Here is a 140635-nt window from a genome sequence, read left to right on the forward strand (position 1 = left end):
TTCAACCAAAAGTGTTGAAATAATTGACCTTTATGGAGACATTGAATTCCTGCCTCATGTCATACTCACAAGCAAACTCTCATAGAAGAAAATGCAGAAAAGTATTCTTTTGACCTCGGAGTCATGAGCGACTTTGCGAATAAAATACCAAAGCAGACCGATAACTTATTACATAAGAGTCAAATGTTTTTATACTGTAAAAGATGCCATGAATAGAGCTGAAAGACAATCGGCATGCGTGGGGCATATATATAGCAAAAGCTTGATGTCTTGCCAATCTTCTGCTTCCTGGAAGCAGCTGACACAGGAAGTGTACCCCTCGCACGGCCCTCCTGCCCCCAAATAGAGCTGAGCAGGGGAAAGACAGGGGTGGAGCTGGGGGCATATGGGGTCAGAAGCAGCACAGATACAAACAGCCCATTCATGAAAGAGGAAGTCCAAATGGCGAGTAAGGACATGCAAAACTGCTCGATTGCACTAATGGCGTTGAGGTACCATTTCATACTCATCAGATATGGAAAAATTGACAAAGGTGACATTATTAAGTGTTGGCCATGGTGCTGCTAGGCAAGTAAACTGGTACAACCGTTAAGGACAGAATTTTGGGATAACGAGTAAACTTGAAAATGTGCATGCCCCCCGCCTGACCTAGGTAGCATCCTTACCAAACATGTGTAACCTGATAGCCATGAGGAAACAACCAGACCAATCTAAATCGAAAGGTATTCTGCAAGACAAATGGCCTAGACGAAAAAAATATCAATGTCATAAAACACTAAATAAAAAAAAGATGGAGGGGGGCGCCTGGGTGGCACAGCGGTTGGGCGTCTGCCTTCGGCTCAGGACGTGATCCCGGCGTTCTGGGATCGAGTCCCACATCGGGCTCCTCCGCTATGAGCCTGCTTCTTCCTCTCCCACTCCCCCTGCTTGTGTTCCCTCTCTCGCTGGCTGTCTCTATCTCTGTCAAATAAATACATAAAATCTTTAAAAAAAAAAAAAAGATGGAGGAATTTAGTAGATTAAAGAAGATTAAAGAAGCACAACAGATTACGACTTAATGCAATGCCTGATTCTTGTTTGGATTCTGGATGGAAAAAAGCAAAAAAAAAAAAAATTGGACATAATGGATGTTACTTTGGCAATAGGGGAAAATTGAATATTAGACATTTTTAATGTCCATTAGATAATAGTATTACTGAATCAATGCTGAATTTCTTGAGTGCCAAAATTATATTGGGTTATGTAAAAGAATGTCTTGTCCTTAGATGGTAGATGCGGAGTTCTTTAGGATAAAGTATCTGCAATTTATCCTCAAACGTGTGTGTGTGTATAAAACAGAAGTGGGACAATTATAGCAAAATGTTAACAATTGGTGAACCGAAGGGTTTATGGGTGTTCACTGTATGAATTTTGCAACTTTTCTGTAGGTTTCAAATGTTTAATTTTTCAAAATAAAATTTTGGAAAAAACGTGAAAACTCTATGACCCAACATTGCCCTTTTCCATACATACCTAAGAAGAAATCAGACCCAGAGGGACCAATATGGATTGCGTGAACAAAGCAAGTTGTGGGATATTAAGTATGCTATCATTCCATCTGTGGAAAAATAAAAGACAAAAACAACAAGGAATAATGTTATATATTGTTTATGGATCATGTATGCAGCAGGAGCATAAATTGTGCACTAGATATCAATTTCAGAATCTGGGTACCTGTGGAAGGAGAAGGAGCAGGGAAGGAGGGATGGAGATAGGATGGGAGAAAGGGCAATGAGGAATTTCCACTTAATCTGCAAGGCGTTAATTAAAAAACAAAAATCCAAAGCTAAACTGAAAAAAAAAAGAAAGAAACAACAAAACCCTGTAACAAACATAAAAGCCAATTTAGATAAAATCAAACAGGAAGAAAAAGAAAAATTATTCTTACTAGTGATTATCTTGGGTGAATATGGGGAAGGAAGTTTCACGTGTCTAGATTTTTTTTAAATGATATTTTTTCCTCCTCTCTGATCATGCAAAAAATAAAATTGAATATCTGTATTGTGTCAAAGACTATAGCAGTTGAACTGGGAGTTGCCAACCTGGACAAACAGAGTCCTTCTAAGCTCACGGGAGCCTCTGGTTAGCTGTGTGACCTTGGCCACTTTCCTGGACCCACTGTCTGAAGAGCACTTCTCCCCATGGAGTTAACGTCCGTATTCCATGGGGTAAATCGTGTGTTGCACTTAGCGCCCGGCACACGGTAAGCACCCTGTAAGGGTTAATGCCTCCACTATCAATGCAGTGGCAGCTGTATTATTATTTCCCAGCACCCGCTGGCCAGGGCAGGGAGTCCCTCTCTAGGCAGCTGCTCTGGGCTTATCCATCCATCTCTGCACTTCTCCACTGTTCTTGGTGACGTGCTCATTCCTCTACTTGAAACTCCAAGCAAGGGGTCTCCTGCTCGCGTTCATCTCTGTACCCAGCGGCTAGCACATAGTAGGTACTCAGGACATTATTTTTGAGTGAGTGTTGACACCACCGCCTTTCTGGCCACTGGTGCCTGCTCTCAGAGCTCACTTCGGTACATCTGCTTCCCCAATGGCTCTAGCACCTTGCACCCTACCCGGCTCCTCCCCACGTGTGTTCCGGGGCATCCCGTCCCTGGGCTCTCGGCTCATGCCCCTGTCTCAGCCGAGACTGAGGATCCCAGATGTTCCGATAGCCACGTTACTTAGCAGATTGTCAGGTCCTTAAGAGAGCTCTGAGCTCAGGGCTGAGGTGGGGGGTGAATACTGCAGGCTGGGGGGATTAGCAAAGGCCTTGTGGAGCCGGATAAGGCTGTGACCTGGATCATTCTGAACGCAAAGCCACCCCTGCTGGAATTCTCTGGGTCGCTGCTCAGGCCCCTCTGGTAACACCTCCAGCCCCAGGCCCTGGGGTTTGTTGGACTTCCTGGATCTGTGAAGGCGGTTAGGGGCTGAGCAGAAGAATGCCTGGCTGGGAGCAGGCAGAAGTTTCTCTCGCCACCTCCAGACCTGTCTTCATCACTTGCTCCCATTCAGGCCTTTAGGACTCTGGAGGCCAAGAGTCTACTGGGATTCGCAGCCTACGGACCCCAATGTTGTGGCTGGGGGCGGGGAGCCAGGAGGCCCTGGAGCCCCATGGGGCTGCTCATGAGAGCAAGCCACAGAAGTAGGAGCCGAGGCCAGGCCAGAAAGGTCAGTCACGGGCATGAGGCTGCATATACCGGGAGGGGCAGACCAGCTGCCGTGGGAGAGACGGGAGAAGGGAGGGTGTGGAGAGCAAGGAGGGTCCCTGGGGAGTGTGGGCAAGGCCTAAGCCCTGCCGGAAGACTCTCACTAGGGCCCTGGGGTCCCTTTCCCGTAAGGTGGCAAGCCCTGGGAGCCGTGTGGTTCTGACGGAGGCCAGGCCCACCTGAAGGGAGCCGAGATCACCCAGAAGGTTGTCCCTGAAACTGGGGGCAAAGCCAGGTACAGTCATGAAGAGGGTTAGAGTTGGAATCTGAATTTACGTTAATCTGAGGCTTTGCCTGAATTTCTTTATAACTCAAACCACAAGAAAATATTCGTCTTTGGAAAAAGAACCATCGACAGTTCTGAGCATCACCTGTACGCAGACACTCCGGTACACGTGGGCGGGAGTGCAGGGCCGGAGGATGCCATTCTGGCCGAAAGGGAAACCTCTCTGGCCTCTTCCTCCAGCCCCCTGGAGCCCTCCTCTCCCGGCCCCCATGCCCAGCCCCCTTTCTCTGGAAGACAGTGTAGCTTTGGGCTGAATTTATGCAGCCTCGGAGGTCAGATCCATCAGGTTTGACTCACGGCTTTGCTGCTCACCAGCAGCGTGATATGTGTGAGCCGTTTCCGTTCCTTCGATCCTTGCTGTCCTTGTGTGCAAATGGCAGATGATGGCAGCACCCACCTCCTAGGATCCCTTTAAGGGTAAAATGGGATCAGCCATAAAGAGCTCAGCATGGTGTCTGAGCTCCATGAGCCTTGGCTATTTCTATTAGTCATTCGACAAACATTTTTTTCTCCGATCCAGTCTGGGACAGCATGCTAGATGCTGCCAAGCATCGAGATGCAGTGAAACATCCTCACGGATTCACGGCCTAGTTTGTTCATTCACTGATGGATTTGCTCAGGCAGTCAATAAATGTATATTAAACCCTACGCTGGGCACTGGGGGTGTCAAAATAAAAGACACAGACCCCGTCCCCGGGTTGCTCGCAGTCTTGTGGGGGAGACACTGTGATAGGACACGATCATCCTGTGATGAGGGCACTCACAGGGTGCTGGGGGACAGCGAAGGGAACCCATCCAGTCCGGGGAGGGGGGTGGCGGTGGGCTCACTAAAAGGTTTTTTTTGGGGGGGGAGGGCAAAGGAAGACCTAACGTCCTTACTGTTTCTCCAACTCACAGCCACGCTTCTACTCCAGGACCTTTGTACGTGCTCTCCTCTCCGTCCGCAACGCTGCTCTCCAGGATGTCCCCCTGGCCTGCTCCCACACCTCCACCATCGGACCTTTCCTGGCCACCCTATTTAAACTGACAAAGCCCACCATCAAGCTCTCTGTCCCAACACACACCCCCAGCACTCCTGTCCCCCTTCCCTGCGTTACTGTTCTCTGGAGTGTTGATCACCCGCCAAACTGTATCTTCTATGCAGCATATTTGGGGACGAATTGGGGAACTAAAAGCGTTCTTCCCAGGAATGCACTGGGGGGCAGGTGGTGGATAAGGCAAGGCTGGAAAGGGTGGTAGTGGGTCCAGATCATAAAGGGTCACATGTCTGTGGGGGAGACAGGCACCTTTGACCTTGGCAGCTGGTGATACGTGATGACCCAGAGGTTCAGAAGATCGATCCGAGAACAGAGGAGGAAAGCAGGCTGGCAGGTATCAGGAAAGGCATCCAAAGAAGGGCACAGCTCCTGCTAGGCCCAGGGAAGGAGTCCAAATATTATTCTAGATTCATGGCATTCTAAAGGCCTGGTCTCGGTTCCCCCATCCTAACAGACTGACAATGGATTCTCGACGCTAGAGTGCAGAGGCTGGTGGACTTAGCTTTGCCTCTGTTTCCTGCAGCGCCCAGCGGGAGCTCGGCCCACAGGAGTTGCTCCAGAATGATTGCTGGGTTGCACTGGGATTGGAGGCCAGTGGAAGGGCCTGGGATTGTGCGTGTCAGGATCATGAGCCGAGAATCTCGGGCGCCACGTCGGATCTTGCCAGTCAGAGCCTGTGCTAGGTTTTCTCCAAAAAAAGAAGTGACATTACAGTGTGGAAAAACAAGTAGGCGTTTACAAGGCAAAAAAGACAATGAAGAGCCTTCTGGGGGCGCAGGGAACAACAGAAACGAAGGCAGAAAGGAAGGCTAGCTCAAAGCATGTTTCTAGAGAATGGAGACTGGTTTCTCAAAGGTAAACTGGTTTCTCAAAGGTGAAACTAGACAGGTACTTGCTATTGACGAGGTGTTTGCATTTGCATTTTCAGCAAAGGTTTTGGCGGAAATCAGACTTCAGTTTGTGATTGAAAAATAACCATTACATATGTAGGAACAGACTGAACCCCAGAGAAGACTAGCCGTGTGTATCTTTATTTTATTTTTATTGAAGTCATCTCTACACCCAACTTGGGGCTTGAACTTGCGACCCCGAGATCAAGAGTCGCACGTTCTTTCGACTGAGCCAGCCGGGTGCCCCCGTGTGTATCTTTAGGGCAGGCTGCCAACTTATCAAACGACTGAAATCCGGTGAGCCTGGCTGCTCCCTCAAGTCTTGGCTCATCCCCCCAATTATTCTTTATTCCACAGATAAATATCAAATACTAATACGTATGAGGCTCTGTGCTAGCTGCTGAAACTATGATGAACAAGACAGACGAGTTTCCTGGCCTCTAGCGGCAGGGGCAGGAGACAGGAGTCCTAAACAAGTCACGAAAGAAATGCATGAGAGGGAAAGACGATGGTCAGGGCCATGAAGGGGAAAAACAGTGATCTGAGCCTAACTGGAGGAGGAGGCGCTCTCTTGGGTAGGTGGTCAGGGAAGGCCTCCTGGAAGAGGTGGCATTGAGGATGAGACCTGGAGCTCGTACTCATGCTAAGTATTAGTATTCCCGGCACGGGGGGCAGCAAGTGCTGAAGCCCTCAGTAGAAAAGCTTGGAGTGCTCAAGGTTCATGGGATGGTAGGCACTGTCACTAGAAGGTCAGAGCCGGAGGTCCGGAGGTCATCCAGTCCGTACCCCACTCAATTGTTGCTTTTGCAACAGCCCTGAACGTGACTGTGCCATGAATCAATGTCAGGGGTGGGGGGACCCACGAGGCAGCGAGCACAGAATATCTGACAGCTCTCCCCACGCTGTAGAGCAACTGAAGGGCTGCTGACTTTTCTCGGTGTGTTTTTTTAATTTCGCTAAATTGTCATTTTTTTTACACTTTTACCGACTAGAACTGATGCTTCATAATTGACTTAAGCTAACTTCATGTGCTTGTGACAGGTTGTCCGTGTTCCTAAAACTTAAAGAAATCTCCTTCTCCGGAGGAGTCAGGTGGGGGCTGCCCCATCTCCCGAGTCCCCATCTTTTGCACTATATTCCTTGTTCCAAAAATGCGGTAAAGAAAAAGTGCCTCTAGGGCAGGAAGCTCACCCCCTCAGGACTGCTCACTCTATTCCCAGGACGTTTGGGCTCTTAGAAAAAACTTTCCAGACTCGAACCAAAATCAGCACCCTTGCTGCTGCTGGCTCCTTGATCTGGAACCACATGGGACACGTGTGGTCCTTTTCACCCTTGACAGCCCTTCAGAGATTTGGAGACAGAGGCTGGGTACCCCGAGCCCCCTTCCAAACACCGGTCAGCCCCTGTTCCCTCCATCTGACAGGCATTCTGTGACCCAGACACCCTCCCCCTTCAATTTTCCAGAAAGATTCTCAGAGCGGGGATCAGACTGGGCACATCCCTCCCGATGAGGTTGGCGAGGAGCCCTCACTCTGGGCATCACACTCCTGCCATCATGGCACAGACGGCGCTGGCTCTGTGATCTGAGTGCTACCAGGCTTGGGGTCACAGGTCTGATGGCTGACCTCTGTCATCCCGCCCTGTCTTTGCGTGGTTCAGTTTTGGGGTTCTCAGGGTAGGACTTATTCATCTCTTGTTGAACTCACACCACCTTGCTCTTGCTCAAAGGCCATTCTGGGACACCATCAGGAGCAAAGTCCAAACTCCTTGGCCTGACACCCAAGGTTCTCTGTGACCTACCCTGCTGCATCTCTTCTGCCAGCCCTTCCTCAATTCCTGCTAACCACGTAGAAGTTCCCTTTTCTGAGGAATCAAGCGCGGGCCTGCCCCGCTTTCCTAGTGAAAACAGCCAATGTTTGTTGAGCCCTTACGATGTGGCCACGCAATTCTGAACACCTGCCACGCATCAGCTCGGAACACTGGGATGACGCAGGTACAATGATTATCCCCATGACCGAGCTTAGCAAACCGAGGCCACAGAGCAGTTAAAAACCTTGCTTAAGGCCACACAGCTCATGAGTGGTGGTTCCAGAACATGGGCTCCTTATCACTAGGCGGCGTGCCTCCATCAGCTTCTTGCACATCTTCCCTACTCGGCATCCGGTATCGTTACTAGTGTGAGATTGCCGACAGCACGAGTACTTACAACACCGCCATGGGCAGATGTTAAAAATTAGGGCTTATCTTCCCCTAAGAGAGCCAGTTGTTAAATATTCACTCAAATACACCTGCCTAATGCCCTCAGCTACCTCAAACATTTGTGGCTCCCCACATGAGCCATCATGACGCATGCCTGTGAGCCTTGCATAGGCTGTTCCTTCCGCCTGGGATGCCCTTCCTCGCATCCTTGCTTGGTGAACTCTGATCCACTCTTTTTTTTTTCCAATTTTTTTTATTGTGGTAAAATACACACAACCTCAAATTTACCATCTCAACCATATTAAATGTAAGTTCAGTGGTATTAAATACACTTATAATGTCGTACAACCACCATCACCGTCCATCTCCAGAACTCTTTTCATCTTGTAAAGCTGAGAGTCTGTTCCCATGAAATGCTAACTCCCTATCCTTCTTCCTCTCCCCTGGCACCCCCCCCTTTCTGTTTCTATGATGTTGACTACTCTAAGTGTCTCCTACAAGTGGCATTGCCCAGTATTTGTGTTTTTGTGACTGGCTTATTTCACTTCGTGTAACGCCCCCAGGGTTCAGCCCTATTGTAGCATACTGCAGAATTTCCTTCCTTTTCTGGGCTGAGTAATATTCCACCAGATGTATCTACCGCCTTTTGTGTATCCATTTGCCTGTTGATAGACTGTTGGGTCTTTTCCACATTTAAGCTACTGTGACTAATGCTGCTATCAACATGCATGTGCCAATGTCTCTTTGAGACCCTGCTTTTAATTCTTTTGGGCACATACCACAGGTGGGACTGCTGGGTCGTATGGTGATTCCACTTTTAATTTTCTAAGGACTTGTACTGCTTTCCACAGCAACTGTACCATTTCACATTCCCACCAATGGTGTACAAGGGTTCCAATGTCTCCAGCCTACTTTTAAAGATGCAGTACAGGTGCCTTTTCTTCTAGAAAGCCCTCCGTGATCTCCTCATCCTGGGATAGGTGCCCCTGATGTACATTTACTGAGCAACTACTGTGTGCTAGGCTCTGAGCTCAGCACTTGAGACACAAGTTTGCACAGGAGATGATGTCTGCTCTCCAGGCACTCCCTGTCCCATTACTGGGGGACAGCCTGAGAGAGGAGGACTCAAGCCTGAGTTCTATGACAGGCCATTAGAGGGCCCTCCAGGCCGGAAGAAACCGTGAAGCTGATAGGGATAAGACAGTAAGGAACGGCGGAGACCAGGGCAAAGCTAACCACGTGTCCAGGGGATGGGTGCAGCTCTTTCTCCACTCCGGCCAGTTGTTGTCATGTAGGAATCCAGAGCTGGGATCACCAGGTGTTTTAAAGAGAAGCTGGAAATCTGGATTTCTGTCTGAGATCTCTTAAGAGATCTTAATGCTCACATGTTAACAACTAATTCCAGTGTTTGGAAAGGCAGTGTGTAGGACCAGCTCAGCACTAGCCCGGGGCTGCAAGTTCATAAATAAAGACCCAGGTCCACTCACTAAGCAATTACCAGGAATTATGAGCTCTGACTATAGCTCAGCTTTCACTTCTCCATGTACAGGAGGAGGAAATCACATGATACTTTGGTCTTTTTAGGTCTTTATTGGGCGTCAGCCCCTTTGTGGAGAGGCCAGAACATGGACCAGGGTGTCAGGCCAGGTTTTGGGTTTTGGGTCCATCTTTTATAAGCTACCTCACATCTGCTCCTCAGTTTCCTCACTTACCAAATGGGGTCCTAAAGCCCCACAAGATTTTGTGAGAATTCAAGATCCCAAATGGGGACGTTGCCTTGTGCTGGTGGCACAGTGGGTAACCCACCGAGTAAGGAGCTCCTCCCTCCTTCCTTCCTGATTGAACAGCCTCGAAACTCCCTCCAGATGGAAGAGCTAGAGTAGGCAGTATGGGTGATGCGTTCTGCAACATTCCAGAGACAGGCAAGCTTCCTGTGGAAGGAGGAATCAGGTAGAACTTCCTGGAGGAGGAGGAGAACTCAATGCGGACCATCTACCAGTGAGCTCTGGGCAATCCTGCTCTATGTGCCAGCCTCCTGAGGGGACAGCCGACCCTCTGAGGAGGCCGAGGGCCCTTCGGCAGCTCTGGTCTCGGGATGAGAGCGTGTCCAAGTGTCTCTGGCTGCCCTCCATGGGGCTTCCGCCCTGGGACGAACCTGCACAAAAGTGATTCAGCAGCTGCCAGAGAACAAGCACATTTATGACATGTTTAATTTATTCCACAGATATTTCCTGAAGGGCCCACCAGGTGTCAGATGGTACCCTAGGTGCTGGGGTCAGAAATGGCTCCGAGAAGGATCCTGCCCTCCAAGGGTCTTCCCCTCGATGGGGGTGGGAGTGGTTGGGGCATTTTCATCCCTGAGGTGTAAAGGACTGACTGGATCCAGTACCAGGCAGAGGAGGCTGGGTTGTGGGGTAGACGAGGAGTTTGGTCCTGAGGTTCCTGCGGGACTCTGAGCTACACTGTCAGGCAGGTATTCGGATTGTAAGGGTTACAGTTATTTAATCACTATATTTGCTGTGGGAGCCGGGGCAGTGGGTATGAAGCTAGAGCTGGAGGAGTCCCGCGTTCCCTCGGCAAGCCTAACTTAGCACCTGCTGTGTGCCGAGCGCCAGCAGTGCAGACATGAAGCAGACACAGCGCCTACCCTCGGGGGGGCTGGTTCTCAGGTTAGTGCGATGACGTAACGGCAATAATATTTATACTAGTTACGATTCACTGAGCACCTACGAGGCGCCTGGCACGGTGCCGAGCCTCTCTGTCTGCTTTGCTTTATGGAATGATCACAACTACAGAGCGAAGCTGGTTCCATTCTTGTCCTGTTCTACAGATGCTGACGGACACGAGACCTGAGGAGGCCAGGGGACGCAGGGGGTCGGAGGTGACACGCAGATTTGAATCCAGCTCTGTCTGACTGGAAGCTCAGACGCTTGGACCTGACATTGTACCTTCTCTTCATTCCCGTACTCCTTTCCGGGAGTGTCATTGCTGTGTCAAAGCCAGTGCCAGGCACTGCACAGCCGGGCTACCCCTGGACATTTGCATGGAAATAAGATCTAAGTCTCTGACCCCCGGGGAGGTGGGAAGAGAGAGGAGCAGACTCTGAGCTCAGATTCCGTGAAACACCTGCATGCGGGAGGCCGACAGAGAGGGGGTGAGCCGCGGAGGGCGGATGGCAGAGCGTGGCCTCTCAAGGCCAGAGAGAGACGGGGGGGTTGGGGGACAGTGAAGCCCAAGCTTGGGTAGCGCCAGGCTTTGGGGGGTCCCTGGGACCGGCTCCGGGACACAGCAGAGGCTTCAGGTGGCGCCGCGTTCAGAAGGAAGTGGGTGATGGGCAAGTGGAGGCTTCTCTGTCCAGAAATGTGGCTTTTAGAGGGAAAAACAAAAGCTGGAGAGACAGGTCGACAGAGCCGGGGAGGTTTCCTTCTGCTCGCTTCATTTGTTGTTGTTGTTGTTATTTTTAAAGATTTTATTTATTTATTTGACAGAGAGAGAGACAGCCAGCGAGAGAGGGAACACAAGCAGGGGGAGTGGGAGAGGAAGAAGCAGGCTCATAGCGGAGGAGCCTGATGTGGGGCTCGATCCCGGAACGCCAGGATCACGCCCTGAGCCGAAGGCAGACGCTTAACCGCTGTGCCACCCAGGCGCCCCTGCTTGCTTCATTTTGTTTGGTTTTGGATGGCGAGGGCTGAGTGTTCGTAGGTGGAGGAAAGAACTAGTGGAGAAAGAGAAAAGACAGAGAAGAGTCTTCCCCCCTCCCCGCTATCACCCCCCAGACATATTGCGTGTTTACTTGATGCCTTTATTATCTGTTCCCTCAACCCCAGGTCAAGCGCGAGGGAGCCCAGCCTCTGTCTCGTTCACAGCGGTTCCCCCGCAGCGCCTTGCGTGCAGGAGACACTCAGTAGGTACCTTCTGTATTGAACTGGGGTTCACAGGGTTCCGCTGGGTGCCCAGCCTTCAGGTCTCAGGAAGAGAAGGGCTCCTGAGGACGGGAAGGAGGGGCTTCTCTCTGATGCTGCCGTGAGCGAGCAGAGAGAGGGGAGAAAAGACGCCAAGAGGGAGGAGAAGGAGGAACTCACACCCACGTCTCAGAAAAGTGTGTGCACATGGGGGTCAGGGACAGGGCAGGGCTCGGGAGTCACAGAAGTGGAGAACAGAGCATAGTAACAGTTACCTATGCTCCTGAAGAACATTCTAGAAGGTTACTCGTCATTTACTTCGCATTGTTTGGCCACTGCTGTGTTATAAATGCATTCATTCACTTCATCCTAACAAGGACTGTCTGAGGCAGGCCAAGTCCAGCCAGCCCCGGGAGAGATGTAGCTTGTAGTGGGGAAGCCAGGATTGGAACTCAGGACTTGCAGCTCATCTAGAGTCTGTGATGTCGACAACCCCTGAGCCACACGCCTCGCCACCTGGCCTTAGTTTATATACTATGTTCCTCACCACAAGCCTCTGGGGTGGCAGGGAGTCATTATTCTCCCGGGTCACGGGAGCAAACAGAGAAGTGTGGTGACTTGCCCGGAGTCACACAGCTCCCAAGTGGCTGAGTGGGGACTGCAGCTTGCATGGCTCTGCCTGCAAGCCCGGTGGGTTCTCCTTCCCAGAGAGAAGGAATGCAGGAATTCGGCAAGGAAGCCGGTGCCAAAAGGGAGGTGCCAGCTGGGTCCCAGGGACAGTTTACAGCATTTCCAGAGTGGGGTTCTCATGGGCTCCTGGGTGACCCCACCCCGGGAACAGGGCAGAGTCGGGGGTTGACAGGTCGGAAATGACAGGAAGAGGGGGTGCCGCCTGGCTGCCATGGTTGTCCCTGAGTTGAGCCCCAGGGAGACAGAATGAGATAGGAGCAGGAGTCGTGGGCTGGAGGACGGCACAGAGACGCAGGGTGGCGGGAGGAGGGAGGCTGCCCTGGGAGGGGGATTCCAGCTCTCCTGTCCCCGCTGGAGAACCCTGGACCACGGGGTGGCCCAAGCCAGACCCTCCTCAGCATCTCTCCTGAATGTCACTCAGGCACTGTGAGACACTCCAGGGAATGCTGCTTCGGGACCCAGAGAGGCAAAAAGTCCGCAGGGGTCTTGACGGGGCGGGGCGGGGGGGAGGGGGAGAAACAGGGCTTCCTATGTGAGCTGTGAGGACTCCTGGAGCCAGCCCAGGCAGGAGTGTGGGAGGCGGGCAGAGAGGCCTTTAAAAACCGACGGCCCAGCCCCTTCTGCAGGCCTGAGACGGAGAGAAGGTCTCCCTGGTGAGGAATCTCATTCTGGGGGCTGCCTTGCTGGAGGTGGGGTGGTGCGCCAGGAGAGGGGCTGGGAGAGGAGGCCCCCTGATGGCCCAGGGCCTCCCCCCCAGATTGAGGGGCTGTCTCTCCCATGCCTGCTGTGCTGTCCATCCTTTGTGGCCAGAGACCTGACCTGGGGGTCCTAGAGCGTGGGGAGGGGGTGCTGCATCCTGTTCCTCCAGGGACCTGGCCACTTCCGACCCCCACGTTTTCAGGCTTCCGTTCGGCTGTCTATCTCCACTCTCTCCACCTCTCATGACTTCAGCCACCACTTTACTCCAAAATTATCTCGTGGCTGTGCTCATTTCCCTCTGTGGTTGCTTGATAAAAATAACCAGCCCCACATCCTTCTCCCGGGGGCCGGCTCTGAGCTCCACCAATGGGCCGCTTTCCTGGCCCGTGGGGCGGCTGTGTCCATGCCTCTGTCGCCTTCTCGGTGAGACCTCTCGGCATCATTCGGACCCCTCTCCACGGGGCCTCGCGCTGCTCCCTCACACCAATGGCCCTGGCCCAAAGTGCCCTAAAACGTGCCTGGGAGTTTGGTTCCATTCAGATACAGTGAGGCCAAGAGATCAGGAGCCGGGTGCCATTTAGAAGACAGTCTGTCCCTTACGGTTTCTGAGAGAAGGGGACGCACCGCACGGCGCAGGGCCCCACGGGGGAACACCAGGGTTGCTCAGGAGGCACGAGAAATGAGAGCGAGCTCGCCCCAAAGCCTTTCTTGTGTTTTCCACGGGCAGGGCAGGGGAGGGCAAAGGGTTTGGGATTGGCCAGCTCGAAGGATTTCAGCAGTCTCTGGGCTGCAGGGGTGGTCGGTCCCTCGCTGCCTGCTTCCTGGCCCTGGGGTGATTTAGGGCAGGGGAAATACTGGCTGGGAGTGGGAGAGTTAGACAGGGGGATTGGGATGTGAGTTGAGGACTGGTTGGTTTACATAGATGAAAGCCGTGCTCCTCGGGGAGTCTTGAGTTCCCTCCAGGAATTAGCTGCTTCTGGGAGGGACTGTGTCTTCCCAGCCCCGCAAAGCGTCCACAGGACATCAAAGCATCCTCAAATATGAAAAAGGAACAGCATGAATGGTACACAGGGCTGCTCAAAGGCAGAGGAGCAGAGCAGATTTACGGTTCTGGGCTGACTCGTTGGGCAGCTCACGTCTCTTCCTGAGCCTCAGTTTCCCCATCTGTGAGATCAACGACTGCTATCCCCTCCTTCAACAAATTGACTGTCGAAAGGACGGACACTGTGCCAGCAGGTTTAACAAGAGCAACCTGCCAGGGTCCTCGGCAGGCTTAAAGAGACAGGGGACAGAACCTGGTACACCGTGGGGGCCCCGTGCGTGTGGCGGGCCCCTTCCTCCTGTTGCAGCTCCAGGAAGCAGCCGAGGAAGACTGGTGTGGAAGGGTAGGGTCTAGAGCCTTTTCCCTTGGCTGGTTAGAGCTCTCGGAGTAGAGGCCATGTGTGGACAGAACCCTCAGGAACGTTCTTGGAACTCAGAGGGGCTGCTGGACAAAGGGTGGCAAGGAGAGGCCAGCCCGGTAGCCAGGAGCCCCGGGGCGCAGGGCAGAGCGCTGCACAAGTGACCGCTGAACTCAGGGATCAGACACAGCCGGGCACCGCAGGGGAAATCCTGGCAGACCATCAGCCAACCGAGCAGCTGTGGATAAACAAGGACTTTGGGATCCAGACAGGGAGGGGACGCAGGCAGCCGCCGGTAAGGAACCTCCGAGAGGCCAAGTTAGAATCAGGCACTGGCCCAAGACACATGGAATTTCCTCTGCCTTCTGGGTGTGAGTTTTCGGGACTCAAAGGCAGTGATTCATGTGTTTGCCAAAGGCAGGTGCTGGGGAGGGAGGCTGGGGTCTCCAGCCTCCACGGCCTCCACGGCTCAAAGGCAACTTACTCGTTTGTGAAGGGAGGCTGTGTTGTGCAGTGAGAGGTGCGCAGGCCTGGGTTTGAGCCCTTCTTCCACTTCTTACTAGCTGTGTGGCTTCTGGAAAGTTCCATGAGCTCTTTGATCCCCCATTTCTCCACTGGAAAAATGGGAGAAGTGATACCTACCCTTCGGAGCCCTCATGAGTACCCAGGGTCGCCTTATTCTTTGGGTAGGCCCGGTGCCTGGGGCCCATGGAAATGATTGAACTTGAATTCTTTTAGAATCAGGAAGAAAAAATGAAGGTAGAGTCACGAATACGTAATACCACGTCCAGCCTGGATCGCGTTAGTTTCCATACCAACACATTTATAAATTATCACTTGAAAGAATATTTTTTGGAGGAAGGGGCCTACGAAGGCAAAAGTGCTCAGGACCCACAAAGCTACAAAAAGGCCTTGAAAGGTGGTCACACTGTCTGCAGAGGGGGACAGTTGCGTTGGGGCATTTGTGGTGGGAAAGTCCTCTCCTGCCTCTACGGGGGACCATACTGACGAGCACTCGACTGCCCCGAGGGACCTCTGGGATCCACTCCTTGAGGTTTTGCCTCTTTTCCGACCAAGGTCACCCATGTGCTGCCCAAAAGGAGCGGTTGGGGCCTGGCAGGGACCCGGGGGTGGGGTCCTAATGTGTCCCCTGAGAGGCATGTCACGGGATGTGTTTTCTTTTCCAGAACCCCAGAGATGAATGCCCTTCTCACACTGGCTTGGTTCCTGGTTTGCAGTAAGTGCTGGCCCCATGACCTCTGAACTTGTGACCTTCCACCCCTAGGAACAGTAGCGTAGTGGAAAGGAGGCTAGTCTTTGAGGTAGAGACTTGAGTTTGAAGGTTGGCTCTGCCCTTCCTGTGTAGACTTGGCAAGAGCCTTCGCCTCTCTGGGCCTCTGTCTCCTCCTCAGTGACACAGGATGATGGTCAGCCCCCTGGTGGGACTGTCGCATGATTCTAGGTGGTGACGGGTAAAGGTTGTGCTGCGGGGACGATATGTGGCTTGCAAATGTGGGAGGCATTATTTCTTACTTTGGTGCAAAACAAAACCAGACATAGCCCAAATGAGAACAAGACCCTTCTGTAACTCTTCTGTTCCTGGGTTGTTCTCTGCGGAGGCCAGCCCCTCCTGCGGCCACCTCCCAGCTGGAGGTTACTGCACAGCACAGGGGAGCCCCATCACATGTACAAGCCCCCGACAGGCTGTCCTAATCTTAATGTCTTGCCAGGTCCCTGGAGACTCACGGGGGCGGGGGGGGGGGCAGAGGTGGGAGGTCTAGTGCAGGGAGGGAGCCCTTGGCTCACTGTGAAGCCCTGAACCTTTCCCTCCAAACTACTGTTTCCCAATCTGGAAGGCGAGGGAGCTGGCTTCAGTGATCTGGAAGGATCCCCCCCACCCACCCCGCTAAGGTCCTGGGCCTTGTGTTCTAAATGGTGCTATTTGCAGGGAGGGACATATGCACCTGTCTGCCTGCTTCCTACAGCTGCCGTATTCAGACCTCCCATTTCTTGGTCATTCACTAAGTGTCGGCCACTGTGCTCAAATCTCATGTACTTTCTCTGATTTTAACCCTCAGGATAACTCCAAAATGTAGGCTTTCGCTTTAGCGCCCCTCCCCCAGCAATTTGCAGATGAGGGGGCAGAAGTTCTGAGAGATTAAGTGACGTGTCGACATCATGTTGTGAAACGAGTGGCAGAGGCAGGATTTGAACCCATGTTTCCCATTCTCCGAGTCCGGACTTTTAGCTCTACTGCTTGCCCTCCCCTTTCTTGCTCCCATCCCACTAATGGGGAGAATAAGGAGGAGACGCCTGGGTCCCCGCAAGCCCCAGGGCAGGAGCAGGGGCAAGTGCAAGCTGGGCAACCGTGTTCACCGGGGTCCGGGGGCTGTCTTCCAGGTGTTCCTGCTGTGCCCGGGAGCTTGCTGGACCTCAGGTCCATGATTGAGAAGGTGACTGGGAAGAACGCCTTGACGAACTATGGCTTCTATGGCTGCTACTGCGGCTGGGGCGGTCGGGGGACCCCCAAGGACGGCACGGATTGGTGAGCCAATTATCATGATTATCCCTTACGTTCAGCATCTGTGCCTGCACAATCTCATATGATTCCACGTCAGTTCTGGAAGATGAATATTAAAGTACCATTTTATTGGTGAGAAAACTGCATGTCAGAGAGGTTAACTGACTTGCTCGGGATACATCTAGTAACGTCACGCGTCTCAGTGACCACACGTGTCAGGTGGTCCATTGCTACATAACATGTTACCCCCAAATGCAGTGCCTTCAAGCCACCATGACCATTTATTTTGCTAAGAATCTGCCTTTGGGGCCGGTCTTGGTGGGATGGCTTGTCTCTGCTGCACCCGGCTTCAACTTGGGCAGCTCAAATGAGGCTGGACCATCCAGTTTCCGGATGGCTTACTCCCGTGGCTGACATGCTGTGGCCGGGCTGGCTGGGGGCTCAGCGGAGGCTGTGGCCCGGGGGCCTTGGTTCCTCTCACTTTGGCCTCTCCAAGGCTGTTGGGACTTCCCCACAGCACAGTGACCACTGGGTTCCAAGAATGAGTGTCCCAAGACTGCAAGACGAAAGGGTCTAACCTCAGAAATTCTATGGTGTCGGTTGGTGGAGGCAGTCACAAAGGCTTTTAGAGGAAGGGGACCTAGATTCCATTTCTCGATTGGAAAACATCAAAGTTCTAGAACATGTGAGAAGGAGAGACGGTTCTTTGGAAAATTCTGGGACCTCTGATGTGGATAATGGGATGGGGTCATTAGGTAAATGGATGGAAGATGGTGGGAGCCAAGTTTCCCACTGCTGAAGGGGGAGTTCACTCCCTCTGGTGATGGATTAGAGGTGGGGATGTCAGTATGAACTCCTGTTTAGCTTAATACAGGTGCAGGTGTTTACATACAGAAATAGGTACAGATGTGTGTACAAACACAGGTTAATATAGACACATTTCTTGCTCTGGCAGCTGAGAGGACCTAAAAGAAACAACATCCCGGGGCCATAAGCAACTCGTAGTGCCCAGACCTGGTCTCTAACACCATTCTCCGAAAAACGGAACCAAGGTTCCTTGGAGACCTGGCTGATTCTAGGACCAGGGCAGAAAATGTACAAGATGAGCCTGGAGTCTCATGTAAGGCCAAAAGATAAGGCAGGTGTTTGAGAAGAACCACCTGCCATATTGGTGGAGGTATGTCGGGAGGGCAGGAGCCAACTGGAAGGGCTCCCAATGGCCAAAGCTGGAGTAAGGAGAGCAGCGAAATAAACCCATAGCCCCAGTCTTATCATGAGAGACCCCATAGAGGGGCATCCTTCAAAATGCCTACCCAGCGCTCCTCCAAACATCAAGGTCATCAAAACCAAGGAAAACGTGAGAAAGTATCGCAGCCAAGAGGAGCCTAATGAGACGTGACAATTAAATGTAACAAGGTGTCCTGGATGGGATCCTCACATGGAAAAAGGACGTTAGGTAAAAACTGAGGAAATCTAAATAAACTATGGACTTTTTACAATTAATGAATCAATAGTGATGTATTGTGATTTAGCTGATTAGTTATTTAGTCCATGACATCAATATTGGTTTGTTCATTGTAACAAGTGTATTGTACTAATAGAAGATGTTAATGATGGGAAAACTGGGTGTGGGGTAAAAGGGAACACTCTGTATGACTGTCTCTATTTTTCTGTAAATCAACTTTAAAAAATGCCATCTGCCCCACCTAACATACTGGACATTTGTCTTTTGCTTACCTAACTGTTCCACGTGAATTACGTGTTAATGCCAGGACCCAGGTTCCTTCCCCCTTGTGGCTCTGCCATCCCCTGTGGCCTCAAAGTCCTCTGCTGGGTGATCTCCATCCAGCTGAGAGATGGAGAAAGAGGGAAAGAGGAGGACAGTGTGGGAGGGTTTCATGGGTAGGTCTGGAGATGGTGGGCATCCCTTCTGCCCATGATGCCCTGGCAGAAACCTAGTCATGTGTCCACACCCACTTGCCAGGGAGGCTGGGAAATGGAGACCCACTGTGAGCCCTGGAGGAGAAAGTGGGTCAGTGAACCTCTAGCCAGTGGCAGGCAGCCCCAGTGGAAGAGCAGAGAAGGACTCAGCCATAACCCTAGATTCTTTCTTTGCCAGACCATACCCACCCAGGTGGCCTCTGCTAAAGTGACACACCCCTTCCACTCAGGACCTCCGTCTCTTGCATTGACAGGTGCTGTTGGGTGCATGATCGCTGCTATGGGGAGCTGGAGGAGAAAGGCTGCCACATCCGGACACAATCATACAAATACAGATTTGCATGGGGACTGGTCACCTGTGGTAAGGCTGGGGCTTCCCATTTGGGCCGCTGATAGAACCTGGGTCTTTGCTGGTTCTGAGTTCAGTGAATGCTCAGTCTGTGATGTTTCCGCCCTACCCCAGAGGTCAGACACAGCTGCAGTAATCCTGCCCTTCTTGCCCCCAGCTCTGCCGTCCGAGATATAGGCTGGCTGACCTCGAGCGGCAGCTGAACTCATGCCAAATGCTTTGCATACCTCCATTGACTTGCTCCCCCAACTATCTTTTGGGGTGTGTTTAGTCTCCCCATTTTACAAACGAGAAACCTCGAATGCAGAGCCTTGCCAGGGTACACAGCTGGAGCTGGGATTCAAGCTCAGGTCCATCTGAGTTCAAAGCTAAGTCTGGGCGGGGGGTGTCTCCTTTGCGAGAACTGGAGTTTCTCCGCAGTAGGGGCTGTCTCCACCATCAGAGTGGGAACTCCCGGCGAGAGAACGTGTCTCCGCAGTCAGATTGGGAACTCCCAGAGGGCAGGGGCTGTGTCTGCCTGAGCAGAAACCTCCCCCTGGGGCAGCAGCTACACCTCTTCCATCAGCTCATGCATTCCCCAGTGTGGAGGCTGTGCCTCTCTCATCAGACTGAGGGCTTCCTGGGGTAGGAGGCAGCCTGGGGCGTCCGCTCAGACTAGCAGCAAGCCCGAGAGGCAGTGTTGGCACAGCCTTCCCTTCCTCATTGCGCTTGGGGTATCTGGTTTGCAGAGTTCGGGCCCCTCTGCCAAGCGCAGCTCTGTGCCTGTGACCGGAAGCTGGTCTATTGCCTGAAGAGGAACCTAAGGAGCTACAACCCTCTCTACCAGTATTTTCCCAACATCCTCTGCTGACCAAGACATTGTCCCCTTCTCCTACACCACAGAGCTCACCGACGCTGCTGGGCTCCTGAGAGAGGCTGCTGGTCTCGGACCTTCTCCTCTCTCCACGCTCCTTAGGGCTTGGAGGAGCCCCACGGCCCCTCTTCACAGTCCACAGTGTCCCAGGAGAGTGACTCTGGTCATAGGACCTTGTAAGGTCAAGGTCCCTGACCTCCCCTGGTGAGGTCGGCCCTCTGATGCCGGGAGCTTGCCCTCAGCTCCAGGCCAGCTGTCTCCCCCTTGCCCTGCAGACGGAGCCCCTTCTCTGGCAAGATGCATTTACTTTTCAGTTTCTGCAATCGGATTCTCACTACCACACTCTAGAGAATTACGACTCAAGGTAGAAGCCAAATTGACCCCATAAGTCTGCCATATAGATATTAAATAAAATTTATTCTGAAGACAAATAAAACCATACAGGCACTTTCCTCTGCTCTGGGGATCTCCCTCACCTCTTCTTCCTCTGCCAATGAGGCGCTGGACCCCAAGTCAACCCCTGACTCCCAAGAACAGAAGGGGCAGATTCATAAATGGAAGGTTTTCTGGGACCAGAGCCAAGCCTCCTTTGGGGTTCATCTCCTTACACCTGGGGGTCCTCTCTAGCCAAGCACTGGGCTTCATTCTTCCTTGAGGGGGTGGGGAGAAGGTGCTGGCAATCATACCAGCATGGGCTTCCGGGCCAGAGAGCATCACGGTCAAATCCCAGCACCGGCTTCTCCAGCCGTGTGGTCTCAGGCTTGTTACTGAAATCCTCTGACTTCCAGTTTCTTTAAAAAAGAAACTAGATCGTTTCTTGTAATGTAAAGTGGGTAATGCGGAGGGCACCTGGGTGCTGACACAGGAACGGTGAGGTTCTGGAATGTCACCGAGCAGGACATTAAAAAAAATAGGGTTCAGCGGAGGGGTTTATTTTTACCAAGCAAGGATTCTAAAAAACCCACCTCATCTATCAATTCATAAGAGAAAGGGCCTTCTAATACCAGGACTGCAGGAAGAAAGCACACATTCCAAAACAGAGGAGAGCTCTTTCCAAGAAAGGACCTTTAGTTTCCTTACGCAGACAAACCCCAAAATAACCACACAATAAATGGAATCTATATTTAAAAAGCTCCAACGCTGAACGTTTTCAAAATAAAATTTAATTTTATGAGATGACTCTGAAGGTACAAATGTCTTAGAAAAGTTCACGTCTGTATTTGACAGTGTTACAAAGAATGGGGCTCAAATGTCCCATTTGCTCATTAAATTTTTTTTAAATCAAAACCACTTCCCAAGTCCAATGTTAAATAGGAATGTAGGAGAGTCAGAAGCTTCCCTCTGATGCCATCTCTCCCCAGTTGCGATATCCTGGCTGATGGAGAGCCCAGCCCCAGCTTCTCCCGCCTCCCATCAGGGTCAGGTGGCAGGCGGGGGTGGTCTGGCTGCTAGCTTCTGCAGGCTGTCATCTCTGGGCATCCCAGCTCGGGGCACCAGCATTCAGACAGGCGCAGGCAGGCATTTGTGGACAGGGGAAGCTGCGAGGTTACAGAAGCAACACCGCAGGCTGAGATGGGCTTGAGCAGGAGGGGCCCATGGGGAACTTTTATCTACCAGGAAATTGAGGTTCAGAGAGGTTAAGAGACTTTCCCAAAGTCACACAGCACATCAACAGCAGAAGGGAGAGTTAGATCTCAGATCCTGGTTCTAAGCACTAGACTCTGACCACTAACCCCACTGTCTTTGGCTCCAGCCCACACAGAGAGAACACAGAACCTGGGGTGGCTCAGGGACTTGTCCATATTAGGAGTTTTCAGGAGGAGCCCCTGGTTTCCACCTGAGGGCCAGGTTCTTCTCTGCTCTAACTGCCTTGGATAACGGAGGCCGTCCCTGGGTGGTTAGTCTGGTTGGGGCTCTGGCTTCGTCTTCTGTAGAGGGGGACCCCACGGAGGTCCTCCATGGTGGCTGCCCTGGACCCTCTCTCGCTTCTAGGAACAGTTCTGAGGAAATGAGGAAATCCGGGAATCGCCAAAACCTGGCTTGAGGCGGTCTCTTTGACTCTGTTATTTGACCAGCACTTGGGTGACGGGAGAGCCATCAGGGAGGTCGTCTCTCCAAATCTCATGGCCCCCCAGGGGGTGGACTGTCCTGGCCCTGTCACTTGGGCCACAGGATTTCAGGCAGCAGCACCAGCAGTACAAGAAACAGCCTCTCACAGAATGGTTTTCTTTACCGGCACCCACCATCGTGGAAGTCCAGTGCCCGTGAAAAGTCCCTGGATTTCTATATGGGTATCTCCTCGCCGTTCTGGGGCTCCGATCAAACCCTGGTTGATAAAGCCGGCTTCCTGGGGCCTGACAGCATGCCTGACACCCAGTAGGTGCTTCACAAGTGTGTGTTGACTGAGTGAGGGACCGGATGAACGGGTGAAGGAAGGGGACATAGTCCCCGTGCTCGAGGTGTTCACAGACCAGGGTGGAGACAACTGAGGAGCTGGGCAGCAGTACAGCGGCTGTGGCGCGTTGACCTCTCTGGTGGCGCAGTCTGGATGAGTGCCGGCTCATCCTTGTCCCTTCGGCCTCCCAGTCCCTGATGAGTCCCTGGTCGGGGCTTGTACTGAGTGAGGGGATGGGCCCTTCAGCAGACAGCCATGCTGGGACGGTATCCTCAGGGGCCAGGGGCCAGAGGGCAGGGGTGATGACTCAGTGCCCCGAAGTCTAGCAGGGGTGTGGTCTTCCTGCGTATGGCTTGCCCTGAGATGAGGTTCCAGCCTGCTCTATGTGTCCAGCCCCTGCTCAGACACAAGGCCAATGCTGGTCACACTTGCACATCTGTTTCTGGCACTTGCTCCCAGGCCCTATGCCGGTGTGGGAAGGAAACCGGAGTGCTCCCTTCTGCTGCCGTCAGAGAGACCTGTTCTATCGCACTCAGATGGCAAGAGCCTACCTGGGGATCCTCAGAAATCCTGCCACCTCCTGCAGGCCCCTCAGGATGGTGACCCTGCCCTTCCCTGCTGAATTGAAAGCCCATGACCATGGCATAAGTCAAGCCCTGGTGGAGGTTTGTTGTTCTCAGTCGAGGGTCCTTGATCCATCTTTTCTTTCACAGACTCCAATTGCGCCACTCCCTTCCTCTAAGGCCTTCAGTGGCTCCCCATTGCCACGTTCTTCAGCCTGATGTTCAAGGTCTTTCTGCGGCTGGGCCACACTGCCCTTCCACTTGCTCTCCCAACCATTCTCTTCTTCCCCAGACCTCTACGCCTCCCATCTTGCCCTGTGTGTGCCCCTCTGCCTCTGCTCTCATTGTTTCTTCCCTTCTGGGATGTTGTCCCCTCTCCTTTACCTGTGAGTTGCTTTTTTCCTTATTGGTAATAAAAATCATGAAAGCTACCGCTTCCTGACCACCTGCCACGTGCCAGGGACTTGCCTACGGGTTACGTCCCTTCATCCTCCCAACAACCCGACAGGCAGGTGTCATAATCCCGCTTCATGGGCGAGTCGATTGAGACCGAGCATGGAACTTCGGCCACATACCCTGAGAGAGGCAGAGTGGGGATTTGAACCCGGGACCGTGCAGATCCAGAGCCTGAACTCCCCGGGGGCAGGGCCTGTGCCTCACTGCTGCCGGCTCACCTTTCCTTGCTTGGCACAGGGTCTGGCGTGGGGGGAGTACGCAGCGAGTGTGCCCTGCGTCAGAGCCCCTGCACGCTGCTGCCTCTGTCAGCGCTGCCTCAGATCAGAGACACCGAGGGGGCAACATCTTCTCGGAAGCCACAGCCAGGAGGCAGAATTACGTCAATACAGAAAACCTGGTTTTGGGGGAGCCTGGCCGCCGAGACTCCCACTGGCTCAGTGAGAACCGACAGCCACAGCCGGGACCCACAGACACTGCTGTGCCTCCCAAGCACTCAGAGAAGCGCGGGGTTAGACCCTGGCCAGCTGTAGCGGCTTTGTACCCCAGATCATCCGAACACCCCCTCCACACTCAACTGGGTTAGCATTCCATTTACCAGAATTTAATTTGGGGTAACGAAAAGGATGGGAACTAGATACAAGGTTCTAGTGCTGACTTTGCACGCGTCCCGGGTGACCTTGGGCAGCCCCCTTCCTGACCTCAGCTTTCCCATTTTATGAGAGCAGTTTGACAGATAATTGTAACTGTAGCCCTGGTCGGTGAGTGGGTCATGAGATCAGTTTAGAGGGTTGCGCACACGTGTGTGTGTGTGTGTGTGTGTGTGTGTGTGTGTGTGTGTGTCGTGTGTGTGTGGGGGGGGCTTATGCATGTGTTACTATATCACAAACAGTGAAGTGCTGCTTCAGCAAATTGTGTCTCCGTGGTGGGTGTGTGTGTTGGGTGACTGGGTCCGGGTGTAAAATGTATTACGTTCTGTGGGTTGCCATTAAAAGGATTTGAGAAACCCTTGCTCACATGACCCCTCAGGGCCTGCCTGGGTCTGAAGCTGCCGGCATCTGAGTGGCTTCTCTGTCTGAGCCTTAATTGCACAAACCCCCAAAGGCTCCCCTGGGGTCCGCTGCCCCCGGACTCCCTTATCCTTCTCCTCAAGCATTAGATCAGAACGGGGCTTCTGGCTGTGGATCTTCAAGCCTGGGATGGCATCAGTCCCTGAACGTGCTGGAACCGCCCAGCAGAGGAACTGGACATAAACTCAGGTGTCTGGCTCCTGGAAGCCATGACTTTAAATCCTGGGGGGCCAGTGTTTAAGGGCTTTGGACCAGACGGGGGCTCAGGTGGTAGCTCTGTGTATTTCCTCCCCTGTGACCCCAGGCCTATGATTCTAATTCTCCAAGCCTCAGTTTCTTGGCTGTCAAACGGGCTAATAATACCTTCCTCACTAGGCTGTTGGGAATATTTGATGTTATGATGCCCTTAAATTATCTGTTGCAATGCCTGGTAAATAGTAGGCACTCAGTAATGGCACCTATTGGGGGAGAGGACCACCAAGCCCAAGCCCAAGAGTTTGACTCCAACCAGTTGGCTCTAAACACAAGCCCTGGGGCGGAGGTTGGTGTCCAGGGCGGAAGATGGCCCCGGGCTGCCCCATGAAGCACTTACCACGTGGACGTGGGTGTCGGTGATGCTGTGGGCGTGGTGATCCTGTGGGGAGCACGGCAATCTCTCAGGTGGGCGTAGCAGCACTCACAGGTGAGGCAGCACCTGTGGGGAGCCCCAAGCTGGGCCTGGGGCAGCGGGCCCGGCATCCGGTTAGAGGCTGCACGTTTCTGCACCTCCAGCCTCTGTCTGCGCGCTACCCCGTGTCACCTGTCCACTGACCCCACTGGCTAAATCCCTCCCACCTGCCCAGGCCAGCTGTGTACTCCCTCCAGGGGACATCTGTCCTAGCATCCCCAGCAGAGGTCACCATTCCTCTCCAGGGCTCCCATGGAGTACCAGTCATTTGTCCACTTGAGACCCCCCCCCCAATCAGGCCTTCCCTGCCCATCTGGGCGAGGCATGGGAACGCAGAGAAAATAGCAACCACAACACAATATGGATCTCTCGCTCAAGAAGCTCAGTCCAGGGAAGGAGACAGGTACTCCCCACCGCGGCAAGAATGAGACGCTCGATGAAGGAGTTTTGAGTCGAACCAAGAGGCTACTGTCTAAGCAGGAAGGTGGTGGGTGACGCTGCCGCCAGCCTCCCTCCGCACAGATCCTCTTGGCCCAGCAGGGACGGCTGTGCACCATCGCCACCAAAGCCAGCATCGAGCAGCGCGCCCTGCACACGAGGTCCCCGGTTCACACACGCTCAGGCCTTGGCGAGGTCACTGGCCCACACCACCAATCAGGGGGACCGTAACTCTAGCTCGACCTCCTAGCGCTGTGCGTCTCCTCTGCTGGGATAGAAGGGTTAGGAGTTGAGTCCTGGTGGAGCTGGGAAAGCTGGGCACCGATGCATCCTAGGGCTGCCCTCTGGCCTGGCAGGTAGAGGGGCTGCTGCAGAACTACCTGTCCTTGCAAATACAAATCCCGGGGCTGGACCACAACTTCTCTCCTGGGGACCAGAAATCTGTGTTTGTAGACAAACACCTGGATACACAAAGCAGTCAGGCGTAGGGACACCGGGAGGCTGCGCAGGTGACAAAAGATGAGCAAAGCCCACTTGGTACACTTGCGTATACCCGTGCGGACAGCCTGCTGTCACCCGCAGAGGCTCAGATGCCCGGTGGTTCCAGCCCTAAGTTTATACATTTCTAATTTCGAGACAGCGTCTCCAGGGGTAGAAGTGCAGGACGTGTGCCCTCCTGATAAGACTGAGTTACAGATGACCCATCCTAGTCTATTTAACATATGCACATTTTATAACTTCCCCTTTTTATTAAAATTTTATTTAAAACATTTTTCATTTTGGGGGCACCTGGGTGGCTCAGTCTGCTAAGTGTCAGACTCTTGATTTCTGCTCAGGTCATGATCTCAGGGTCGTGAGATTGGACTCTGTGCTCAGGGGGGAGTCTGCTCCTCTCCCTCTGCCCCTCCCCCCATGCTTTCTCTCCCCCAAATAAATAGATCTTTAAAACACTTTTCGTTTTTTATGATAGAATATTTTCTTAAAATGTGTCACTCACCTCTCCACTGTTTAAACCAAGAACACCCCTGTAAGTTTGTCAGGCTCTCTCCCTACACAACCTTTTACCCAGGCTCGTCTAAGCCCTTGTTTGGGCCCTGTCCCTGAGTCTCGTCCTGAAGGGCAAGAATCTTGTTAAGTCATCTTAGCGAGGATCATTAGAACATTGCTGGGTCTCTAACTTTCTATTTTCCAGCTATAACGAACCTCTTTTTCTTGTCTGGTAAGTCGTCTGTGCTCATACCACTCTAGTAGACTATACTTTTGTGAACAGAAATGAAATATTTATGTGGTCTCCTTACCTGCTCCCTCCAACATCCAGAAACTCTTCGTGAGTATTCTTATTTCCATGGCAATATAATTATTTGCCTGAGTCCACTAAGAATCAGTTCTCCTTGCAACAGATCATCAGTGGAAACATTGGTTATATAACCAAGGCTATAATGGAAATGTCCTATTTGAGAATGATGCCCTTAGGATCAGATATGACCAGATAGTTTTATGAACTTAAGGTTGATTTTATGGAGCCGATGTTCACAAAACCCTCTTGAAAAAAGTGTTTTGGTACCTAGCTTTATGGGGTTCTTAGCCTTGCAGGTGAGTCAGGAAGGTCACTTCCTGGCAGACCCAGGGAACTCAGGGTATCTTGGGGACCTTGAGAAGAGAAGAAGTCACCCAAATCTGTGGGTACTGAAGGTAAAGTCTGGTGGTGAGTTCCTGGCTTGGCTTCCTAGGCTCCAGAAGTTTCTTAAGTGTCTAATCTGAGATTCCCTGTGAAAGCTTCTAGGACAGCAAACTCAAAAAGGCCTATGTGGCCAATCTCTGTTTTTACTGCCCTTATGTAAATAATCATGTCCAATTGAATAACGAGACCAGAATAATTTTGTAAACAAGAACAGCCGTGCTTAGATTATCTTTGGTCAGAAAGGGGAGTGACTGTAGAGAGAAATTTTGTGTTTTAATGGAAAACTATAGCCCACCCGTGGGGTTCTCCAATATCCAGCTATAATTCCCCAGATTAAAATTTCCAATTATTCTCCCACCTCCCTGACTCAGCATCGCTGAGAACTAAAACCGCCCTTTTCCCAATGTCCGGGAAACAGAAGGGGGATGACTTGTCATAAACTTCAGAGAAGTTACAATGGACGGTGTCTGCTGTTGTGTGAGCCTCTCAGGAAGTCTACTGGCACGCCCGATGCCATCGCCAAAGACATTCGAACTGCAAGCCAACAAGGCTGTCGGATCACCGTTGCTGTCCTCACTCCATCCTGTGGACGCTTCCAGCCCAACATCTAGAATTCTTCCGACTGGTTGCGTTTGGGTCTTAGAAACCGGGCTCCCAATGACTAATCTTTGCTTTTCTATTATGTTCATAGAAATTCCCCCATTTGATGCCTGACTGCTCACACCACCCAGCAAATAGCCATAGGACCATGTCCCAAGTGGTGGGTTAGTCGGTCCTTCACGAACAAAAGGCAGTGAAACAATCAATGGATTCATGCTGTTCAGAGGAAAGAATGTTTCTTCTTTCCTCGAACAAGAAGAGGGACTGATGAAGACTCTTCTTGACCAAATTTAGTCAGGCTCCTCTCAGACCTTTTTTGACTCAGCCTCATCCTTAAGAACAAGAACCCCGTCAGTAGGCTCAGCCAAAATCCTCACCCTCAATATCTGATCACCTTGGTATCTGATGAGGTTCCTCAGCCCTCATCATCCTCCAGGTGAGGTCTGATCACCCAGGCCTGCCTTTGGCAAGAATCCCGTTGGGTTGGCTTGGCCAGAATCTTCCCCCTTACCTCAGATGTATATCCTCTTGGCGATTTTCCACCCCCACCTGCTCTGTGGCTGTAGATGCCCACATGTCCATGCTGTCTTCAGAACTGAGCCCAGCTGCATATGAGGGCTCTTGTCTCCCATTGCAATCGTTCCTGCTTAGAATCTGCTTTTACCCCTTTAATACTGCCCGGCTCTGGTTTTCCTTTGATTTTACCCATTCCTGGAAGATTCCTGGTCACTGTGGGAATTCCTCTGCACTGACGTTCCCATTCTATTTCAGCTACCTCATCCTTTCTCCAGCAAGGAGCTGGAGAGAAAGGGAGATGGATCTTCTAGAAAGAAAAGTCACATCTCAAACTCATCGATCCATCAGGAGCAAAATGATAGATTCTGGGAATTGGCAAACAACTCATTTATCAGGTTTGAGAACCCCTGAGGCAGAGAATCTAAAGACTGGTTGCCATGCCTAAAAACTCTTTGAGTCATCAGTACTAAACATCTGATTTAATAAATCTGGAATGTTGCACAATTGGTTTCCTATAAATCGAAGTGAGCCAGCTGCCAGGCGCCGAGATTACTCAGGTTTCAAATAAACTTGTTGATTGTAAACCTCAAACCTCTTATTATCTTCTCTAAGGATTTCTGTATCTAGAGACAGTCGTGGTATCACACTGAGCATCCGATCAAAGTTCTAACTCGTTTCAGCTTACAGACTTCCTTTCTATGTAGAATGCTCCAGACCTTTCAATATTTTATGCTTTTCTAAGTGTTGTCAAATCCATGATCCAAAAGAGCCTCAAAACATCCCATTTTACAGAGTAGGAAACAGAGAGACAGAGAGAAGCATGTCCTGCTTGAGATCCCACCCACGTTAGTGGTGCCAGGACGGGAACCAGCTTCTCAGAAGAGGGAGTCTCCCCTCATGGGCGCGGGGACCTCTTGGGGGCTGGGACTGGCACTTCTTTATAAGCCCTATCGCCTTGCCTAGTACCTGACACAATGGAGCAGATCCCAGTGAGGACAGTATCCTAAGTATGCTTCACCACGGTTCCATTGAATCCTCACGTTAACCTGCAAAGGAAGTACTGTGAACACCCCATCCTGTGTAAGAAGATACTGAGGCACAGAGAGGTCCAGGAGCTTGCCCCAGGAACCACAGCTGGTAAGCGGTGCAGAAAGGAATGAACCCCAGAGCCCACCCTCTTCACCCAGGAAAGGTGTGCTGAATCAATATGGCTGCCCCTGCTCAAGACGACGCCCAGACAAGGTTTCAGTTCAGACCTTGGCCAGCACACCTGCTGCCCCAGGAGGGGAGAGTTACCAGTCGCTGGCATCCACAGGCTGCCCTGGTCCTCCAAGCCACAGTGACAGCCACCGGTGAGGCGGCAAGGGGGGGGTCGCTTCTCCACGGCCTGCTTGCAAATGCCACAGAGCTCCAACAAGCAGGCCTGGCTGAACTCGAGCCCTGGGGAGAAGGAGAGAAACATCAATAAAAGAAAGATGGGCGTGCCGCCAGCACAACCCACGACCACTGCTGCTAACAGTCCTTCAATAATGAGCACAACAGCAACTCCTATGTCTTCCACAGGCTGGTCTCTCCATGCCAGACAGGGTGCCAAGGGCCTTCCAGGGGTCTGTCATTCTCCCCTCACAACACCTTGTGAAGACAGCATGAAAATTCCCGTTTTATAGGTAAAGAAACTGAGGCTCAAAGAGGTTCAGTGACTTGTGCCCAAGATCCTACATCCAGGAGTCAGGAGATCCCAAGAACTGGCAGACCTTGTATGTGGGACCCTGAGCCCATAGTCTTGACTACTACGTTAGAGCACTTTTCCTGCCAACTTTTCACGTAAAGCATTTTCCCCAAAGAGTCAAAATGGATGTACGGTTGTACATCTTGTTTTATCCACCTTTCCATTTAACATGAGCTTTTTCACCCTGACCATTTTGGTGTCAACGGGGAACTGCAGTCCAATGTCGGTGAAGAAAACTTTTCCTCTACCCTCTTATGTGTAGTCCAAGGGGGCCTGCAAATTAAACTAACAAAAGACAGATTGACAGGAGAAAAGCCATATGATATTTATTAATATTGACATGCCCAGGAGTTCACAGAAAAGAAGTGAAACTCAAAGAAGTGGTGAGACTCAAACGGATTCCTTTTTAGCAAAGAAGAGAGCGAGTTTGGACTTCAAGGAACATCACCTGTGGGGAAATGACTAAGAGCTATAGGGGGGAACTAATGGAAGAAAGCCTATTTTAGAAAAGTCTGTTTATGCAAACCGATCTGGGTGTTGACTCCCCAGCTTTGATGATAAGAGCTGCTCTTCCCTCCAAGTACAAGGGTTGGGGAAATCTTCCTCAAAGGGAAATTTGTGTCCTGCTTTGAGGCAGATAAGGGATGGGCAGAGAACTCTTCCCGCATCTGTGGATTCTCAATGGCCTTCAGCTCAAAATAATTCAAATGCAAAGTGGCATATTTTGGGATGGCATAATCTGACCCCTTTGAGGCCTTGGAGCAAGAGGGTAACAGAAGCTGGCTTAGCGTGGGGGTCTCCTAGCTTCCAGTCCAGCACTCCATGACTGCCTTCTTCCCCTGCTGTGCTTGTGCTCCCCAAGAGCAGACCCTGTGTTCCTCCTCCCTCGTCTCCAGAACCTTCTACAGCATCACCCAGCTGGTATCCCGCCTCCCAACCTGGCTTGGGACTTGCCAGAGAAGAGGACAGACAGTGATGCTCACAGAGTGCCTGACCTGCTCCCTCTCTGAGTTCCTTCCAGTCCTTCAGAATACATCCGGGCGAAGGTGGTCTCCAGGTGGAGCCTGGGGGTCCTCAGCACCTCTCCTGTGCTCGCTAGTTGACCCAACTATTGCTCATGCACTTCTCTCCCCAATAAGAGTTTTATTTCCATTGAATTTATTTTTATGGTCACCGTCTGTGGATGACAAGCGATACTGATTTTCACTATACCAGAGTGGAATTAATTTCCTTCTTAAATAAAGTTGTTTAGGTTAAGAAAAGTTAAAAAAAAAAAAGAAGAAGGAAAATGAAATATCAAACCAAACATCTGAATGGTGATGTGTGAAAGGCTGGGGTTTGGGAAGCAGGATCCTCCCCCCCTCCTACCTGGTAGAGGAAGCAGTGGGGGCCGATAGAGCGGGGCTTGCATGGAGTCTGATCTAGAAGGTGGGTCTCCAATCTTCCAGCTCCCTGAGCTGTGCTGGCCCAGGAGGAACAAACCTTGGTATTCACGGGCTGGTCAGCTCCACGGTTGGCCATGGGGACGGACTCCGCCTGCTCTGGATGCTGGCCAGAGGGGACGTAGGCAACGGGGACCCAGTGATAGAGGGGAGCCAGTCTGCACTCTTTTTGAAGTATGATCCCGAGCCAGATGCAGCCGAATCTCCAGCCGCGCTTGTTAAAAATACAGGTTCCTGGGTCCCATCCTAGACTTACAGAATCAGACCTTCTGCGTGTGGGTTCTGGCCCAGGAACCTGCATTTTAAACACTCTCCGCCAGGGGACTCTTGTCCACTGTGAGGTTTCAGAACTGCCCCCTTGGGGAGCGCACCATCTGGGCTGGAGAGGGTGGCACGGGGATGCAGAGGGTGGCCTGGTTCGTGGTTCGACCTCCCAGCGCTTCCTGCTGAATGAGTTACCTTGGGCGAGATAGTTTACTTATCAGCACCTGTTTCCTCCCTGGGAAAAGGAGGTCAAAATACCCACCTGGCGGGGACAGGTGTAATGAGGTGTAAATGAGATCGTGTGTAGAAGGCTCTTAGCACCAGGGAACCCTGAAAAATGGCATTTTTGCATCTCCCTCTTAGGAAGCCAGATTATTTCCTCTTCCTTCTGCTCTGTGGCTCCCAGACTTGGGGTTTGGGGGACCGAGGAGGGACACGTGCTGCAGGCATCCGCAGAGCCAGGCCCTGTGGCAGCCGCATCTTGGGGCTGGATCCTTGAGGGGAGAGGAGAGCCTTACCCAGGCCAGTCCGGGCCCGGGGAAGGAGCTCCAGAAGAGGCAGTCTGCTTCGAAAATGACCTTTGACCACACAGTCTCCGGGGAGGAGGACCGGGAGTGGGCAGAGGGAGGGGGCTGATTTCTGATAGTTTTGAGGGAGGGGCTGGGAGGGGATAACGCAGGCCCGCTCTCCAATCTAAGACAAACAACTGTCGAATGAGTAAGTGATTAAGAAACCAACAGAAAAGGTAAGCAGAGAATTGAAACAAGGCAGGGGGCGCCTGGGTAGCGCAGTCGTTAAAGCGTCTGCCTTCGGCTCAGGGTGTGATCCTGGCGATCCGGTATCGAGTCCCACATCAGGCTCTTCCGCTATGAGCCTGCTTCTTCCTCTCCCACTCCCCCTGCTGTGTTCCCTCTCTCGCTGGCTGTCTCTCTGTCACATAAATAAATAAAATCTTTGAAACAAGGCAGGGAGACCGAGTCAGGGTGGGAGGTGGTTGCTTTAGGTGGGGAGGGCAGGGACCTTTTCTTAGGGAGTGACTGTCCGCGGCGCTCTGGATGACTGAAGGGGCCAGTCTTGCAAAGAGCCCAGGGAAGTCCGTCCGGGAGAGCCCCCTAAGCCAACAAGGCTTGGCCAGGAACCTAAAGCAGAGAGAGAAAGGAGGGGAACCTCTCCACCTTGCCTTTTCTGACCTACTTTGAGTTTTCACAGACTACGTTAAAATCTCTTCTTTATTTTAAGTGAAAAAAAGAAAAAGAGAGGGGCGCCTGGGTGGCGCAGTCGTTAAGCATCTGTCTTTGGCTCAGGGCGGGATCCCAGCGTTCTGGGATCAAGCCCCACATCAGGCTCCTCCACTAGGAGCCTGCTTCTTCCTCTCCCACTCCCCCTGCTTGTGTTCCCTCTCTTGCTGGCTGTCTCTGTCAAATAAATAAATAAAATCTTAAAAAAAAAAAAGAAAAGAAAAGAAAAAGAGGACCCCTAAGCTCTAGAGCCATCCAGGCCCTCACTCCCTGTTGTCCAGGCTGCGCAGGTGAGGTCGGCTCCAGGATGACCTCAGGAGTGAGCAAGGACGCCCTGCACCCCAAGGGAACATCCCCAACTGACATGGGAGTGAGGGGGGGCTAGGGGGACAGGAGCCCCAGCTCCACGAGCACATTGCAGCAGCAGAGAGGATGTGTGAAAGGAGCATGGGTATTTGGGGAGAGGCTCCTGCTGGGAAAACAGTCAGAGTTGTGGCCCCCGGGGGCTGGCCAGCCCTCGTGCCCTGGAGGTGGCACCCTGGGTCCCTGTGGCCTGGGGATTGGATTCAGCCAGCCATGGGATTAAGGGCTCCCGATGTGAGGGCTCTATCTGAGCGCTGCTGTTACAGTCAGTACAATTATTACCCGCCACCCCTCTCCCCAGGCTGCCTCCTGCCTTGCCGCATCCCCCCCTTACCTCCTCATCCCTGGGTGTGGCTCTTGCCCACTAAGGAGCACCCAGGGCTGATTCACCAACTGTCCCAGGAAAGAGTGTGGGAGGTAGGGTGAGACACGGCCCTGGAGCCAGAGAGAACTGGGTTCGAGTGCCGGCACTGCCACTTATCAGCAAGTGACTCACACTTGAGTTTCAGTTTCTGCAGCTGGAAGATGCAGGTGACAATCCCATGCCCCCGGGAGGTGAGGGGAGTAGGTGAATGGGCACCCCAGGTGTTCAATGTCAGCTGCCCAGTGTTGGCTCCACCCCTCCCCCCCAGTTGTCCTTTTGTGAGTCTGACCCCGGAAGGAACGGGAGACATGGTGACTGTGTCCTTCTGTCTGCCTCCTACACACAAGGTACTGGAGAAATGGGCGTGGAGAACAGACGCTGCCAGTGAGTCTCTCTTTACTTCGTGCCTTTTACCCAATTCCAGGAACTGGAAATTGGCCCAGAATGAGAACTCACAGGGGGTGGTGGTGTCCTACCTTACTCTGCAGACTCAGTCCTGGATGCCCTGAGACCCATCCCCCCATCCCACCTCTCTATCCAAAGTCCCATGTCTTTACCAACCTGGGATTCATTCATTCATTCATTCATCATTCATTCATTCATCATTCATTCATTCATTCATTCATAGCAAATAACTATTGATCACCTACTGTGTGACCATCAGGCCCTGCACCAGGTGCTTAGCTCACAGAGGGGAGAGCTGCAGGCACAGTCCTGCTCCTGACCCAGCCCTGGACTTGCCCACCCAAGACCATCTACAACCCCAAGAGCTCTGGTTGTAGCCGCTACCGGCCACTAGGGCACATTAACCCTGTCTACTCTCAAGGGTCAATGAAACCTGAGGAATCGAAACTGACCAGAGTGATCCCATCACCTTGAAGCATTAGGGTTTAGGGTGATCTGTCCTGCGGGGGAGGTCTGCCGGGTGGTGGCAGGAGGGTTCATTAAAAACAGACACGAAAGGGACAGCATGGTCTTTGCTGGATGTGATCACATCCAGGTTTGGGGTCTGGAGCAGAGCTGCAGTCTGGAAGCTGGGAGGACCTACCCACAGGGCAAAGTAGCACAGTGAGCATGACCACGAGCAGGAGAGACACCTGGTGCTGATGACATCACCAAGCCACCAAAAAGCCACCATATGTACCCCTAGACTTCTTGTCATGTGAGGTCATAAATGCCCTCATTGTTGAAGTCCATCAAGTCACAGGAAGCTTCCTGACCAGAACAAATGGGACGGGGTGCCAGGGAGCAGCGTGGGGGGAGCCTGAGGTGGAATCCTGGCTCTGCCTTTTGCTGGTTGTGGGACCTCAGAGGTTGCTGTCCCCATTCGGAGCCTCGGGTTGTAAAATGGGGACAATAATGCCCATACCTGCCAACACTGATCTTGTCACCGTCACAGAGCCTGGCACACGGGACAATGGACAAGCGGGTGTCACCAGCTCTTGAATAAATGAACATCGTGCATCCTGACACAGCTCGCACGGTCGTGTGGAAGGGATAGAGGAATTGGGTAGAAAGAAGGGGGACATTAACTATTTTCTCCTGATGTGTCTTGATTTCAGATGTGGTCCTTACATGACAAGAACAGAGCACTACAGGTAACATTTAAAGAGGCATTACTGGGGCATCTGGGCAGCTCAGTCGGTGAAGGGACTAACTCCTGGTTTCATCGCAGGTCATGATCTCAGGATCTCAGGGTCATGAGATCCAGCCCTGAGATGGGCTCCATGCTTAGCGTGGAGTTTGCTTAAGACTCTCTCTCCCTCTCCCTTTGCCCCTCCCCCTTGCTCTCTTGCTAAAATAAATACATCTTTTTAAAAAAAATAAAGAGGCACTACCTCGTGCCAGGCACTGTGCTAAGAGCTTCATACACATAAATCTTGTTTAATCCACTGACCTCGTCTTATTTTCTTCTAACTTTCATCTATACTTTACATGCAATGAAACCCAAGATTCCTTAGGTGAGGTCACATGGCTAGTCAGTGGTATGACTGGAATTTGAACCCAGTGCCCATGGTTCTTAATTCCAATTACCCTGCCTCACCATGAGCCACTGAGCTTCATGTAGTAGTAGGAAACGTGCTCTGTCAGCTGTCTCACTTATGTGTGTGACAGGCTGGAGGGTGTGAGTGGCTCCTAGTGCTCCAGCCCTGTCGCTGGAGACACAGCTAATCATATACAAATGACAGATCCTTACACGAAGAAGCCACCCATCCATCCACCCATCCATCCACCCATCCATCCATCCATCCATCCGTTCACCCATCCATCCATCCCCCACCCATCTACCCATCCATCCATCCATCCACCCACCTGTCCATCCACCCACCTGTCCATCCATCCATCCATCCATCCATCCACGCATCCACCATCCATCCATCCATCCATCCATCCATCCATCCATCCACCCATCCATCCACTCATCCACCCATCCACTCATCCATCTCTCCACTCATCCATCTATCCACCCATGCATCTATCCATCCATCCATCCATCCATTCCAAGTCAGTTTCCCCAGAAGCTGAGCCTGCGACAGGATTCTTGTGCAAGTGGGTGATTTACTGAGGGTGTGCTCTCAGGAGAAACCTGTAAGGCAGCAAGAGAAACAGGCCAAACCAGGGTACGAAGCTAAGCAAAGAGGAGTTCCAGACGTTGGGCCTCAGCCTGATCCCATGAGGATCTCTGGGGCATGGAACATGCCGCCTGGGTGGTCCTGCACGGAGGTCAGGGCCAGGCAATTACGTCCTTCTGGTATTACACTCCCTAGTCACTGGTTAGAGGTGGGCAGAGGGGTGGTAGCTCCCAGCAGACAAGGAGAAGGAGACAGATGTGAGCACATAGCAGCCAAACATCTGGCTAACTGGGACTGGGGGACAGGGCAGGTGGGGACCTGGGTGGGACATCAGTGGCATCTGCCACAACCTCTATTCATCCATTATGGGTTCATTTGTCCATAAGCATTAATCAAGCACCTGTTATTTTGGGAAGCAGAGGAAACAAAGATGAGAGACAAAGCCTCTGCCCTCCAGGAGCTCCAGTCCAGTTGGAGGGGATTGGAAAAGGCCAGATATATCCCACTCAAGATCAAATCTGGTAGATTACAGACCCGTAAAGTGCTATGCGGGTTTGGAGGAGGAAACAAGCCTTTGGAGACAAGGAGGAGTCAGCCAGGGGAGGCTTCTGTTGCGAGTGGCCCTTGGACTCCGAGGAGCCTCAGTGGGGCTCGGCCACCTGGGGACGGCAAGCGGAGCACTCTGCAGAGGTCCCAGCCTGAGAAAGCTCCTGGAAGCAGGAGAGAACACACTGCATGTGTGTGTGGGCCTGAGCCTGGAGCAAGAGGACCGGCAGCTTCATCTGGCCCTTAGCTCGAAAGGGATTCATGGAGTCTCTTCTTGGTCCTGGCCACGGCTTCGGGTGCAAAGATGCAACTGAGTCCAAGACGGTCATGGGTCCTGCCCGCAAGGACTGCCAGGCCTAGTTTGGAAGCATGACATAGTGCCGAACAGTGCGAGTCCCATACTCCATGAGAGGTCCTACCCTGGGGCGGTGGGCGGCTTTGGGTTTTAAGAAGTAGAGCCACGTGGACAGAAAGATCAGTGCTGCCCTTCAGAGAGGCCACCCCGGCTGCAGCTTGGACAGTGTGTCAGACAGCGTGAGACTCGGGCAGGAGGCCTGGCCAGTGGCAGTGGCAGGGAGGACCCGCCACACCATGGCCCCCAAGTCTCCCAACACCTGTGGCTTCGGCCCAAACACCATCCCTAGGGGCTCCCTGGCCTTGGCTTCCCCTCAGATCTCAATCGACCCTCAGAAGAGAGCTGCTGCCTTGGTTGGAAAGACTTGAAAGGTCCAAGAGCAAGAAGGAGGGTGGGGCGTGGTTGAGACCCTCCCAGGCCGGTTCAGGGGGTCAGACGCTGGGGAAGGGGTGGAGTTGCAGAGCCGGAGATGCTGAGGAACAGGGGAGGGGGCGTGGGGCAGCCGGCTGGGCTCCTCCTAGCACATAGGGGTCTGGCCTTTGCAGCGGGGCCACCAGTAGTAAAACAGGTGCCTCTGGTAGGTATCCAGGTTCTGCTTCAGGCAGAGGGCCACCGCCTTGTCACACGCGCACAGCTGCTGCTTGCACCAGTTCATCTTGTTGGCTGCGGGGGGAGGAGATGGGGGCTCAGCGTCTGTCCCTTCCCGAGGCAGAGCCCGGGGTGGACTTAGGGTCCCCGGAGGGAGTTTCTGAAGGCAGCCCCATCCTTGCGCAGCTTTAGGTATGGTACCCTTCCCAGCTGCTTGGACTCTAGCTGCATGACCTTGGGCACGTCCCGTGACCCCCCTGTGTGCCATTGCTCCTTTAGTTATGTATTCATCCACTTAACGAACAATTGAGCACCCATCCTGTGGCAGGGCCTGGAGGGACAGGACTGACCCAAACGGATGCGTGAGGTTCACACACACACACACACACACACACACACACACACACACCCGTGGGGGCAGCAGATATGTGTGAACCACAGAGATGAGGATCCCAACCTGTTCCTCGTGGAAGTAAGGGATGATGCAGGGGCTATAAGATGGTAAAATAGGGGGACCGGACTCAGCATCAAGAGCCATGTGAGCTGAGGTGGGAAGGTTCTGCTCCCCCCGTGGAAAGCCGGAGTGGCAAAGGGGAAGTGTTCCAGGCCAATGGAACAGCATGTGCAGAGATTGAGGCTGTAGGGACCTTGGTACATCAGTTTCATTATCTGTATTTGGGGTGAGGGTAGGGGCTGCCTCAGGGCTGTCGAGAGTACTGAAGAAGCAAAGCACTCCGCACACAGTAGGTGCTCAATAACTGTTGGCTATTATTGTTGCTATTACTTAAAGATTTTATTTATTTATTAGAGAGAGAGGGAGAGCAAGCATGAATGGGGGAAGAGCAGAAGGAGAGGGAGAAGCAGACTCCCACTGGGCAGGAGCCCAGCATGGGACTCGATCCCTGGACCCCAAGATCATGACCTGAGCCGAAGGCAGACGCTTTTAAGCCTTCAATGAACAGGGACTGATGTGATGAGCCCACTTGATTCCCAGCCCTGGGGGCTCCAGGCATGCACCCAGGGCCAGGGGGGACCAGAGGTCTAGCCCAGGCTCTGTCACCTGCGGCTGGGGGACCCTGGGCAAACACCTCTTCACTCTGGTCCCACTTTCCTTTTCTATTAAATGGAGCTCATCAGGGCCATGCAGCTCCTGGCTGGGCTGCTCTGAGGACCAGTAACAATGTAAGTTGTAACAATGATACCATAGTCCAAGTGATTTATGAGATATGCTTGGCAGTAGGCATGTGGGAGGCTCGTTCTGTCTGCTCTCATTTAGTTGTTGAATTAACTTTAGGGGGTAGAGTACTGTTACCGTCCTGAGTTTACAGATGAGAATACAGATGTTCAGAGGCGTTAAGCAACGTATTCAAGGTCACACAGCTGGTTGATGGTGGCTCTGGGATCCAAGCTGAGGTCTGCCACCCTTCTAAATCCTAAAGGGGTCAAAACCCCCATTGGACCTCTCCATACTCCTAGCCCCATTCCTCCACAGCCCCGCTGCTGTCACTGGGCTCTTGAGAAAAACAGAGAGGTTGAGCGGCGCGTGCACTGTCACACAGCATGTGAGGGCAGTGAGAGCCAGAGCTCCCTTCCTCAGCCTCTAACTCCCAACCCGAGGCCCCAGGCACTCACAGCACTGGATGTCCCCGTGGGAAAAGGTGTAGTCATAATGGTCTGTGTGGACACGGCATCGGTCCTGCCTCAGGTGAGCATAGCAGCAGTCATGCTTCCGACAGCACCTGGAGGGAGAAGACGGGAGGAGGGACCGGCAGGGGGCACAGCTGTCCAAGGGTGGAAGGCGAGTGCCAGCCTTGACTCCTGCAAGGGGAGTAAGCAACCTTCACCACCACGACGTGACGGGGGCGCTAATGTAATCCCCATTTCACAGATGAAGAAACAGACTCAAGGAGGTCAAGCCACATGCCCGGGGTCACACAGCCTGGCAGTGGGGGATGAGGGAAGTGACTCCAGGTCACTCTGGATGGCTCTCCCCCGTCCTGGCCGACTCCTGGGGGTGTGGTGAGGATTGAATGAGACAGTGGCAAAAGAGGTAGGGATTTAAACACAGCAGCGTGCGATGGCAGCACAGAGTATGTGTGGGTGTTTGAACTACATCAGGGGTTGGAAGTGCAAGGGGGCCTTCGGAGACTCTAGAAGGCAAACTCCAGGAGGGCCAGGCCGGGACTGGGCCTCAGCAGAGCTCTTAGCAAATGGCATAGAACGAATTCATGGAATGATACGTGGGGGAACAGGAGAGTCCCGGGGTGGGGGCAGGACAGGACTGCCACCTGTGGCCCTGCCTGGGAAGGGATTACCAGTCCGTGGCATCTTTGGGTTGGCCTTTGCCCCCAGGTCCGCAGTGACAGCCGTAGGGCCAATAGGAGAAGATGGGTGTCTTCCCGGTTACTTGTTTGATCATCTTGTTCAGGTTCAAGATCCCGCCCTGGGTTGGCATCACACCTGCCAAAGGGCCCAGCAACAGAGAGAGGACATGAACGTCAGAGGTGGCCCGTGGACCACAGGCCTGGCACTTGGGCCCTGTCGGACCAAACCAGTGACCTTGGATAATAAAATGACAATAACCACTATGGCTATTAAAAATACAACAAGAGGGGCGCCTGGGTAGCGCAGTTGTTAAGCGTCTGCCTTCGGCTCAGGGCGTGATCACGGCGTTATGGGATCGAGCCCCACATCAGGCTCCTCCGCTGGGAGCCTGCTTCTTCCTCTCCCGCTTCCCCTGCTTGTGTTCCCTCTCTCGCTGGCTGTCTCGCTGCCAAATAAATAAGTAATATCTTTAAAAAAATATATAACAAGAGTGAGTACTTATTATGGGTCTTTTTTTTTTTTAAAGAGAGAGAGAGAGAGAGCAGGAGCGGGGGGAGGGGAGGGGCAGAGGGAGAGTGAAAAGCAGGCTCCCCACTGAGCAGGGAGCCCAACAGGGGGCTTGATCCAGGACCCTGGGATCATGGCCTGAGCCGAAGGCACACGCTTAACTGACTGAGCCACCCAGGCGTCCCTAGAGGTCTTTTTGTGTAGGAATTTATTGACTCCATTCAACCCATGAGATAAATACTCATTCCCCCCCCCCAATAAATACACTTTTTATTTTGGTACATTCTGGATGTACAGAAAAGTTGCAAGGAGTTAGAGATCTTATACACCCCTCACCTACTTTCCTCCGATGTTATGATCAGCTTACATGATGACGGTACTTACGGGAACTAAGAAACTGACATTGGTACCACAAGAACTGTGCTTCATGCCCGGTTCATAGGTGAGCAGCCTGAGCCTGGTACCGGGTCACAGCGGCCGGTACGCGGAGGAGCTGGGATTGAAGCCCAAGGCAGGGTGGCACCATTCCCTGCTGCTGCACTGAGTTCCCATTCTGTAACAAGAAGACTCACCCTTCTCCCTGCACCCCTGCCCTGCCCCCAGCTCTCCTCCCCCCTTAGAGAAAGCTACAGATTAGAGCACCGCGTGGCTCCCCTGGGAGGCAGTGTGATGTAGAAAGCAATGATTTTCATGCATATTTTTCACTTCAGTCCTAATTGCTACTAGTTGGAATTGGTCATAAGGGGATTTTATTTTATTGGGGGATAGGAATACTTAATGTTGAGAGAGAAGAAATAAAATATATGAAGTTGATGAATTCAGGGGAGAGCCTGGGAGGAACAGACCCAAGTGCACACGTGTACAACATCCAGAGACGATTCGAGAACCCAGATGGAGCCGCATCTCAGGAAGACATGGCCAGGGGGGCCCTTCGAGTGACCTCATTATGGACCTCCCCTCCCATTCCCAGGCAAATAGTATTATAATGAAAGCTCTGCATGCAAATGAGGTTAATAGCCAAGTGGGAGTGAGCCCCAAACTGGGGAGGTGGAGGTGAGAAGAGGGGGTTGGGGAGGGGCTTGTGCAATGGGCCAAGGGTGAGATCCTGAGCAGGGTGCCCTGAGCTGCAGCTAAAAGTGACCAGGGTGTCCGGTAACTGCAGGCCTGTTCTGTCCCCAGTGTGTCCCTTTAATGTGCAGGAAGCCACGTTGTCACTCCTGTTTGACACGGTGGCTCCAGCTACACGATGTGTAGGAGACCCTTGCTAAGCCTTGAGGGGACTAATGACTGATTCTAGGCCCACTGGAAGCCCAGATTCCGCGATAAGGAACCCAGAGGCAACCCACGGCAAAGAGAGTTATTACCCACCTTGTGCGCCAACCAGGGACCTGAATTCAGAATCTTGCCTTTCTTGTCTACCACCTCCCTCTTTCTGCCCGAAGTCTGGCCCTTTCCATGTCAGCTTAGCAATACACAAATAAACTCACACTGGAATGATGCAGCACTCCCTTGCCAGGCAAGCAATAAGTTTAGCTTTGATCAGAACGCTTTGGGATGGTAGTCTTATTTCTTATAATTTTACGTGAGGCAAAACCAGCCCTGAGACACCGAGGAGCTCCATTTGTGGTCGTGAGCCCTTTGGTGAACTGGCTTAGCTTGTCAGTAATTCCTGTCCTGGTAGCTCTTTCTATCCTTCACTGCCACGGAGGGGGATGGACCCCCTTCCCCCAAGAGTTAGCACGGCTACCAGCTCATCACGCATGTGCTGTGTGTTAAGCTATGGTTTGCTCACTATTACTCACGCTTGCTAATCACTTTGGATACATTTTCTCATTAAAGTCCTAACAACCTTATGAAGAGGGTGCTACTGTGTCCATTTTACAGATGAGGACATAGAGAGGTAGGATGACTTGGCCAAGGTCGTCCTGCCAGGAGACAGCATTATAATGTAGGTTCCCCTGTGTATTTTATCTCTACAGTGCATTATTGCTTCTTTATGTCTGAGAAATTAGTTTCTGTAGCTTGACTGCAATTTCCCTAATGGTTTTCGCTGTAGCCCTGGAGATGTGTTCCTCGAAAAAATTTGGTAGTCCCAAGATAACATAAAACCACATTTTAAAGTACAAATCCTTTCTAACACTACATACTTGGATGGATCGAGACACAAAAACATCGATTTGCTAGCAACCACATTTTTACATTTGATCTGCGGAAGATCAAATGGAAACCGCCCCATCTCCCACCACCATCAACAGGACCCTCTTCCCAGGTTCAAGGCAGACAATGAACATGAAAGAAAGGGTTCTGAAAGCACACAGTGCTGTGTGTAAGTGAAAGATTGTTATTATCTGGTCAAGGTGACAGAGGGGAACAGGGTGAGGTGGGGAGATCCCTTTCTGTAACTTGTGTCCAAAGTACTGTAGACATCTGCTCAGCCAGCCCCAGGGTCTGAGCCTCTCTAGCTGCTTATCCTCAAGCCCAACCAGAGGCATGCTGTGCAGCGTGGCAGCCCAGAGTTCCCTGGCCGAAGCCAGCATTCTAGGCAACCAGTGGCTGCTGCTGGCTCCTTGCAGGGGCAGAAGGATCGAGGACTGGGGGGCCAGGGCAGCGTGGGGGTCAGAGCAGAGACTCAGTCTAGGAACGAGATACAGCACCTACTCACATCCCGCCTTCCCTTCCCAGCTGTGGGTCCTGCCCCACTCACCAGCAAACACCAGCAGTGTGCACAGCAGGGGAAGTTCCATGGTCCCAGCGCAGAGCAGTGGGCGCAGCTGCTGGAAGTCCCCTTCCATGCAGGCAGCCTCTTATATCAGCGTAGCCGCACCCAGCAGAGCCCACCCCTGTCCTTCCCAGCTCCCGCACGGGGGCACGCTCTTTCTAATTCCTGTTTCTAGCAATGGGGGAATTTTATTGTTCTTATTTTTAATACCTATTTTTTTTTAACTTTTTGATTGCAAAAGGAACACATTCAGTGCAGGAGATTTGAAAATCATAGACAATAAAACAATTTAAAATCGCTTGTGAATCCAGCACACACCATTCACTTTTCTTAGAAATGTATCTGACATAAAACATTGTGTACATTTCAGGTGTACAACATGTGGGGTGGACACATTTATATATTATAGCATGACTGTCAGCGTAGCAATAATTAGTACCTCTGTCACGTCCCATAACTATAATTTCTTTTTAGTGGTTGGAATAAAGATCTAATCTCTAGCAAGTTTGATGATCACAACACAATATTGTTGTCTGTATTCACTAGCCTGGGCATTAAATCTCTAGGATTTATTTACTACTTGCTGCAAGTTTGTACCTATAAATGATATCTGCCCTATTTCCACTCCTCCCTGTCCCCTGGTAACCACCATTTTGCTCTCTGTATTTATGAGTTTGGCTTTTTTTTTTTTTTTGTAAGCTCCATGCCTTATGTGGGCTTGAACTCCCAATCCTGATATGGAGAGTTGCATGCTTTACCGATTGAACCAGCCAGACGCCCCACGCAGGTGCCCCATGCATTTGTCTTTTCAGGCTCCACGTAGAAGTGAGATCAAACAGTATTTGTTTTTCTCTGTCTGATGTATCTCACTTAGCATAATGTCCTCAAGGTCCATCCACGTTGTCACAAATGGTGGGATGGCCTTCTTTTCATGGCTAAGTAATATTCCATTTTGATATCTCTACCACATCTTCTTTATTCATCCGTTGAGAGGCACTTGAGCTGTTTCCACCATTAACATTTTGGTATATGTTCATTTGGTTCTATTGCTGTACGGACCTTTCCACACTCTTCCCTGACCAAATGAGAAGAATGTTACAAGCAGTACTTTGTAGTCTGTCTTTTCATTTACTCATCTAACTTGAACACATTTCTGTGTCATTAAGGATTCTTCCGTGGTAACAGTTTGCAAGGCAACCCCATATTCCTTTATGCATCTATGCTGTTCACTAATGAATCCCCTATGGATGGACATATGGGTTGTTTCCAATCTTTTTTTTTTTTACTCTTCTCTTCCATACAGTGGTACAGTGAGAGAAATCCTTGAGGCTAAATCTCAGTTTGTGTGCAGAGTTATTTCATAGGATCGATTCCTAAAGTGAACCTGAGCCTCACAGCACAGGCACAATTCGAAGACAACTGGCGTGTGTTGACATCTTACTCCGCAGGTCTGCCTCGGTTTACATAGGAGAATCCTAACAAGGCAGATGGTGTGGACTTAGCCCAATAGGGTGGAGGTGCTGGTGGCAGGACACACAAGCATTCTAGAGAGGGTCTCCCACAAACGCTCCACTGGTAACCTTTCAAGTTGAATGGAAGCTCCATTGGTATGAGAGATAGGTTTTCTCCCATGAGATGGCTCTCGAGGACATAGTCCACAGACTGACCTCCTTGCTGCCAGTTCACCCAAAAACGTGTGCCAGCAAGAGTTGCTGCTAAGAGTTCTCTCGAATCTAATTTTTCCTTGGTTCCTTGACTCAGTCACCAACTGACCACCTCATCTTTGAGAAAATAATCCGCAAATAATGCAAAATAATTAAGCAGCGAGCACACTCTATGTCCCTGGCATAGTCTTTTACATGCCTCCCTCGTGTGTGCTCTGTGCTCATTCCCTTACACGCCTCTCAGTGTGGGGCTTCACCATACCATCTTCCAGATCTGGGCTCCTGATTGGGCATGTGGGTACCTCCCAGAGTCCCAGCTGCTCCTGATCCGATTATCATTTGGGTAGGAGCAAAAGCAGCCAAGAACACAGGTCCTTTGTTGATTCCAGAAAGCTTTTCCCTAATGGGACAGAAGACATGCCACTCATGCTACAAAAAGGCCTCAGAACCAGCTGTCCCTGACACTCCCCAGACCCCAGGGCACACCTGAAAGGCTAGGTTTGGGGCCAGAGGGACCTGCTTCAAATTCTGGCTCCTTCTCTTACCAACGGTGGGACTCTGAGCCAGTTGCTCCCCCTCCATGAGCCTTGGTTTCCTTATGGGGACAATAGTCCCTCCCTCCTTTGGTTGCTGTGGAGTTTAGAGGCCGCATGCATCCAGCACATTGTACCAAGTCCCATCCATGGAAAGAAAGTTAACACATTGAGTCCAGCTGGGAAGGGAAGAGGGTGGGAGGTGGTGTTCAAACCCAGACCACCTGGATTAAGGCTAACCTCCCTGGTGCTCCAGCAGCCTCACCTGGAGCATCGTGTCTTCCACTTCCTCCTGTGTAAAATAGGGACAATGACAGTACCTACTTCGTAGGCCTGTCACGGGAATTAAACAACATGGTAGGTGAGCAGGGCTTGGTCCGTAGCTAGAGATCAACAGACATTAGCTATGATGGTTCCCATCATCATTGCCATCTTTATCATCACCATCACTGCTTACGATGAACAGAAAACAATAGCCTTTTCTTCTGTGTTGTCAAATCTGCCTTAGTCCTGTCCACTGTTCCTTTCCTCTGAGTGTATTCCTTTTTCTCTAGAAATTTGACGTGGGTTAAAATAAAAATGTCTTCTATGATTCTTCTTGCCCTGCTCAAGCTTTCCTCCATCTTAAACATATTGAATATATTTATCATAAGTGTTATAATAGCTTTATCTACTAATTCTATCTTTTGGGTCATTTCTGGGTCTGTTTCTATTGATTGTTTTTTTCCTTATTATGGCTTTCAGGTCACCGTCCCTCATTATTATAGTTAACGCTGGGATGATAAATCTTTGTTTATGTTTAAAGGGTAGTCGCTTTAAAATAGATTTCCAGAAGTGAAATTGCTGGGTTGGAACACACAAAGGTTTTAAGCCTCTTCAATTCTCTGAAGGCTGTAGGAATTTAGAGACTCCCTTGCTTCTGCCTCCATCAGCACCTATGAGTTTCCATTGGGCCTCGTCATTCCTCAGGACTTGTCAGCAAGTCTGTGTGCTTTTACGTCCCTGGAAATGGTAGGAAAAACACTTGATGATACCATTAGGCCACAATCTGTCAAGATCTCCAGGTGCTGGGTGGAAAGGAGCAGGAAGTGCTTAGATGTTGGAGTGCAAATTCTGTTAGGAATATTTACCATCAGCCGAGCCTCCTCCGTGTGTCAGGCAGTGGGTTGTTGTCTCATTTAATTTTCACAACCACACCATGAGGAAGATACTGCTATTCCCATTTTACAGGTGAGGAAAGTGGGGCTCAGAGAGGTTAGAAACTTGCCTAGGGTCACACAGCTGGTAACTGGCAGAATTTGGGTTTGAAGACAGATCTGCCAGAGCCACTCTTATTATGAGCTGGGCACTGCTTTAAGTGGTTTGCACATAGTCACGTAAGTTACTGCCCTCATCCCCATGGTACAGATGAGTCACTGCACGCAGGGGCTCCGCCATACTTTCTTGCCTTCCCCACACTGATGGAGGCGGAAGTGAGGAGAGCTGGCAGAGTCTGGAAAACTGTGGCCCCAACCTCACTGCAGAAGAAAAGAAAGTGGAGCCCCGTCTCCTAAGAGGTACTCCCACAAGAGAGAGCATGTCCTTCTAGCCAGTGATAGACTACTTCCCTTGACCCTTCCCTCCCTGTAAAGCTCCACTCACTGAAACGGTCCCATGGCCTGGATTCCATCCACGGGAACCTACAGAGGGTATCAGAGAGGAAGCTTGGAGTTACCGAAGGTTTGCAGGAGAGGGTGGGGTAACGGAGCTGGCTTCCCTGGAGGTTCTGAGCTTTATCTCTGATCCCTTGCACGGGCTGGGGGTTGGTTACCTGAGTGTGCTCACATTGTGAAAATTCCTTCAACAGTTTGCTATCAGACTCACGTGGCTTCGAATTCCAGGTTAACAGCAGCATTACCCTGATTCCAGTACTTCAGTGTTCTGAATCTCAAGTTTCCCATCTGAGAAATGGGACCAGCCACGCATTCCCTGCTGGCTTGCTGTCATGAGTTCAGGTGGAATGATGGGGAATACAGGCACACAGGTGGTGATCAGTAAATGCATGGCGCCTCGTGACCCCTCCTCCCAGGAGGACAGAGTTTGAAATTCTGACCAAAGCAAGGGGCTGGGCAAACTGACCTCCCCATTCCCAGAGTCTCTTGTTTCTAAGTGATGCAGAGTTGGTCACACAGCAGGGGGCTTTCCACTTTGACCTCTCAGTTCATTCAGAGTGACCTAAACTCAGACTAGTGGCCATGGAATGTACTTTCAGAATCACTCGAAATCCCCACACCCAGCAGCTTCGTGGTGGTCATTGCCTGAAGGTTCTTCTGTTCCCAGCCTCGGCCCAGCCCCTGCTGCCTTCCTCAAGCACCACATCAGCCTGGGAGGTGGCGGAGCCTGGGCATTCAGAAGGAAGTGGGGCCAGACGGGCCTGACGTGGATTCTCTCTGCTCGTCTGTTTCCTCATCTGTTGAATGGGGTGGAGGGAAATGAGAACGCCCACCCACCGGGGTTTTTGTAAGGATTCCAAGGGGTATATACGGTGCTTAGCTTGTACACTGTAAGCACTCCATAATGGCAGTGGGTGTTGTTATTAATATTAGCTTATGGGAGGCAAAGACCTCACTTCCAAGAAATCCCACAGGAAGCCTGCAACTGATTCCATTCAACAGGCATTTCCTGAGCACCTACTATGCGCTAGCTGCCAGCACATGCAGCACGCTGTGTAGGGTGCAGAGAGCAAGGAGTAAGGCAGATCCCACTAGGGACTTATGATGTCCCCAGAGCAACCAGACACTTTGGAGCATTTTGGAACTTGGGCTGTGCAGACCCCTAGCGCCCCATCTCTGGGTGGGGGCCTCACACCAATTTGCATGAGATGATTTGCATGGAGGTGGGTTGATCTGCCTGAGGAGTCAGAATGGGGGGATGACTGTGGACACCAAGATATTCGCTTGTCGGATTTGGCCGGAGCCCAGTGGAGAGGGCCATATAGAAGCTTCATGCAGAGGCTACGGTCACAGGGTAGGGCCCAGGGGACAGGAGAGCAAACACGGCACAGTGCGGAGCTGGAGGCATGCCCGCTCCTCTGTGCATGGCACAGTGTGGCTCTGAGGCTGGAAGGTGGGGTGGCCCCACCGGGCGTCTGAGAGCCTGCAGCTTTGGGGTGCTGAGGCCTCCATGATCAGTTGCGGGGGTCACACAGGGGAGCAGAGGAGAAGACTAGGAGAAGCCTGGGGCTCTCAAGGCTCCTATAGAGACTCCCAGAAATAACAGCAAGACTTTATTTGGGAAGTAGGGGCTCAAGGGGGTTCCGACTTACATGGGCTGGATAATAATCCAGAGGCATTTCTTAGTGTTAATATGACCCCCCAGGGGCCCACAACCCTTGTGAGATCTGGTGAAAGGGTTGGCCCAGAGGGATACACCATTAGTTCCGAGGGAAATAACAATACTTTGCTTTGCACGAAGCCTTTGCTCTCACTCCCTCCTCAAAGCACAATTTATAAGGTGGTATTATTTGCCCCACTTCCAGAAGGGTTAGTGGGACTTTAAAGGGTCAAGTCTCTCAAAGAGAGGGCTGACCAGACCCAGTGTCACTCCCAAGTCTGGTTTTTCCCAATGGGCTATAGCAGTGGGCTGTGGACAATGGCTGAATGGTGCCCTCCCTCAGTTTTTATGCTGAAATCCTAGTCCCCGCTACCTCAGAATGTGGTCATATTTGGAGAGAGTCTTTAAAGATGTAATTAAGTTAAAATGAAGTCATTAGGGTAGGTCCTAATTCAATATGACTCCTTATAAGAAGGGGAGCTTGGGACAGGGACAGGTCACAAGGAACGACCATGGGAGGACCCAGGGAGAAGATGGCCCTCTGCAGGCCAAGGACAGAGACCTCAGAAGGAGCCAGCCCTGCTGACACCTTGATCTGCAACTTCCAGCCTCCGGAAATGTAAGAAAATAAATGTCCGTTGTTGAAGCCACCCAGCCTGTGGTATTTTGTGATGGCAGCTGGAGCAGACTAATGCACGTGTTACAAGAGCCCAGAGAGAAGAGATGTCCTGGCAGGCTCCCTGGAGGAGGTGAGCTGCCGTTAGTCATCATCCTCTTTCTGCTGCTTGCTCCCCTTCCCCGCCCGCCACGTACACACACACTATGCCTGCAGTTCAGAGATCTGATCTGAGGGATTGGCCTCGTCCTCCGGGTGCTGCCTGTAGACGGGCCTTCCCTGACTCCTAAGGCTGAGACACATGGCTCTCCAGCTTACTGCCTCAAGTGTCCGCCTCCATAAAATGGGAACAATGTCCTTTGATGCCTCACTCCTCCACCGTCAACTGCTTAATGATTAGGGATGATTTGGCAAAGCAGTCATTATAGATAGGGATATATAAAACATTTTTGTTATAAATGTAGAAGCCGTCCGTCTGTGTTTTCTTAGAAACGTTCTTTGTTTCTTTTAAAGTCAACTTGACTGAGGTACGATGTACCTGGAATAAAACACACCAATTAAAATGTGTCAAGTTCAGTGAGTTTTAACAGATGTGCACATCTATAGAGCCCGCCCCCAGCCACCGCAAGAAACACTTCCATTCCCCAAAAGAGTTCCCTCGGGCCCCCCTCGAGGTTGCGTTTTCCCAGGAACAGGGGTCCCCTCCTTTCAGTATTCCATTGTATGAATGTATCACAGTCTGTCCTTTTTCCAATCGGTGAGGTTTGGATCGTTTCTGATTTGTAGGTGTTACGAATAGCGCTGCTACGAACATGTGTGTACGTCTTTGCACGGACATGTGCTTCCTTTTCTCCTGGGTAAAAAAGCAAGGGGTGGGATGACGAGGTCACATGGTAGGTGTATGTTTAATTTGATAAGAAATTGCCCAGCTGTTTTCCAGAGTGGCAGTACCATTTCTCGTTCCTCCCACAAGTATGTGAACGTTCCAGTTGCTTTACATCATCCCCCAAATTTGGTATGGCCAGTCTTTTAAATTTTAGGCACTCGAATGAATGGGTGGTAGAATGTCACGTGGTATCAACTTTCATTTTCCTGATGCTTCATGATCCCACGCATCTTTTGTATACGCTCATTTGTCAACCGCTATCTCCCTTGGTGAAGAGTCTGTGCAAATCATCTACTCCTTTTAAAACATCGTGTTGTTTTTTTATTATTGAGTTTTGAGAGCTCTTTATATATTCTGGACCTAAGTCCTTTATCAGATATTTGCAAATATTTTCTTCTGGTCTGTGACTTGTCTTTCCATGCTCTTAACAGTCTCTTTTAAAAAGCAGAAATTGAATTTTCTTGAAGTTCAGTTTCTGGGTTTTTTTTTTCTCTTATATATTGTGCTTTTGGCGTTGTACTAAGAAATCTGACTCATGTGACACAAAGATTTTCTCCTATGTGTTTGTCTAGAAATTTTATATGCTTCGGTTTTATATCTAGGTCTATGATCCACTTTGTAATATTTATTTTAAAAATTTTTGATAAAATATACAAAAGTGACATTTACAACCCTCATCATTTTTGAGTCTACAGGTTAATGGCGTCCAGTACATTCACACTGTTGCTGCCGTCACCACCGTCCGTTGGTATATTCACAGTTATGCAACCATCACCACAATCTAATTTACCACATCCCCCTAAAAACCCTACCCACTAGCAGTCACTCCCCAACCCCCTCTGTCACATACTCCCTCCCCACCCGTCCTAGGCAGCCACTAATTTACTTTTTATCTCTATAGATTTACCTATTCTGGCCATATCATGTAAATGAGATGATATAATATGTGGCCTTTTGTAACTGTCTTCTTTAATTTCACATAATTTTTCAAGGTTCATCCATATTGTAACATGTATCATCAGTATTTTATTCCTTTTAATTGTTGAATAATATTCCATAGTATAGATATTCCACATTTTATGTGTCGGTTCATCAACTGATGGACATTTACGTTTTTTCTACTTTTTCGTTGTGATTATTATTATTATTATAAATCATGCTGCTATGAACATCTGTGTGCAATTTGTGTGTGTGTGTGCTTCGATGTTTTCATTTCTCTTTGGTATATACCTAGGAGTGGCATGGCTAGGTCACATGGTGACTCCATGTTTAACACTTTGAGAAACCGCTGAAGTGTTTTCCAAAGTGGCCGCACTGTTCCACATTCCCACAGGCAATGTATGTGGGTTCCAATTTCTCCACATCCTCACTAATCCTTGCTATCATTTGTCTTTTTTATTATAGCCATCTTAGTAGATGTGAAGTGGTATCACAGTATGGTTTTTATTTGCATTTCCCTACTGACCAACGGTGTTGAGCTTCTTTTCATGTGATTTTTGGCCATTTGTTTATCTTCTTTGGAAAAATGTCTATTCAAATCCTTTGCCTATTTTCAAATCGGGTTGTTACCTTTCTATTGTTGAGTTGTAAGCGTTCTTTATATATTCTGGACGCAAGTCCCTTATTAGACTTATGATGTGCACATATTTTCTCCCATTCTGTGGGTTGTCCTTTTACTTTCTTGATAGTATAGTTTGCAGGAAAAAGTTTTTAATGTTAATGAACTTCAATTTATCTGTTTTTCCACTGTACTTTTGTTGCAGTATCTAAAACATCACCTAACCCAAAGTCACAAAGGTTTAATCCTAGGTTTTATTCTAAAAGTTTTATAGTTTTAACTTTTCCATTTAGATCTATCATCCATTTGGTGTTAACTTCTGTGTATGGTGTGAGGAAGGGATTCAACTCCATTCTTTTGCATGTGGATATCCAGTTGTCTCAGCACCATCTGTGGAAGACTCTCCCTATTGGATTGTCTTGGCACCTTCATTGGACTGTAATCCGTTCGATAAAATTTTGTATGTAATGAGAGGTATGAATGGAAATTCTTTTTTCTTTCCTCTCTCTTTCTTTCTCCCTCCCTCCCTTCCTCCTAATCTCCCTCTTTATCTTTCTTTCCTTTTCCTTCCCTTCCTTCCTCCCTTCCTTCCTCCCACCCTTCCTTCCTTCTTCCTTCCTCCCTCTCTCTTTCTCTCTTACGATAGTCAATTATTCTAGCACCATTATTGAAAATCTATTCTTCCTCCATGGAATTGCCTTTGCATCTTTGTCACACACACAAAAAAATTATCCAGGGGTGCCTGGGTGGCTCAATCAGTTAAGTGATTGACTCTTGACTTTGGCTCAGGTCATGATCTCAGGGTCCTGGGATTGAGCCCTGTGTCAGGCTCCATGCTCAGTGGAGTCTGTTTGGGTTTCTCTCTCCTTCTGCACCCCCCACCCCACTCACACACTCTTTCTTAAATAAATAAGATCTTTAAAAAATAAATTTTCCGTAATTGTGTAGCTTTAATTCACATCATCTATTTTGTTCCATTGGTCTCTTTGTCTATCTTTATACCAATGCACACTGTCTTGATTATAGTAACTTATAAGCCTTAAAATCAAACGATGTAAGTCCAACAACTTTGTTCTTCATTTCAAAGTTGATTTGATATTCTAGGGATTTTTTAAATTTCCATATGAATTTTAGGATCAGCCTGGCAATTTCTATAAGAAAGGTCTATAGTATTTTAGTTTGAAGTGCATTGGCTTTATAGAGAAAATGGGGAGAACTGACATCTTAACAATATACAGTCTTCTGATTCATGAACATGGTATATCTCTGCATTTATTTTGGTCTTCCTTGATTTTCCTGAGCATTGTTTTATAGTTTTCAGTGTACATATCTCCATGTATTTTATCAAATTTATCCCTAAATATTTCATATTTTGGATATTATTATTAATATTTCATATTAACACCAGTCTCATACAACTGGTGTTCTTCAATCTCAATTTCCAGTTGTTTGTTGCTAATATACAGAAGTACAATTAATTTTCTTACATTTTAGTTCTTCTATTATGTAATGTTCTAAACTCATTTATTAGTTTTAGTAGCTTTTTAAAGATTCTACAGAATTTTTTACATGGACTACCATGTTTATGCCAATAGAGACATTCTTACTTCTTCCTTTCCAATTGAATGCCTTTTATTTCTTTTCTTGCCTGGCCAAAACCACCAGTACAATGTTGAGTAGAAGTGGTGAGAGTAGATATCCTCACTTTGTTCCTAATCTTAGGGTGAAGAGCAATTAGTCATTCACCATTAAGTATGATGTTAGCTGCCAGGGGTTCTTGTAGATGCTCTTTTTCAAGCTAATGAAGTTCCCTTCTATTTCCGTTTGCTGACATTTTTTAAAAATCAGGAATGGATGCCAGATTTTGTCAAATGGCTGTTCCTTTGTATTTATTAAAAAGATCATATACTTTTTCTTCTTTAATCTGTTAATATGGTTAACTATATTGATTGATTTTTAATGTAAAGCCAACCTTTCTTTTCTGGGATAAACCCCACTTGCTCGTGGTGTATTTTCCTTTTTCATATTGTTAGACTCTTGGCTAACATTTTGTTAAGAAATTTTGCATCTAGGGGTGCGTGGGTGGCTCAGTTAGTTAAAAGTCTGACTCTTGATCTCAGTTCAGATCTTGATCTCAGGGTTGTGAGTTCAAGCCCTGTGTTGGTCTCCAAGCCCAAAAGAATTTTTGCCTCTATGCTCATGAGGGATATTAATCTGTAGTTTTTTCTTCTTGTAATGTCTTTATCTGGTTTTGGTATCAGAATAATGGTGGTTACCAGAGAGAGTTAAGTGGAAGTGTTTCCTCCACTTAAATTTCCTGGAAGAATTTGTTTATAATTGGTGTCATGAGCTGAATTTTGCCTCCCCTTCCATTCATATGTTGATGCTAACCCCCAATATCTCAGAAAGTGACTGTATTTGGAAATATGGTTTTAAAGGGGTGATTAAGTTAAGGTAAGGTCATTAGGGTGGTCCCTAATCCAACTGGACTGGTATCTTTATTTTTTTAAAGATTTATTATTTATTTGAGAGAGAGAGAATGGAGGGAGTGGGGGAGGGAGAGGGAGAGAATCTCAAGCAGACTCCCTGCTGAGCATGGAGCCTGACTCGGCTGGATCTCAGGACTCTGAGATCATGACCTGAGCTGAAATCAACAGTCAGACACTTAACTGACTGAGCCATCCAGATGCCCCTAGACTGGTATCTTTATAAGAAGAGGAAATTCGGACACACAAAGAAACAAGAGGGATGTACACATACAGGGTAAAGACCATTTGAGAACACAGAAAACAGATGGCCATCTGTAAGTCAAGAAGAGAGCCCCCAGAAAGAAACCAACCCTGCCAATGCCTTGATCTTGGACTTCTAGACTCAAGAACTATGAGAAAATAAATTTCTGTTATTTAAGCCACTCAGTCCATGGTAGCTTGTTATATAGCTCTAGCAGTCTCATACAACTGGTATTATTTCTTCTTTATGTATTTGGTCAAACTTACCAGTGAAATCATCTGTACCTGAAGTTTATTTTAATTAATTAATCAACTAATTAACTAATTAATTAATATGTTTTAATCTACATATTCAATTTCTTTAATAGATACAGGGCTATTTCCAGATATGTGAGCTTGTGTCTTTCAAGGAAATTGGCCATTCCATCTTGGTTATGGAATATATTGTCTTACATTCATTTTAATAAAAAAATACAAATAAGAAAAAAAAAACCCTCCACTTACCCTACTGTCTAAAAATAACCATTACTCATATTTTGCTATATATTCTTCCAGAAAATTTTTATACATGTGCACATCAACTTCCTTACTTCCCCTTCTCCAACCCCTTTTTTAAAATAAAATTGCTATTACCCTTAATATCCAGGGCTTTTGTTTTTTGTTTTTTTGTATCATCAGATCTTTGAAGACACGATCATGGATGGATGTTTACTAATGTGCTTAGCTCATCCCTTAACTTATGCTGCTTCTGATTTTGGGAGGGAATATCACAAAGAATGCCACAGTCAATACCCTTTGCATCTGTTGCTGGGAACAACTCAGGTGTTCATCCAGGTTTACAGGCTTAGAAGTGGAATTACTGGGTCAGCCAGTTTATTGTTGACTTCTGGTGTTGAGTACCCTGTGCTTGAGGGGAGGTGGGGGGAGGGAAGAACCCATCCCATCCCATCCCTCTGCCCACCCGGGAACTCACTGTCTCTGGAGAACAGCCCAACCAGCACAGCCAATGGGAATGTGAGATGGGAAAATGGCAAGAAGGCAGTTCAGAGGCTCTCAGAACGCTGGCTGTGGCCTCTTGGCATAGATCAGCAGGTTGGAGGCTGTATCTTCAGTGTGTGGGCTGTACTGGGCCTTACTTCTTGGTTCTTTCTTCCTCCTCTTGAGTGAGTGATATCATTAAGAGGTGTTTGCAAAAACGGAAGCCAAGCTTTGTGCAGACAGGCGAAGACCAAGACCAACCTCATCCTCCCAGCTCTCTTGGTCCTCAGGGAGTTCCCAGGCTGCCAGGGCAGATGCAGCCCTTGTCCCATGGGGAACCCCCAGATTTTTGTATAAAATTATAGTCCCCTGTTCTCTGGGATTCCCAGGCTGAGTGAAGTGTCAAGATCCACAAATCAAAACACGTGCAGGTACCTACAAAGGAACGGTAAGGAAGTGCACCTTTCGTGCAGGCACATGTGAGTGGAGGCAACAGAGTTTCGGTAGAGTAACTTCCTGGGAACGAGGAGGCCTGGGATCCACAGAGAGGAAGTTGAGCCAGGAAGTGGAGGCTGGGAGAAGGGGAACGATGGCCACCTGGTTTGGTAGGGCCAGAAGAGGAAGTTGGAAAAGCTAAGGGTAGGAAGGGAAGCCCCAGGGGATTACTTCTGTCCCTTGTCAGCAAGTTTGGGGACCTTGGGGGACAAGGGCTGATGTGAAGGCAGGGGTTGTATGGGTTAATTTCCAAGAGTACTCTTCTCTCCCTCTTCCTTGTTCCCCTTCCCGCCATCTCAATTCACCTCAAGGGCTGGAGAACAGGCTTCTCTCGGGATCAGTCGGATCTGTAACTGGGCACTTGCCACATGCCCCAGATGACTCACACCTGTCACCTGTCATCTGTTAGCGTGATCCTTACTCTGTGAGGCCCGGTTATATCATTCTACAGCTGGGGACTTAGAGACCAGGGAAGGGAACTCTTCTGTTGGGCTCTCAGAGCCAAGAAGAGGGGGTGCTGGGGTTGGAGCCCCTGTCGGTGCAACTGTCCAAACCTCCAGGGACTCCAGGGCTCCAGCCCCTTTCTGCTTCCCTCCTATCCCTCCCCCACGCACATGCACACATGCCACCCTCACAAGAGGCAAATGGCAGCAATTCGCAGGCCACCAGACTTTCAACCAGAGAAGGCTATGCCCCCAAGGATACCTCTAGAAATGTCTGGAGACATTTTTGGTTGTCACAACTTGGCAAGGTTCAGGGACAGGAGCATGGGGAGGGGGCTCTTCCTGGGTCTTGTGGTGGAGGTCAGGGAGGCTGCTCAGCGTTCTTGATGCCCAGGACGGCCCCCACCACAGAGAGGTGTCAGGCCACGCATGCCACAGTCATGCTGTGGCGAAGAAGATGGGCTCGGATCAGCTGGGCTCGCCCATTCAGATGCCAGCTGGGGGCTTCTTCCTGTCTTAGCCAGGTGGGGGCACCGAAGTGTGGGTAGAGAGGTCCCCAGAGATTCCGGACGAACTCCCTTCCAGCTGTGGATGGATGCCTTACAGACATGGGCATAGCCACAAGGAGGGCCCCTGGCAAAGACTTTCTCTTTGACCAAACCCTGCTTGGGGTCCCTTGAGCTCTTTTCCAAGAGGCCTGGACTCTCGGACTCCTGTGTTTGTCTCTGCGCTGTCCTGCATTCTCTCCGAAAGCCCCTGTGAGCCAGCTCAGCCAGGAGCCCCCATCCTCGATACCTGATTACCCCAGATGTCTGATGGGGCTCCTCATCAACCTGCCACCCCCAGGTGATGTCACCCTGGCCTGTCGTCTGCAGGAGTCCTGCTAGGTGGGTTTAGCCAGGATCCTCCCACCCCCCCTTAGTAATTTTTCCACCTGCTGACCCCCATCCTGCTCCTTGGCTACAAATTCCCCTTTTCTTTGTTGTATTTGTAATCGAACACAGTCTCTGTCCCCCGCTACGAAACCCCACTGTGGTGGCCCCGCCTCTCTCCAATGCCACCTTGAGTAAAGCCGGCCCCACTGTGCTTTAACAAATGTAACTGAACAACTTCTTTGTTTCACATCTGTTTCAGGTGGGAACAGGGAGCCCTCTGGGTGAATTTCCTTCCAGATGTGCAGGGAGGGTGCAGCTCCTGGGCAGGTGTGCAAACCCCCACCTGTAGGCCGAGGGCCCTGGGGCGGGGACTGTACCAGGCTGTGGGCCGGGCGGTGGCTGTGGGAGGGAGGAGGTGGAGTCTCCTTTTTCTAGGGCAATGTCACCTGCGTCCTGCCCAGGGGCACTGCCCCAGCGCTACCCTGCCAGCACGTGTGGCCCCGTTGAGCTGGAGCCTGCTCCCCGGAGCCTTCAAAGCAATCGCGGACCTTACGAGCCCTATGTCGCTGGACCCCCAGAAAACAGAACATGGCAGATGGGGCGCAAGCCAACCCCAAAGTGTTCAGGAAGAAGGTGCTGGTTAGGCACCCCTCTGGGTGGAGGAGCCCAAGTCTCAGGGCCTCTTCTCCTTGGAGAACTTCCAGGTACGTGCCTGCTACCCTGGGATGGAATCCTCTGTGGAGAGCAGCAGGGATGGGGGTGGGGAACTGGTGCCTGGAGTCCATTTCTCCAGAAAGAAGAGCTCTAAGTCTCTGAGTGATGGCTGAAATACGTCACCGCATTTTCAGCACCAGAAGGGCATTAGGGATCATCTAGTCAATCCTCATGAGGCACCTGAGGCCCAGAGAAGCTAAGGGATCTACCGAGGTCACACAGCATTTTGGAAGGAGAGCAGGGACTAGAATCTAGGGACCCAGGTCTCTCGGCTCCAAGTGCAAGACCCAGCCAGCAAGTTGGGTCATGTGACTGACTTCCCGGAGTGTGTTTGGAAAAGGGGTTGGTTCTGATCTGTGACAGAGGCCTGACCCCATGAGACAGTGAGCTTCCTGTCTTGGAAGCTGGTGCAGGAAGGCCATTCCTGCTCAGGGTAAGAAGGAAGGAGGCTCCTAGTGACTCCTGGCTCTACCATCCTGGGGACTGTTCTTTCAGGAGCCACAGGGCAGGTGGGAGGTTCTCGTCACAGAGCCCGGGGAAGCAGGAATGGGGGCCTAAGGGACAGCATTGATGGGGCCTCTGATGAGGCCGGGAGCTGCAGGCGAGTGGAAGGGACGGACTCGGGACTTGGATTTTCTCCTCTCTCAGATCTAGCTTGGGTATGAAGAAGTTCTTCGCCATGGTCATCCTGGCCGGCAGCGGTGAGTAAAGGCTCTGGGGACACTCCTGGTTCTCTCCCACTCTCACACTTTCTCCGGTGGCCTTGGGCAGCTAGGTTCTCGAGCCACTGGCTGGCAGCAAGACCGTGGGCCTGCACTGCCTCTCTGGGCCTCCACTTCCTCGCTCAGGCCCTGGCGGCCTTCCTTGCCTTGGGGCTGTCTGCACCCCCCCCCCCCAGCCATAAACACACAGAGGCCCCTCTGCTCGGCATTTACGAGCCTCCGAGGCGGCAGGGCCCAGAGCTGAGCAAGCATCGTAAAACGGTGGTGTTTGCTGGGCCTCTGGCTGCCCCGGGAAAACCTGGGCGTTTGTGTAGATAGGAGTGTGTTTGTGTCCATGTGTACATTAGGCAAGAGCTAATGAGTCTGTGTGTGGCCGTACGTGCGTACATCTCTGGGTGTGGAGGTGTGTCTCAGCACACGTCTGTAAAACGTGTAGGTGGATGTTAACTGGGGCACCTGGATGTGCGTGAGTGTGTGTGCAGCAGGTGTCTGGGAGCGCACAAGCCGTCGGCGGGGAGGGTCTGGTGGCTCCTTTCCCCGGGCTGCTGCTCCTGACGCCGATCCCACCCCGCACACAGCCAGGTGTCTCGGGAAGGTGGGAGGAGGGAAAGAGATACCAGAAACAAAATAAGGTTAAATGTGGCCAGTCGTGAAAAACGGGGGGTTGACGTGGCTGCTAAAGTGACTGTTGTTTGGAAGACAAGCATCCGCGTTCAGCCCCAACCGCTGGCCGGGGACAGCAGCAGCCTGACCAGGCGCGGACTCCCTTTCCTCTGCTTGGAGCGTGTGTGTGGGCGTGGCCTTGGCTTCCCGGGTTCGCCGTGGGTGCTGCATGTGTAAGTGTGTGCTAACGTGCGACCGAGTGTGTGAGATGGACGTATGAGCGTGGGTGTGAGGTATGTGAACGCGCGAGGTGGTAGCGGGAGAGTGTGGGCACAGCGGTGTATATGACGGCGTGCACCTGTGTGGGAGGTGCCTGTGAGGGTATCACGGGCGCGTGCTTGTGAGCATACGCGGTGTGTAGAGGAAAGAGTGAGTGTGCATTTTGCATGAGCATGCTGTGTGTGAACGTGTGGGAGGGAAGTGTGTTTCCACATACACTCTACACGGGTGTGTGACTTGTATGTGTGTCTGAGTGTGAGGTTGCTGAGTATGACCACGTGACTGCGCGTACGAGGTATGCGTGTTTGTGGGTGCGTGTGCGCTCCAGAGCATGGTGCGTGGAGGAGTGTCTGAGGTGTGTGTGCCCTTGTGAGTGTAATGGGGTGTGTCCCCCCGTGTGTGAGGTGTGGAGGGCTCCTGTGATAATGTCCACCCCGTATGGAGCTGCTGGTCAGAGGGCCCTGGTGATGAAAGCTGCTCCCCTCCCCCCTCCCCAGGGAACACCTGCACAGCCAGACTGTGGGAGGCGGGGCTTCAGGCCAGGGAGCCTCCTCCTCACAGCCTGGGCAGGTGGCGCCCTGCAGGAGAGCTGCGTTATCCCTGGATTTGGCAATCGATGTCAAAGAGCTTAAGCAACCTGCCCATGGGGCCGCAGTGCCCACGGAGAACTTGTCTGCAAACCCATGGCTCTCTGGGTTTGACTCGCGCGGTCCCATTCCAGATCAGAGTCCCAAGCAGGTTGGCACGCAAGTCCTCCAGCAGCCAACCGCCAGCACAGTGCGGGGTGGGGGGAGGGAATGGGCTGGGGGAGAGAGCCTTGTGCAGCTCAGGGATGGGCTCAGGCCCATGGGACATGGGGTCCTGCCTCTCCCTGCCCCGGACCCCGCTGAGACATGTACGTCTCTCTACAGCATCCTCTTAAAGTCATTTGTCCCAGCTCCTTCCCTGTTTCCTTTCCTGTTTGCTCCTTATTTTCTGTAACGACAAAAATCAAGAAGCCAATAGACACGACTCAGGCAGAGCAGGATTCCCCAAACCCATTAAATGGGGCTACAGCGGCTCTCCTGCCTGCGTGCGGGGCGGCCTCACCCAAGGAAGGACTAAAGCACCAGGCTCAGGTTGACTCAGCAGTGAGCCGTGAGATGCCGAGTCAGCACAGGCCCTGGGGCCCGGGAGGCAGGGAGCAGGGGAGAGGAGGAGAGGAGGATCTGTCTCTGGGGTAGGCCAGGCTGGCAGGTGCGGGGATGCGGCTGAGTTTGCTGGTGTGGGAGGGGGTCATTGCGCTCTTGCTGCTTGTGAGACATGGCCAAAGGGAAAAGGGGTGTGTGTGTGTGTGTCTGTCTGTCTGTCCGTCTGTCTTTGCTGAACAACCAGAGCACCGAATTGTCTCTGGATTCATTGTGATTTGCGAGTACTGTGGTAGGGACACAAAGTCCCTGCTGGAGGCAGAGGAGCCAGACCAAGGCCCAGGGCCCAGAATCAAACCCCTGTGTTCAGAAGACCACGTGGCATTTGTGAAGCCCCTGATAGTGGCCCCGGCACTTGGGATCTCACTGCCTGGGTCCAAATTCTAGCCCTACTACTTTTTGATAGCGTTCTCGGGCAAGTTACTAAATTAAGTGCTCTGGACCTCAGTCTCCTCATCTATAAAGTGGGGATAATAACAGCACTCAGGGAGTTAATGCATGGGAGGGGTTTAGGGCAGCCCCTGGCACAGAGCCCTCAGCAAATAGGAACAATGATTATAAGGGCCCTAGTGCCTCACGTTTTTGCTTTGTTTTTTTAAGATTTCATTTATTTATTTGAGAGAGAGAGAGTGCAAAGCAGGGAGAGGGGCAGAGGGAGAGGGACAAGCAGACTCCCTGCTGAGCAGGGAGCCCCACGTGACCTGGGGCTCGATCCTGGGACCCTGGGATCATGACCTGAGCGGAAGGCAGATGCTTCACTGACTGAGCCGCCCAGGGGCCCCTTCTCGCAGCTTTTTATACACTGCTTCCATCCTCCCCCACTCTGCTCACCCTCCCCCCTCCCTCCCCCTTTCCCTGGCCCCAGGGTGTGGGGAGGTAGGTCAGACAGGAGGGGCCGCCCAGCAGGCAGGACGCTCACAGCACCCTCGGTTTTCTCGCAGTCCTACCCGAGGCCGGCAGCAGCCTGCTGAACCTGAAGTCCATGGTGGAAGCCGTCACGGGGAGGAGCGCCGTCCTGTCCTTCGTGGGCTACGGCTGCTACTGCGGGCTGGGAGGGCGCGGGCTGCCCATGGACGAGGTGGACTGGTAGGTCCCGGAGCGCCTGTGCTGCTGTCATGTCGGGACTGGGAGGGGGGCAGTGAGGGTCAGACTGGTCTCCGTCTCTGATGGATGGGAGAGGACCCTTCCCCCAAAGGATGAGGCTGGTTCAATGAGTTAGTGACCGGGAGCCTGGCCTTGACCCGTGTCCTCCTCGACTGTCTTAGATGGTTTCTATTGTCCTTCTGCAAGTCTTAGGCTTGGAGGCATTTGAACTCCCGCTCTCGCCAGGAAGGAAACATCGACCTGCCCCCAAAACACATGAGAGCAACAGACATGCAGCTCACACTCAGCAAAAGGAAGGGCTGTGACCCCTCTCACCCCATCACCCTGGAGGCTCTGATGGAGCTTACTTTCTGCTCCTGTCTCCCCAGAACCAGCCAGCACCAAGTCGGGGTATCACGGGGGGCTCAATAAAGGCATGTTGACTAATCGCCTTCCTCCACTAGAGGGGATGGCGGTGACCACACTACATTTGCTTCCTGTCCTTCACCCCCAATCCGTACTCACCCCTGCAGACCTTTGTCTCTCCTGGCCATCCCGCACAGCCAGGCATGGCCTCTTGATATAGTCAGGCTCCTTTGACACTGACTGAGGCCTGACCCTCCTTCCCATCCTGACCACATCGCCAGACAGCCTGATGCTTCCCGCCTCCTGCAGCGGCAGCTAGGGCTCTCAGGGGGGAAAGCTGGGAGCCCTAGGCATAGAACAGGAAGGCAGGATCATAGGCAGGAAACTGGGGCACTGGCCGGGCTCTGCCTGGCTGTGTGACCTCAGGCAAGGAACTGCCCCTCTCTGGGCCTCCGTCTGAAGGTCTGATCTAGAAGGAACTGGAACAGATGGTTGGGGTCTCTGCCACTGGGGGATGGGCCAAGCCTGGTTATGGGGGCCTGCTATCCTCTGTCTGCTCCTAGGTGCTGCCATGCCCATGACTGCTGCTACCAGAAACTCTTCGACCTGGGCTGTCACCCCTATGTGGACCATTATGACCACACCATCGAGAATAATACTTCGATCATCTGCAGTGAGTTCTCCCCCTGCCACTCCCCCCTCCCCCACCTAGGAGAAGGGCTTAGATTGCCAGTCCCCCTGCCCTGTGCTGGGGCTGTGCACAGGGTTGCCAGACGACATACAGGACGCCCAGTTAAATTTGAGTTTCAGATAAACAACGAAAACTATTTTCACGTAAGTATATCCTAAATATCGCATGGGACGTCCTCATGCTAAAAATTAAATGTTAGCATAAAAATCAATTACTGTTAGTGTAACATTAAGAATTAGCATAAGTATATCCCACATAATATTTGGGACATACTTATACTAAAATATGTACTGTTTGTCTGAAATTCAAATTAGCCAGGCCTCTTGTTTTTGTTTGTTTGTTAAATCTGAGAACCCTAGCCGTGGCTCTCCTCCTGATGTGCTCTGATCCTCCAGGCCTGAATTGGCACCCTGATTCCCAGGTCCTTGATTCTTAAGCTTCACAGAGGTTAGGGAGTGGTTCCGATTCAGTGGTTCCGATTCAGTGGGTCCGGATCTGTTTTTAACCAGATCCTCCAGTGATGCTGAGACTTTGTGACATGCTGACCTGGGTTCAAACCTGGATTCTGCCAGCATTTCCTGCTGTGTGTAATCCTATGCAGGGTGCTTCCCTACCTGGCCTCAGGCTCTCCATGGGCCCATGGAAGGGTGTGGATCAGAGCAGACCTGTTCCTTTCCGGTTCTGTCTTGGGGACCCCACCAGAAGGTGGCCTCATTCCAGGACGCTCAGTGTTTCCAGGATTCAAGCTATGAGAACCAGGCCGGGCGGTGTTCCCTCGCTTACCACGGACTCTCCAGGCCATTCCTCCACTGAGGGATGTGGTGTCCGAGTTAATGGCCCGAGTGTCCCTGCCCTGCCTCCCCTTAGGTAGCAGGTGCCCCTGGCCCAGTCCCATGGGCAGCCCCGGGCTCCCTTTGTCACCGTGTCTTAACTAGGTTCGTCTCACTGTCCCTCACTAAAAGCTCACAAGCAAGCCCAGCTTTGCAAAGAAACCCCAAGTCTCCTGTTCTCTGGGGAAGCATTTGCTGGGGAACTGGGAACGTCTGGGGCACCTCGGGAGCCCAGGGCACTGAGGTCCCCGTATTCTGCAACATGGAATGGAGGGGCTGGCTTGGGAGAGGGGGGTGTCTCCTCATTAAAGCATTTCCCCAAAGGGCGGTGGACTAACTCAAGCAGTGGTTTTCACATTGGGTTCTGGGGGTTACTGGGGTCATGGGGGTCAGGTGATGGGGAGGTCCCTGAGTGGTCCAGCTGGCCCTGTGAACTCATTTGATAGTTTAAGTGCTTCTCTTTTGGCCGTTTGATATATTAGCCTCCTGCAAAGAGTTTCATTTAAGAGCAAGTATTCTGCTGACAGAAAGTTTGAGAAGTGTGCCAACCACTGAACTAGGGAGGGGTTCCCCGAACCGGCACCATCTCCATCACCTAGGAACTTGTTAGAAATGCAGATTATCAGGCCCCGCCCAGACCCACTGAACCTGAAGCTGGCGGGCTGGGGCCCAACAGTCTGTTTCAACAAGCCGCCGGTGGATCCTAGTGCATCCCTAAAGTTGGGAACGGTCAGGGCGGATGATTTCTGGAGGCTCAGAAAAGTAGCAGCAGCTGCAGCCACAGTGACTAGGTCTTAAGCATTTGCTCATGGGAGGCCCTAGGCCAAGCTCTTTAGGACCCCCTCCTCAGCAGCTCCTTATCACCAGCTCCCTCCAGGAGTCGGGGGGGGGGGGGTGGTCCTGGGATTCTGTGATGGGAGAGACGAGGCCCTGGGGCAGGGGATTCCTGACACCTGAGTGTCTGTCCCAGCCCTGCCTTGGGTTGGCTTGGGTGACATTGGTAAACCCGCCCCCCTTTCTGGGCCTCAGTTTCCCCTACTATAAAGTGGCACGTTGGACTTCAGGGCTTCCCTGATTTAAGCGCGCCCCAGAGCCCCCAGGAGGGCGGTGGACACAGCCGGCGGGGCCCATCCCGGAGCTTCTGAGCTGCCGGCCTGGGGTGAACCGCCAGTGATGCTGCTGCCCCCCACCCACCTTCTGAGGCCCACTAGAACCTCTCTGCCCCACACAGGTGAGCTCAATGAGACGGAGTGTGACAAGCAGACCTGCGAATGTGACAGGAGCGTGGTTCTGTGTCTCCGGAACCAGACGTACAACGAGAAACATCGCAACTACCTCAACATCTACTGTCAGGGCCCCACGCCCAACTGCAGCATCTATGAGCCGCCCCCGGAGGAGGTGGCCTGAGGACACATCTCCTCCGCTCCCCCTGCATCTCCCTAGTGCCCTCTAGGGACCAGACAGATGGAGCAGGGGGAGGTGGGGGGAAGACTGGGAGCCTGGGGTCTGCCTGGCTCTTTCCTCCCTGGAGCCGCCCCTGCGAGACCGGCCCCAGAGGACTCAGGAAGGTCTGGGCCCTGACTGTGGCCCCCAGGCTCCCAGTTTCCCCTGAGCCCGGGGGAATGTGGGCAGAGGTGGGAGAGGGTTAGCCTCGGCAGGGCCATGTCCCGCCAGGGGCCCTAGACTTGGCAGGGAACAGGTGCCTTGTTGGGGCCTCTCCTGAGTGTGAAAGCCAAGGCCTGAGAGAGAGGAGGTGGGGGCCTCTGCGTGGGGCCTCTGCCCCCGGCCCAGCCTGACTTCCTCAGCCTGACCCTCACGGTTGGAGCCCGGAGACCTAGAGACCAAGACCCTGAGCTACCAGCTCAGCCCCAGAGCCTGGTGTGTCCTCAGGCCGCTCCCCAGCCCACCGGCGTGCTGCGCCCAAGGCCTGGGCTCTGGGGGCCTCTTGGCTCCCCTAGGAGATGATTCAGGGTGATCCTTGCTTTCTCTCTAGAGCTCCATGGTGGGGGGCGGGGGGTGGCCCAGAGTCTAGGCCCAGACATCAGAGGATGGCCACAGTGTCAGCCCCAAAGTCTGGCCTCAGAGCAGTCTGCAGGGCACCCACAGAACCCATGTCCCCAGCGGCACTCCCCTAGGTGCAGGGTGACCAAGACGGGGGCACAAATAGGTCCCCCAACACTCAGGTCTTCCCCCTCCTCCCTACACTATTGCACTGCTCTGAGGAGCACCCAACCCCAGGCTCCTGGGACCCTGACAGACGTGGAGGGGACAGCCCCCCCCCACCCCGCCCCGTGCCTTCCCTCCTGCGGCAGCCAGGCCAGTGGGTGGAAGGACCCCAGAGCCATCTCTCCCTGCCAGGGAGAGGCGAGGCTGCACGCTGGGGTCGGAAGCCCTCTCAATGGGGAAGAGGCCGAGGGCTGGGACCCACCTCCGTGAAGGGGGAAACAAAGGCAGGAGGGACCAGGTCCAGGAAGGAGGCTGTGGGGAAGGTTCAGGAAGGCAGTGGGGAGGGAGCAGGGTGCAGAGGGAAGGGAGGGGAGAAGGTGGGAGAGAGATGGGACAAGAGTGGTCTGGGCAGGAGAATCGGGGTAAAGGAGCCTGGGGCGCAGGCTCTCCTTGGGCCCAGGTTCCCCCTGAGCCCGGGGAAGTGTGGGCAGAGGTGGAAGAGGGTAAGCCTCGGCAGGGCCAGCTCTCTTGACTCCGCGCCAGCGTGGCTGTTTCTCCAGGTGCGCCCTCCCCTGTCCCGCCTGCCTCACCTCTTGACCTCAAGCTCAGCGGCCTCCAAGTAGCCAGCATGCCCTGCGTCACCCCGAGGACCCACTGGCACAGCGCTGTGACCACCTGGACACCAAGAACAGCCACCAGGAGCTCGATCCGCCCTGCTAGTACCTTGTAGACCACTGTCACCAGGGATGGTTGAGAAAGCCGGAGGCAGGAGAGGTGTGGGGGTGGGGAGAGAACGTCTACCCCCAAAATAGCAGCACTGGGCAGAAGCCTTGCCAAGCTGCATCTTCTAGAACACCGGCGTTGGGCACCGAGGATGAAGCTGTTTGTTGACGTCGGCTGTCACTGTGCGTGAGAAGAAGCCCCTCCACGGCTCACCTCCGGCTGACTGTCGTGGCTGACTGTCGTGGCATGGCGGCTCTGGTCCCCTGTGAGCGTCATCACTGACATCTTCCAGCTAACAAACTACCCTTTCCTGGCCGTCTTGGGAGGGCCCATTATCTCTGAGCTGAAGCCCCCACCAAGCCAGGGGTGGAGGCAGGATGGGGCACCTGGAGTCCCTGCCTCAGGTGGGGTCTGCAGAAGTCTCCGCCCCTCACCCCTGGGAGCCCAGGTTTCAGGCTGGGCCCCTCCAGCTCCCACACATGTCCACTCCAGAGAGTCTGGGTCCGTGTGTCGGGACGAGATTCTGCTGCCAAGGAGTCTTGCCTGCCCCATCCCCCACCTTGCCCCGGCCTGTCCAGGATGCTGCACCCCAGAGACTCTCCATAGGACTCAGCACCCCCTCCTCAATCTAATAAAGGCCTCCTGCCTCAACTCCCCACGGCTGGTCCTCCTTGGCTTGGCACCCACTGGCCAGCATCAGGGGAGGGCACAGAGACTCCCTCCAGGGTCTGCGGCTCTGGGGAGAGCAGGTTCCTGACACCCAGCAGCTGGCATGGCCTGTCCCCTTCCTGCCCCGGGGCCTAGATGATGTTGCCCTATTCTGGCAGAGAGATGAGTGTCAGGAAGGCTGGAGAGTGGTGTGTTCCAAGGGTTGGACAATGATTTGGCCTGGGTGCTTGTCAGGCATCAACCTCCACCCCGTCCTTTGCTGTTGAACATCTCAGAGAGGGGAAGTAACTTGTCCAGAGTCACACAGGTTGTCAGTGATGGGGCTGGGTCTGACTCCTCGGGATCTGACTTTTTTTTTTTAAGATTTATTTATGTATTTATTAGAGAGAGAGTGGGGGGGGGAGGAGCAGAGGGAGAGAGATAAGCAGCATCCAAGCTGATTGCAGAGCCCGACTCGGGGCTCCATCTCACGACCCTGAAATCATGACCTGAGCCGAAACCAAGAGTCAGACACTTAACTGACTGAGCCACCCAGGTGCCCTGCATCTGACTTTTAACTACCCTTCCTTGCACCTGCTTCATGATGACCCACCCGGGCAGCTGGGGACAGTGGGGCCAGCGACTGAAAACCCAGCAGGGCACCGAGTCCTGGTCCTCGCCCCGGCCCCTTCTCTGACTTAAGTCCATTCCCTGCTGGGGGCATCAGTTTCCCCATGAGCAGGGGGACCAGAGACGCTGTTTCAGGCGTTCCCCAAAGCCCTGTGTTTTCCTGGGCACATCTGGGATGATTTCTGGGGTGCCGCTCCCCCACTTCAATCTCCACTTGAGCAGCTCTGCTTTTCCTGGATTATATACTGAACGTTCCCACGAACTACTGTAAGAAGAAAAAGACAGTCTTCAGTAACTTTGGACAGAATCATCCATTGGTTCATTCATTCAGTAGACCTGTACCGATGGTCTTCTACAGCCCAGGGGGGACACCTCCGATCAGACACAGAATCCACCTGAGGGAACCCATAGGCTGGGAGGGGGAGGGGGGCATGTGACAGCCTTGCCATACGTGCCAAGCAGTGTCATGGGGAGCATAGGGAGCATGGAAATTGAAGCCCCAAGTATGTCCATGGCAGTCCCGGAAGGAAGGGGCCCCCAGGGGGCTAGGGGGTGGAGCTGGGATGGCTTGTTTGAGGTCTTTGGAGGTGGAGAGAGGAGGTGAGGGGGTCACATGTTTTGAGGAAGAGGCCCCTTGCTTCTGTAGTCTGGGCAAGGGTAGGGGGAGAGTGTCTCTCCTTACTCAGGACTCCTACCAAGTTATGAGGTCTTTTAGGCTAAGGCTTGAGGAAGGGACCGCACTTGCCTTGCGCTGGTCTGGGGCTGCCATCCACAAGACTCTGTCCTTGACCCCACTTCAGTTAGGCTTCCTTGAGACCTTTCTCAACCAGGCCTTGACCTCAGGGTTTCCGTATCCATCTCAGCACTGCCCCGTTTTAGCACGAATCCCGTCCCACCCCCGATATCTGATCAAATTCCTTACCCTCCACCGTTTCCCAGGAGGTCCCTGATCACCCGGGCCTGCCTTCGGCCAGAATCCTGTTAGGTCCATTTAGCAAGGATCCTCCAACCCTCAGCCATCTTCCAGCCACCAGCCTCTCCCTGCTCCTTGGCTGCACATGTCCGCCTAATAGCCGGGACGATTCGTAATTGTTGTATTCAGAACAGAGGGCCCAGTTCCATAAGGGCCCCTGTGATTGTTCTTGAATAAATTTTTTTTTTTTTTTACCATGTAAACAACTGTCTGGGTCTAGTTTTCTAGCAGCCGTGGTGCCATAACTCATGTGAGATCCAATTCATCATTGGACCCCTGGCCATGTCATCCAGGACCCCAGGTGGACATTCTGAGGCCTTTGTCTTCCGTCCTGCCTGATTTTTTTTTTAAGATTTTATTTGTTTACTTATTTGACACAGAGAGAGAGAGCACGGAGGAGTGCACAAGCAGGGGGGGTGGTAGGCAGAGGCAGAGGGAGAAGTAGGTTCCCCGCTGAGCAAGGAGCAGGATGTGGGGCTCGATCCCAGGACCCTGGGATCACGACCTGAGCCAAAGGCAGACACCCAACCAACTGAGCCACCCAGGCGCCCCGGTCCTGGCCGATTGATCGGGGACCCGTTGTGAGCCCGACTCCCGAGCCCGGGCTCCGGGTGAACGTCCCTGAAGCACAGCCCGGGTAGGTTTTGGCTCTTAAGGTTCCGAGTATGTTCTGTGAAGCTGGATGAAGAGTCACAGGCGATGTTGTTTGACAGATTCCTGCTGGGCTGGAAGTCTTTCTTCCTGGCCCTTTCTTTGAGAGGGGATTCACTGCCTGACTCCCGAGGCTGGAATATTTCTCCTGGCTCTTTGGGAAGCCTCTCTATTCTACTTGATCCTGCTTCTTCCAAGGAAACGTCTCAGTTGACTGAAGCCCCCCCCCCTTCAAGACCCTCTGCTGAATTTGGAACTTCACTGCTTCCTCTAAGACGTCTCCTTTCCCACGTCCCCGTCTACCCTTTTTGATCTTCCCTTCAGTTCCCTTGTATCCCCTGATGGGACCCCTTCAAACCCCTGCCTGCTCCCTCCCTCTGCCTGCCCCTGCCAGACCTTTTCCCTGCCCCTGCCAGCCCGTTGGGCCCTTGAATAATTAGCTCCCTGTCTCCATCAGGGTTTCTCAAGGGACTCAAGGACCCCTGAAAGCAGCTACCTGAAGCTAAGACGGAAAACTGCTCTTTGGAAACAGACTGGATAATTTACTCACTTAGATGGGATTTGGAGACATCCAGGCAGGTCCCCTCAATCTCGCCCCTAAGATATATTCCACGGCCTCCTTAAAATTACATATTGGGGTGGGGGGTGGCACCTGGGTGACTCAGTCGGTTAAGCCTCCAACTCTTGATTTCGGCTCAGATCACGATCTCAGGGTCCTGGTGATGAGGTTGTGGGATATACGTGAGGTTCAGTGGGGTGGAGTCCGGAGCCGATGACCAAGAAAGAATTCTTGAGACATCTTTGGTGCAAAATGGTGGCTTATGAAAGCACGGGGAGAGGACTCCTGGGCAGAAAGAGCTGCTGCCCCAGGCTGTGAGGGGTGGCTGATTATATACTGTGGGGTTGGGGGAGGTAAGGAAAAAGAGAGGTCGAGAAAATACTTTCATATGTTAAAGAAGATTCTCAGGATACCGGAGGCCTTGCAGTTGTCAAGTTAAGGTTGTTTTTCCCTCTAGCAAGGCGTTAACATTAAGATGGTTGGAAACTTCCTGGAGGCTGCGGGTTATAAAGACATTTAATTGTATCTACATTCCCTTCCGGAAGCTCAGTTATTGATAGAAATGCTTTGTTCTTGTAAACTGCTAAGACATTTGTAAACCGAGGGAGACTCAAGTCTTGCAGGATTGTGGTCTCTATAGGTTAACTACTTCTTTGTCCTTTAGGGCAGCCAGGAGTGCCTGAGGAATGTCACCTACATCCTATGGGGGTGGCGGGGCGGGTTGCAGGGTGTCAGCTTTTGCCTTGTCTTCAGCCAGCCTTCTGCTCCCTCATCACTGGGATCGAGCCTCACACTCAGTGGGGACTGTGCTTCTCCCTCTCCCTCTGCCACTCCCCTGCTCGTGCTCGCTCTCTCTCTCTCTCCTTCTCAAATAAATAAATAAAATCTTTTTTAAAAATTACATACTGGGGCAACTGAAAAGCTTAAAAGTCTCCTCCACAAACACTCGTAAAAAACTTTAACTCTTATACTGAATAAACCACCTCAACTTGTCCCATCTGCCAGAAACACAATTCAGATAAAAAATCCAAAATGGAGCAAAGATGAGATCCAACTATTTTTCTACAAACCAGGGAGCCTGCATCACTCTGTTTTGCTGATCTGTGGCTAACATTTTAGAGTGAAACCTGTAAGATCTCTGTCCGCATCTGTCCGTTTGTGTGTGTGTGTACGTATGTACTGTGTGTGTACGTATGTACTGTGTGTACGTATGTACTGTGTGTACGTATGTGCTGTGTGTACGTATGTACTGTGTATGTACGTATGTACTGTGTGTGTACGTATGTGCTGTGTGTGTGATATTGTTCCACTCAAGATGGCATGGCCAAATTAATCCATGAAATCCCTTCACGGAGCTCTCTTCAAAATGGCTTAGATACAGGGGCGCCTGGGTGGTGCAGTCGTTAAGCGTCTGCCTGCGGCTCAGGGTGTGATCCCAGCGTTCTGGAATCGAACCCCACATCAGGCTCCTCCCCTAGGACCCTGCTTCTTCCTCTCCCACTCCCCCTGCTTGTGTTCCCTCTCTCGCTGGCTGTCTCCTCTCTGTCAAATAAATAAATAAAATCTTTTTTTAAAAAATGGCTTAGGTATAAATCAGCCCTTCTATTAATTATCCCTAAAATACCCAGAAATATAGAAACTACCCCAGATATTTTTCAAGCCCATATGATTTGAGCAAGTCTGGATAACTAAGGACAGTTTAATAGCCCTGGTTGGACAAAAAACAGCCGTGTCTTCTGAGTTACCAGCGATAAAGGACAATCGGAGCGTATGTTTTATTCTGCTGAGGTTTAGTAGTTAAATAAGGTAAGGTCATATCTACCAGATGTTGAAGACCATAAAAAATTATAAATTGAACCTAAGAGCAAATGTCTAAGGAAAGGTGCAGTGAAAATGAATTGCTTGATATCCATTACTTCGTGCAGCAGAAAACAGAAAATCCGTGTCTTTAGGTTTTTTTAGGCTCTTGCTTTCACGATGCTTGCCTAACATGCATGGGCTGTAAAAGTAGTTAACGGAAGTAGCTCGAGATGCTGGATAGTTTTGCTTCGGGTTCTAATATGCTCGCCGAAGAACAGTTTCCAAAATTTTTTAGTAGCTTGCAATCTTAACAGTTATGCCAAATTAAATTAAGTAAAAATCATCATTAGCTATCTAAATCATTTCTAAGTCAGATAAACCACTAAGACATTAATTACTAAGCACAAGTGTAAGCTTATATATGTTTGGCTTTTTATTTTTATACGGTATAAAGAAATATCTTTGGGCCTATTAGGTTGTATTAGAGGAAGTATATGTTTCTAGAAATTGTGAGATGGTATATTCATAAAACTTACTCATTTACTGTAGAATGTTGATATACAGCCGACAGTTAACCGTCGTTTACTTCCTTGTTTTCACTGGAAATCAAGATTACTGTGGCTTAAACATTCTAAGCATATATAAGTGAATTGCTAGAAATTTCTAGGAATAAGAAGGGTGAAGAAAAAAGCTGCATGCCAATTATGCAAGAATGTGGGCTATATTTCTGTTAGGGAAAAAGGAGAGTAATTTTGTCTTCAATGTCCAAATTGTTTAGAGGTTGTTTAAAAGTTATTCCAGAATGAGAAAGAGGAAAATATAGGACAAAAAAAAAAAAAACATTTCAGTGGATATAGAAAGTTGTAGAGGGTTTGTGGAAAAGGAATTTCATGTGTGGTCAAGCTGGCTCAGATTGAATTGATTTATTTATACGGTTTTTAAAATGAGCCCGTAGTGTACAGATGCAAAACTAGAATTTGGTTTTCTCTCTGTTGAAACAACAAACTTTTCTTGGATTATTGGTCTGCTCTTTCTTAGAGATTGTAGAAAGTTTTTCTTTACCTTTTAAGTGAAACTGCCTAGGAAACAAAGATTTTGTCTTATCCGAATAATTTCCTGTGTTTATGTTAACCATATCATGTCATTGATTATTTAAGAGAATATAGACTTTTCACTTAAAAAAATTATTTATTTGAGAGAGAGAGAGGGAATGTGTATGCAGGACTGCAGGGAGGGGCAAGGAAGAGGGAGAAGCAGATGCCCTGCTGAGCTCGGGCCCTGGAAGCAGGGCTCCATCCCAGGACCTGGAGATCATCACCCGAGCCGAAGTCAGAGGCATAACCAACTGAATCCCCCAGGTGCCCCCCAGACTGTTCACTAGGGTTTTTTCATTTTCTTTTGTTTTTACATTTTTGACAGTTTTGCCTTCCCCCAAAATCAACTCCTAAATGAAATCCTGATCTTAAACTGACCTTGAACTGGGTGCCTGGAAAACCTCCAAGGATTTGTTCTTTCACCCTGTAAAAAGAGATGTTAAAAATAATCTGGTTTATTTGACATGTTGGATTGCATGGCAGGCACTGTCAAATCAGAAGTGCTTTAACTTTTCCTGTTATATTTGTATGGGTAAATATTTTAAATTAACATAAATATTTTAGAAATTGTATGAAGTTCCTAGAAATTTGTCAGTGCTTTCCTGCTTATGTAATCTCCTGACATAATGTTATCAGTCATAATTCGAGTTATTATCTTAATGTGTTGTATGTCACAAAGACAATTACATTCCTTTGTCAGTTAATTGTTTTATAATGAGCTCTCATCAGATCTTTTAACCACGGGCCGTTTTAAGCCTTTCATCATTTACAAATGGAACGTTTTCCTCTGATGCTTTCCTAAAAGGTCATGCCAATCAGCAGGCAGCCAAAATGCTCCATCTTCTTTAGCAAGGACAATTTCAGACACCCCTGGAAAGGACTAGGGCAGGTATTCTGGGGAAGAGGCTTCTGGTGACACTGAATAACCTTTAGATCACGTCGCTGACCTGAGTAAGGATTTCCAGAACCAGTAGAGAAGCCGATGGGTTCATCAAATTGCTAACCCAAGATCAAGAAGAACAAGAATTAATTACATGGGACTGAATTAACCAGTGAAGGATGATTTTAGTTTTCGCTTCGAACGTTGCTGTTTTTTTTTTTTTTAATGTTCTATTTTCTGGTTTCAAAGAACTCCTTTCCCTTTTATCTCAAGCTGTCTATAACTCATGACAATTTAGTAGATGGTAATTTTGCAAGCAGAAACATAACAGGTATCTTTTATCTCTGCCTGATCTCTCCAGAATTTGGAAACTTATACTGAGTATTTTTATTTTCATGGCAATATAATTATTTGCATACATTCAAGGAAAATCTGTTTCCTTATGACAGAACATCACTGGAAGCTGGTTATATTCCCCAGGCCTTGGCTGGAACGTCATATTCGAGAATGATGTGCATAGCACACCATGGAAGGAGCTAAGGTTGATTTACCGAGCCAATGCTTACAAAGCCCTTCTAGAAAAACCAGCCTGGTACCCGCCTTGCAGGTGAGTAAGGAAGGTCACTTCCTGGCAGACCCAGGGACCTTAAGATATCTTGGGGACCTTGAGAGGAAAGGAATTCACCCAAATCTGCAGGTATTGCCAGAAAAACCGGGTGGTGAGTTCTTGTCTTTGCTTCCTAGCCTTGAGAGGCTCTTAAAGTCTAGCCTGAGATTCCTCATGAAAGTTTCCAGGAAAGCCTTTTTTGCTGCCCTTGTGTGAAAAATCATGCCCAATCTAACGAAATCAGACGTATGGTATAAGCAGGAGTCAACAAGAGAGGTGTCTGTATGGTGAGGGAACAGAAAGCTAGCTGAGGACAAAGGAGAAGCTGGCACCCCCCCCCCCCACGTGATGTATGTGACATTCCTCAGGCACTCTGGGCAGCCCTGAAGGAAAAACAAATGGTTAACTGACAGAGATCACGGTCCTGCAGGACAGGAATCTCCCTCAGTTTACAAATGTCCTAGTGATTTACAAGGAAGAAGCTTTCTTATCAATAGCCTAACTTCCGGAGACCCATAACTCAGTTTCCTGAAGCCCTAACATCACCCTCCCCTCCATAAAATGGAGGGAGGCTGAGGCAGAAGGAAATGTAAATAAGACTGAATTTCTTTTAAACCTGCAGCCCGCGGATAAGGACGTGTGATAGGAGGAATGTACGTACGGTTCCTCCAAGAAGCGCCCAACTATCACCATGATAACACCTTGCTAGAGGGGCAAACAACCTGAACTTGGCAATGGACAGGCCTCCGGTATCCCGCGAGTCGTCTTTAACATATGAAAGTACTTTCCGGAAACCTCCCTTTTTCCTTACCTCCCCCACCCCATAGTATATAATCAGCCACCCCTCACAACCAGGGGCAGCAGCTCTTTCTGCCCAGGGGTCCTGTCCCCGTGCTTTCATAAACCACCATTTTGCAGGAAAGAAGCCTCAAGAATTCTTTCTTGGTCGTCGGCTCCCGACTCCACCCCACTGAACCTCACCGATATCCCACAGCCTCATCACAGTGACCGATGAGAAACGGACTCACATTGTTCAGAAAGGAGAATGTCTTTTCTTTTCTCAAACAAGAATGGGGACTGATGAAGACTTCTTGGCCAAACTTCAGTCAGGCTCCTCTGAGACCTCTCCTCAACCAGGCCTGAACTTTGGGCTTCCATCTTTGCATCTCGGGCATGTGGCAAGAAATCTGCCAGGTCAGTTTGGCAACAGCATGCACCCACCCTTAATATCTGGTCAAATTTGTCACCCTCACCCCTCTTCCCCGCCCCCCCCCCCCCCAGCAGGTGATGTCTGGTCGCCAGGCCTGCCTTCAGCAAGAATCCTGTTAGGTCAGCTTACCAAGAACCCCAACCCCCCACCCCCCCACCCCCGCCCCTGCACTGTCTTAGGGATTCTGCACCCACAGAAGCCTCCCCCTGCCCTGCTCTTCTGCTGTAAATCCCCACTTTTCTGCTTCAGGGGAGAAGCAGAGGTCTTTCTTCCCTCATTGCCATAGTTCTCGAATAAAATCTGTTTTTACTTGAACTTCTGTCCAGCTCCGGTTTTCTACAGCAGCATGTCTGCCCAGATCTAGGTCAGAATTCTGCATTCTCAGGAAGCACTGCTCCCCCCTCCCCATTCTTCAGGGCCCTCCAGGGAGGGGCTGCCAACTCTTTTCCAGGACTCGAGTGACACCTAGTGGTCATTTTGGGTCACTGCCCGTGCTGTGAGCCACACCCCCTGCCCCGCTGCTTCTGGACCCCATCGCAGACTGGCAGTGCCCAGGAGAGCACAAGGACACGATCAGCAATCAGGATCACCTCTGTCATCCTTTATTGCTGTCAACACTGTCTCCCACAAAGAGCAGATGGGGCCACATGGCCTTGAGCACATCACCCCCCTCACGCACACGTCTCCTCCATTTCTCCGCCCTGTGCCATGTGGACCCTAATGAAGAGCACATTGTGGGGCTGGAGGATGAAATGAGGCCATGGATGGGAATGCCCTCGCACAGGGCCTGGCGTGGAGAGTGGAAACTGTCCGCACTGATGACGGGTGCCCTTGGCTGGCGTTTCAGACCAAAGGTCCTCAGGGCCAGATTGGCAAAAAGCAGTAGGTAGAAGGAAGAAGGAGCTAATGGAACATTCATGGGGACATTCTCCCCAAAATGGAAACCTGGCAAGTGCAAAGCTGTGGTTTAGCAAGAAAATCTGGCTCCCTGCATATGGGTGTGAGGGGGATAGGGAGAGCGGCAGAGAAGGAGGAGGGGAGAGAGGCAGTAGGAAGGTTCTGCGGAGCACGCATGGCCCCAAACCCACAGCCAGGCACCTGGCGCCTGCCCAGCCCTGGGCTCACTCAGCTGGGCCTGGGAGCCAGCACTCCCTCAGGCTCGGGACCGGACTGTGAATGCAGGGAGGCGGCCCTCTCCTCTCCGGAGGGTTGCACGGCAACGCTGGCTGTCAGCTACCCAGTTGTGGCTTTCTAACAAGCAGCTGACACCACCAAGCGTGACAACAAGCACAGTCTGGGAGGCAGGGGTGCCTGGTAATGCGGTCGCGGGCATGGGGCCCTGCCAATGGCAACCCGGCTAGGATACGGATGCTCAGCCCGGGCAGGCTGTCCAGGGTCTCAGGCTGTCAGGGCCTAGTGAGAAGAGCGGGATTTATTAAGCGCTTACTGTATGCCAAGCACGGTGCTCAGAGCCCTGTGTGTGCCATCTCAATCAATCCTCTTAGCGACCCTGTGCGGTGGGTCTTTATTTCTAAAAGGAGCAAACGGAGGCCCAGAGTTATTCAAGGTCATACATCAGAAGCAGGGTTTGATGGGTTTGATGGGGCACCTGGGTGGCGCGGTTGTTAAGCGTCTCCCTTCAGCTCCGGGCGTGATCCCAGTGCTCAGGGATCGAGCCCCACATCAGGCTCCTCCGCTGGGAGCCTGCTTCTTCCTCTCCCACTCCCCCTGCTTGTGTTCCCTCTCTCGCTGGCTGTCTCTCTGTCACATAAATAAATAAAATCTTAAAAAAAAAAAAAGAAGAAGCAGGGTTTGAATGCTGAAATGGGGTTGAATCATTCCTGGGATCCCTCTGATCATCAGTAAGACAGTGGATGAGAAAGAGCCTGGGGAACGGTCAGACGTACACAAATGTTGGGTTTGGGACCATGAGGAAATCAGGCCAGAAAGAAGAGGGGCTTGTGTGAGGTCATCCTTCCTCCAGCTTCCTTCGCCAAGACCTGGGCTTTCTCTCCAGTGGACCCCTGCTCTGCACTCACCTCTGCTCCCGTCCTCCCCGCGCCAGCCTCCCTCCTGGCCGCCACCTGGGGCACGCTCCCCTCTCCTCTCTGCCCTGCCCCGCCAACACCCACTTACCCTTCAGGTAGGTCCGAAGGCTTCCTGGAGCAGCAGGTCCGGATGGGGGGCCCCAAAGTGTGCCTGCCTCTGGGCTCCCCGCTCTTCACTGTCCAGTTGGCATCTGTGTGTCCCTACCTGGGCTGCAAGTCTCAGGTTGAGAGGGGACCCCCTGCTGCTTCCCCTGAATTCACAGTCCCCAGCCCAGTCTCACCACCCTGGGTATTCGTGTGATGGCTGGATGAAACCACATGACAAGTTAGTGGCTTGGCCGGAACCTAGGTCTCCCTCTAGGGCAAGTGTTTAAACCCTTGGAGTAATTTCTTTGGTCACTGTCCCCCTCCCACGTCTCATCTCTCCAGTTCTGGATTCCTTCTGGGACAAGCTTGCTGAGGGGAAGGGTGGGGTAGAGGGGGCAGAGTCTAACAATACTGGGCCTGGGTCCCCCCCTCTGGACGTGTTAGCTGTGTGGCCTTGCGGTACGTTGGAGCCTTTAACAGCACCTGCCTGAAGATGGGTCAGGTGCTCTGGGTTTGAAGGTAGCACTGCATCTGGACAAGGGGAGTTCTCAGTGCCTGGGGACTGCATGGAGGGCATGTGCGGACTCCCCTTCTCCCACTCAGGGTCTCGGGCCCCGGGCCATGCCCCCACTCTGTTCTCCCATCTGGATGTGATTCCACTTCCCAGCGAGCTCGGCAACGCCTGACCCTTCCCGGAGCCACCAGCCTAGGCACTCCCTGACCCAGAAACCCAGTCACCTCACTCCCCACCGCACCCCAGCGCGCCCCACTTCTCAGGCCCACAGCCACACCCACGCTGCCATATGCCACGGTCCCCACATCTGCTCATCCCTGCGCCTTTCACAGCTTCACCGACACCCCGGGAGTGGGAATGAGGGACAGCGACTCCACAGACGCGGCCCACATGTGCACAGTCAGCCCAAAGCAGCGACAGCGTCTCCCCTTGGAGGGCACTGAGCCCCACACCTTGGTGGAGGGTGTGCCCACCACGCCATCTCCCTCACTGGCTGACAGCTTCACCAGGCAGCAAGAAACGGCCGGCGAAAAGCTCTAGAGAGCTGCCACATTCGAAGTCTGTCCCCTTGGAGGTGGGGCGCACACTCCAACAGTGCCAAGTGCGGTCCCCCTGTCACCGCAGGCCACGCACTCAGAGGTCTAGGTTGACCCCGAGGACGCTGGGGCTCAGCGCGATTGAGCAGCCCAAGTTCACACAGGGAGGGAAGGGGTTGTGTTGCAGAGAATGGGCTGGGGGACCCCACTGCTCCCAGGATCAGGTCCAGGCTTCTTAGGGGGATGTCAAGGCTCTCCCTCACCCAGCCCTGCCCATCTCCTCACTCGTGTTGGCTCTGGAAAACCACCCCCCACGTTCCCTGCTCCCCACTCTGAGCTCCTGGCGGCCCCTTTACGTTTCACATCCTCTCTTGACCACCTGTCATTCAACACATACATCAGTGATTTAAAAAAGAAAAAAAAAGGACAAAGATCTTTGCCCTCATGAGCTTACGCTCTGGCGGGGTAGACAGACGTAGCACGTTGAAGGGGCAGGACCAGAGAGAAGGGAAATGCCAGGGGCCAGTGGGCAGTATCCAATGGGGTGGTCGGCATCAGCTTCACGAAGACGCTGAGATCCCAGCATAGCTGGAGGAGATGGTAAGTGAGCCGCGTGGGAAGCCCCTTCCAGGCAGAGGGAACAGCACGCCGGGGCTGAGTCCTCCGGAGGGAGCGGGCCTGGTGTGCTCAAGGAACAGCTTGGAGGCCAGAGTGGCTGAGGGGGGTCAGGGAGAGGGTACAGGAGCTGAGTCTAGAAGCAGGTGGGGGGGGGGGTCTGGGGATCTCCTGGGCCCCGGGAGGACGTTGGCTCTTCGAGGGAAATAGGGAGCCATAGGAGGGCGTAAAGTAGAGCAGGGACCTGCTCAGACGCCAGGCGCGGGGCTGGCTGACAGGCTGCTGCACGGAGACGAGATTGCAGAGGCGCGGGGTGGGTGGGGGGCGGAGAGCACGAGGAGGAGCAGCTGCCCTCGCCCACCCGGGTGACCAACCATCATGGCAGCCCTGAAGGTGGTGAGACGTGGTCAGATTCTAGATGTTTCCTCTCTCGTTTTATTTTTTTAATGTGTGCATTTTACTAAGTATTTTATAAATACATACAGAATCTAGTTTTATTTTGAAAGGAGTGCCAACAGATTGGATGTGGGATGTGAGATATGAGAGAAAGAATTTGACATGCAGATTTTTGCCCTGGGTGGGGGGCAAGGATGGAGGAGGGCCCCTCAGCCAAGAGGGGGAGAGGCAGGTGGCGAGACGCTCGCTGGCGTGCATATTGAATTACCTTCCATCCCTCTCCTGGGAGGCTCTGCACACCGCACTTGGCCATCCCAAGAGCTGTCTTCGTGTTCTGGTTCTCAGGTGAGCTGTCAGACCCGCAGCATGCCTCCGGGAAGACTGGCCTGGCCTTCTTGGACGACAGTCATTGCTCCCCACGCGGACCCTGTTCCAGCACATTCGGCAGCTTGCTTTGTGATTGCCTGTTGACTTGTGTCCCCCGGTCTGAGAGCCACTTGGAATCTGATGCGTCCTTTTTTCTCTGCTCTTAGCACAGGCCCTGGCTTGGAGTAGGGCCTAAGAGTGTACTTGTTGCCGGGTGAAGGGCTATCTTTCCAGGAGAGCAGGCTTTCCCAGTGAGAGTCAGCGACATCCCTCTGGATGCCAGCATGGGCCAATCCCCTCTACTTTACACATTAGGAGTTGAGACTCAGGGAGAAGAAGGCGGCCTGGATCTCTCACTGGAACCTCTGTCTTCCATGCTGAGTGCAGCCCTGGCCTGCTTCCTCCTCGGTGACAGATGGCCGGGTAGGTCCGGAGTCCTGAGCTGGCCTCTGCTGTGGTCAGAAACGTCCTAGAAGGGAGGTGCCTGGCTTGGACCCAGCCACACTAGTTCCACACCTGCCTTTCAGCAACCGCCTACCTCAAACCTTTAAGAACGTCGCCAATGAATGCCCATCGACCTCAAGCTCCTTTTCTGTGGTTGTAATTACTACTGCACATGGAGGGAGGGAGGGAGGGAGGGAGGGAGGGAGGGAGGGAGGGAGGGAGGGGGGAAGGAAGGAAGGAAGGAAGGAAGGAAGGAAGGAAGGAAGGAAAGATGAATTTACCACTCGGCTTTACCCGCTGAGCGAGGCAGAGCCCGGAGCCCCGGCTCCCAGACCCTCTGCTGACCACCCGCCCCTGGCTTCCTTTACTGTCTTCACATCAGTGACAGCATCACTCAATCCAGAGTTTAAGCGTCTGAACTTGACCTTCTAAAGGCTGCTAGGGCTCATAAAGTCCTCCCCAGGTTATTGAGACCTGGTTTTGCATGTTTCTTAAAACCTCTGAATCCCTACTGCCCAGTGCTGGTGGGGGTGCCCGATGCTCAGCGGGGGCTCACTAAATGTTTGTTGGATGACTGCGTGATTACTGCCCTCTGCGGGTTCTCTCTTATTATATGAGCACGGCTTTTCTCCTCCCAGAGCTACAAGGTACGGGTCAGGGGCCATGCCCACAATGTTTTCTGGCCTCTGGGTGTGGCACAGTGCTGAGAACCCAAGAGTTTCCATGAATGGACACCCGTTATATCAGTGAGCTACACTGTGTAACAGGCCACACCACACCTTAGCGACTGAGAATGGCAGCCTGTATTCAGCACACGATCCTGCAATTGGCCACTTAGCCTGGGCTCAGCCGGACCATTGTTTTGGTTCCAATGAGCTTGTCTTGTGGGTCATGGTCAACAATGAGTGGGGTTTGCCGACCCTCGCCAAGTGCTCTTCTGTGTCTGAGGTCTGAGGGAAAAATCTGGGCTGAAGGACTCTGGTCCCACCTGCCAGCGTGCAGCCCAGGCTTTCTCTCGGCAGAGCTTGGCGTCCTGGGAGAGTAGAGCACCAGGCCTCCTTGGCCTAGGCTCGGGAACTGGTAGAGCATCCATTCGTTCCACTACATTCTATTGACCAAAGTTATTCACAAAGCCAGCACGGAGTTCAGATTCAACCACTTCCTGATGGGCAAAGCTGAGCACTCCTTCACGAGAGGAAAGGATGCAGAGAGGTAAGGACGACTGTGGCCAATTTTGCATTCTGCCATGCCAGTTGGGCATTATAAAGAACAGAGTCTGCTCAGCCCAGGTCACACTGGTGTTCATTAGAGTTTAAGTCTGATATCACTAGGGGCTCCTGAATTTGGATGGAAATTTCAGGTCCCTCTGATGCCCTCTTCCAGGCCCTTTCTCCATCTCTGTGACATCTTCCTGGCCATGGCACCCACGTGACAGTGATGGTTGTGGATATCCTCATGCTCTGTCTCCAGGGAGATGGAAGTGGCATTATTTTTTCCTGCCTGAGGGATTTCAGAGAGCAGGACCTGAACAGAGGAGAAACAAAGTCCAAGCGCATCTCTTAGCTCCTTGGCTGTGTGCCATGACAGCGTTTGGCGGGATCCCTACTCTGCCCCCAGCTGGATGCGGGTTGCTTGCCCGATTCCCAAGTCCGCCCTGCATCCTGATTTTGAAGGAGGGGTGGAGGGAGAGTTTAGGGTAGATCCTGCGTCCTTTTCCCCTCTTGGAAGTTCCTGGGTGGGGGGTTGGGAATATCTCTCCATTTCTGTCACCTGTTGGATTGCTTCTTAGCACTTAACGACTATCAGAAAGTGGTATTTATTTGTGTCTGTGTGTAGGGACTGTCTCCCTCCATCCGCATGCCAGGATTTGATCTTTCCCATTGCTGATCGGCTGCCCCCTGGTGTCGAGTGACAGAGGAGTACCCTCGGCCATGTGCTGAAGGGTGACTGCAGAACGAGGGCCTGTTTGGGGATGGCGTGAGAAGGCTTCTGGAAGGACAGGTGGCACTGGAGCCCGTGCTGATCGACGAGGGGGCCCGTGGCTGCCTAGCACTGGAACTTACGCCTGCCACAGCGGGGCCGGCTGGAGAAGAGCTGCTTGAAGTTCTTCTCGTAGGTGGGCAGGCTCTCTCTGAAGCAGTATGCAGACTGCCGGTCACACTCACATGCCCGCCGCCCACAGGGGCAGCTGACGCCGGGGCCGAGGGCACACTGACCTGCAGAGAGAGAAAGGGTCACTGGAGGCTCTCCTCGGTTCTAAGGTTGGGGAAAACAGGGACTTGCTGCAAAGGGTCAAGGGTTGAAAACAGAAAGGGAAGAAATTGGGAGTCCGTCTCCTGGGTCCCTGGTCACACCTAGATATGCCACGAGGCCTGGAGTAAAGAGAAGCCTGAAAGGAAATGGCTGGGCTGCACGGAGGGGTGCCCTGAGTGGGCACGCACGCCAAGGAAACGGGACCCACTTTCTCAGAACTCACCTCATACATCCAGCTGCTTGCTTGACATCTCGCTGGGACGTCTCAGGCAACTCCAACTTAAGGCGTTCAAGAAAGAACACTCGATGTAGCGCTCCCTCCACCCACCAACCTGTCCTTCACCCACGCTCGTGGCTCGCAAACGGCACCACCTCCTACTCGAGCCAGAAAGTGAGCAGCAGCCTGGGCTCCTCCCTGCCCTCCACTTTGCACATCCAGGCCACAGCAAGCGCCACAATGTCTCTGTTTAAAGTACTTCATGCTCCTCCCTCTTCTCTCCACCTTCCTGGCCACCACCCCAGTCCCTGTCACCACCTGCTCTTCCTCCCTAACCGGAAGAAACAAACAGGGACTTTCTTAAACTTTCACCCTGACCAGGTCCACTCTCCTGTTTCAAGCCCCAGTGCAGTTTCCTAGTACTGGGGGAAGACATCCAAATCCTCACCTGGGGCCCGAGAGCAGCCTTGCCATGATCCGAGCCTCGCTAACCCCTCCGTCCCCACTGTCCTTCACCCTGCTCAGGGCACACAGGCCTCTCTATCACATGCTTGGCTCCCTCTTGTCCCAGGGCCTTTGCTCTCACTGTTGTGTCTAAAACACTCGTCTCCAGGATCTTCAAGTGACTGGCTCCGTCTCCTCCTTTGGGTCTTGGTCAGATTTCCCCTCTTCAGAGAGGTCCTCCCTGATCCCCGACCTAGAGCTCCCTCCAGCCACTCTCCCGCACATCCCGTCTGTCTCATTCACTGTGCTTTGTACAACCCGTGCATCTCTTATGTGTTTACTTGCAAGTGTCTGTCTCCCCTCGACAAAGCGTGAGCTCTGTGAGACAGAGGCTTTGCCTGTCTCGGCCGTCACAGTATCCCCAGCATGCAGAACTGGTGTCGGCACATAGTAGGTGCTCAACCGATGGTCGCTGAAAAATGAATGCCGCCTCTGCCTGGACCATTGGGATTGAGTGTCTGCCCTTTGGCCGAGTCACCACTAGATGGGGATCTTTTATTTAGCTGGCAGAGCTGTAGTGCTCTGTGTGTTTGTGTGTGTGTGTGTGTGTGTGTGTGTGTGTGTGTGTGTGTGTTTTCTGCTCTCTTCTAAGGGTTGGGGGTGAGGAAGGGCAGCAGCCAGACTCCCGTTTGTTGATCATGGGCAAGTAAGCTTCAGTATCCTCATTTACAAAATGATGATAAAAACTATAATAGTGTCAAAAATAAATAACGGTGCCAGGCTCGTCGTGGGGGTTTTCGCGGCTGTGTACAGAGGGAGTGGTTTGGACATGGCAGGTGCTCTGTAAGTGCTTATGATGATGATGGTGATGCATCTGGGAAGAGGAGGAGCCCTTTGAAGTTGGCCCCAGTGCTGGCTGTCCTCTGTTTGTTTGCCTTTCTCCCTCTGAAGTCCAATTCCTGCAGCAAGCTGTCCTCCCGCATCTCCCCGGAGACTTTGGTTTCTCAACGCACGTCGTCGACAGCCGTCCTACGCTTCAGCTGTGCCCTCCGTGCACCCTCACGAAATGCGCCAGGGATGTTCCCGCCCCTGGTTCTCGGCTCCTGCCACTCCCACTGTTCCTGACACCTGGGTCACCTTTGCCCTCCCACTCCCTCTTTCCATCTGTGAAAATCCTCCAGGATCCATCAAGCCCCAGCTTCCCCAGGAGCCCCTCCCAAGCCCCTGTCTCCTCCGGGTCTCTGGCCTCCCTCGTACCCAGCACACCCCTTGCTTCCCTCTGGGGTGGCCACCGTGGTCTCCAGGGGCCCACGTGGACTCATCGCTGGTGTCCTCGGGGGGCTACTTGGATGCAGGGCACTGCCCCCTTCAACCTTGCTCTCCTCGGGAAAGGGCCTGTCACTCACCCAGGGCGCTGTCACTCTGCCTCGACCCCCTCCTCTTCCTTGCCCTCTTTCTGGTTACCTCTGTCTTCTGTTCCTGTCTTCCTCTCTTCCATCTCACCTGTACTTTGTCCTTTCTCTCACTTCGCTGTCCCTTTCTTGCTCTGTCTGAGCCTTTCTGACACACAGAGTATGACCCTTTCCTGATGCACAGTGCGACCTCTAACGCCTCGCCTGGGCCCCAGGCCCGCTGGAACCGATCTTGAACAAGGGTCAACGGCTGTGGGCTATATCATTTCTGGAGCATCCCACAGCCATGGCCAGACGAGGCCAGTTGAGCCCTGGAAGGAGACGCAGCCCCGGGCTGAGAAATGTCTTCTTCGCAAGCCATCTTTCCCAAACCAGCCTGAATCCAGTTCCTGCGGCTTCCAGGTTGCTAGTGGAGACTCTGAGGCACGAACTGAGACATGAAGAAGGGAACTGGCGGCTTCGGGGCCGGCTTGCTCAGTCCGTGAAGTAGACTTCCACAAATGGGACATGGCAGGACGCTGTACAGGAATGTTTGTCGCGGAGAACTCGGGCTCCTGCCAGGCCTCTACCTGCCTGTGCCCCGGGCCTCCGCCCTGCTCTCTAAATTCTCTCCCTAGGCCTCTGGTTTGGTTTCAGGGCTTTAAATGCCATCTGAGGGGCGCCTGGGTGGCTCAGTTGGTTAAGCACCTGTCTTCAGCTCAGGTCATGATCCCAGCGTCCTGGGATTGAGTGCCACATCGGGCTCCCTGCTCAGTGGGGAGTCTGCTTCTCCCTCTGCCCCTCCCCTCTGTCTCTCCTCCCTGCTCGTGCACACACACTCTCTCTCAAATAGATAAAATCTATTTATAAAAAAATAATAAATGCCATCTGAATGCCCATGACTCTTGGGTTCTCATCCCAGCCTGTGCTCTGGACTCCAATATGTTCCTGTCCACTTGACTTTCCCGTCGGGTGTCTGATAGGCATCTTGAACTCAAGAAGGCTCATGCCAAGTGTTTGCTGTGTCTCCCTAGCCTGTTCTTCCCCATCTGCACAAGCTCGGACGGCACCTTACCTACAGCTGCTCGGGCCGGGAGCCTTGGATTCCGTCTCTTTTTCCTTCCCACCCCGCATCTCATCCATCAGCAGCTCCTGACAATTGACCTCTAAAACACCCAGCATCAGACACTCCTTCTCTACTCCACCACCCTGTGGCAGCTTCTCCCCAGTGCTCACTAATGGCTCCCCATCTTTCCTCCCTGGCTCCCCAACTACCCTGGACAGTGGCCAGAATGACCTTTCTAAAGCAAGAGCAGAGCATATCCTGCTTCAAACACTCTGGTGGCTTCCCCTGCAATGGAAGGAGAAGGCACCCTCCTCACCCGTCGGCCCAGCCCTGCGGACCCATTCCCCATGCGACACCAGCCTCCAAGGCCCTGCTGCCCTTTACCTCTGCTCTTGCCGCACTGGCTAAGTGCCACTTCCTTGCGAGGGCTTCTTCAGCCACCTGAAGTAGCCATCCTTCCCTCTCCCTGTCATCATCATTTTGTATCCGGTTGCTTTGTTGCAGCACTGGTCAATACCTGAGCGCACTTTATTTCTGATTTTGGGGGGCCTGACTCCCTCCCTGGAGGCAAGCTCCCTGGGCAGGGAGTTTGTCTTCTCATTGCACACCTGCAGCCCTAAACACGCAGTAAGCCCTCTATCCCCAGCTGCTGCTGCCCCACTGGCTGGACTTTTACCCTCTGTGGGGCAGCTTCCCAGGAAACGGGAAGCCAGTTCTCCACCCAGACCCACCGCCTGGGTTCTTTAGGGTCTCAGGCAAGTTGCTTGTCCCCAAGCCGGTTTCCTCGGCTTTCAAACCGGGAAACAGACACTTGCATTAACTATTTCATGAGTTCATTCATTCACTCATCAAACAGGTACTGAGGTCTTAACATGTGCCTGGGCTTCTAGGTGTTGGAGGTACAGTTCTGAGCAAGCAGACCCCATGTTGCATAGCTCCCAGGGCGTCCTTCTCTGTGGGCTCTAATGAAGACGAGTGCCCCCCACACAAGACAGGCTTGTTCCTTGCTCCCCTGGAACTCACATTCTGGTTGGCGGGGGAGCGGATGCATAAACAAACAAGGTAATTTCAGGTAGAGACAAATGCTAGGAGAAAAAAAGGGTGATGTGTCAGCGAGTGGAGGTGTCGTGAGGAATACATTCAGTAATGAAGGAGAAAGAGCTTTGCAAACCACAAATTCCAGTGGTTACCATGTTCACCTTCCCTCGTTGGTGGAGTGAGAAGTCAGAGGCTCAGACATGGAGGTGTAAGGGGACCAGTGGCTGGAACCTGGTCTCTCTCTGCCTCCCATGACCCCTGCACAACACATACATGCCTATGTGGGTGGAGGGGGGTGTGTGTCTCTGCTGGCTAATCTTAAAGTCCCTTGCAAATGCCAAGTACTTATGTAAGCCCACTCAGAGGAGGGATAACAACCTTCTTGGTTGCTCGAGGGTGGCCTTCCCCACCTGGCAAATTGGCCCCAGGGCTTGAGTTATAGGCCTTTCTCTGCACTGATCTCCCAGTGACATTTAAAGACATGGACAGGCCAAGTTGTTTTTCTCCTTTCCCTTCCCTGCTCACAAACTGCATCCCGGATCAGCTGCTGGTTGCTAGGCAACCCGGGGCCAGGCTCTGGGTACAAGATTTCAGAATTTGGAGTGGGGGTGGGGGTAGGCAGTTAACCCTTTCAGCAGCTCTTCGAACGCAGTGTAACTGGGGTCAGGGGAGAAGCGCTTTTCTTCTCTAGGGAGTTAATGACACTAGCTTGAGGGGGTACAGGTGCAGGGGAGAGACTTCAGCGAAAGCTCCTAACAGTAATGAAGAAAATCCCAATGCTTTTCTGCAAAAGTAAAGGGGAAAAGAAAACTTCGGTGCAAAAAGAAGTCTCCTCTTCTAAAAGGAAAGGCATTACCTAGGCACCTGCTATAGGCCAGACTCTTTAATGGGGTTACTTCAGTAACTTTATGAAGTGCAGATTATTATCCCCATTTTACAGACGAGGAGACTAAGGCTCAGGGCAGTTGTGCAATTACCCAGCTAGAAGCGGTGGAGCTGGGATTCGGACCCAGCTCTGCCTGACTCCAAACATGTGCTGTCTCAGGGCCTCTTAGCAGGGGACACAAAGCTAGAACAGAAAGATCTGGGGCATTACAGGGGAGCCAAGTCCATCTGCCTTTTGCTGTCCCCTGGGCCGGTGCTGAGCATTCTGATGACAACAAGACTTGCATTTGTGGGAGCCCTCCAACCAAGTGCATCCCCCCAACACCCTCCTGGCAGCCCCATGACACTGGGGAGAGCAGTGTGAGGCAGGAGCAGCAGCTCTGGGACCAGACAACCTGGGTCCGACTCATGATTCTTCTTTCCCTGGCTGTGTGACCGTGGCCATCTCAGCTAACCTCTCTGAGCCTCAGGGTCCTTCTTGATAACCATGCCCACCTCAAAGGTATATCCTGGGGGTTAAGATTTCGGCTCTAGAGAATGCCAGGAGAGCAGGACCTGAGGCTGCCTTGCTCTGCACTCCAGCCCCTGCACAGCGCTGGCCCTGAATGAGCATCCAGTAGGCACTCAAGCAATACTGGACAAGTAAATGAATGTGCCTGGGTCTGGTGTGTGGGCTCAGCAGACCCAGGATCAGAACCCAGATCACCCAGCTCCTAGCCCTGCTCCTGGGAGGTGAGGTGGGGAGGATGGGGGGCTGGCCTGGTACTCACTGGCTGGGTCAGCTGAGGAGGAGGGTGCTGATGTCCCGCTGGTGATGCGGAAGCCCCTGCCCCCTCCCCATGCTGACTTCCTAAGCAGAGCTCTGGACTCCAGGAGGTCCACTCAAGCTTTGGGGGCAACTTGTTGCCTGGCAGTGTCTGTGAAAAGGACAGCCCAGACTGCAGACCTTCCAGCCCAGCTCCTAGCCCCTTCCTGCGACTCCCCACCCCAACACCTAGTGGATGCCGAACAGAGGATGTTTCCGGGTGCCACCTCGGTGGGAGGGGGAGGGCTCCAGCCTCTCCCTCAGATCACTCTCTCCCCCATCTCCTGGAGTCCCAGACTGTGGCTCTGGCCCTACCTGGGAGGGGGAAGAGGGCTGCTAAAGAAGCTGCTAAAATAATAATAGTAACAATAATAATAATAATAATAATAATAATAATAATAATAATAAAGCAGCTGCCCCAGGTGCAGAGGGCAGAGGCTTGCCCCAAGCCTGGGACCACAGTGGGGCTGGGGCTCTGCACCTGCTGAAATTCTACTCCCCTTCTCAGATCACCTTTTCCCTTCTTTCCCCATCCCTGCACTTTATGGGGGCATTAGAGGACAGAGCTCCTCAAGGATATTTTCTCTAAAAGTGGTAACTTTTCAAGCACTTTAAGGTAACACTTGACATGACAGATGTTATGATCAAGAGGCAAAGAGATGAGAAGAAACCATATGGAAGTGAGACCATGAGCCAGGCTGAGAAGAGTCAGAGGCACCTTTTTTGTGTGTGCGCCCGTTGCAGCCAACCGCCAGGCTTGTCCCCCTGACTCCGGCCAAGCGGGGCCCAGAAGGGTGGGAAGAGGCAGCCAGAAACTCAGTCCCTGCCTCCGAGGGCATCACGTACCAAAGTAAAGAACACTTTGGGGGCAACCTCCTCCAGCCCCCTCCCCTTGCCCCCCAACTAGGGCCCTGATCCCATCCCATCCCCTGCACGTGGTCTGTGGGATCTCCCAGAAGACACACGGCTTTAGGTATGAGCACCGTCATGACCCGAGAGCTCCAACACAGAAGTCTCCCTGAACTCACGTGGGAAATGGGGGTTCTCCCAACGACAGTGTGCATGGGGGCCAGGGGCTGTGGAGGCTGAAAAGCAGACCGTCTGTCTTCCCATTGTGGGGCTCTGAGCCGCCAGCCCCCCAGCTTAGGTCTCACCACTGAACCAGGAACACCACATAGTCCTAACACTTGGCCAGTCTTGGTGTGTCCTGAGCTGGGGCCCTGGCATTGGGGGGGGGCATTGGGGAGCCTGGGTTTTGGGTGCTGAGTACCCACTCTAAGGGGGAGATAAAGGGCAGGGAGGTGGTGGTTCCCTGACCTCAGGAGGAGACAGGTGAACTCCGACATACAGCCAAGCGCAAGTACACATAGGGAGAAAAGTGGATCGTGCAAGTCCACAAGGCCAGGGAGGAGGCCAGTTGCCCTAAGAGGCATTCAAATCACTGGCTCCACGGAATGAGTGGCATTCACAAGAAAGCTACAGCCAGGGACTTCAAATGTGCTTGCTCTTTAGACCAAACTTGCCCTACACACACCCACACCCCAGCAGCCCCAGAACATGCTCCGGGATATCGGGGGCCACTCCCCACCTGCTGGACACTCAGTACTTGCCTGCCCTTGTCCTTTGCCCTCCTCCTTGAAGGGCCTCGATGACACATGAGTTCCTTTCCCCGACCCCTCCTATTTACTTTTGTGTCCCCCCACGGCACCTACCCGTGCTTGGCATGTCCTCGCCCTAAACAAATATTTTTTCAACTGAAAGACAACTGAGCTGCTTTGTTAACACATGACAGACACGAGGAATGTTCTCAACAGCAACAGTTGCCAAGCAAAGCTGCAAGATTCAATGTAATCTCAAGTCAACAACTATTTACTGAGCAGGTGCTGTACCCCAGGCACCACGCTCCATGCTCCCCGAGGTGCTGGAGGTACAGCCACGGACAGGAGAGACTAGAGACCAAGCAAGGACACCCAAGAAGCTCCGATTCCTAGAATTGTCACTCTCCATCTCAAAGCACTCCTCTGCCAGGAGGGAGACATGAAGGAGAGGCCCAGGTTCAAAGCCATGTCCCTGCAGAGAGGGCTACTCACAGACCACGGTCCCGTTGGCGATGTGGAATTGGTAGCTGTTCAGCATGGGCTGGCAGCCGAGCTGCTTTAACTTCCCGTAGCAGCAATCATGTGCCAGGCAGCATCTGGGGGCCAGACCAGAGCAGGTGAGGGGGGCAGGCCCTGGGGCATCCATCAGTCGGGGCGGGGGTACCATGGGTGGAACCTGGAAAGGATGCCCTTGCCTCCTCCCCAGAGTGAGAAGGCATTGAAGATAAGGAGGTAAGTTCTTGAAAATATTAACAATATAAACATAACCACTAACATTTAGTGAGCCCTTTCTAGTAACTTCTGCTATCTCATTGGCTCCTCCGTGTAACCCCGTGAAGTGTGATTGTTGTCCTCATATTTGTAGGGGAGGAGATGAGATCTCAACAGGGGAATTTCCTAAAATTATACGGCTGGAAAATCACACACACACACACACACACACACACACACACGGGGCTCAAACCTAGGTCCATGTGACCTGTCATTCATGTAATGACTTTTTCCTGAGCACCTACTATGTGCCAAGCACTGTGATAGTCCCTGAGGAGACAGGGGTCAGCAAAAACACCCATAGTCCTTCAGTCCTTGTTCTCACGATGCTCAGAGTGGCCTGGGGAAGGAAGGGAGGACACCAAGAAGAGAAAACAACTGGGACAGGACCGGGAACTGGGTTCTAAGGACAGAAAAGCAAATGCTCTGAGCTTCAGTCCTTTGTCTCGCCATCCCTACCTGCGAGTGGGCTCTTTGCTGTTTGTCAGCTTTGTTTCATTGTGTTAAAATTGCCATCAGCCTTTGGGCTTGGAAGGAGAGGGACAGAGAGTCAAAGGTCCTGGACTTGGAGACAGGCAAATACTTGTTCCGAATCCTGACTTGGCCCCTCAGGGGCTGCTGTGTTGTTAGGCTTTGCCGTGGTGGTTTAGTGGGTCCTCATGGTTGCTGCCTGTACAAGACGGGGTTGGTATCACTGCCTTGGCCTCTGGATGGAAGGATTAAGTTAGGCCCCATGTGCAAATCACTGATCCCAGTGCTCGGCACATGACGGGGGTTCCATCAGTGTCATTGCCCCCGTAGGGCTCTGGGATCCCTCCGGCTGGAATATTCCATGGTCTCAGGAGCCCAGCCGCTCAAGGGGAGTCCCCTTGAGTCCCAGAGGACTCAAGCTCTAGGAGTGACATTTTAGGTGCTGCTGCTGGGACATATTTATCCACTCGAGGTTAAAAGTGGGGAGACACACCTCGTTTCTTATTCCTTCAAATGAATGATGGGCAAACTACCCTGTCTCCTACTTTCCCTTGCCCTCGCCAGTTTATACCAACTTTCTCGGGACTCACGCTCCCCACCCCCAAGCTGAAGAGTAGGCCTGGCAGCCACGTTGGGCCATGTGGCCTCGCCCAGATGGACAACTTTTCCAAACTGGGCCACGGGGATTCTCTCTCCCGGAATGTGGAATTCGGCCCGGGAGACAGCAGGGCAGCCTTGCTGTGGTCTAATCCTAAAAACTGGGTTGCTGAGCGAAGATCACGTTTGCCGTGACGTTTGAGAATTGAAGACGTTTCTGGAGCTCTGAGCAGGACTGACTAGTTAATTTTCGAGGCCTGGTGCAACACGAGAAGTCGGGGCGTGTTGTTCGAACGCAAGGATTTCAAGATGTGGTTGCAGAGCTGCGAACCTCAAATGGGCTTCTGTCACTTGTCGTGCAAGAGTCCTGACATCCCGCCTCACCGCAGGCAGGCGCGGGGTTTCAATGCAAAAATGAAAGCAGGCCTGGAGCCTCCGGACTCACCTGTCAGTGTCATCCACCGGGGTCCCTTTGCCCCCAAGGCCACAGTAGCAGCCGTATCCGTAATAGGAGAAGAAGGCACTCCGCCCTGTGATGTGTTTGACCATCCTCTGAAACTGCCAGAAGCTGCCATGGGCAGGGGCCATCACTGCCAGACAGAAAATAAGAACGAAGACATGGGGTAGTGAGAACAGTGCCAGCCTGGCGACCCGTCCCTAGAGCGCTTGCATCCGAGACATCAGGAGACCCCAAAACATGCCCCCAAACACGGGCATGGCTGGGATCATCAGCCCCTTTCACCGGGGAAAGTAATAGGATCAGAACACTGTGTCCCACAGCCAGCTTCTTGCTAGCCCAGGAGGAGAACCCAGCCTCCACGACGTTCAGGACATTACCATCAACTATGTCTTCCCCCGCCAAGCGAGAAACCGCTATCCGAGGCAGAAACACCCTTGGGTCTGATGCAACATTAAAGGGAGAAGTTCAAAGCCAGAGATGCCAGTTCCTACAAATACCGTCAGGCATTTACAATCTCACAGGAGAAGCAAAACACTTAAGAAGCAGAAAAGATGCCCTCAATCTATTTTTTTTAATGGCAAATATACATGGACCCGGCAATTTTTACTTCTACAGAATGTTTATGAAAGTGGGGGAAGAATACACACACACACACACACACACACATATATACACACACACACAGGGATGTTTGCTGCAACGCGTCCCTTGTGGTATCAAAAAATTGAACACCACCCACATATCCACTGACAGAGGGAGAATAACTAAATTGTGTCTTGAAAACATCTACTTTTAATAGCAATCTCTCCGGGCAGTGGGATTGAGGAAGTAGGTGGAGAAGAAGATAGACACCATTTATATACTTTTATGCTGTTTGACTTTTTTTTTTTTTTACAATGCACAGGTATTACTTTTCTATTAAAATGGTCAAAATATATGTGTGGAAAAGCCTAGAAGCATGTCTATCAAACTCTTAAGAGCGGTTACATCTGTGTGTAGGAAAAGGACTAGGGTCTGGGAAGGATGAAAAGTAGCTTTATCTTGCTATACTCACTTATTTTACTTTTTAATTACCCGCATATGTTAATTTTGCAATCAAATAACATGAAAACGTGAGCTTGAGGAAGAAACACAGAGACAGAGGGGTTTGGGACACGTTCACAGGAAACCCACGTGCAACTGTGGTTTTGTTGTCCTAAAGCACGACAGAGGGGGTGGAAGCCCGGGGTGGTCACTGCTGTCCAAACAGCCCCTGGAGAGAGGCCAGGGTCACCTCCGGCACTGATCTCGTGGAGGGCCAATCGTGGGGGCGGCGGAAGGGGTCCTCTCTGCATTTGGGCTTCTCTCCCCCCACCATGATCTTGAAAACTGTAAATCCCACCACGGACTAAAGGGAAAATGGGAGCTCCAGTTTTGACATTTTGACTTAGGGACGCAAAAGCTACACAGCAGAAACAGACAGAAAAATGGATCTGGAGAAATCTCTACTAATGAAACTCATCGGAGTCAAAGAGTGTTCCAGCAAACCCAACGCGGTTTGCTAGTAAGTTCTTTCTCACTGTGCAGGGGTGTGTTACCTGATCTCCTGGTAGCAATGACTTATAATTATCCATTATTCCATAAGTCACCATAAGAGAGACTTTCTGATGAGAACTAATTGTCCCTAAATTAGATATATGTCTGCGTTTTTGTTCTGGAATCTACATGACTTTAAACAAAGGCAACGGAAAGAAAAGAAAAGAAAAAAGGTTCCCGAAGGGGATATGTGGTAAAACAGTAGTCAAGGCCCTTTTTCTTAGCAAATGGTTAGCAACCTTTGATTTTCTTAAAGTTCTGTGAGGTCCCAATGCTGGGACCAACCCATTTTGTAGAAGAAACAGAAGGAGGAGGGCTTTGGTGGAAGCCTGTTCCACTCCTGATTCTATTTTGAGGGACACCTGATTTTCCCCTCACCTGATGCCACGTCAGGAGGGGCCGCCCTGAGACACAGACACCCAGACAGGAGGACAGAGCCCTGGAGCTCTCCCAGCTCCGTACTACTTACGGCAGGAGGCAAAGACCACGAGAATCCCGATGGCCTTCATTCCCGAGGACACCAGGAGGTCGGAGGCTCCACGATCACACCTTTCTCTGCTCATGAGGGGTCTGCCAGCCGAACTCCTGAAAATGACCAAAATGAGGCGAGGCCATGCGGGTGCAAAACCCCAATCACAGCGCAGGGCTCAGAGCAAAAGGATCTTTTTCAAACCTAATTATCTCTGAATATGATACCCCTTCTGGTATTTAGACCTAAATATAAAGATACGAAGGGCTCAGTTGTCTGAAAAGTGCAAGTGTTTCTTTTCTTTTTCTGGTAACATCATCCCTTCATCTCTTTCATTTTTTTTTTTCTTTTGAGGAGTCAGTATTTCCTCTTGCTTCCAAGTTTAAAGGCATCCAGGGGGTCCATGATGGAAATTCCGGGCCAGGAAGTCTAGCCCCACTTGCACGGTGGGCCCCACTGCCCGTGTCTTCCTTCCTTGGTATCAGGTATCTCATTCAGGAGTTTAGCCCCTCTAAATCTCGGCTTCCCCTCCTATCAAGTGAGTCTAAGATACCTATCAGTAATTTCAAACATTTATTAAGAAGTTACTCAATGCCAAGTGCTGTTTTTTTTAAGGTCTTCACGGGTATTCTATGATTTAATCCTCACAAACTGAGAGGCTTTGCCATTGCTTTAGAGACAGAAACAAGAGTCAGAACAGCTTCCTTGAACCCACAGAGCCCCCAGCTTCACAGACTCGGGGTGGGGAGCAATGCAAACCATGCAGGAAAAGCTGCTCGGTACTGTAAAATGCTATGTCCGCGAAACGCACCCCTCTTATTACTGTTAGCAATGCTAAGGGTCCTCATATGTGGCTTGCTTCCCACAGAACAACAGAGGAGGGCTCAGGGTCCCCCGTTGTCCCAAGGAGCCCCCCCTCCCCTGTGCGGGCAACAGCTCTCTCTAAATGCAAGTGGTCTTGACGTGGCCCATCAGAAATCAGGCTAAATCTGATAACAGCAGGACTCGGAGTATGAACAATAGTTCTGTTGAGCCCAGAGAATTTGGCAGGCACAGAGCTTTGGCTAGATTTACTCCCTGTGACAAAGTTTCCCAGGAAAACTTCAAAATGAGCGTCCTGCTGCAGAGCCCCGGGCCAGTTCATCAGGCATCTTTGCTACTTCTGCCCCTCTCTGGCCAGATTCTGGTGGAGGCTGCAAGGCTCGGGCCTGACCGGGCCTGGTCCCAGCCAGACTCTGTTCCAAGTGCCGCAGGGAGGTTTTTAAATTAGGTTCCATTTCTACAGGCTGGCTCCCTTTCCTCTTCTGAGTCTGCAAAAATAACCGTGTGATGGTGCAGTCCAAGAAGAAGGCACACATGTCTTTTAATCGAGCAGGTGATGACGCTTTGGAAAGACAAAGAAAGGGACTTGGGTGCGTTACCAGCAATGAAATCGGTGTCTCTCTGTGCGCCAGCTTCTCCCTCTGTGTGTCAGCTTCTCCCTCTGTGTGTCAGCTTCTCCCTCTGTGTGCCAGCTTCTCCCTCTGTGTGCCAGCTTCTCTGAGTGTCAGCTTCTCTCTGTGTGTGTCAGCTTCTCCCACTCTGTCAGCTTCTCCTTCTGTGTGTCATCCTCTCCCTCTGTGTGTCAGCTTCTCCCTCTGTGTGCCAGCTTCTCCCTCTCTGTCAGCTTCTCCCTCTGAGTGTCTGCTTCTCCCTGTGTGTCAGCTTCTCCCTCTGTGCATCAGCTTCTCCTGTGTGTCAGCTTCTCCCTCTCTCCAACCATGCTTTGTTCACTTCCCGACAGGTGTCTCTCCTGGGAGCCTCCTGAGAATGCACTTCTCTGTCTCAGAGTCTGTGTCCAGGGAGGCCAATCTAAGCCCATTGTAGAGTGATAAGCAGTGAACTCACCTCCAAAAGGAGGAGTTTGAGAGGCCTTGAATTACCTTAAATTTGTATTCCACTCCTATCTGTTCCTCATACAACTGGACAGGTAGAGCACTTTCGTGTTTGGCAACTGAGGAGAGCAAGGCTCGGAGAAGTGACACACAACTACCAAGTGGCAGGACCAGGACTTAACCTCTGGTCCCAGCCCCCCAATTCAGAGCTCTTTCCACCTCACCAGGCTCCCTGCTAGACCTCTTGCCCATCTGGCCTTTTGAGGATGACCGCGTTTTCACAGACACCGGCCTCCACGGCTATGACTTAGGCAAGACGGGCATGGTTCTCTCCTTTGACTAATTGCTTGCAGGTGCTCTGGATTGTGCTGAACTAAAAGCGAGAGCACAGGGCCAGCGGCCCAGGGACGTGATGAAGGGCTCGAGCATGGCAGGGGGTGGGGGAAGCTCGGCACGGACTCCAGTGCCAGCCTCCAGCGCAGCAGCCAGCGAATTGGCGGGTCTCTGGGAGCGATGCCCTCAGACCCAGCAATTCATCTGACATAGACGGTGCTGAAACATTGGTAGACTTTTCTCCCCGGGGAGAAAATAAAGAGGAAAGAACCCATGAGCTCCATAAGTCAAAGATCACTTGATTTTGTCCACCTCTTTATTCCCAGTGCCTGCCAGCATGCATGGAACCTGGCACGTACTAGTACTGAGGGCGAGGCTGAGTCACTTTTGTGTCACCCTTCTACTCCCTGTGTGGCTTCTGAGCTCTTCCCAGACAGTAAATCCTCACGGCCCCCAGCTGGAGAAGTACTGCTACCACCTTCCCTGTGCAGATAAGAAAGCCAGGCACTGAGAGATGGGAAGTAAATATGCATTTGAGGAATGAATGAAGGAATGAATAAATGATCAGAGTCCGATTGTGCTTCGAGTTACAGAAATATAAACAAAACTATACCCTACCGAGGGCCAGCATGCGCTAAGCACGGCTTGTAGATTATCGCCTTAAATCCTCTTCCAGTGCTCCCCATGTGGCCTAGATGACCAAGCCCAGTTTCTAGATGGGAGAACAGAGACTGGCAGGGGTTAGGTATTTTGCCCTGCAAATTGACGGAGCCAGGACTCAACCCAGGTGTGTGGACGCCAAAGGCGGCCTTCCTAACCCTGAGCTGTTCTCCTGCTTCCCTGCGGGGCATTGCACGGTGGGCTCTACCTATGCAAAACACAGCTGAGAAAACAAAATCAAAACGACCCGAGCATCCCAGCAGATGCCACAAACACTCTTACTTGAGACACAGTTCCAGCAAAGGATCAGCCTCTTTTCTCGGACCCAGCAGTTGAACAGGAAGGGAGTTAGAGCGGCAGCTGTTGGTAGGCAGGCAAGGGAGAGACAGAAGTGATGAAAACAATAACCGGCCAAGCCAACGACGCTGGGGCCAGTGAGTGTGGGGGTCGATGGTTCTAGCTCCACCCGCACCGTCGCACCTGGAGTGGTTGTTGACTGCAAGTTGTCAAGGAAAGGCTGCACTGTGTAAAAGACTGCAAAGGGGCTGAGCGAAAACTCCAGATTCTCTGTCGGAGAAGAGGGTGGGGGCAAGGCTCCGCCACTTCCTGGCAGAGCCATTTAAGGTCCCTGAGCCTTGACTTCATCATCCGTGAGGTGAAGACAATGAGCCCGACCCCCCACGGATTGCCAGCAAGACGCAACAAGTCCCTGAGGTCGAAAGCGCTTGGTCACCCATAGCCAAGGTGAGGTACCATGTTTGCTATGTCCCGCTTAAGGAGATGGGGAAGGAGGCACAACATTTATGGATGTTTTCCAATAATATGGGGAAACAATAGAAACCTGCAGTACTTCAAGAGGTAGATTTCATTATCTAGAAACTTCCCTCTTGCAGGGCCTCTTGGGAAGCTGATGCATCACGAAGCATAGTAGCGGCACCAGCCTCTTGGCCTCTCTACCAGAGTGCGCACCCGGTCCCCCTTCTGCTTAAAGATTATCCGTGGTCTCAATCAACACGTCTAATGAGAGCGAGGACAGAATAGGACACTGGGTATAGACTCCAAAATCTAGAAGCTGCTAGTTCAAAAAGAGGCCAACTGCTCTTTGGGGACAAGCTGCTGAGACACTGAAGCTCTTGCCTTCAGCCCAGCCCTGGGGGAGGTCATTTAGACTTCAAACCAGACATCCTTGGGGGATACTAAGTGGCAGCCAGCCGGGTCCCTCGGTGGAAAATCCAGCTGTGGAATCAGCATTGTCTCTTCATTAATTGAACTCTTGTTTGCTGATTGGAAACCATGATGCAGGCACTGTGTGGGCAAAGCAGGGGACTCAGACACAGGCAAGTTCCTAGCCTCCAGGAGCTCATAGCCTGATGAAGGAGGGGCATGTGGGAGGATGAAGCCAACGTGATAATGAGCACTGACCCTCACTGAGCACTCACCACGTGCCTGGCACTGTGCTAAGACCTTTACAGGTAGCACCTGATATCACCCCCATTCTTAACCACACTCCCATTCTTAACCACCTACATTCTATAGAGGTAGAAGCCGAGGTCCAGAGAAGTGTAATCAGCTACCCAAGATCTCTAGCTAGCAAGTGGTGGAGCCAGGATTCAAATTCCAGGGGCCACACCTGCCACCTCACGACCAGTGCAAGAGGCAGGTACAGGTAAAGGTGCCATACGGGAATGCCGGGGTGGGGGTGGGGCTTGGCTCTGCAGTATGGGGTGGAATCAGCCAGATTGGGGTTCTGGAATTTCTCTGCCACCCTGATGGTCAGTTGTTTTCTTTGGCAAAGGAGGCCCATGATGACTTTCTGGAAGAGAGCACTGAAGATTGGAGGAACTGACCTGGTGAGGGTGCATGATTCTTCTCGGGCATGTTCCACTGGACCAAAAGGGATCAGCAAAAGCCCACGAGGTTTGGGAGTGGAGAGGAGTTGGTCAGGAAAGCCCTCCAGGAAAGAGTTGACTTTTTCACGGAGGCCTTGAAGGATCAGTAAATTTGGATTGACTTCAAGGAAGGAAGCAAGGTGGGGCAGGCATGAGCAAAGACCCTGGGGATGAAAAGACTGAAGGCCCATTTGGGGAACAAGCTGGCTGGAACCCATGGAGAAAGCTGGGGAGTAAGGGAACCATGGCTGGAAGGAGGGTGAGTCCACATTTAAGCTGGCAGGGCAGGTGCCTCTGGCCACGTTTACTGAGAATCCATTTTGCGAGTGTGCCAGAGACCAGGCATTATAGGGTTCGTCCTTTGAAGACATGCTCTTTAAAGAAAGAGGGGAGACAAAGGTAGCAAAGTCAGCTCTCTCTTCAAAGAGCAGAAAGACACAGCAATTGGCTGGTTGGCTCCTTCCCTTTCCCTCCCTCCAACCTCCCCCTGGTACTGTGCAAACATGACACCAGGGAGCAAAGGGCACGTACTGCTAATTATTAAACAGACCGGAGGCATCAGCACCATTTTAGTGCATGCCCACATGGACACACACACACACACACACACACACACACACACGGCAGGGAGAAGCCAATTTGATTTTCCAAAAGATTGCATAATTCTTAGGTGTTATTAAAATAGCTGATGAAGAATCTACTTTAATCTTTTTTGGGTGGGCGTCGAAGGCCTGAAGAGCATTGCTTAGATATTTCTGACAGAATCATTTACAAGAAATAAGCCACCAGCACAGAGCTGCAAAGCCGACAGTTCCTAAAACCACCACTTCCTGCACCTTCTTGGGGTCTCCGATGCCACCTTGGATGTCCAGGGCGGGTGAGGGGGTGACCCTAGAAGGAGGCATGCCCACCATGAGCTCCCACAGGTCAGGTTCAGTTTTGCTGAGAAGGGAAGAAACCTCACTGCTGAAATGATGCCCTCCTTCCCGCGCCCGAAGGCCTCCCTGTCAGTGTCCGTCACGTGGCACAGAACCACGTCCAGCTGTACTGAAAACAATCTGATTTGTAACTCTTTAGGGGCACGTGACCTGTCTCCTCAACCAAACTGTAAACATCTTGTACGAAGGTCAGAGTCGTGCCCTATCGCAATCCCGTGTCTGTGTGTCTGGGATACACAAGATAGCGGATATCCGGCCACAATGCTAGGTAACGAATCCTAATTCTTTCCTCTGATAATTTGGTTCTTGGATGTCTACTAACATTATCTTCCTATAACATAGTCACGAAATTATTCATCTGCATATTCTAAGAGTCTAGAACTGTGCCTGGCAGACAATACTAGCCCAGTAAGGGCTCCTTCTGAAGCTATCTTAATTCCATTTTGGAAGAAAGTCTTCATCATCAAGGTGGGATCTGAAGGGTAAGTGGGCATTAGGTGAAGGAGGGGAGGAGGCAAAGTGTGGGGAGGGTGGAGAAGAATCTTCCAGACATCGGGTTCAGCAGGAGCAAAGACCTGGAGTGTAGCGAGGGTATGTCCATGTGTGGCCCTGAGGCAGGGAACTGGCTTCGGGCAGTCTGGAGGAGCAGTAGGTCCTGGACAGAGTCAGAGGACTCATCCCCTCCCATTCTAACAGGAGGGATGGAGGAAAGCAGCCAAGTGTGTAGTCTGATGGCAGAACACTAACAAGGCTTCCATAGGATGGCCTCTAATTCTCTCTGAAGAGGGAAGTAGGGATTCTTCTGCGTGGGAGGAGGGGCAGGGGAGAAGGGAGAGGTTTCAGGAGAGAGGACAAGGTTTGAAATAGCCACGGAGGAGAGAGGAGACAGATCTGAACTGGGGCAAGTGGAAGGATTTCTGTGCGAGGGCGTTAAGGGTCCAGTGGAGGTTGGAGACCACACCATTCCATGATGCCAATGTCTAGGACTGGTCAAGGTGTCTTCAGCCCCTGCGTGTAGGCGGACTGATGGGAGTTTCATCAGGTAGGAGGGAGGGAGATGCAGCAGCACAAGGGCATGGGGGAGTCTCTAAAGGACCGTGGGCTGGACAAGGCAGGGAAGAAGCAGGTTGGTGGGGTTGGTGGGCTGGCGGGGAGAAAGCGCAGAGGGCGAATGGGGTAGAGGTGACTGGGGTTGCTGGAAGTATAGGGGTTGTGGTTAGGAGGGGCAAAGCAGGGGCAGATGAAGTTGATTACCAAGGGTCCAGATGCAGCAGGGAGTGGGGGGCTGATGTGAGGTCACGGACTGGGTGTTGAAGGGGTTGCACTGAGAACAGACAAGGCAGACAGAGGCCCCAACTCAACACAAGCCCTAAAGCAGTCACTGAGCCTGGAGGGTGCCCAGGAAATCTGTCAGTCCAGCAGCTTCTCCCCAAACCCGGGACACTGAGCAGGTCGGGCGGGACCTGCCCCCCCCCCCCGCCCCGCCCCGTGACAGCCCACGGTGCTCCCCAGCCGGCTCCGGGAGAGGAGCCAGGAGGCCCCCCACCGGCGCGCCCCGGGCCAGGCCCGCCAACCGGAAGCACGTGGCCCCCTCCGGCGCGTTGCCCGGGAGACGCCGGCTGTTTACCAGCGGGACCCAGCCGGGCGACGGCGGCGGATGGAGCAGCAGCGAGGTGAGCGCGCCTGGCCGCCTGGCGACACGGCGGGGGCACCCCGGCCCCGGCCCCGGCCCCAGCGGCGCCCCCCAGGGACAGGACGCCCCCCACCCCACCCCCAGGAGAAGCGGCCACTTCCGGGGCAAAGCCTGCCCAGCCCAGCTCACCGTTGCCGGAATGGGACAGCTCCCGGGCTCAGCGGAAGCCGAGGGGCCTGGGAAAGCTCCGGGCCATGCCCTCCTGGCTGGGCAACTGGGCCCGGGACACAGACAGCCCCACAGGGACCAAAGGACGTCCAGCACGCGGAGAGACCGGAACCAGATCAGAGCCTCCCCCAGACCCATGCTTTTTCACCCAAGGCACCTCTCACTTTCTGGACGTTCTTTCTTGCCCCTCCCCCAAAGGCCTTCTGCTGTTCCAGCACAGCTCGTTTCCTTCTGGAGCTGCCCGTACTTGGAAGTCATTGAGCTCTCCTCCTCCACCTCCCCCCTCCCCCACGCTGCTCTTGCAAGCATCCCCACTGTCTTCTCCAAACCTTTGATCACTTGGTGGCTTGTGGTCCAATTTCTCCACTCCCCCTTTTAGATGTGGCACTCTGCGTGGGACAGTGCATTCTAATCACTTAGTCGGGGGCAGAACTGGGAATGGTACCAAAGTTTTCTCCTGCTCAGGCCAACTACCATCTCCTGTTGATTCTTCTGAGTGCTTTCATCCTGAAAGACTCAGGGGGGCGGATTGGGGGGGGGGTGTTGGCAGGGGATAGTATTAACTGATAAACATTTTAAAAGACCAATTCAAATGTATGCATCCTGGGTATATATCAGCAGATGGTATGTGGGTGGGTGTATTTTACTGCACTTGCTGTGGGTTTAGATTTGGGTTGTGAGTGAAATAGGGTGGCCTGACCCTGTGCTGAGAGGTGGGCTCCTTTGGAAAGCAGGAACGTGGCCTCAGCCTTTGGCGTCCAATGTTCTTCCTTTCCAGTTGACTTGGCGATTCATCTTAAGGAATGGGTACCTGCCCTTTTGGCAGTTCCCTGGAAACAGTTACCAGTGTTTGTTTCCTGACTCCTAGCAGGCCTCTGGAGTGCCGCTATTCTGTTTAAGTAAACAGGCCACTTGCCTATCCGGCTGGTGGCGGCTTGATGGATGCCTACACCTCGATCTTGTCAAATCACTTTCTGGTTGAGCGTCTGCCAGGTCTAGAGGTGGGGAAATGAGCTGAGCGGGGATAATGATGGGCGCTGCACAAGCTTTCCTGGACCCAGGGGACCCAAGGTGTGGCTACAAAGGCACGGTTAGCCCAGGTCCCCGAACACCTGTCTCCCCCCTCCCCCAGCTTCCCCTCTCCATGGGATAGATGCTGGGGAGAGTTGGTGCTCCCTCCGTGTAACAGATGGTCCCTGCACTCGGGGGGAGGCAGCGGGTTATGAAAGCAGGTTCGATGGAACGGTTTTACCTGAAGGAGGTGTTAGTCTCTAAATAACCATGAGTGGGCTTATAGGAATTAGTCATAATTGAGGTTTTTTTTTTTCTCTGAGATAGCTCGCAGTCATGTTATCTTATGACCAGGGTGTCTTGAATATGACTCCCCCTGAACATGGATAATTATATAGTACCAAAAGGTATAGAAAGTACATGCATATACTCAAGTTTTACTGTTAAAAATAATCCAGCTGAGAGCCTGCGAGAACACATGACTTTCCTCATCAAAGTTGTTAAGGAAGAGGTTTCTAAGTTACCAAACTTACTGACAGTTAAACCTTCCCGAGGCATGTGTGGGAGTTAGAAGCCAAGTCTGTGATAATTCTGTAGAAGCTGTGGCAAATTAATAGCCATTCCTGGAGGGGGGGGGCGAGACGGGGAGCTGCTTCCCGAATCGAGCTTATCTCTGGCAGAACAGTTGGACAGTTATGACCTCCTCGTGTCATCCTGAGTTAAAGTGCAGAGCTGCTTAATTACAAGCGGAAGACTTTAGAACTAAGCCAACCGGGGAAAAAACCACATTCTTCACAGTTGATCAGAAAATAGATGAAATTAACAAGGAGACGGGCCGGCTTTTTTTCATGCCAAGGAGAAGGTTCCTGAACTCCCAGCAGCCAGATTGGGTGTGAAAACCTAGCAAGAAGTGGAAGATGGGTGCGTGGAAAGACCCAGTCTGTGGACAGAACGGAGCAGACACAGAGGCCTTTAAGTTAAGAAAGGGAGGGTAGCTTTCGAACCGGCTAGTGCCTCGGGAATATAGGGGAGACTGTGTTTTGTTTGGGTATGGTTTTAATGGAGAGGAAGAGGATACTTTCTAAAATTTGGCAAATGGGTAAGAGGCACAGAACGGTAATGTTAGAATGGAACACTGCAGGGCTGGAATTGCATTGCTCAGGATTGTGTAATGAAGGTAGCTTGGAGTAGGTCGGTTTGAGGTAAGGATGCAATTTAAGTGGGGCATTAGAAGGCATTTCTTAGAAAAGCATCATTTTGCATTTTTGAGGCAAGTTCATAGGCAGTAGCTCGTTGAAATCAACCTTCCGGCGTTTCTGTGCAGTGGGTGTGGCAGGTGTGGGTCCCTGAATTTGCCCGGCTGGTTAGAGGTGACTAGGAGCAGAACCACCGAGGGCCCCCTGGGAAAAACCTCTGTAGCAACAAGTAAGGCTTTTGGAAAGCAAACAGAAAACCAAACACAAAAGCAAGAGAACCTTACCTCTTCTTAAGCTTTGACTACACAGGCGCCGAGCCTGGTGCTTACAGCCCTGGTTACGGGATTTCGTATTATTGTCTTCCTGTTGCGGATAAAGGAACTGACCTTAGAGGTGTTTAAATAATGTCTTCAAGGTCATATGGCTAATTCTATAGATGAAGAAAGAGATGTATCAGAAAGGTAGAATGGCGGTGCCATGGTCACTCAGCTAACTCTCGGCAGAGCCTGCCATAGGACCCCAGACTTAGGACACTAGGTCCTGATTCCTTTGCACTCAGACTTGGTGCTTTTTGGGGACCGTGAGGCACAGGAAAGTTACCAGAAGGTCTTTCGAGGGTGGGGAGAGACCTGGTCAGCCTGTGTGGTGGTTGTCAGGATTCCAAGGGAGGAGGGGAGCCCTAGACACCCCACAGTGTCCAGGGAAGGATGTAACCGGGGCCTGGAAGGGGGATGTGGTGGTAACAGGGTTAATGAAGGGGCCACCAAGATGGTGGAGAGAAGAAGATGATGGTGAAGAATTGATCCGGCAATTTGGGCCTGCACAGAGAAATGCCCATGCCTCCTTCTGAGCCTGGGAACATGGGGCCTCTGTGGGATTTTGCTAGCACACACGAGCACCCCCAGCGGGAGACACACACACAGAGGCCCTCAGAGTGTTCACCAGATAGCTGGGAAGACAGAAGGTGAAGCCTGGTCCTTCAGAGCAGGACCGGGTGCCACAAGACCTGGGTTCTAGTTCGGGCTCTGCCGATAGCTGGCTTTGTGACCACGGGGCGGTTCCTCTGGCTTCTGACTCCTACATCTGTGGGGTTAGCATGTGCCCAGGGTCCCCTCTGGCGTTGGTCTAAGACACAGTTTGGTACATGACGCCCCACCGCCAGTCTTGTGTGGCTCTGGGCTAAGAATAGGTTTTATACTTTTAAATGGTTGAAAAAGCATGAGAAGACGAGGACTATTCTGTGCCACATGAAAACTATATGAAATTCAAATTTCAGTATCCAGAAACGAAGCTTTATCGGCCCACAGCCGCACCCGTTCATGTACTTGCTGTCTGTGGCGGCTGTCACGCTCCAAGGGCCGAGTTGTGGAGTTGCGGCAGACCCTGTTGGGGGGCAAAACTGAAAATATCGGCTATCCGGCCATTTACAGAAAAGGTGTGCTGGCTCCTGGTCTAGAACCTGTGTACCTCCCTGTGAGTTCTGGCCAATGGGCCGAGATCAGCAATGGTGTCCCCCCACCCCTCCCCTCCCCCACCCCCCTGGTGACAAAGGTAGGGCCGCGGAGGGATTTTTGACATTAAGTCATCTGTGCAGAGCCACGTAGCCAGGCTGAATGAAAAGATGGGAGGAAGGAAAGGAAGTAAGATCTAATTATGGGTAGCCAGGGAGAGTCAGGAAAGGCCTAGGGGAGAGAGGGAAACGGGTCAGTGGCTGTGAGCGCAGGGTTGACTCATTGCAACAGAGGTCATGTGCTCCCAAAGCTGAAAACGTGTCCTGAAAAAGTCAGCCAGCCCCTGCTCTGGATAGTGACTTGGCTTGTTCCTTTTCATTCCTCTGGTCTCTCGGCTTAAAGAACCCCCCCCACCCCCATAAGAATATGAAGTAATCTCCAACCCCCCCAACTCTCTGGTGCTTACTTTATTTTCCTCACGGCAATTATTACTCATGGAAAATACCTCTTTACTTGTGGGCTCGACACCTGTCGTCCCTCATTCTTGGTTCACTGATTTTTCCAAGTGATTGAAATGACTGACCTGACCGAGCAAAGGAATGAATGGCAGCCGGTGCCCCTGCCCCGAGCTGGAAACCCAGAGAGAAGCCCCTACCTCCCAGCCAGCGGGCACTGATTCCGGTCCCTGGGGTGCAGGGCTCCGAGGCGGAGGTCCCGGGAAGTGTGATCCATGGCTTCTCTTCTCTCCTGCTTCCTTAGGGGTCTTGAGAAGCAATGGCCACGGAAGCCCCTGTGAACATAGCCCACCCTGAACGCAGCCCCGTCGGCAGTACGGCAGCTGACAGCTTCATCTGGCAGCCAAACTCGGCAAACATGCACGTCCTCAGGCCCAAGTCCGCCAAGGGACGGACGCGGCCGAGCCCGCACAGACCGCAGGGCACAGAGCTGCACCCTCAGCGCGCGCCAGCCTCCCTGCCTCCAGCCATTCCCTGCGAGTCACCAAGCAGCCAGCGACCAGGAGCCTGCGCACCCAAGTCCCCACACCAGGGAGCTCCCGATGAGATCCCCGAGCTGCTTCAACAGGTGCCCATCGGCGCCGCCTCTTCCCTCAATAAATACCCAGTCCTTCCTTCCATCAACAGGAAGACCCCGGAGGAGGGCTCTGTGGAGACAGTGGCTAAAAAGGCCGGCTCCCTGCAGCTGAGCGGCGTCCGGGCTCTTGACCAAGAGGAGACCGGCACCATGAAGACAAGTGAAGAAGATTCCAGAGCTCCAGCTTGTTCCCCCGAGAGGAGAGTCTTCGTCAGAACCAGGAGACAGTCCTCCCCCAGGGCTGGGGACCTGGAGGAGCCATCAGATCTGGAGCCGCGGCTGCTGCTGGCCGTCAGATCGCCGTCGGGCCGAAGGTTCGTTCGCCATTTCCGGCCCACCGATGCCTTACAGACCGTGGTAGCTGTGGCCGAACACAAGAACCAGGCCAGCTACCACCCCTGCCGCATCGAAACGATGGAGGTGCCCAGAAGACGGTTCTCCGACCTCACCAGATCCCTGCAGGAGTGCAAAATCCCCCACAAGTCAGTGCTGGGCATCTCACAGGAAGAAGGGGAGGGGGAGCCCTGAGTCCACAGCCCCCCACGCTGGGGTCCTAGGTCTCCAAGTAAGGAGTGTGCTTGGGTGCTGTGGCCTTCCAGGCAGCTCGGTGCCAAGCGCCATGTGAACCTGGTGCGGCTGTGAGCCTTGGGACTCGTCTTCACAGCCTCTCCTCTGGAGTGAAATTTGCATGGGTGCCAAGTGCACTGAGAAGGTTCTCCTCTGGTTGTTAAATTCCCTCCAGCACTGGAGGGAACCAGCAAGTTACCAGAGCTGTTCCTGAAACCGCCGTGACCAGGTCTCCCCCTTTCCCGAGTTCTGGGTCCTTTCTGGAGCACCCACTTGCCTTTCCAATGAACTCTCACTCTCTTGAAGCCAATGGTTTGCCTTTCTGTATTTGATGCGGGATTAAATACTTCCCAGAGAGGATTCTAGCCTGGTAAATAACCAGGGCTCAGGAAATGTCGAACCGGCATTTGTATTTCTTGCAAACATCTTTAGGAAACAGGCAGTTGACATTATCTGGGAAGCAGCCCCTTTGCTGGGCTGGGGGTGGGTGGGGGGGCGGGGGCTAGAGTTTCCTAGGGATTACTGTTTGTGTGATGCGGCTTCAGAGGAGAGAACAGGTCTTCCGCTAATACAAACCCCCCAAGACATCCATGTTTCTGAAATCGTCTGAGAGCTAGAAAGTAAATTGCTTCCACAACCATGATTAACCCAGTAGCCACTTTTAAATAGAGAATAAGTAGGTTTGCAAATATCGGTAGCGACTCTCCGTATGCAGCACTCTTCCCAAACGGAGAAAAACCAGTGTAATCTGATTTCCTTTGCTTTTGTCACTAATGGAATCTTTTTGTTTTTAAACCATACAAACCTACAAGTCTGTACAGGCTTGCACGGAAGGCCTGGTTGGCTTATCTGGGTGTGGAGATGTGGTTTCGGTGTCTCGCCTCCTTCCAACAGAGACTCCCTGCAGCGGGGACAGCGGTGCCCCTGTTCTGTGATTTCAGAACCTCCGGGAGGACAAGGGTGCCTCTGTCGGGCGTCACTCGGCTGTGCCCGTGCTGAGAGACCGTGTGCCCATGTGTCTGTCTGATTGCAGGAGGTGTGTCTCAACGCCTTAGCCCGTAGCTGTGTTGAAGACCACGGGGTCTTGGCTTTCCAACTCTGAAGTGGTGACATGGACAGTTTGCCAAAGTCCTCTTGTATCGGGAGTTCAGCGAGACTTCCAGCTCTCATCTGGATCCTCTTTGTGGCCAAATCACCATTCAGAGTCGGGAAACCCATCCCTCAAGAGCTCAGCCATCATGAAGCCCTGAGTACCAATGCGCTCTCCCTGCTCCTGGGTGCACAGAGAAGGCAGGAGTTCTAGAAGCCTATCAGCGTGGCAGCCCCAGCAGCAAGTGCGTCTTGTACCAAGATAAGGAAGGCGGCTGGGAATGTTACTTCCAGCAACTTGATACTCAGCCATGGAGATTAACACCAACATCGTTTCCTCTAAAGAAGGCTCGCCTTGTCCTTCCCGCATCCCACACCACCCAGATCACTCAAGAGTGGGTTCTTTCAGAATGTGTGGTCCAATTTCCTAATACCAGCTCAGTTGCAAAGGTGAGCTGGGGCTTGTAGGGTCCCGGGCAGGCCCACGCAGCTGGCCACCTCTCCCACTCAGCGACCATGGTGGAGGGGACTGGGACCCAGTACAGAAGTTTTTTACCTCCCACCTAGGACTCAGGCGCGTATCTGCCTCTGATCTAGGAAGCTGGGGAAAGAGCCTCCCGCAAAATCACACCTACTCTGTGGTAAGAATAAAATCCCACCCACCTGGGACTCGGTAATTTCTCCAGGCAGGAAATCTGTAGAAAACTAAAGTGAAAGGGAGCACGCTCGCGGGAGCTAGAATCTTCTGCACTTAGGGCTTTGTGGCTGTAATTTAGCTTGGAATTTGGGGGTGGCAAAAAAAAAAGTGGAAGGCAAGAAACATAGAAATATTTTAGGGTATCTTGGACATGTGAATAGAGGTAGATTTGAGCCATCTTAATAAACTTTTTTTGGACAAAAGGATGATGACACAATAAAAATTGATTTGTGTGAAATCAAGTCAGTGGAGAAGCACACCTCCTATTCTAGCGCGGGACTCCGGCCACCGCACTCTGGCGGACGGAGGGGCTCACCAACCTCACCGTCTTGGGAAAGCATTTGGCTCTGTTGTTAAATCCAAGTCCTCGTCCCCAGGCACCCCGGGTACCCACCCTTCCCATAGCTCTTGCTTTCAGGTTATAGGACAGCACCAAGCTCTGTATGCAAGAGTCTCTTGAATGTCTCCTAAAAATCATTCTGAGGACTCTCCTTTGGAGGTTGGCAAGAGCGATCTCTATCAGTCTATCAGAAGGGCGACTCTGCAGGTGGCCCTGCCACGTAGGCATCCTGGTCTAATGGGTGGCCTCGTGTGACCACTTTGTAGTCACAGATCTCACTCATTCATTGAACAAATTGTCACGGAGGACCTACCCTGTGTCACACATGGGTGACCGGCATTGGCGTCCCACCAAGGGAGCATTGGCAAGGAGATGTGGAACCACCTTGGGACTCTCAACTCCAGCCCGACCAGAGTGGGTGGCTGTAGCTTCATCCACGAAGGACCCTGGAGTGAGGAGCAGATAGGCTGTTGCTGTCTCCTCACCGCCTTGTGGAAATGCAAAGGCAAGTCCTCCCCCACCTTTCTAGCGACGGCGCCAGGAAGAGTGGTCATTAGGGACGTGAACTTTGCGTAGGACACAGCTTCAAGACCAGTTTTCCCAGCATCTCCCCTGATACAGTCCAAGAGGTAAATTAGTCCTGGCAGCAGAAGGAACAGCAGGAGAAGTAAGTGACTCATCATTTAGAATCCAAAAAATTTTCACCAACAGATGGCAGGTGGTTTTAACACAACAGTCCTTGCCCTGAAAGTACCTGGGGATCCAGCCAACAGCCGGTAAGCCAGGGCGGTCCTGATGAAGAGATGCAGGTGAACATGACCGTCGGCCAGCAGTCACTCCAGAGATCCCGCAGAAAATACTCCACAAGCAAAGAAACGTAGTCAAGCCTTGAGGTTTCCAATACCATGAAAAACCGTAAAGTCTAGTGACTGATCAGCGTCCCAGGCATTTATTACAGAAGGAGGCGCTCTAGGAACAAAGCCTCACTTTTGTTCATGCACTTTACCACCGTTTCCAGTGCGTTTCTAGTGTCAAAGCCATGCTGCCTCAAGGGACCAAAAAAGTTACTCTTTACACAGCTTTTTAATAAGTTGAGACAAAAGAGTGCACGGTTTCCGGTAGTTTGAGGTGCATCTTAGACGAGCCTTTTACATGATAAGAGGATCTGCTTTCCTACCCTTTAAACAGAGTTGCAAAGAAAACTAGATGACTCGACTTCAGCCTTGTTTGGAGGCAGTCTGCGAAGGAAGCAGGAACGTCTGTTTCCATGGTGCTCAGAGCAACACACCACCGTCAAGTGCAAGGTTTGGAGCCTGTTAACCCTCGCCCAGAGCCAGCACCAACCCAAACCCAGAGGTCAGAGGCCACTGTGGGGGAGTTGGCAAAACCCAGGCGGAGCTGACTTTTGGTGACTCACTGACACACAAGACAGTGACTTCCATTGTAAAAATAAAATTGGGTGTTTTGTTTTCCATCTACAGTGGTGATGTGGCATTTTCCTTTCCTGATTAGGGCAGTGTCTGGCAGTTCTCTCTGACGCCCCTCTGTGTTCCTCTACCTTCAGCAGCGCTCCTGAACGATGTATGGGGAAGATCAAATCTCCGGAGGTATTTCGGGACACGCTTGAATCCTACCCGGGGAGGTTGAGCCACTGATAGGACAACGGCCGATGGGTGGGGTTAAGCAAACCTTGCTTCGAAGGTCTGCTGTGCTCGGGGTTGGGGGGAGCACTCTGGCTGCTGTGTTGAGAGTTGACCACGGGGGTCAGGGTGGGAGACGGAAGACCAGCTCTGGCTGCTGACCGTGACCAAGGGGAGAGATGGTGCTGACTTGGGCCAGAACAGCAGCCATAGATGTCATGAGAGGTGTCAGATTCTGGACATACCGTCAGTTAAGTGGGGGGAGAAAAGGCAAGATGGTTTTGACAAGTTGGGATTTACCCAAGTGGATATCACTTGACCATATCACCACGGGGGACTTTTCCTGCAAAAACGAGCAAACAAACATGTCAGCCACAAACACGTGCTGGGCAGGGAGAAGCACCGACCAGCAAAAATCTTCGCAGGGAAAAAGCGCATGAGTGTGTTTGGATAAAATGTACAGAGAACCCCAAAGCTACTGATTGTTTTGATTGAGAAGACATACAACTAAAAATGTCACTATTTCACTGAAAATCAATGACCATCTAACTCTGGGGGTATGATTCCTGACCAAGGTTCCTTAATAAACCTGGTTCCAGTAAAATAACACATTGTTTATATCCCCCTCCTCCCTTTCCTGCCTGCCTCCGTTCTGTTCATTCAAACCCAGCAGCTGATTTGTGATACATTTCTTCTTGGGAGGGCAAAGAAAACCACTGTCCTTTGACCTAATTAACAAAGCTTCCAAGTTTTAAGATTTTCCTGCTCACCTATTTTTTACAACAAGGAGATCTGTGCAGTAAGGCCTCGGTCCTTTTTGTGAGCAGCTGAGGATGGCACCTTCTGGCATCTGCCCAGTGAGGGAGCAGTAGACTTGCTCTGGTTGGTGAGTACCACTGACAGACACCCTGGGTCTGCTCCAGCCCCAGCCCACTGGCGCCCAGAGTGGCCAGCCACTCGCAGACAAACCGTGGGAGAATAGCAGCAACTCTCCTCTTCCCAACTGGGAAGTACAGTCTGGGAATTACCCACCGCCCCCCTCCAGCCCTGCATCTAGCTTTGGCACACTGCAGGGTCCGCCTAGACCAGACTTAAATGTAGCAAGTCCCAAAGCCTCTGGATCTAGACTCTGGAGGGTTTATTAGTTTCCCCAACCCAGCCTGGGCCTCAGCTTGCTCTTTGCCTTCTTTAAAAAAAAAAATTATTTATTAGAGAGAGAGAACACATGCGTGAGGAGGGGGGGAGCAGAAGGAGAAGCAGGCTCCCCGCCGAGCAGGGAGCCCAACGTGGGACTCGATGCCAGGACCCTGGGATCACGACCTGAGCTGAAGGCAGACATTTCACCGACTGAGCCACCCAGGCGCCCCGCTCTTTGCCTTCTTAATGGAGCTCCCAGGGGGTCCTCATCTTATTCAGATCATCTGTAACAATTTCATTCAACAAGTATATACGAAGAACCTATATGCCAGGTACCTATTAGGTATCTAATAATCAATGAACAGAGCAGAACAAAAGTCCCTGCCCGTATGGAGGTTACACTCTAATGTGGGGATACAGAAAAAGAACAAAAAACATAATAAACAATGCAAAGAGGTGGAAAGGGATACATGTGATGGAAAACAGGAAAACAGAGCAGGGTAAGGGGGATCTGGAGAGTGGGGGGGGTGTGGTAGAGGATGAGACGGTCACATGGTGGTCAAGGCCGACCTAACTGACAAACCAGCATCTGCACGGAGAACTTGAAGGAGGTGAGGGGGCAGGGGGAGTGGAGAGGTGGGGGAAACCTGTTCCTGGCAGAGGGGATGCAGAGGCCCTAAGGAGTGAGTACATCCAGCCTCTTAGAAGAAGGGTTCCAGGCAGGGTGGCTAGAGTAAGGGAGGGCGGAGCCATCAGACCTGGGGGTGGGGAAACAGATCACACGGGGACCCACTGTCACTGGGTAAAATGGGGAACCACTGCAGGGTGCTGAACAGAGGAGTCGGTACCTGACATGTGTCTTCAAATCAGCGATCTGGCTGCTGTGCTGAGAAGCTATGACTTCTGTAGTCCAAGCGAGGAAGGAAGACCAGCGTGGTAGCCATGGTTGCCACGAGAAGCAGTCACCTGCTGGGAATACCATCCCTTTACTTTTTAAAAAAGTAGTCTGGCTTTTCAGGGTGCCTGGATGGCACAGTCAGTTAAGCTTCCAATGCTTGATTGAGCTCAGGTCGTGATCCTATGGTCATGGGATCAAGCCCCACGCTGGGCTCCGAGCTCAGCGGGGAGCCTGCTTGAGATTCTCCCTCTCCCTCTGCCCCTCCCTCTTTCTTAAATAAATAAACAAATCTTAAAAAGAAGTAGTACTTACTTTTATTGTAAAAACAGTATTAAAGTAAATGCTAAGCCATAACGTCATCATCATCAAACATTTTTCCAAACAGGAGAGGCTCTCACTCTTACAGAATCCATTGTGCTCTGTCCCCAAAACAAAACACATACATTTTTGTTTTTTTTTTAAATGGAAAACTTGGAAAATATAGAAAAGATTGAAGAGGAAAATAAAAATCACCCATAATCCTTTCCGTCAGAGATCGTTGTTATTAATATTTTGGCACCTGTTATTTCTCTCTCAAAGATTAAATTCATTTTGCACATTACTCTCTTGCCAGTAGGCACCCATACATTTAACATTTGCAATCCTAGCAAACACAGCGGTTTTAGGTTCTTTTTTCCAAATTTCCCCAGTCTGCGTAATTATTTTAAGGCTGAGTAATATTTTAACATGTTGCTGTAATTTATTAAGCCGTTGCCCTTTTGTGGAACATTTCAATGTTTCCAGATTTCGCTATAGAAGTTGATGCTTGAAGCTTCCTCTATGTAGCTTTTTGCATCTTTCGAATGATTTCTTTAGGACAATTTCCAGAAATAGGATTAGAAGGTCAAATTATCTAAAACAAAACAAAACACCTTGTGGATTTCGCTGCTTTTCAAAGGCTTATATAGCGAGCATCTCAAGTTTTATTATGGTACCACGAGCTTCAAGGCTATTGTTTGGTTATAATATCCCTTACTTTTATTGATTGAAAGTAAAATCAAAGTTCTTTCTAATTTTCCACATCTTTGATTGCTATTGAATACTAAAAATCTTACATGTCTTTCAACATATTTTTAATGTTAAAGTAAAAAACCCAAGGGGCAGTTAATTTGTTGTCATAATCTGGGGCAACTAAAGCCAAGGCAAGTGGGGGCTGATGGTGGGCTAAGAGATAAATTTCTTTGTTCTCAAGATTCCTATTAATTGATACATGCATTCTACCTGACACAAGTATTACATTTTATAAAATACATATAGACCTGAACTGAACTCTATGCATGTTGGATTTTTCTGTATCAAATCTTAGTTAAATGCATATCTTTTCATTGAGCCAACAAAATTACCACATACATGCATGGGATGTGGGGCATAAAGATGAATCAGACAGGTCTTTGCTCTCAAGGAATTCCCAATCTAGCAGGAAGACTCACGTAAATGAAAAAAATATATATATACCATATGCTGTTAAGTACTATACTAGTCTTTTACCTCATTTGGCAATAGTTGAAACAAACTAAGTACAATAGTGGTAGAAAATAGCGTTACTGATTTATAACAAATGGTCTCGGAAGAGTATCTGAATGCTCAACTTCACTGGTCAAAGCCATGAGCTTTCAGTCCAACCACCTGGGCTACCCCACCACTGTCTCCTAATGTTTTTTTTTTTTTAAGATTTTATTTATTTATTCGACAGAGATAGAGACAGCCAGCGAGAGAGGGAACACAAGCATGGGGAGTGGGAGAGGAAGAAGCAGGCTCATAGTGGAGGAGCCTGACGTGGGGCTCGATCCCGTAACGCCGGGATCACGCCCTGAGCTGAAGGCAGACGCTCAACCACTGTGCCACCCAGGCGCCTCCTCCTAATGTTTTTTAATTGGGGTTTAAAAGAGGGCGGGATGAGGTAGGAGAGGAAAACTGAGGCAAAGGCCAGGCTGGGAGTGCTGGGAGTATGGGCACCCTACAGAGAGCGTCTGCCCCCACTGCCATTTCCACTGGAAAGGGGCCACGGAGGCAACACCCCTGGGACTTACTGGAATGCTCTTGGGCTGGGTCCTGGCTGTTCAGGCCGTGAGACGGTGTTCAAATCATTCCCCACCAGGCGGGGCCAGCCAAGGCATCGGGTACCGACCAGTCAAGATTCCTCAGTCCCATCCTCTAGGAAGTCTAGGTGTAAGCCACAGACACCTGCTCATGAGAGAGGACGTCAACAGCACACACACCCACAGTCGAGCCCGGAGACCAGGCCTTCATTTTCAGGCAGAGGAGGGTGTCGGATGGGGCAGGAGAGGGTGCAGGCGGCCGACAAGCACTGGGGAAATGCAGACCATCACCAACAAACCTCTGACTCAGCGTGGCTGGAAGTGCCTCTGAACGGCTTTTGAACTCCAAGAGTGTGTCCAATGGGCAACAATTGAATAATAGATTTTAAAGGTCAGGATGGGGGGCAGGGGCTCAGCATCTAAAAGACTCCAGAGTTTTTTTTTTTTTTTAAAGATTTCATTTATGTATTTGAGAGAGAGAGAGAGAGAGAGAGCGCACAGGCAGAGGGAGGGACAGAGGGAGAGGGAGAAGCAGGCCCCCTGCCTGACTCGATCCCAGGACCCTGGGATCAGGACCTGAGCCAAAGGCAGATGCTTAACCAGCTGAGCCACTCAGGCGCCCCAGGCTCTAGAGCTTTTTAAAAAGATCTGCTCCGGATCTTCTGAATTAAAGTTCCTGGGATTGGAGGCTGGGCACCGTGGGTTTAGAAACTCCCCTCCCCCCCCCCAAAGGGTCAACCAGCCTCAGAACTGCTGGGCGGGGCTAGGTCGTGTCAAGGTCTACGTGTCTCTTCATCTCAATCTCAACAGGCCAGACCAGCGACTGGCCTCCGAATCTGCACCCCAGGCCAGGCATGCTCTCAAATGTCCCCTGGGGCTTCCTCTTCATGGGGCTGGACCCCCCCTCTACTTGTCAGGAGCTGCCTAGTCCCAGCATCAGCCCCAGCTTCTGCAGGAAGCCATCTCTCCCTGCCCTGAGTGGCCCCAGCTCATTACCCCCTCAGGTTCTCACAGAAGAAACAGTGCTATGTGGAGTCCAGAGAGCATGGCACTTGGTGTCAAAAGTCCCGTGTTCCGTGCAGTGGGTCCTGCTCTGCCTCAGTCTTCCCACCCACAAATGCAAACAACTATTTCCCAAGGGGCTGTTGTGAAGAATCAGATGACGTAATGTTTCCTGAGAAAGTTTGACATCTGTAAAAACATGTACAAATGTCTGTCTTTATTCTAGGAACTACCCATCTTATACCGTTGCTACTGCTCTCTTCATGTGTTCCACAGACGTGTCCTGAGCAGCTGCTTTGGGCCGGGTCCTGGGGATGCAAGGGCGAAGACGTGCTCACTGGCCTCCAGGACCTCCCGGCAGGTCGTACACAGAAAACCAGAACGTCATGGGATTAGTGCCGGGCACACAGCAGGCACTCAGTAAGTGCGTGTGGAATTAATGAATACGTTAAAGGATGCTAGGGAATCACTGGCTGTGGATGCGGAAGGTTCTGGGAAGTACTGTGGGAGCTGAGGTTCAGAGGGACGAGTAGGAGAGAACCAGCCGAGGGAGGAGAACTATCCTAGAACCGACGCACAGCTGGCCTCTTTGTCCAGGCCAAGAAGCCCTTCGACAGCAGCCCGAGACTCATTCGACAGTGCCCAGCAATGGGCCCTGTGCATGGTGGGCGCCAACCTCCCCCAAATGAAACTCTGAAAGATCCTGCTTTCGAAACAAAACAACTACTTAGCATCAAGGGCGTTAACGCTAACTTGGGTCCTTTGGGTCATCAGCGCCCTTCTGCCAGTTCACAGCGATGTGTCCCATCACGATGCAGTCCCTAGTGAACTTGGCAGAATTTTCAGTGTCCTCACAAGTGCTCTGTGTAGAACTGGCCAACACAGGTTGGTTCAGTCCGTCTGCTTGGTCCTCAGCCACATACAGCAGCACACGTCTCTCCTTGTTGTAATCAGGGTAATAGATTCTTAGCAGGGAGGGCTGCTGTGGAGACAGGTAGGTTCCTGTTCTCTAAATATTTCACATTTTCACAAGAACAGAAGCCCGGTCTGCAGCTGAGACAGCTACCGTATAAGTAAATACTCTACCGGCCCTTGCTTGGACCTCTTTCAGGGACTCTGTTTCTGAAGGAAAATACTGTGACCTGGGCTCAAAGAATCGACCCGAGGCAGAGCAAAACACTGATGACATTGGGGGTCCCCCCTGTGACCTCCGTCCTTGGATATATCCGAGAAAAGAAATGGGGCTTTGGGACTGGGGTGGTTTGCACCATCCCTGGCCAAAGACAGAGGCTGGGCAATCTCTCAGGACCCCTTCAATTGTCTGACTCCACAGACCACCAGGGGTTGGGTCTTGATTACTTGTAACTGGAGATTTTGCTAAAAGCAAGCGCCAGTGCCAAGATGAAAGCGTGAACGGGCTCCTTTCTGCAGAACGCTCAAGTTCGAGTTCAGTGATTGTTATTGAGCCCCCTGACGTGGCCATCCACCCAGCCTGAATGGGACTGCGCTCCTGCACCATCTGCACCCGGGGCCAAGTGAGCAAGCCAGGCGCACAGACAGCCTCACTGAGCTCCAGACCCTCCCGGGTACAAGTCATCCCTTATTGAATGCCTAGCCCGTGCCCAGACCAGTCCTACAACAGGAGAGGGAGCTGGACCGGTGGGTGTGAGTAGAGCTTGCCGAGCAATGCAGATGACATTTTCTCAGCCTGAAGGACATCACAGAATTAGGAACCATGTCGTTCAAAATCTGTGCAGAATGACCCATACGGAATGATCTGCCTGCTGTCCCAGGTCGTTTATCCCCCCACCCCCCCCGCCAGCCAATACTATTCAATTCCTACCTCATTCACCTGCCTTTCCTCTTCTTCATTTTTTAGGATTACCTGAATTTTTCTTATTTATACATTAGCTGTTTTCCCAACCCCAGTTCGAGGCCTGGGTCCTTGCCTGTCTGGACCCCTGCTACCCCCTGCCTGGTTTTTAAATGTGTATTGAATAAAGGGACGGGTGTCCTACGCCCAAGGGCATACCCCCAGCCCACTGGGTTTGGGCCTCTTGAAGATGGCAAGCAGAAGGTACCAGAGAAGTGGGATCCCTGGCTTCCCGGAGTCTGGTTTGCACGCCGGGGCTGCGGGCTTCACCTCAAACAGAGAGAGGTAGCCTGAGCCCCAGAGAGCGAGGTAAGCTGCTGGGGCAACCTGAGCTCTGCGTGTCGGGCGGTGCGTGTTCAAGCACGTGCATCCTCGGGCCAGATCACCTGGGCTCAATCCTAGGCCTCCCACCTGCCAGCCAGGTCATCTGCAGCCAGGTATTGCGCCCCTCTGTGCCTCAGTTTCCCATTGTTTTAGTTAGTGTGCTGAGCTCCCAGGGTTGTGAGAATTGAACAGGCTGATACACAAAGCTCCTAGAACCGGGCATGGCCCACGGTGACCCCTCCTGTCCACAGCAAAGAACACGGGGGAAGATTCCCTCGCCTGAGCTCAAATGCATCTTAGAGCCAGAGGATGCTTCTGAGCAGGGCTCTGGGTCCATCTCCAGGGGTCTGCTCCTCCCCCTCCCGACCTGCCCCCTCTGGGTCCCTCCCCGCAGGCCCTTCTGTCACTCCACAGCGCCACCTGCCATGCTGTCCGGAAGAGGGGGGCAGCCGATCACAGGCCAGGCCACATCCAACGAGTAAATCAAGTGGAGCCTTGGACACTGACCAGAAATGAGCAGCAAAGGCCCCGCCTCTGTAAATTGTCCTCGAACACCGACGTGAGTTCAGATCTCTGGAGCCCCTGGCTGTGAAGTGTCTGAGGGCAAAGCTTTTCCCTGAGCAGCAGAAGGGAGAGGAGAAGGACGGCATTTCCCCCCCACCTCCCCCCACCTCTGGCCTGACCCCTCTCTGCGCCACGACTGACAGCTTCCTCCCGTGGCTGCTGCCGAACATGGGGCGGGCTGTCACATCTGACGCGGGGAAGGGACGGAGGATGGAACTGAGTGTTTTGTGTCTGCTAAGAACTTCACAGGTAGACCCTCCTTTGATCTTCAGAATGCTCTTCTGAGGCACATGTCATCCCGGCCCGTGTCCAGATGAGGCAGGTGGGAATTCAGAATGTGACCTTGGCCAGCGCACGGGGGTCTCCGATGCTCAGGGACGCCCGGAATGGAGGTGGCAGACTGTGGGTGGGCTGGGGGGGGAGGGGCACCAGTCTCCAGTCTGTGTAGGAAGAAACACCTTCGCTCCCTCCCCCAGCTGGGAACCCCTGCCGGAGTTCCGTTCCCTTCTGGGTGTTTCTCCATGTTGTAATCACAGTATTGATGAGACGATTAATGGCATTTAATATTTCCTAATCACTTCCACAGTTTCCACGTCTAGGAGGATATCTGGGGCCAAGGTTCGCGATGTCCCCTAAGCAGGCTGACACAGACAACGTGTGCCGGATCTGGAAGAATGTTTTCCACGGCCGCTCCCCCCCGCCCCCGTTCGGCCGCACCCAAGCTCCGTGCAGACATGCCGGTGGCGGGGACCAGGGGCCAGCTCTCAAGTGAGTCGCAGAAAACATAGTTACCTTCACCAGGCAGGAGATTCCTACTTCCAGAGAGTGTGGGACCTTTGCTTGAGAAAGTTGGGAAAGGCCACACAGAGGGGCTCGCCCTGCCGCTGAGTCTTCAAGGACCTAACAGGTGTTTGCCAGGCAGAGAAGCAGGTAGGGAACAGCCTCCAGGCAGAGGGAAGAGCATGTGTGGAAGTTTGGAGTCAGGGATGAAGAGCACGCAGTGCCTGGCGGGTCCTCCCGGGACAGTGGGAGGCAAGATGATGGTAAAGGCCCCTGCAGGCCCCACTGAGGAGGGGGGCCTGGACCCTCCAGGCAAAGGAGAGTGGGTCTTTCAATACAGGAGTGTATCTTGTCCCAGATCAGAAGTTGGTTCTAGAAGGGCCCTTTGGTGGTCGTAGAAAGGGTAGCTGAGGGTCAGACAGACTGGAAGCAGGAGCCTGGGTTTGGAAGGCCTGAGCTAAGGCCGTGGCAGCCTCAAGCACAGCCTTGCTCCAAGCCACTAAGCGGTTACTAAGGTTCTTTAAAGGGCAGCGTGGAGCTTTTGTATTTACAGTCATGCTGGTGGGTCAGCATGGCTGTCTTAGCACAACCCTGATGGCCAACTTGCACAAAGTGGGGGCAGGGCTGCAGTGGAACCAGACCCTGGCCAGGCCAGCGGCCCACCCTGCAGCCCCCGCTAATCCACTACGGTCACGTGGGTCTGACCAGCCTGTGAAGATGAGCCTGAGTGCAGCTGAGACCTTTGGTGGTCACGGGCAGCATTCCTCCCTGGCCTCTGCCTCCGTTTCCCCACTCCCAGAAAGGGACACATCTCCTGATGCCCATATTACGAATAATGCAGGCAATGACTACCTTAAACAGTTGAGGGGTCCTGGGCACCGAAGTACAGGCTTTCTGTGGATTCTCTCTTTTAACATCGTGACAAGCCTAAAGGCAGGCTCTAGAAGGGTAAGCAAAAGCCAGAATGACAGAAGCGTTCCTACAGAGAAAGGAGAACCAGTGCAGATTCATCTGAACCCTGAAACCCCCAACCAGCTGCTCTGCTTTGATAACAGGGTGCATCACGTAGAGAGACCTCTTCCCCCCACTTCTCTCATCCCTCCACATCCCACCAGAATCAGAGGAGCTATTTTTGAAGGCCTCTGGTGCATGCTCTTGGTCTATCAAAATGTCTGCTGAATATTTATCATATTGAAAAAGAAAAGCTCTTCATTAATTGACGGGCTGGCCTTTCTTTGGGGACTTTCATTTCTACCCAACCTGAGACGGGACTCTAATGTTGAATGAGGTGGTCTGTGGCCCTCACAGTGCCCTCATTAGTTACGCTCCCCAATTCGTGGTTTTGAAGACATTGAACTCCACAGGGGCACAATGAATTCCTTGCCCCCCTAGCATTCACCCCTCTATCACGAGGCCCTAGAGAGTGACTTGGATGCAAACTGGTTCATGCCAACCGTTTACTGCACAGAACGATATTGGGGGGCAGGTGTGAGCTATAGCTCGCCCGACCAATTGGAGGTGAGTCCATGCAGGATTTTACTCTTATTAACTTAGGAGGACGACTCAAGTTGGCAAAGTTAACTAAGAGCAGAAGGATTCTAAACAACTGCTTTTGCAAACTTTCTCACGTACCATTTTAGGAGATGCTGCATGACTTGCTGTTAGCAGGTGTCTTCAGGGGTGGAGATTTGTGTTGCCAATTTGGGGAAGGAGAACACTTCTTTGTTCCCCTCTGAAAAGGCCAACAGAAAGTCCAACCATCGCTGGGGTCGTGTGCGGAGAGCTGCCCCATGCAGCGCCTGAGGAAGAGAGGGTCTTGGGGTTTGGTCAGCACTTGTACTTCATCTAGAGGCCAAAGGGTGTCAGTGAGGAACACGGCCTCAGGACAAAGCTATGCCAGAGTGGGGGCCAGGGAGGAGAGTCTCTGAGGCCCGTGGCTTATGGCAACTGTGGCTTCCCCGGGAAGCCATGGGTAATTTACGAGATGCAGTGTCCTCTCTGGTCTTGAAGCAGAGTCAGGAACTGCTGAGAAAAATGCCCATCAGGATTCTGTGACTCTGGCCTCCGAGGGGAAGGTGGGCCACGCGCCTCTCCCAAGTAGCGTATCGAGCTCAACCTCCATGCCTTACTGGTAAACCTGAAATATTGCCTAGAAAGAGACAGCAGAAGTGCCTGACCCAGGGCTCTCAGAAGACACGCCAACGCACTGCAGTGTGGTAGACGGACCCTCAGCCTCAGCACTGGGAGACCCCCCTCCAGTCCCGACCGTCACATACCAGCTCAGCAAACACGTGCCTGGAGCCTTTGTGAATCTCAGCCTCCTCTACAAGTGGGGATGATGTCAACACTTGCTCTGCCCACTTTCCAGGATGGGTCTGAAGAACCAAAGGGAGAGTCAACGCACAAGCACTTTGTATCCTGTAGAAGCCTGTGGCCACGCCAAGTTAGGTGCTAAATGTCTCAGTGACCCTACCCACCTAAGCTTCTGCATGTGGGACTGGATCTGAACCCCAGTGTCTCCTGTTTCTCCTTGACCAAACCCCTGCTAGAATCGTCCTTAAAGCTTGGGTGTTGATGTTAACTTTAGGGTTCCCCAGCTATTCATCAAAAACTGGTAAACCTTTCTAGCACCATAGATGCTGAGCAAACAGGAAAGGCTCCAGCACACCTCTGCCACAACACATCCAGCGTTCTCAGAACGTGGGAGTGCAATCCGGGTCCCCTGTCCAGACCTGGTTTCCAAAGCAAAAGCTAGCCTTCTCTTGCGCAATCATCAACCAGAAGGTCAAGGTTGAGAAGGCCCCTGAGCCATTTTCTTGTGGAGGGGAGGTGGAAGCCAAGACCAGCTGTCTCAGAAACCAAGGGGAGTTGCAAGGCAACCAGGTGGTCATCTGCCCAAATATAGAAAGAAAACCTTTACCTAGATTCTGCTTCCAGAAGGGATTCACAGTTTGCGCTGGTAAAACTATTTCCTGGCTGAGAGCTGACCTACATTGCCGTCCCTGCCCACATTGGTAATTGTTTACCACGGGGGGCCTGTCCTTTGGCCACCATCCTTCCTCTGTTTTCCAGGCTGTTAATTGGTTTCCAGTGGTTTTGTTGCACCAACTGTACTGAATCCCTCCCTGTGATCTGTTCACTGGCTTCCTTGAGCATGCTCAGGGGAACAGATGCCCCCAAAGGCTTCATAGTGGCCCCAAAGAGGCATTCCACTCACAAAAACCATCTTTGAAGATAGGGTCATTTGACTGTTCTTGGAAAAATGCTTGCAACCCCACGGTCATGGAGAAGGGAGAATACGGGAGGGGGTGGAGTAAGACGGGAGGCAGGCAGGTGAACTTGATAGAGAGGTTCTCTGCTTTCTTAAGACCAAAGAATAATCAAAGCAGGAAAGAACTGTGCAGGGCACAGAGGGAAGTTGGCGTGAATGGTTCACTTATGGAGACGCAGGGGAGCTCTACTCTCTCGGCTGGGAAGCCAAAAATTCTACAGTGTAAGGAAGGCCACAAAGCAAAGTGCTTTTAGATGAGTCTCAGGTGCAAGTCCTTAGCCAAGACGGAGTCCAGTCTTTCCATTCTCCAGAGGAAGAGACTAGATCAGAGAGGGAGAAGTGACTTGGCTGATTAGTGAAAGAATCTGGACTATTTCCTCGGGCTTCCTGACTCCCGAGCCCATGGTCTTTCAACTCATTGGACAAATGCCACTTACGCCTTCCCCTCTGGAGCTCCGTGTGGGTTTTTATCTGTTTTATTCACAGCTATGTCCCGAGTGCCTTGGGAAATGCCTCACATAACAGAAAGAAATCAATCTTATCTTTGGAATAAACAAATGCCCTATTGACCTTAAGGCATTGTGGATTTGGGATCTATCCGGCTGCTTTAGGGCTCTGACCTATTAGTGCATTATGTAGGAACTTTTTTTTTTTTATATGCTGATCACAGCCCAGATTCAACACCTCGAGGAGGGACATTGTTGTGATGGTCTGGAGGGCTGCCTGCCACCGTGGGTGCCATGTCGATGCGGGACTGGAGGCAAGGGAGGGCCTAGGAAATTGTGAATTGTTCAAAGGCCTTTTAGTTAAAGGGATTCAGTGAAGAAAGAAGAGCCGGCCCGTGTGGCACAACTGGGGGCTCACAGCCTCAAGATCAAGGTCAGGAGAGAAAAGAAAGGGGCTCCAGCGTGTGCGGCTGGGGAGGGACAGCTCAGTTCAGGAATGCCTAGTAATGAGCTGGGGCCCTGCCAGACTCAAGAGAAAAGGCGAGTCAGAGATTTTCCTCTGATAGATGATTACAGAGGTTTGGGGACATATTGGCTTTTAGGACATGCTGCCGGATGTCACTGCAATTCGTTCGGTGCGAGGCCTCTGGCGAGCAATGCACCCTAATTATAAGTGTTCCCGTGGGAAAATACAATCTGCCTCTTTATAGCCTCTTTTTCAGGGATGTGTTGGGCTGGAAAGCAGGGCTGTCTATGCTTCTGCATTGCAACAGAGTCCTGGACACTGCAACAAAGCCCAGCTTTAACCAAGCGCTTTGGAGGAGAATTAATTTTGGAGGGCAGGACGGTGACAGTGGAAAGGTTATAGAAGCAGGTGGAAGCAGGACCTCCCTGGGTGGGGGCTTTCTGTTTGGGGGCTGCCAGGCTGTTCCATCATCCAGAGACCTCAGAACGCTTGTCCAGGGGTAAATCAGGCCATGGGATGCTGCACTGGGACTCAGCCAGTGCCCCGGGTGCTGAAGGTTTTGTCAGATCCTGGCCAGTTTGGGGCATTCCAGTCCACAAAAGTCCCTGAGTCCGATTCCCTGGATTAGAAAAGCAAAGCGGCATGAAAAGTTCCCCTACTCTAATCGGCTCTGAAGAAATTAACTGAAAGGAGCACGTTTAAAGGTTAACCGCCCACCCTCCATACTCACGTTCCCGGCTTAGCGCTCTGCCAGCAGTCTTCGGTTGGGGGCAGGATGGGCTTGACCTTCCGGCTGGAATGATGATGGTCCAGGAGTCAAGGGAAGGCCCAGACTCAGAAGGAAGAGAATGCAGTCAAGAAATCCTTTTGCTGTTTTAGGATATCCATGAGAAACTAGACTAAGATTTATCCCGAGGCATAGCCATATGTTTCTAGTCAACATTTAGGATTTTATTTTGAGGGAATGAAGTTAGGCATTGGCATTCACCTTTCCCTCCATCCCTCACACTGACACTGAATAATGCAGCGTGCAGTTTCCACAATCGTGGGTAACAGGCTACTCCGTGTACATGCCTTTTAGCTGGAGACTGGCTGACAAGCCCACATGGTGTGCGGTTCCTCCCAGCAATCTGCTTTAACCAAGGTCAGGCAGTCCCTAGAGCGCAGGAAACAGGGGTCCTGCACCCCCTCCTCCACCCCGTCCCTCTGCTGGGATCTGGGTAGCCTGTGCACCTGGGCACCTGGGGACGTAGGCTTGCAGGGAATTTCTGAAAGGTGGGAGAGGGAAGTAGGCTTGAGATCAGAGGCACAAGCTTTTCCTGGGCTCTCAAAAGAGTGGACAGGGCAAGAGCTTGGGAAGGGCTGGGGCTGGCAGCCCACACCTCTTTCTCTTCTCCCCTCAGGGCACAGGTAACCTGTGGCATCTGTCTGCTCTGTCACACGGTGTCATGGATGTGGTCTTATCCTGTGCAGGGTTTCAGGTTAGATTTGGGGAGAGAGGCGGCAAGATGGACAACTGACTTTGTTCTAGCCTTGCACCCATCCCCGGAGAGTCCGGCCAAGGCATTCTATAGGACAGTAAATAACAGGGGTCCCCGTTCATGTTGGCCTCCACCTCAGCAGGGGTCTGAGATGCCACTCAACAGACAACAGCAGCTCTTTCACCTTCTGGATTCTTTACTGTGGTATGTATAGCTCCGAGAGAGCGGAAGCAGGGCTCAACTGATGAGGCTCTGTAATGTCGAAGCTGCCTCTGGCTGGCTGTGTGACATTTGGGAAGTCCATTTCCTTCTCTGGTTCTCAAGCTTCTTTGATAGCAAAGGAGGACAGCTGATTCTTTGGTTTATTTCAATGAGGCTCCACTAATTTAAAAAAAAAAAAAAAAGGCGGCGGCACCAGAGGGGGCTTTTCTTCCTTTTTCCACTAGATGGCACTGTGCCTCCAACTGCAGCGGCAGGACCTGGCCCTATCCGGTGGGGATTAATACATTTGCTCAGCAGTCCCACTTGGGGAGCCCTGCGGAGGCAAGGGTGGTACTGCTCTGCCAGGACCAGGCAGCGATGGTGCAATCGGACTTTGCAGGTTGAATCAGGGCAGAACAGGAATTGGTCAGGAGCTTATATTTCAAAAAGCAACTCGGTTTTAAAGGGATAAAGCTCTAGTTAAGGTTGGGCAGTCTAGGCACGTCCTCGCCTCTGATCCCCACAGCATCGCCTGTGTTGCTACGTGTATACCCTGTTTTTGCCAGGACAGCGTCCCAAAGGATTCTGGCGCAGGCTCTGTGCTGGACTTCCCTTTGAGGTTCTGCTTTCTAGAATGTCAGCCTTGCAGCTCAAAGACTCTGGTTAAAAAGAACCTTAGGGCAAGTCCCTGCCGTGGCATCCCCGAGCTGAGAGTGTCCAGGTCACCTGTGACCAGCACCTTCCCTCATGTCTGTTCGAGTCAAACATAAGACTGACATTCTTTCCTTTCAACTATAATCTTGACTTTTTTTTTTTTTAAGAGAAGGTCAAAAGCTTAATTCAACAAATGTAACCAGTAAGTCCTTTTTAGAAAATATGAAACAATATAGTATCAAATAAAAATACTTATAGTCTTTTGTGGGGGGAGAACAAAACCTGTACAGTGTCTAAAGCTATGTTAAATTTTGCGCACGTATGTGGGCAAATATTATAAGATAAGGAACAAATAGAAACATAGTTTCATCTATGGCATTTGTGTCATTATGGGGGGGATTTTTCTCTCTTAAAGTTAGAGTGTTCTTAGTTTTGTTCTGATGTATAAAAAATATCAATAGCAAAGCCCTGATAATCAGGATCCACTGACTCCTAAAAAGCTTCCTGCATTTCCCTAAAAATGTGTTTCGGTTTTATAAAACCCCTTTTCAAGCTCTCTGCCCAAAGGTCAGAATTTCCATCAAGAGTGACTATTCTTGAGTTATTTTTAAAGATTCCCTTTCCGAACCTCACCATTGATGCTCTTCCCATTGATTTTTAAAAACACAATGTTTGGGATAGAACAGAAGAATTACTTGTTCTTCTCTCTTTAAGTTGAAGACAATAGTATATAGGAAAGCTATTTCATAAAAAAATGAATTCGTAATCTTACCACTATAAAATAAGTGCCTTCCCCGCGCGTATTCCCGCCTGGACGCTGGCCACATACATAGCTATTTCGGTATAGTTGTAGTCATAGAATACATGCTATTTTGCAGAATTCTTCTTTTGAGAAACCTGCCAATATTTCTCCAATATCTGGCTAACATAGTTTCCAATGCCAAAATTGTCAGTACCTGATCCAAAGATCCTGCAGAAGGATACTCAGCCGAAGCTGAAATGACATTACGGAACGTGACCTATATACTTCTTAGAAATAGTGATGTCTCTGGGTTCTGATTAGTCTCAAAGGACAACGAGGCACCCACAGACGTGATTCAGCGATCCTTACCCCGATCCTCAGCGTTAATTGGCCCCTCCTCTGCATTCCACCCCCTCCCCCTTGTGTCTCTATGGAGCACATTTGGATCTCTGTTAAGCTTATTGTTTACGCATGGGTGTGTGGCTGGCCCTGGGCAGTGTCTCCTTACCTTTCTCTCCTGGCTCATGGCCCAGCACAGGGATTAAACTTAGAGAGTGAGCGATTCCCAGGAGGGCACCTTCCTTTGTCAGAGACGGTGGGCTGCAATCTATGGCAGAAACTGGGCTTCTGAAAGAAAGTAAGAAATAAAAAGGAGCCGTCTCCCAAAGCCCAGAATTAGGGAAGAATTAGAACTATTTCTCAAGTACCAAGAGTCTGCCTTCCGTCTCCCACCTGGCAGGGAGGAATGGTACCAACCTGCCGTAGACCTGGGTTTATGCACACCATTCACTGACCCAGTCCTTCTATAATCTCAATGATATCCTTTACTGGTCTATGCAAATCTAGAGAATTCTAAACAGTCCCCTTTCTCGGGGTAATGCTGCCTGCTCGCCCCGCATAAGAGGCTGTCTCCAGCTGCTGGGGCTTCCTGATAAAGGGCGGGAGTGCTATCCATCAACTCATGGCAGGAACGAGACAGGGAGTCACTTCAACCCCAAATATACTTCGGGCTCCACAAAGACACTCAGACATCACTTTGCAACACAGTATTTTTGCCGTTAACTACCTACAGGACAAGTCAAGACCAGCACTGATGTTTAATTAAAACAAATACGAAATAAACTACTGTTGTGTCCTTAAATTTCGCTCAGAGCAGGCTTGCAGATTCCAGTAATGAGACATGGCAGGCCAGTAATTAAAATGTAAACTTTGCTTTCATGCCCTTGCAGGGTAAGAATGGGCACAGCTTGCTAAAATACTTCCATACAATGGTAATTACTTGATACTTCTCTGCAAGGTTCTATTAAAGCATTCCATGCAACCCCAGATGCCAGGACGAAAGAGATACCTTTTAATAAAGCTCTATCCCATAGTCATCTATTTATACCCTGCCTTGACTCAGAAAGAATTTGAGGTAGCCCACAACCAACATGGCAGAGTCGCTGCCATCTGTGATTAACTATTACATGTCAGATACTGTGTTTTTTTGACATTGCCTATAATTGTACAGAAATCCTGCCCACCCCGCCCAGGAGAAATATGATTAGGGATATCATCAGTGCCGAGATTCAGAACTCAAGGTCCTGGAGTCAGACTATTTGGCTTTAAGTCCCGGCTCCATCCCTTACTAGCTGGGACACTCTAGTTGCCTAACTTCTAGGTGGCTCAGTTTCTCATCTGCATAATGGGGATAGGAGCGATTACTACGTTAAGATTGAGGATCGAATGGGATGAACAGGTGAAGTATTTACAACAGTGCTGTGTCCATAGGAGAGGCTCTGTTGAGGTGAGGCAGGCTGCAGCGACACCTAGCACTCACTCAGAAGCCCGTGTGTCCTAAACGGCCAAGCCCCTGGCAGTTAAGCAAAGCCATGCGGCCAGTCCAAGTTAATAAAATATGAATGGAAGTGACATGTGTCATTTCTGGACACAACACTTAAAAGCCAGTCCATGACTTTTGAGTTCTCTCTTCTCTGACCTGGTGACCCTGGAAGCCATACATATTGAGATGGTAGATGGAGGGCACCTGCCTCCCAGAGTCTCCAGATGGAGAAGTGCCCAGATAATACAGATCAGATTTTGCAAGAATGTAAAAAAAAAAAAATCAATGTTTGCCTTATGAAGCCACGGATATTTCCAGATTTCTTTGTTACTGCGGCAGAGCATACCCCCTCCTGACTCACGTAATTACTGCTATTCTCATTACCTTCTTTTTGCACTCTGAAGAAACTGAGGGTCAACTAGCCACCGGGAGAACCTCCATCCAAAACCGGGTATCTATTGAACTCCAAAAGCAGCATCATCACACTAACATTTGCCCTCTCCGGAGTCCCTGCAAGCTCGTGGGTGCGATGGGGAAAAGTCCATTCTCGAGTAAGCATTGATCAAAACGTCAGAGACAGTAACTGGGGGGGGGGGGAATATGTGTATTTGCCTCCTCCAAATTTGAACCAGAACGCCCTTAAAAGCTCTATCAGGGAACTGGGAGGGAGAGAAGCTTCAGATGCTTTTATACCCTGACTCCTGAAATTGAAAGTTATCACAGATTGACTGTTGTGCTAGAGACGTGGAGATATGTGCCATGGAAATCCGGGAGATCGGGGGGAGGCACAGAAGAGAAGCCGGGGTCGTGACTGCAACAAGAGGACCAGAAGAGCTCCAGATACACGGACTTGGTTCAAATTCAGACAGCAGGAGTCAGGGCCACTTTCTCTGGCTGCTAAGAGCCTTCCTTCTACCCCACCTCCAATCCAATCCTTAATCATTCAGTAACCCTCCTTTCTCTCTCTCCCACCCTCTCTCTCTCTCTCTCTTTTATTTAGAGAGAAAGAGGAGGGAAGGTAGAGGGAGAAGGAGATAGAGAGAATGGCAAACAGGCAGCACGCCAGCACAGAGCCCAATGCGGGGCTCGATCTCATGACTCTGAGCTCATGACCTGAGCCAAAATCAAGAGTCCAATGCTGAACTGACTGAGCCACCCAGGTACCCCACCCCTTTCTCTTTTAAAGGGCTTTGACAGGAATAGCGCGGTATGTAAAAGCAAAAGCTCTGGAACATTCTCCATGCTGAGCAAGAAGGCATGGGAATTAGCTTTCCAAACACTAAGCAAGCTCACTGTTCCATCTCTGTCTCCTCTTTTTGAGGCGGTGGACCACATGCTATTTCTGGGGTCCTGCCAATCCAGGCCACCTATGTGTCTGTGAACGAGGAGCAGTGGCAGGACGTCCTCACACAGGGTCCAACCTCATAGCTTAAACACATCTGCAGAAGCGAGCAAAATGCAGCCTTAGTTTTGCACCTGCTCTCTCTCTCTCTCTCTCTTTTTTTTTTTAATGCACAAAATCATTACAACTCCTGCTGCCTACCACACACGGATGGTATAAAAATGAGAGCTCAGGTGCTATAAAACCCCTGAAAAGCTCCCATGAAATGTTACGTAAGTGCTTAACATTAATATCCAACAGCTATCCCTCGCTACCAATTTCTAATTTAAAAATTCTACTGTCACCTCCGTGAACCTATGAGATGTTGTCCTTACCTTTGTTAAAGAACACTCTTACTTAAATTGAAGTTTTTAATATGTACTATGAAAAGTTTAAAAAAAGATATGGGAAGGTATAAAGAATAAAATAAAAATCACAATCCCACTCACATGCACAACTTGGGGACAATTACCAGCTTGGCACACATCCCTTCACGCTTCATCTTTATATTTTTTTAGCGAAGTCAGGATGAGAACCGACATACGATCTTATGTTCTTTAACATGGCATCATGAGCATTTCCCCATGTCTCCCATGAAAGTCTTCCCGTGTACAACTTTCAGTGGCTCTGTGAAACTCCATCTTCCAGTAGGTTCGAAACCCATGAACCAAGACTTCGTTGCCAGACATTTTAGGTGGCTGAGATGAATCTCTAAAGCTTCTTTGGTGTTCCTAATTATTTTCTTTGGGTATACACTCACGCGCATCTAGGTTGTACTAAAACTTTTTCCAGCAAATACTCAATACCAGGGCGGGGGAGGGGGGAAGTAAACAGAGTCCCATCGTTGTATTTGACGTCACAAATGGCTCACCCAAGTAGCAGAGCTCCTTCAGGGAAGGCCTGTGAATAGAAAAGTATTGGCTTCCAACATAGAGATGCAAAGAAAGAGTAACCTTTCAGGTTGCTTTTAAACTAGGGTTAAGACTGTTATATGGCAGCTCTTAACCAGAGAGCTATTAAATCAAGATCAGACATTCGTTTAAAAAGTGTAATATTTCTATGCAAGGGAAAGAATCTGGCCACCCACATCTTCCTTGTAATCCATCAGGCTCTCTGAAAAGCACATATTGCCTGCAGACACAAGCTGACAGACACAGAGAGCTTTGAAAGGATAACCTTTGTGTCCTCCATCTGAAAGCCGAGCTCCGGAGAGCTCCGTGCTCCCCTAAACAGTTGCCAAGGATACCCCGAGTAGCTCCAGAATCAACACTCAATTAGTCCAAGTGTCCCCATTGGTTAAACACTTCTTCTCTTTATTTTGACAGATTAATTCACATTTTTCCAACACGAAACAGGCCAAATTCATAAAGCGATCTGGGTTTCATTCTCTGTATGCGATCAGCTTCAAGCAACTAGTTATCAGGCAAGAATCCATCTTTAAAAGAGACCAGTCCCATCGACAAGCATCCCAATAGTGGCGTTAACAGCAATAATTCAGCACAGCAAACCACGGTTGCACCAGGCACGCGCTTCCATGCACACGGTGGGTAGATGGATCGGTCATAACCGTTTGGGATGTGCCCCCTGGATGACAGCAAGCTAAATGAATGATTTCCCCTGCAAAAAATATCTGGTTTATGAACAATAAACGTTTTTTAGGTGACCGCATGGGCCAAACACGCTGCTGGGGCTTTCTGTACATTTTTGTCCATCCCCACCCGTGGCCTGCCGCAGGGAGGGGCTCTCAGTCCCAAGCTGCAGAGGAGGAAACTGAGTCTCCCAGAGGTTAAGGAACAGATCCCACAGGTAGTGGGTAAACCTGGAGCTTAAATGCAGGAACAAGTCCAGAGCCCTGGCTCTTCCTTCCTTCTGCCTCCTCTGCTTCCTACATAGGATTGGTAGGCTGACAGTAATTCTTGGCTGAATGCCGGGGAGGCAGAATGGTTGAAGAAGGGGAGATCCGAAGGGAAACACACGACTGACCCAAGTCCACGATAAGTGGGAGAGAGAAGTGAGCAGCCCAGCCTCTCAGCGTTGCCGGACCGTTCCTTCTCAATTGAGGGTCAGAGCACAGCAGCCACAGTGGACGAGAAGTGTTTACAGCTTCTCTCCTCAAGGATGGCTCTTGAGAACCCTTTTTCACCTAGTCGTCCAAAAAAGAACGATTACTCAGTCTCCCGGGAAGGGAGGCCAATTCTGCTTCCCCCACAAGGAATTCCCTGGCCCTGTCCACCCAGAGAAAGCGCCACAGAGCCTTTATATTGGAACCATCCTTGGGCCAAATCCTGGAAAAGGAGATGAGAAGAAAACAAATAGAGCATTTCCACGAGAAAATGTGAGAAGTGGGCTCTTTCTTGAAGGTAAGAAGTAGGAGAGACAGTCACACTTCTGCTGATGAGAAATGAGTCCAAAGAAAGCCACTTGAGGCCGTGGGCCTGGTGGATGGTATGGAGATAATGCCATTTAAACCAGCGAGAGCCACCTACGGCTCGCAGACCAGGGGGTTCTTTCTCCAGCATTTCCATATTTATCCAGTGCTGTTAGCTTTTGGACACTGAAGGAAGGATCCTAAGAAAATTGGACTGGAAACCAGGGCTCGGGATTCCGAATCACTTCTGCCAGCAAAGAGCTGGAGCTTATTCTCACCTTTACGTAAAAGAAGGAAGGACCGTAGCTGATCGGAGGGCCCTTCCAAGTTTAATTCAATGTAATTTAATCCAATTGGGCAAACACTGATTCAACACCCACACTGTGCCAGGCACTATCCTGGCTTTGAGATGTAAAGACTTGGTCCCTGCCCTAGAGAAACAAAGTCTGGTGGATGAGAAGGGCGTGTAAATAAATAACCAAGTAGTCCAAGAAGTGCAGGAAGGAGCCCAATGGGGGGGGGGCATGATCAATTATGAATTGGGGACCCGAGGAAAGTTCACGAAGCCAGTGATGTCTAAGCTGAGTTTCTAAGGATTATGAGGCATTTATCGATGGGGATAAAAGATGTGGTGTCTGGGAAGGGGCTCCCCAATGCTTTCAACCTAGAGCAATGCAGAGAGGTCAGATTTTATAAACTCTCCCCGTGCCTTTGGTTGGTTCATGGGGTAGTGTGATGCATAGCCCTAGAGGAGGGTCAGAGGTGATTCTGCCAGAAGTAGCCTTCACCTTGGTGCACAAAGTGGGCATCCTCTAGGGCAGAGCTGGTCCGACGCCCTTCCTCAGTGCCTGGGATTCAGAGGTGGGAGGTGGGGTTGAAGAGGAAGGCAGAGTGTGCAGGACCTCAAGCCCAAGCTTCACGTTTCCAGGTGAAATCTACAGAAGGGTTCGCTCTCAGGGGACTTCTGTTGTTTAGATGTTTTTGAAAACCACTGCTCTCAGGCTGGAGTGGTTATCACTTCACAGTGATATCCCAGAAAGCCTTGACTACAAAAACCATCCCCAAAAACGTCCTCCCTGGTTCCTCTTCTCATCTCTGGCAGCTCCTTCTTAGTTGCCTTGGCTGATTCCATATTCCTCCTCTGCTCAGGGACCATTTAATGTTGGAATTCCTCTGGATTTGAGCTTTTCCTCTCAAAGGAGGGGATTTCCACCCCCTGCAAGAAAATTTTGTGGAGCCCGCTGTTGGCCAACCAACGACTTACCCATCTCCAGTTTATCTGGGCTCCAGACCTCCAATCCCACTGCCCTCCTTGACATGGCCATTTGATGCTTCAAACCAAACCTGGCCAAGACTGGATTTATGATCGTCGCACCCACTCCCCCAGATCTACTCTCTCCCCGCCACGGTCCCATGGTAAAGTTACTGCTCAAGCCATACTTTCATGAACCATTCTTGGCTACTTCCTCTCCTCACCCTCAACATGTAATTAGCCAGTAACTCTTTCCCCTTCCTTCTTCAAAGGGCCTCTCAAGCCTACCCACCTCTACCTGCCCCCACTGCTGGCTTCCCAGCTCGGGCCACCGTCAACGTCCCCTTACACCACTGATCCCCCTACTTCCCATCTGGACTCCTCCCGATCAGTCCCCCACACAGCTGCTGGGATATTTCAAGCACACAATCTGATCTGAAGAATCCCCAGCTTAATGCCTTCCTCCCAGCCCCTTACAGTCCAAAATCCTTCCTGTGGCTTAAAAGGCTACGAATGACTGGGCAAAGCCCCAGCCTCAGTTCACGAAATCCTTCCCTTCTTTCTGCTCTAGCACTGGGGACGTTTCTTAGCTCCTAGGACTAAAACGGCTCGCCCCCCTTTACAGGTGCTATTCCTGCAAGGGGGACTGCTCTGGCCCCATAGCCCAGCCTTTTCGTCCTTGACCTTCACTTCTCGTTGGCAGCTGTATTCTTCAGGGAAGTCGGCGTCTGTGCCGGACCAGGCTGCGGTGCTCTGGGTGAGTCTTTGGCAGCACTACGCACATTTGATTTATAGACAATCATTCGTTCATTGTCTGTTTGTTTTGTGCACTGCTCCATAACCTGAGCTCAGCAGAGCGCCTGGCACACAATGGATGCTCAATATGCATTTTAAAAATCTATATTTTGTTAAACTATTTGCACAGCTTTCTTCTTCGGGGCAAGCACACACCGCCCTCCAATGCTCACCTCCTCTCCTCAGTCCCCATCTCCCGGTCTGCTTCCAGTCATCAGGATCGCCTTTGGGTTCGTGGGCCTGGCTTCACTGCAACCCTCCCACGTTCTCGAGCTGACTGCAGTCTAGAAAGCAATGTCATTTTCTACTGAGGAATGCCTGCCATGTCATATTCCACCTGTTATTGTTATTCCTACAAAAATCATCCCCAAAATTCCGTGTGGACTCCAGCCTCCAGGTTAGCAGGAAAAAAAAAAAAAAAAGAAGGAATATTATTTAAAACATTTACTGTATTTCAAGGCTCACTGCCACTTTTTCAAGTAGCTACTCGTGTATAGACTGTGTCGGGGGCCAGGAGCAGGGACAGGTAGGCAGAGCAGTCCTCTTGGAAGTGTGCCCTTCACAGAGCTTCAAGCACACAGAAAGGAGGAAGCTTGCTTTCCAAAGTCCGACTGCCCGCCCACGGGCTCTGCAGTGCAGCCTCCGGCCGGCACAGCCAACATGACCAGGAGACAAGCAGCAGCGACAGGGGCTGATTGGTTCTGCGCAGCCTGCCTCAAAGCAATTAAAAAGAGAATGTCATCTCCTGTCGAGGCTGCAAACAAAAGGCCAGGATGCTTTTCCCCTTTTTTAATTGATCTGGGCTGTCAACTACTTCATTAGCAACCTGATTAGGTTCTAATTAGCATCCTAATTAAGTGCTTTTAAATCAGAACCAGAGAGGGGTGCGAACTGAAAAGCAAATGTGGGGGCAGGTTGGACAGGACACCTGCAAGAAATGTAACCTGAGGCCGTAGCTGAGGCCTTGGCTGAGGCCGTGGTACACTCTCGGTTCCTGTCCGTGGATTTCCAGAGAGAGGGAGCGAATGGCTCAACCCCATGCTTAGAAGGTCTGGGGTAATAAAGCACAAAGAACTGCTTGGTTAAGAACAACACGGAAACATAATTTGAAAACATCCACAGGCAGGAATGAAGGCAGAAGACAAAATTGATGCCCGTGGCTCAGTCTGTCCACCCAAGTTCTCTTGGATGACTTTCTCTGACCCTGTGAAACCCTTGGGCTTCAGGCATCCAAGAAGAACCTTGGAAAGACCTCTCAAACCTAAGATTCATGGAAACCCAGAGCCATGCCTTGCAACAGTGCCACGAGGACGGCAAAGACCCAAGCACACAGTCTACTTTAGAAGTACTTCCCTTGGAGCTGTTTACTGTGAGCTGGGGCCGGGGCTCACCAGCTAATATGTTCCTTTCAGCCACAATATGAAGTGCTCTGGTCATGCTCAGCTGAACAGACTGTGGGAGGGCAGCCAGCTCAGCGCCCCGTGGAAGTCCAACATAAAGGCTTGGGAACTGTAGTCTTCAAAACCACAAGCACCAAATTTCAACCGCTAAGATTAAAAAAAAAAAAATCAATCACAGAGGAAGAAAACATCTTTATTTACTTCCTAAACTCGTTCCTTCGAAATAATTTCGCTTTCTCTTCCTGTGTTTGCAGCAGTCATAAAAGGGCATCAAAGAAGTGATTTGGTAAGCCTCCTCATATAAGCAAGAATTTTCCACACACGTGTCAGACGGAAAAAAAAAAAAAGCCAACCTGAAATTAGGTTAGTAAATGTTTTCTTCGTTGTCTTACTGGAGAGATGGTATTTCAGATTGCTCTGAAGGAACCGCTCCAAAACTTGTCAGTTAGCTGGCAGGGGGTTACATGCAAGGAGGGGGAGGGGCACACATACAGGCGAGCAGTCCCGTGATTGCACGTCTCAAGGTATAATGTGTTTGGCTGTAAAAATGAAGGCTTACTGATTTCCACAGAGGCACGTACAAAGTCCTTCGTGATCTCAGCACATCATGTTTCTATCCTATCTGATCGTTCAAAAACATTGCCGGCATATGCCCCCACTTCACTGTTTTCCTGGTCCTTCTTGTTTCGTTTTTCTCCTTGAGGTCACTTGAGATGGTAACAGGGGGCCACCATGGGTCACCTCCTGCAGTTGTAGCACACAGTGTGACAGAGGATCTTACTGGCTGGCAGGCATGGGCGAGCTGATATTATAACCCCACCCCGCATCCGGAATTTTCTAAGCTCTGAAAGTAGATGGAAAGGAGGTTCAATCCATTTGGCTACACTGGATGGAACCATAGAGAGTATGAGAAGGCACAGAATTGCAGCCCTCCAGAAGCGTTGTGTGAACTCAGGGGAGGGTGGGCGGGGGAGAGAGGTATGCATCCGTCACAAAACTGTCCTTGGTTTGTGTGGTCAACAAATCAAGGTCCATACGTAGGAATGTCTTGTTTGGTCATGCCCCTGCAGCACTGACCCTCCATGTCACAAGGGTGATGACAGAAGTAAAGCTGATCAAAGACCATCCCGAAGTTAAGATGACATCACAGCGCCCTGCTCCTGCGCGGGTCAGCCCTGCAGGCGGGTGGGGTGTGCAGACCACCCTGTGTGTGGCCTTAGGGAGAGTCTTTCTCTGTTTGAGTCCCTGTTTCCTTACCTGTAAAATGGGAGTGACGACTCTCTCCTTACAAAGGTTTTCTGGCTATTAACTAAGAAGACATTTGTCAAACACTGAGCATGCAGATGTGAGTTCCGGTCTCCTCGCCTTTTTCTGCTCAGTCCCACTCTTCCTCTTCTCCTCCTAGAAACACATTCTTTAACCTCTGACATCAGAAAATATTTTTTTCATCGATTTAGCTGAGATCAATTGAACCCACAGCGCAAGGTCATCAGTACAATTTCTTGCATATAATTTTCATGGGCTTTAGGCTTTCCTGGAAGTCTTGTAATTCATATGTAAACAATTGAGATTTAGGGCGCTTACAGCAACAGTCTAAAAATGAAGCCCTGAGAATAATGGCTCATTGTCCTCATTATTCTAGGACTTTGGCAGAATCTCTTTATCCTATCTCTTGTCATAGAACGTCAAATGGTAGTCACCTTTCTCTCTGCCTCCTCTTGCCTTCGGTGCATTATCAGCCTTGACAATAGCACCTATTACTAGATGGGCGGGTGCCCTTACTCAAGGGCGTAAGTTGAAAACAAAATCACTAACACAATTCACAAGCTTTGACAGACTGGCTTTTGCAGCCAAAATGGGAGATGCTCTGGTTTATTCGTGCAAACAATGGGTCTGCCCATCCTCCCTGAAAACTGCAGCATTAAAAAAAAATACACACGGCCGACTTGGAGGGCTATTCCCAGCACCAGCGGGCTTACAGGCCACTTCCAGCACAGTGGGAGAGACTGGAGAGAGAGAAGGAGGGGAAAGGAGGAATGAGGGAGCAGGAAAAGGGTCAGAACCGGAAGAACACCTGAATTTAGAGGGCAGGAGGAGGAAGAGAAGCCAGCAAAGCAAACCCAGGGCAAATGGTGAGAGAAGCAGGTGAACCAGAAGAGTATGATTTCAAGAAGACCAAGGAATTGGGGAACATGAAGGAGCTTTTGACGGCATCTGCTAATAGTGATGCCCAACACTTCCTGCTGTTGCTGTGTGCTGGGCCCTATTCTAAATGTATCAGCTACCTCGCTTGCCACAGCTGATGAGATCAAGAATACTATTGTGCTCCTATGACAGATAAGGAAGCCCGGGTTGTGGGAAGGCGGATGCATCTGCAAGAGCCCACCACGGTGGGTGGCGGAGGGTCAGTTGTTCCAGTGGGGGAGAGAAGAATCACCTGTTTGGCTCCAATCTGTCTTTGCTGCTTCTCTAACACCTGCTAATCTCCCTTTTGAACAGAGAACAGGCCTCAGGTCCAGAGCACCGTCTGGGTGGACCTCGACAATATTGCTTTGTTTTTATTGTTTTTATGTTCCTGGTCACCTTCTCTTTATGGTAAATGACGTTGGCTCTCTATTTACAGTGGTGTCAACAACTTTAAAAAAAATTCACTTATTTACATGATAATGTGAATCAATTTCAAGGACAGTTAAGTAAGACAGCAGTATGGGTGGTATACAGAAAATGGTAAAAATCATGAAGACAGAACACAAATGACTGAATTTTGGAGAATGCTGTTGAAGGGATTAGAGGATGCTGCCAATTGCCTAGCACACGCCCCCCGTATGGTGGGTACTCAATAGATACTAGCTATCGTATTGTAATTTTTTTTATCATTATTAGCCTTGCTGTTTAATTGCACAGCTCACTGCCAAAGTAACCAAGAGCCCCAGTTGCTTTTTCGCAGTGCTCTGGCACGGACACGGCAGCCTTTCTAATGAAGGAGGAGAGGGAGAAAAGGAAAGAGATTATAAAGATTTGAATTCGTAGCTCAGATCTATCACTTGCTAGGTGTATAATCTTAGATAAGCCAAGCGACCTGGCCAAGTTCAAACTCTACATGGTAATAGCTACCACTCGCCAAGCATTTATTATACGCCAGGGCATTGCGTGAAGGGCTTTACATCAGCCATCCTGCTTAAATCTCACAGCAATCCTATGGAGGGGGGGATGATTATGTTCATGATATAGATAAGGAAATGGAGCTCAGAGAGGTCACTTGAGGTACTTGAGGTCACACAGCTGGTGAGTGGCAGTGCCAGTGTTCAAACCCAGGTCTTTCGGACTCCATGCCCACCCCCGGAGTTGGTAGGGGGATTAAAAGATGTCATAGAGAGGACGGGACTTCTGCATGACAGACATTTGACAACCGGCTATACCTCAACCCATTTAGAACATCCCTGGCCCAGACATCAAAGGGATGTTATTCTCTCAAACTGGGTTCAAGAGATGCACAGGAGGAAAACAGGAGGAAGCAGCTGCTGCTTAGGGAGAAGTCTGCCAGCATCCGAACATCCAAACATCGGCTTTCAGCATCAGTAGCAGGCCTGGAACTTGTGCTTCCCTGGTGCTCTGCCTTGAAGAAAGAGCTAATGAGGATGGGCAGGGGTAGGCGCACAGCACACGTCTGATCCTGCCAACAACGTTTGCACTTGAAATGCTCGGGGCTGACGAAGAGAGCACTGTGGGGAAGAATCACCCACATCCACCGCAGAGCAGGGACCGACGCGGGGAAAGACAGACTGCACAGTGCTGGGGGCACGGGGGCCAGGGTGGGGACTGCAGTCGAGCTCTGCTCCCCAAAGAGCCAGGACAGGTGTAAACACGGCGTGATTAAGAGGGAGAGGGGAGGTGGTGCAATTCACTGTTGTCTGCACTTAACAAAGCACCTGCTGTAAGAGAGAACAGGGCTGCTTCAAAGGAAAAGCCGGGTTCGGACTGCGGGTCCCACGAGTCAGGTGCTTGCAATGTATAATGCATGACATCATCATCATGTTCAATTTTCACGAAAACGAAGCTCCGAAAGGAAGAAAGAATTGAGTTAATTGGAGGCTGCACCCAGTGAATGTG

At 51.4% G+C, this 140635-nt stretch overlaps 5 protein-coding genes across 7 annotated transcripts; 3 read left to right on the top strand and 2 right to left on the bottom strand.

Annotated features, from left to right (window-relative positions):
• The first annotated feature begins 15538 nt into the window (after positions 1-15538).
• PLA2G5 (phospholipase A2 group V) lies at positions 15539-20087 on the top strand. The gene is made up of 4 exons (XM_026517215.4): positions 15539-15578; positions 16742-16886; positions 19058-19164; positions 19881-20087. The coding sequence occupies exons 1-4, from the start codon at positions 15539-15541 to the stop codon at positions 20000-20002; spliced, it is 414 nt and encodes a 137-aa protein (XP_026373000.1). The 3' UTR covers positions 20003-20087.
• Positions 20088-36335: 16248 nt separating this feature from the next.
• Positions 36336-43449, bottom strand: PLA2G2D (phospholipase A2 group IID). The gene is made up of 4 exons (XM_026517214.4): positions 43387-43449; positions 40166-40310; positions 39483-39589; positions 36336-37925 (listed from the first exon to the last, which is right to left on the bottom strand). Exons 1-4 carry the CDS (start codon positions 43424-43426, stop codon positions 37780-37782), a joined length of 438 nt encoding a protein of 145 aa, XP_026372999.3. The 5' UTR covers positions 43427-43449; the 3' UTR covers positions 36336-37779.
• Positions 43450-57962: 14513 nt separating this feature from the next.
• On the top strand, positions 57963-67505 carry PLA2G2F (phospholipase A2 group IIF). Its single transcript, XM_026517213.4, has 5 exons — positions 57963-58194; positions 58853-58905; positions 61937-62081; positions 63008-63117; positions 65197-67505. The coding sequence occupies exons 1-5, from the start codon at positions 58079-58081 to the stop codon at positions 65370-65372; spliced, it is 600 nt and encodes a 199-aa protein (XP_026372998.1). The 5' UTR covers positions 57963-58078; the 3' UTR covers positions 65373-67505.
• Positions 67506-80198: 12693 nt separating this feature from the next.
• On the bottom strand, positions 80199-102917 carry PLA2G2C (phospholipase A2 group IIC). The gene is made up of 5 exons (XM_026516547.4): positions 102837-102917; positions 94953-95068; positions 92894-93038; positions 91102-91205; positions 80199-83128 (listed from the first exon to the last, which is right to left on the bottom strand). The coding sequence occupies exons 2-5, from the start codon at positions 95044-95046 to the stop codon at positions 82959-82961; spliced, it is 513 nt and encodes a 170-aa protein (XP_026372332.1). The 5' UTR covers positions 95047-95068; positions 102837-102917; the 3' UTR covers positions 80199-82958.
• UBXN10 (UBX domain protein 10) lies at positions 100830-111426 on the top strand. Of its 3 annotated transcripts, none has more exons than XM_026517171.4 (2): positions 100830-100914; positions 106925-111426. In XM_026517171.4, the coding sequence occupies exon 2, from the start codon at positions 106940-106942 to the stop codon at positions 107783-107785; it is 846 nt and encodes a 281-aa protein (XP_026372956.1). In that variant the 5' UTR covers positions 100830-100914; positions 106925-106939; the 3' UTR covers positions 107786-111426. The 3 variants fall into 3 exon arrangements, with proteins under 3 accessions (XP_026372956.1, XP_026372957.1, XP_026372958.1); XM_026517172.4 differs by having other exon boundaries at positions 100856-101128; XM_026517173.4 differs by lacking the exon at positions 100830-100914 and adding an exon at positions 101871-102319.
• Positions 111427-140635: the final 29209 nt, after the last annotated feature.

This window comes from Ursus arctos, unplaced genomic scaffold (assembly GCF_023065955.2).
Source record: "Ursus arctos isolate Adak ecotype North America unplaced genomic scaffold, UrsArc2.0 scaffold_32, whole genome shotgun sequence".
NCBI classification, from domain to species: Eukaryota; Metazoa; Chordata; class Mammalia; order Carnivora; family Ursidae; genus Ursus; species Ursus arctos.

Coding starts and splice junctions, on each gene's coding strand:
- UBXN10 (XM_026517171.4), top strand. CDS start 106,940: ATGGCCACGGAAGCCCCTGTGAACATAGCCCACCCTGAACGCAGCCCC.
- PLA2G2F (XM_026517213.4), top strand. CDS start 58,079: ATGGCAGATGGGGCGCAAGCCAACCCCAAAGTGTTCAGGAAGAAGGTG. Junction 58,906..61,936: donor GGTCATCCTGGCCGGCAGCG/GTGAGTAAAGGC, acceptor GTTTTCTCGCAG/TCCTACCCGAGGCCGGCAGC. Junction 63,118..65,196: donor TAATACTTCGATCATCTGCA/GTGAGTTCTCCC, acceptor TGCCCCACACAG/GTGAGCTCAATGAGACGGAG.
- PLA2G2D (XM_026517214.4), bottom strand. CDS start 43,426: ATGGAACTTCCCCTGCTGTGCACACTGCTGGTGTTTGCTG. Junction 40,311..43,386: donor CACACTGCTGGTGTTTGCTG/GTGAGTGGGGCA, acceptor GCCCTTTGGCAG/GTGTGATGCCAACCCAGGGC. Junction 37,926..39,482: donor CCACGGGGACATCCAGTGCT/GTGAGTGCCTGG, acceptor CTCCCCCCGCAG/CCAACAAGATGAACTGGTGC.
- PLA2G2C (XM_026516547.4), bottom strand. CDS start 95,046: ATGAGCAGAGAAAGGTGTGATCGTGGAGCCTCCGACCTCCTGGTGTCC. Junction 91,206..92,893: donor CCGGTGGATGACACTGACAG/GTGAGTCCGGAG, acceptor TCTGGCCCCCAG/ATGCTGCCTGGCACATGATT. Junction 83,129..91,101: donor CGCCAACGGGACCGTGGTCT/GTGAGTAGCCCT, acceptor CTCTCTCTGCAG/GTCAGTGTGCCCTCGGCCCC.
- PLA2G5 (XM_026517215.4), top strand. CDS start 15,539: ATGAATGCCCTTCTCACACTGGCTTGGTTCCTGGTTTGCA. Junction 15,579..16,741: donor GGCTTGGTTCCTGGTTTGCA/GTAAGTGCTGGC, acceptor GCTGTCTTCCAG/GTGTTCCTGCTGTGCCCGGG. Junction 16,887..19,057: donor CCCAAGGACGGCACGGATTG/GTGAGCCAATTA, acceptor TTGCATTGACAG/GTGCTGTTGGGTGCATGATC.